We start from the raw sequence: 144,179 nt of genomic DNA on the forward strand, positions 1-144,179 counted from the left end.
TATGGAAAAATAGTATAGGAGATCCTCAAATAACCAAAAATAGAACTACCATATGATCCAGCAATTCTTTTGAAAATGCATGCAAAGGTAACAAAAAACACTAACTCAAAATCATGGTTCCACCCTCATATGTACTGCAGTATTATTTACAATAGCCAAGATGTGGAAACAACCTAAATATCCATCAATGGGCCAATGGATGAATGGCTATTTCACACACACACAATGGAACATTATTTAGCCAGAAAAAAGGAAACCCTACCATTTGTGACAACATAAATGGACCTTGAAGGCATTATGCTTAGTGAAATAAGTCAGAGAAAGACAAATACTGCATGATCTCTCTTATAGGTGGAATCTAAAACAAACAAACAAAAAAAAACAAAGAAATGAAAAACAATACCACCCCCCTCCCCCAAACTCGTAGAAAGAGATCAGCCTTATGGTGACCAGAGGTGGGGGTAAGGGGAGGGGGAATTATAGGAAGATATCAAGGTATATTTCCAGTTTTAAGATAAATAAATAGTAAGGATGTAACATACAGCATGATGACTATAGCTAACATTGCCATATAACACATAGCTAAAATGATATAGAAAAAGTATTAAGAGAATAAATCCTAAGAGTTCTCATCACAAGGAGAAAAAATTTTCCCCTTTATTCTTTCATTCTTTGTTTCCTTTTTATTGTATTTACATGAGAAGATGGATGCTAGCTGAGCCTACTGTGGTAATCACTTCATAATATATGTGAATCAAACCATCATGCAGTATGTCTTAAGCTTATACAGTACTATGTCAATTATCTCTCAATCAAACTGGGGGAAACTTTTAATTAATTAATTAATTAATTAATCATTTCCCTATTAATGCTACTCAAAGTGATGCTTATAATAAAATTATCACCTATTGAGCATCTCTATAGACCATGCATTTTGCTGTTTTTATCAATTTAACTCATATAATGGCCCTATAAAATAAGAGTTAGCACTATACAAATTTTGGAGCCGAGGAAACTAAAGCCAAGAGTTGAAATAAATAGGATTTAAATCCCAAGTCTACACTATTAATACTGTACTGCGTATTCCTGTTGCCTTTTACTATCATGGAATTTTCCCTACCTGTGACTGGCTACCTTAAATTTTATGTTATTCTCAATTGAAAGCTTAAACTGGACATAATGTTTGAACATTACTTTTTATTCAATATTTCACTATGATTCATTTGTGTTATCATCTAAAATATATATATTGAGAATATAAGAACAATTTTCCCAATTGATATTTAATTTGGTACCCTTCTTTCTGCATGGTCTGCACCACTTAACAAATCAGGAATATGTATTTAATATCAGCTTTTCATCATCAAGATAAACATAATATTAAAAAATAATAATTCAAGTGTAAAGTATTTAAATGGGTAGGATACTGGCAAAGAGATATACTTTATAATATGAAAAGATACTGTGTAGTCCTTACCAGACTCTGGTGTGTGTGTGTGTGTGTGTGTGTGTGTGTGTGTGTATGCACTATTTAGCAATTACTAAAACGTAATCAAGAAATGAGCAGCCTGAATGCCTAGCACAGTGCTGGGCACTGCTGACCCAGGGGATCCAAGCAATGTAACTCTCATCAAAAGCACCTAGAATCTTATGAAGGGCCTAAGACCCACAGAGAGTCATCAAGTAATGAGAGATAAGGGCTAGGCAATAAAAAATCAGGTGCTAATTTGTTCTGCTGTAGAGGTAGTATTATACTAGTGATAGGGACAAAATTTCTCTTACCACACTTTTTAATATAATTTCCATTTTCTCTTTTGTAAAGATGATAATTATTTGAAAAAAAAATCTAAAACACCAGCAAATAAGTTATTTTACAGAAATATAGAAAAGCAGTTAACATTTGATAGATTATATATATTCAAGGATGGTTTACTTCAATATTTGAGTCAGTTCTGTTGGCAATAGGAGGCATGTTTAATCAGAGGCAGTAACTAATCAAAAGTTAAGTAAGCTTTTACCTACCAAAAACAGACCACTTTAGAAAGTATATAAGGGTGATACTCATTTATTCTTTTTGCCTACATTTACCGAATCAGTTATGGGAGGTTAGATAATACCATTCTATCTCTATAGGTTTTGGAATCATTTAGAAACTTATATACATCAGGATGATTCTGATATCTATAATTTCGTAATTTCTATACAAATTCTTATTTTGAGTCCTCTGTCAAATCAATTATCCCAATAAAGCCTTTTTTGACATGTCAATATATCACATTTTCTCCATTAGCAGGACATTCTGTAACTTTCTGTACTTGGTTGAATGGCAACACCCTAAAATTTAGTCCACTCAGAACCTCAGACTATGAAATTATTTAGAAATAGAGAATTTGCTGATGCAGTCTGGTTAAGATGAGGTCATACTGCATTAATGTGGGCTCTGATCCAAGGATTAGTATCCTTAGAAAGTATTATACTAGTGAAGATTTGAAAAGCACACTAATGTTTACCCCTTCTTGATGCTGAAAACCCAAGACTTCCATGTAAAAAGCTTGATCTAACCACCTGGAATATGAAAAGAACATCTGTACAGAGTTGTCCAACATTCCCAACCACTCCAGCCATCCTAGCTGAGGCCCTGGACATGTGAGTGAAGCCAACTAGATTATTCAGCTCTGTGTGGGCCAACACAGAAGACCCCGAAGTTCATGAAACTTCAAACACATGCTCCTCTGTCATCTCTAAGAATACAACAAATTCTTCTTCAAACATAATTATCATGGGCTTTCTCTTCTCTATTCTTACTTTCTAACTGCTTTCCATATAAAAAGAACTTAATCTGTTGGATGGGTTTTTTTGGGGAATTAATTTACTTTTCTGATTTAACGGTTCTTCTCTAAAATTCAAGATTATCTACTCTTGTCAGCTTCACCATAACAATCATCCCTCCAACTCTATTGTTTTTAAAGTAGGTGAGATGAGGAAGAAACCAAAGTTATTACAATGTTGCCTCAAATCCATTCTTTCCCCTTTATTCTTGTAGATTCCTTATTTCAGGACTTCAGTGTTTCTTGCCTATGTAACTACGCATAGTGAAATCTCTCAGGCCTTCTAACCCCAGAAATCCATCCCCCATATTGTCGCCAGAATAATCTTCTAAATTGAGAATTTGCTTAAAACGCTTTGATCGGGGGGGTGCGCCTGGGTGGCTCAGTCGGTTAAGCATCCGACTTTGGCTCAGGTCACGATCTCATGGTCCGTGAGTTCGAGCCCCGCGTTGGGCTCTGTGCTGACAGCTCAGAGCCTGGAGCCTGCTTCGGATTCTGTGTCTCCCTCTCTCTCTGCTCCTCCCCCGTTCATGCTCTGTCTCTCTCTGTCTCAAAAATAAATAAACATTTTAAAAAAAAAACGCTTTGATGGGTTCTCATTCATGTATGCCTAAGTCAAGACAACAAAAATATACTGGGGGCTCACTAAATGCTTGCTAGGCACTATACTAAGTGTTGTGCATAAATAAGTGTGTGAATAAACCAATAGCTGCTTTCAAGGAGTTTCCATTCCCTTAAAGGGAGACTGACAGGTAAAGAGATATTTTTTTTTTCTTTTCTTTTTTTTTTTTTTTTAATTTTTTTTTTTTTCAACGTTTATTTATTTTTGGGACAGAGAGAGACAGAGCATGAACGGGGGAGGGGCAGAGAGAGAGGGAGACACAGAATTGGAAACAGGCTCCAGGCTCTGAGCCATCAGCCCAGAGCCCGACGCGGGGCTCGAACTCACGGACCGCGAGATCGTGACCTGGCTGAAGTCGGACGCTTAACCGACTGCGCCACCCAGGCGCCCCGAGATATTTTTGATGTAATATGAAAAGTGCTAAAATGGAGGAAAGCATAGAGGAAGCAAATTTGGACAAAGCTTAGAATGTCAGAAAAACTTCGTAGAGATGATGACACTTAAGCAGTCCTGTGACTGTGAATTCCAAGACCTGTGAATATGTGTTTCATGGCAATGAGGAATTAAGATTGCTAATGGAAATAGGGTTGCTAATCAGCTGACCTTAAAATAAAGAAATTATTGTAGGTCAACTAGATGAGCCTAATATAATTAGCAGATTTTTAATTATAGAGAGGGAGGCAGAGGTCTGAATCAGAGAGACAACTGAAGATGCTACGTGCTGGATTTGAAGTGGGAGAAAGGGCAAGCTTCTAGAAACCATAAAGAGGTAGGTCGTAGATTGTGTCCAACAGCCTCCAGAAGAATGCAGCCTTGCCAACACCTTGTTTTCAGCAGAATGAGATTCATTTCACGCTGCTGACCTCAATTATTGTAAGATAATACCTTTGTATTGTTTTAAGCCACAAAGATTGTGGTAATTTGTTACAGCAGCAAGAGAAAACTACCACAGGGCCAAGTCACAGAGGCTGTTATATGCTTTGTTAAGTCTTAGGGCAATTGGAGATTTACTACAGGGGAGAGAGATGGCATCAGATAGCACTTTGATAAAAGATGGATTGCTGGGGTAAAGGTGGCAGAGAGATAAGGCTGTGGCGATCACACAGACAAAAGAATGATGAGTGGCTTAACTGAGGGAGTAGTGTACAGGTGGATAGGACAGGTCCAATTAATCTCAGTGATAAAATCATTAGGACTATGAGAACAACTGAATGTGGGGAATATGGGGAAAGTTAAGTATCTAGTACTATTTCTCAGTTTCTGGCTTGGGTAGATGCTGATATTGTCACTGAGATGGGAAATGCAGGAAAAATAGGGCATTGGCTTTGTCCTGTTTTGGTAAAGGGAGGGGTTGAGATTTGAGTACGTGGAATTTGAGACGATTGCGAGACATCTATGTGGAGAGGGGCAGTGGACTGTATCTTAAAATCAGAGTTCAAATTTAGGAGTACTTTGCATATGAGTGCCAATAAAACAAATAGAACAGATGTAAAACTAGTGTATTGATTAAGAAACTGCCTCTGGGGCCATTATTAAATAGTAATTATAATTGTTCTTTAACCTTTGTGGAAGAAAAGAGGCAATTATTGGGAAGGCTGTTAGAAAGATTAAATGTGGCGAGTGTTTAGCACAGTACCTAGAGTTAGTACGTTAGTAAATAGTAGGTATTATTACTAAATAGCCCAGAAATAAGAAAGAACAACAGTGGGTTAAAGAATATTAAAGGTCTAAATCCACATTGCTGACAAATCAGATACAATCTGGGCCTTCAAAGTACTTCTAGTCTAGTTAGCTCCTTGAAGGAAGGGGCCAAATTTCACTCACCACCATATCCCCAGTGCTCCACTCAATGATGGGCCCACGGAGTCAGGTATTTTATAAATTCTGGCTGGATGGTTGACGGGAGGAGAAAGAGGGATCATGGAGAAAGCAAGGGAGTCAGAAAGAAGGAGGGAGTAGGAGAGTGAGGGAAGAGAGCTAGAAAGAAAGGAGGAAACTAGAGGGAGGACAGGAGAAAGGCAGTGAGCCTCAAAGGAAGTCAAAGGATCTTATGTGAACCTGGAGTGGGAACCTGGGGATGGAGTGCGATCACAGTGTCTGTAAGGAGGCACATATAGAAAACCAGGCCTCTGTCCCTACAGTGGGCTGTACAATCACTCCTGGATTTTGTGTTTGGCCCTGTTACTCCACCTCCCCTCCCCCACCCCCCCCCCCACTAACCGCGCCCCCCCCCCCCCAACCCGGGCCAAACCATAGCTTCTTGGAGGCCAGGAGAAATTAGACAGCTTTCAAAGTTTGGATTTTTGTTTGGTATGACTGAGGGGTACTGGTTTGAGACAGAAATGGTACACTGACTGTGACTCTCAGACCAGGCCCCTGGGACCGGCTTCCCGGAGCCTGGGACGCTCAAGCCGCAAGCACCTCGGGGAGGGCTCCACCCTTCTGGCGCTTCCAAGTTGGGAGCCTCGAACGCCACGAGGGTGGGGCCTCGCGGACGCGGGGTACTGACCATTCTGGATCCAGTGGCGACGGAGGGACGACGACGGGGAAAGGGGTGCGAAGGAAGGACACAGGAGAGGGCGGCTGAGGGTAGAAGGGCCCGGGGCTGGCGATGGAGCTGTACCTCAGCGCCTGTTCTAAGGCTGCCAACGTCGCTGCCACCAAGACTGCCACCAGTGGCCTAGCCTCGGAGAGCCAGCAATGCGGAGACGTGAGTAGCAGCCAGCCCGGCGTCGTGGTCCTTCGCCCGGGCTTCCGGCCCTGTGGGGCAGGGGCAGGGATAGCCACCAACCGTTCTCGCGATTCCTAACCGCCCGCTTCTGGCGCCCTCGTGCGGCGCAGCCGGTGGTGGTGGTGGCTCGGGTTGCGCTGGCTGCAACTGGCTGTGGTGCTGGGGGCGAAGAGTGGGCGGTGTCGGGGGGGTGGGGGGGAGCGGGAGGTCTTCAGGGCTGTCTGGTAGGGCGGGACCCTTCGGCCTTGACCGTAGGAGTTCATTTGGTTGGAGTAGGAGTACATTGGCCTAATACCTAAAAGGAAAGACCAAACTCTCCCAATTGCATCTGACAGGGCGTGCACAAAACCCACTTTCCAGGGCTCGGAGCGGGTCAACTACTGGATCTGCCTCTTGGGGTCAAGTTGCCTATGATCCCAGGAAGCAATACTTTATACTATACTACGAAGTTAGGTGAAAAGGTAAAGTAATTTTTAATTGTCTTACATTGGTTTTCTTTGCCCTTTTCTACTGGCTGTTAGATACAGGAACTACATCATACAAAGTCCATTAAGGGAATCTGCACTGATATACAGACGAAAAAGATAACCAACCCCATATCTAACCTAAGATATTGCTTAGGATGCCTATCAGGCAACTTCATCTGTATAGTTTGAACAGAATTGTGGGCTAGAAAGTTTAGATTCTTAGCTCTGTCTTAATTTATAATTTATGGAACCATATTAACATGTCTTTATACTATCACTTTACATCTACTTATTTAGTGAGGTTTTATTGCAAACATTTGGTTGAGAGGGGGAAGGTTATCAGGGATAGCTGGATATTTGATTGTGTTATGATTTTAACCAATAATAACTTGGACAAAACTCTAATTACAGAACACTTTTCTACTATTTTATTTTGAGTTGCATTCTATTTCATATACTAAGTGAGAAAGAAATGAAGTTGAAATGAGTTAACATGTTCAGTATTTAACTAATGACTGCATGATTTGCCCCAACTTCCTCATCCAGTTTTTTCCTCCAATCCAAAGCCTCAGCTTTTTCCACTTGGGGTCTTTTATACTTACTCACACATACTACATTAGTATTTCTGTGCCTTTGTTCCTTTGTTCTGTGCCTTGTCTCCGAAACCTGGCATATTCTTTCTTCTTCTGCCCAATCTATGAATCTGAACCATCTTTCAAGATTCTTTCTGAAGTATGATAGCCCCCAATTAGCTCTATTTCCTTAAAATTTGCATTGCTCTTGGTTTATATAGTTTCACTCAACAGTATAATTTTATGTTTATAATTTAAATCATACTGGGGTATAGTATGCTTCTCTCAAACTCTTTCATATTTTTAGTCCTGCATACCTCTACCCTCAAACCTCCCCAGCCTTTGACCCAGTAACTAATGCTGAAGAAAGTTCAGTGCATTCTTTTTCAGTGGTTCTTTGATCAATATTGAAAAAAAAATTATGAGAAAGAATTCTGAGTGACCCCGTGCCCTTCTTCTATCTATGATGTCATCAGAAATAAGCCTCCCCCCCCCCAAAAAAAAGGGGGGGAACCTGGGTGGCTCAGTTGGTTAAGTGTCCAACTCTTGGTTTCAGCTTAGGTCATGATCTCACAACTGGTGAGTTCAAGCCCTGCATCTGGCCCTGTGCTGACAGCAAAAGCTTGTTTGGGATTCTCTCTCTCCTTCTCTTTCTGCCCCTCCCACTTCATGGTTCTCTCTCTCTCTCACACACACACTCTCACTCTTTCTCTCTCTCTTTCAAAATAATTTTAAAAAAATGAATAAGGTCCCTTGGTATTTGATACTTGCCTAATAAACAGCTTTAACCTTACTGATCCTAATAAACTTATTTCTTAAAGTAAGTTATGTTTTGGGATATCTGGCTGGTTCAATTGTTAAACGTCCAGCTTTGGCTCAGGTCATGATCTCACAGGTTCATGGATTTGACCCCCACATTAGGTTCTGTGCTGACAATGTGGACCCTGCTTGGGATTCTCTCTCTCCCTCTCTCTCTGCCCCTCCTTGCTCATGCTTTCTCTCTCCCTCTCTCAAAATAAATGAACTTAAAAAAAAAAGTATGTTTTTTTCTGGAAAATATCTAATTTTTCTTTTTAAAAACAAATTTCTTCTATTAGAACTAACTATGCCACCTCGCACTGTTAGACTTAGTCACATCCAAACAAACTAGCTTTCCTAAAACATGCTTGAAACCTCTAATATTCCTTCTCTAGGCTAAGTGTAAACTTAGCCCTGTCTATTGCTTGCTTATTCAAATATATTGTTTGCTGAATTACCATTTCTGTCAAATAGTAATTCACTTGTCAATTACTTTTTTAAAATGTGTCCTCTCTACATTCTTTATTATATTCATTTCCCCCAAACTATCTTCATTTAATCATAATTAGGCACCAGACTGTTTCCCTGCAGAATGACTTGCCTCCTCCTGCCTACCTTAAGGGAGTTCTTTATAGGGTCCCACCCAGCCAGGCTCAGTAGTGTTTGGAATCTGACTGAGGTGGCTACTGCCAGACTGAACACAGAAGTCACAAATTGGTACCTGCAGGCAGATCTGGGTTGGTGCACAGTGTGTGGGGTCTTATCAGTTGAACTGAAGGCCCCCAAGCAGCACAGGCGCTCTCAGGGTCCCACATCTTATGCACATTCCAGTTGCCTTTCACATGAGACAGCTCCTGCTTTGACTGTACTTTAGACTAGAACTTCCATTTTTCTGGGCAAGAAAACTTAAAGGAAAGCAGAAAGAAAGAATGCAAAGGCAATATTAGGACCACTTCCACACCCACTTATATCTTTCACTTTTTCCCTTTGAGAAATTACCCCATAACCCATTATCCCATCCTGCCATTGAAAAATGGACTAAGAACTCACACACAAAACAATCCACCTCACTTTGGTAATGTAATTTATAAATGAGAGTAGATAATTCATCCGTTTTCTCTAAAGTAACAGAGAAACATGACTGTTAGCTGATATTTTCCTTCTTTTATATGCTAATGATTATTGTATAAGGTGGTATTTGGTCTTTACACATATGAAGAAACTTCAGTCTTATCAAGATCTATTTTTTGACGTTTCTTTATTTATTTTTGAGAAAGAAAGAGAGAAAGGTAGCAAGTATGAGTCGTTGGCGGGGGGGGGGGGGGACAGAGAGAGAGGAGGGAGACAGATAATCTAAAGCAGGCTGTGCACTGTTAGCACAGAGCCCAATGCGGGGCTTGAACTCACAGACCATGAGATCATGACCTGAGCCTAAGTCGGACACTTAACAACTGAGCCACCCAGGTACCCCATTATCAATATCTTTTATAATTGGTTTTTCAATATGTTGAACTTTGTAAGACTTTGATTTTTTTCCTAAGTGTAGCATTCAGGGATCGTTGGGTTTCTTGCCTTAGATAAGACCCCCCAATACAAAATAACTCTTTAATCCATTATCTTTAAAATCTGATTTTTACTTCTACTATTTTTGTTAAAGCTGTTTCTGGAGAGTGTGATGCTAAGTAAAATAAGTCATACAGAGAAGGACAGATTCCATATGTTTTCATTCCTATGTGGATCCTGAGAAACTTAACAGAAGACCATGGGGGAGAGGAAGAAAAAAAAATGGTTAGAGAGGGAGGGAGCCAAAACATAAGAGACTCCTAAAGACTGAGGACAAACTGAGGGTTTATGGGGGGTGGGGGGAAGGGTGGGTGGGTGATGGGTATTGAGGAGGGCACCTGTTGGGATGAGCACTGGCTGTTGTATCGAAACCAATTTGACAATAAATTTCATAATAAAAAATAAAAATTAAAAACAAAAAAGCTGTTTCCATGAATCTTCATAAAAGACTTCTATTTTCTTCATTTTCAGTTTATTGATATATAATCATAATATTATCCCTTTATACTTTAAATGAAGTGAGTACATTGACCTGGAAGAGGGAGGAGGAAAAGAAAGTTTTAGCTTTCTTTATACATTAAAACAAATTTTATCCTATTCCCTTTCTTTCCTTTCCCTTCTTTCTTCTCTGGCTCAGGGCCAAGGACTGATGGAGATCAGAGAAGGAATTAATTGAATGAGAGTAGGTTTTTAGAATAGGATCATGTGGAGAAAAGAGGGAGAGATAATAAATTTATGTTGCCTAATCCAAGTCTTTTCTGTTGCTGATTTTACTCCACACCAGACTCTTCATGCATGCTTTATTTTCGATGAACAGTGTAGTCATTTCGATGGGTTAACATTTAAAAGTGAATTTCATTAGTTTTACCTTTATAATATTTTTAAATCTGTGTTTGCAGCTTTTTCGACCTTCTTACGGTTTTAACCTGACTGATCCTTACTGTCGACTTTTGGAAAACCAATATAAAAGTCTCCATGATCCACATTTAAGAGCATACTATAAGCGCAAAGATATCCTGAGAAGATTAAAGAAGGGTGGCTATATCACCAGCAATAATAAAGTGGGTTGAAGATTAATTCTTTTTAATCATTGCAAATTTCTAAGACTTGATAAGGCTTGCTTCTGTACCTTACGGTGGGGGGGGGGGGGGGGGTGGAGATCTGTATCACCTTTAATTTGGTCAGAAGAAATACTTAATGGGAAATTTCATAAATTACTCAGTATTTGGGTCAAAGGAAATCAGACAATCGCTTTTTTCTAAGTGAAACTACTTCTTCCCTCACGTTTTTTCTTTATAACATCAAAAGATGATTACCAAATAATTTGGGGAGGTAAAGGTAATTTTCCCAATTGTATCATAGTCCTCTTTCTCTGCCTCTAATGTCACTATATGCTTGTCAAGGATTATGTCCCATACACTTTTTAAAAACTTGAGACAAAATAGGAACCTAGCAAAATCAGTCTGATGGAATATTGATGGACTATATTCTTACTGGGGCTGAACATTTTTATTACATTGGTCTTTTAATAACTCCAGTTGTGGGTACTAAATCCTCTATCATGGCATAATGCATATTAATAAAGTAATGGTTTGGAAAAGATATTTCCTCTGGGTTAAAAATTATAGAGAGATCCTGCTTGTAAAATTGTTAGCATTTTATTACTCTTAATACCAAAATATTATCAAATGGTATTCCATTACTGTTTTTTCCTCTAGAAGGTGATTGTTAATGATTTTTAAATATTTGTATTCATATATTTTTGTTGTTATTATTTTGTTTTGTTTTTTAGATTGTATGTACCTTGAGGGAATTGAATAAGTACAGGCAATATCTTACCAGTTTAAAATTAGACTTTGAAAGAAACTATATGAGAGATCAAGTAAGTTAAATACTTAATATGGTTTCTTTACCTAGGTTTTGGAAGAAAGCTTTCTTTGTATGCAAAATATTTTCTTTTAATATTTTTACCTTTAATTTTGACAAACTACTTTTTCCAAATAAAATTTAGAAGAGGAATAAATAATATTTTGTTACCAACACAGTTGCTATATTGAGCTAAAACAAAAAGGGACCAAGTCATCTATTAATATGCCTGTGGTAGCTTACATAATTTAGCAATAATTTAGCAACTCAGACATGTCACTTCTACCTGAGCGAGGACCAATAGGAAGAGTCTATTGGGCTAGCAAGATTCTTCATCTGGAACCCCCAAAACAGCGGGAATAACAGGAGAGGAAGTATATGATAGTTATAATGTCCTACAGGTGACTCAAAAAACACGTACATTGTGTATGTGTACCCACACACATGCAGCTGTGTTCATTCAATAAAAAATGTTATTAAAGGTGAAGTGGAATGCCTTGATGTAGAATAAGTGGGTATAGATAGTGACTTCCTTTCAATTTTTGACTCAAAGTTTGTGTGAGAGTGTGTGCGCACATGCACATGTGCATGAGTGAACTCGGGTTTTAGGCTCGAGTGAGTTGGATAAAAATGAGAAATGTATGTGTATGTGTACTTTCACAAATTTATGTTCAAAGGTTAAGAGTTGTAAAAGAATGATAATGACTTCCCTATACTATTAAATGTTCTATATTTTCCCCAATTTCTCTCCTATGCCTAGAGCTTCTCTTCCCCTTCTTTCTTATTTTCACTTAACTTTTTCAGAATAGGTAGAAAAATATGATGAAATATTTATCATTTATTTTCAGAGGAAGACATCTTTATTTTGGGTCAGTTGTCCATGTCTATAATAGGTTCAAATGCAATTAAACAGAAGTAGCTATTCACAAAGTACTAAGCACTAAATAAAAAGGCATATCGTAGGACAGTTTTATTTCTGGAGAATGCAAAAAGATTTTATATACATATATATGTATATCTATATTCACATTTATGTACATATATGTCTATGTGTGTATATATTACATACTTTTTTCAATAGGAAATGCTTGCAAAGCAAGTAAATAAACTACAGGAAAACAATCAAATACCTAGACGTTCTGATGTTGCACGGTTCCAAAATTGGTTGTTACAGGAAGACACCCAATCTATTAAGGACCAGGAACAATTAATAAGGAACAGGTAAGATTGAAGTTAATGCATATTTTATGTATATATTGTAGACCCAAATATGGAAGAAGATACTAGAAAGAATCGAAAGTAGGAATTTTTTTAGATAAGAAGACACTATTTAACTCCACTACTGTCCCCACTATGGAGAGGAAAGGAGACCAAGAGGTACAGGAATTGGGAAATTATGGTGGCAAAGGTATGAAGAGGAATTTCTACCAGAGAAGACAGGGTTTCTGGGAATCCAAAAGGTAATCCAAGCTGATAACTGAAGAACAAATCAGATCCAAAATCTTTCCTATTGTAGGAGATGAGGGAAAGTATCTTTAGCACATGCTTCTTTTTTTTTAATATTTGTTTACTTATTTTGAGAGAGCGTGAGCAGAGTAGGGGCAAAGAGAGGGGGAGAGAGAGGGAGAGACTCCGTCTCTCTGCTGTCAGCGTAGAGCCCAAGTGGGGCTCGATCTCATGAACCATGAGATCATGCTGGCTTGAAGGTCTATGAACAGAGCTGATAGAAAGTCAATAAAATTCTTGTAGTTTAAGAAACAAAAACCAAGCCAGAAGGTGGTTTGGGAATATCAAAGCAGATGAAGCCATCATAAGGGAAACAGCCAATACACCTTTACTTGTATTTGCACTTTTACTTAGATATTTGGATATGATAAGTAGGGAATTAGAACTTGAGCGTGCAGCAGAAGAGCAACACCTGCTCCGAATGGATAGAGAAGAAAGACGACAGCGAGAACGCACAAGAAGAAAACTTAGTCTTCGTAGAAAAATTGAAGAGGTGAGATAACAAATTTAAAATATTGAGAGAAAAACTGTATACAACTGTTTCATTTGTAACTAGTTGTCCATCATAGTTCCTGAAGTCATTTCAGGTCTGAATCATATATCCCCATTAATCTTTCTTCACAGCTATAATATACAAGTTGTTACATAAAATAATGAGGCTGATAGCACAAACTATGTATATGAACCGATACCTGCTCTTAAAGAGATGATTGTGAAAGTTACTAGACACTATTTACCTCCCCTAAAGTCTTCATTGTTGGCGGGGAGGGGGGAGATTTTTAATTCAGCTTTAGTAAAAAATAACCATCTTGCATTGTTAATAGGACTGCAGTAAGGAAAGCCCATCCTAAACCCAATGTATGACTTTCATTATGCTTGACCTGATGTCTGTTGGGCCCCTGATGTGTTCTAATTTGCTTGGTGGTGGTGGGCAAAATACAAAGGTTTATTGTGAGCATGTACTGAGTATGTAACTCCGTGCTCCCGAGGAATGGAAGACAAAAGAGATGCTACTTCTGATGAGGATTGGAGAAGATGTTAAAAGAGAAGCTAGGATAGAGGAACAACGGCGTCGCAGCAGAGAAGAGAGTGACAGGAAGGTGGGGTGAGCTTTAAAACCTCTAACTGGGACTGTTTGAGGAGAAGCTTTTGCTAGTTTTGGTATTTGAAAGTACACTTTGCGAGATAACAATGGACCAGTTACCCCAAATGATATGCATTATACAAAACTGAAAGCTACGGATATATTTTGGCTATATTATATTCTGACTATAATCAAAAAAGTTCTGCCTTATTATTTGATACAACTGCTTTTGACTTTATCTCACGACGTAAACTAGTAATTGTTCTAGGAAAAAAATGATAAACTGATTTTTCTTACTCTCAGAATTTCTTGGAAAAAGTTCTCAATATTTCCCTACCAGCTAATTTTTTTAGAGTAACTATTTTTTATTTTAAATGATACCTAATATTTTATGATTTAGAATGTAAACCAGTGTAAAGAGAAAGAAATTATTTGCAATCCTAGCACCACCTATTGTATGGTACATGCACACATTGTGTGATATTTCTATGAAAATTTATTACAATAAATAAATTCGTGTTATTACACCTTACAGGGTGTTTTGTAGATTGCTTTTTCATTTAATAGAAGAACATTGACAACTCTCCATGTGGATTAATGCTTCTCTAAAATTACAAGTAATTTCAAAGCTTATTGGTTTTTATTTTTATTTATTTATTTTTAAGAGAGAGAGAGAAAGCAGGGGAAGGGCAGAGGGAGAGAAAGAGAGAGAGAGAATCTTGAGAGAGAGAGAGAGAGAGAGAATCTTCAGCAGGCTCCACACTCAGTGCACAGCCCAGCACAGGGCTTGATCCCACAACCCTGGGATTATGACCTGAGCCAAAATCAAGAGTTGGACACTTAATCAACTGAGCCACCCAGGCGCCCCTCAGTAGCTTATGGTTGACAAACTAGATGTAGTATAAGATATACATAATTTGGTTATATTGATATATACTGCTATGTAATATTTTTTATTAATGTAAATTTAAATATGTATGACAATCTTTTATTCTACTTTGGTACATATACCTTTTAGTATTTTCAAGGTTCATATGGTGAGCTCAGCTTATCCCACTTTGTTGTAATTATTATTTTCTAATAATCACTTTTTTGCAATGGGAATTCTCTCCAAACTGACCTTTTTGTTTGCTTCCAGACATTTCTGAAAGTATCTGGTTTGTAGAGCAACAGAATGTCCCAGGTCTCCCCTTTTTGCCTCATTCCAATTACTATTCAAGGAGTCCTGACCAATTTTCGTGGCAACCAGTGCAATGGGACAAGTTCTGGCACTGGAAGTGCTTTTAGACACTACCCCTGATGGTAGACATGGTGACAACACAGGAAGCTTGAGCCATGTTCATGGCAGAGAGATATCTCAATTATTGATATTTCCAATGAGTTATTCTAAATTGTTTCTCTTGAATTGTGTTTTAATAGAAGTTTTCAATTCATTGGTGTATCCTTCTTAATATTTTAATATTTTTTTCAGATTGACACCATTTTACATTGACATACATTTTACTCCAATGTATGTGCTTAAATTACAATTATGGAAATCTTTAAAAGATTTACCTTTGTATCTTTGTCAAAAATCAGTTGTATAGTGTATTTTTGTATTCCTTTCTACTCTTCTTCTATTCTTTTCTACTCTAATACTGTCTATTACACTGCTTTGATTACTGTACCTTTTATAGTTCTTTAAATCAGTAGTGCTAACCTTTTAAGTTTGTTCTACCATTTTAAAGTTGTTTTGGCTAATCTAAATCCTTCACATTTCTGTATAAATTTTGGAATCCGCTTTTAAGTTTCTACCAAGAAATCTTACTGAGATTTATATTAGCATTATGTTGATTCTATTGGTCAGTTTGAGCACAGTTGATCTCTTGATAATATTGAGTCTTCCAACTTGTGGACCAAATATTTCTCTCCAATTATTTAGGTTTCCTTAATTTTTGCAGTTTTCAGGTCTTACACATCTTTTGATAGATTCATCCCTAGGTATTTCATAATTTTTATGCAATTATAATTGGTATTTTTAATTTTAAATTATGATGATTTGGTGTTAGTATCTAGAAAAGCAAATTTTTTAGTCTGCATTGACAAAATCATTCTAGTAATTTATTTCTAGATGCCAATTGACATTCTACATAAATGATTATGTTGCCTATGAATAAAGGTAGTTTTCTTTCTTTTCTTTGGATGCTTTTTCATTTTCTTGCCTGATTGCACTGACTTATAACCCCTGTTATAACCTAGACTAGAAAAAGTGATAATGGACATTATTATCAAATATTTCTTTTGTCCCTTCTCTCCTCTGTACAGGCATATATTAATTAGGTTGCTTGATGTTCCACACCTCACGTATACTCTTCATTTTGTAACTTTTTTTCTCTCAATCTTTCCTTTTGGATGGTTTCTTTTCCTTTTTTTTTTTTTTCTCAAGAAGAGCTTTTCTTTTTTTTATATATATATTTTGATATTTCATTTTATTTATTTATTTATTTTTATTTATTTATTTATTTATTTTTGACTTTTTTTTTTATTATATGAAATTTATTGTCAAATTGGTTTCCATACAACACCCAGTGCTCATCCCAAAAGGTGCCCTCCTCAATACCCATCACCCACCCTCTCCTCCCTCCCACCCTGGATGGTTTCTTTTCCTTAATGCACTTTAATTAATCTCTTCTGCAATGTCTATTCTGCTATTAATGCATATCTTATATTACTCCTCTCATACATTTAAAAAAATGATTTTGGTCCTTTTTATATCTTCCATGTCTTTTCCTTACCTTGTAAATATATGGAATACAGTTATGCTTTAATATTATTACCTTTAATTCTAGCATTTGTATCATTTATGGGTCAATTTTAATTGATTGATTGACTCATTTTATGGATATTTCCCTGCTTCTTTATTTGCTTGGTGCTTTTTGATTAGATGTCAGATATGAATTTTACTTTTTGGATGCTGAATATTTTCATATCCTTCTAAATATCCTTTAACTTTTTTCTTAAATGAGATAATTTCTTTGGAAACAGTTTGTTTTAAGTCTTGCTTTTTAAGATTTGTTAGATGGGACCAGAGCCATGTTTAATCTTATACTAGTTATTCCTCACTACTGAACCAAGACCCATTTTAGTACTCTACCCAATGCCCTGTGACTTAAGACGTTTTTCTGGAGTGGATGGTGAAAATAGGCATGATAGACAGGTACCAAGCACTTTTCTCTCTAATCCTTTAGGATGGCCTTTGTTTGTTTCCTCGCATACCTGTACTGATCCATTCTCTTGCTAAATACTCTAGGGAACCCGTGGAGGATCTCTAGGGTTCTTTCTCTGTGCAGTTATTTTCTTTCTGGTACGTCGAGGGTCAATATTAGCCCAGAAGCTTAAGACAGGAGTGACTGTTGATTTCCAACATATACTCTCACATTTTAAATGTTTGTTTTGCATTTTTAAACAGAAAGCTGACATTAATTTTATATATCTTAATATTTTAGAAACAAGCCCTTCTAGAGAAAAAGATGGCTTATCATTTACAAAAAATGCAAGAAAATGGCTTTAAAAGAGAAGAGATGAGAAACAACACATTTCATTACAGAGGACAAGATGGAACATATAGTGAATGTGAGAATATTAAAAAGCTGATGGAGCTATGTAGAAAATGCTTATCTATGTATTTACGTAAAAATCCTTTCATAAAACTCTGATTGCTTACAATTGCTATCTGCTTTGTGTTAGGCACAGTTCTAGGCGTTTTTCTATTACGGTTCAAGTGGAAAAATAGACATATATGCAAAAATTAAAACAAAGTAAAATAATCTTATCAAGTGGTCTAGTAAGCAAGCTTGCCTATACTGTAGTTCTGACTTCCCTATACTAAAAATAATGTATTTTTTGCTACTGAAACTTTAAAAACTTGCATGTAAGATAATTGCTATTTTATAACCAACATGGTATTCTACTATTTTCCCAGCCATAATGAATAGACAGTACCAGAAGAAGGTGGGGGGGGGGGGCAGGCAGGAGGTCGGGGAATAAAGAAGGGAGGAAGTGGAGAAGAAGGGAGCGTAAGGAAGAAAAGACAAAAGAAGGAAATGAAGAGTTTAAAGGAGGGATATCCAGTCATGACTTTGCTATGCCCAATCTCTACCAGCTTTCTTTAAGCTCATAAAATACATTAAATTTGTTAAATTAAATTAATGATGTTAACTACAATTTCATAGCCAGAATGCAAAAATGTAGATTTGCTTTAATTATCCTATGTGGTATCAGGAAAGAACAAGATCATCCTCCGTCCTATCAATCCTCTTTCTAGATGAAAGCCTCCTTGTGTCACTCCAGTAGATTACTAACTAGTTTTCATTGCCTCTTTTTTCAAACCTACTTCAAATCTATTTTTCAAACTGCTACTAATTACACTTTAAATCTGTTCTGAGGCTTTCTTCTGCTCCCAAAACATAAAGATCTCCATCATCTCTTAACTGAAGCTCAGACTTTTGAGGCAACCATTCATCACTACCTAGAGCCCAACTCAAACCTAAATTTTAAGCTTTATTTCATACCACCTCCTTGAAGAAGGCAGCTATGATCTAGGGGTGATGTACTTAGGCTCTAGAGCTAAACTGCTAAAGTCCATAATCTTTACCAAACTGCTTTACCATAATAATCTATCCATTCAAATAGCTTGGACAAATTACTTAACCTCTTTGAGCTACAGTTCATGATCTAAAAACAAAAATAGTACTCCTAAATTCTTACAAATATCTCAAAAGTCTATAGTAACTACTCAATTTATTTCATTGTCCAATCAAATGAGACTACTGACCATTCCTAACACACAAGGTCCTTTTCTTACTTCTGTACCTCTCTGTCCAATTTTCTTAGCCTGGAGTGATGTGCTCAGTGTCCATCTATCCCAATCCACAATTCTTTAAGCCCCACTGTAAGTGACATTCCACAAAGTCTTTCTTTTTTTTTTTTTTTAACGTTTATTTATTTTTGAGAGAGAGAGAGACAGAGCATGAACGGGGGAGGGCCAGAGAGAGAGGGAGACACAGAATCTGAAACAGGCTCCAGGCTCTGAGCTGTCAGCACAGAGCCCGACACAGGGCTCGAACTCACGGACCATGAGATCATGACCTGAGTCAAAGTCGGATGCTTAACCGACTGAGCCACCCAGGCGCCCCCCACAAAGTCTTTCTTAACAGCCCTAATTGGAAGATCCTTCTTCTTTGAATCCCTTATAGTACTTTGTATTATTCTCAATACACTTATTACATACTTCCCACTGTCTTAATCACCCATAATATCATATCTCCCACTTTTGTTTTCACAGAGCAGATAGTACTGTATTTATGTATGTATGCATGTGTGTGTGTGTATAAAATATATATTTGTGGGGCGCCTGGGTGGCGCAGTCGGTTAAGCGTCCGACTTCAGCCAGGTCACGATCTCGCGGTCCGTGAGTTCGAGCCCCGCGTCGGGCTCTGGGCTGATGGCTCAGAGCCTGGAGCCTGTTTCCGATTCTGTGTCTCCCTCTCTCTCTGCCCCGCCCCCGTTCATGCTCTGTCTCTCTCTGTCCCAAAAATAAAAAAAAAAAAAATAAAAAAAAATAAAATATATATTTGCTAAATAGACTAATTCAATTTATTCAGCTCATCAAAATAATGAAAACAATCTCATGCTTCAGAAAAGAAATCACTTTAGTAACTATATACATTCCTACAAACTCAACTGTTAACTTTCTAAATAGGAAAAGAGTTCCAGGTAGACATTTTAAACATTTGTTACCTCAAATTCCCTTTTGAAGAAGATGTAAAGGGGGTGCTTGAGTGGCTCAGTTGGTTAAGCATCTGGCTCTTGATTATCTTTGGGCTCAGGTCATTATCTGACTATTGAGCATCTTTGGGCTCAGGTCATTATCTGACTATTGTGAGCTCAAGCCCTAGATTGGACTCTGCTGAGCAGGGAGCCTGCTTAAGATTCTCTCTCTCCATCTCCCTCTCCATGTGCCCCTCCTCACCCTCATGTGCATTCTCTCTCTCTCTCTCTCTCTCTCTCTCTCTCTCTCCCTCTCTCTCAAAAAATAAAGATAAAATACATTAAGAAGGTATAAATGAATCCAATTTATATTATCAAGGTGACACGAATATCTATCTTACAAAACAAACAATTATACTTCCAAATAATATTGTCATCTTCCACCAAGTAGACAACTTCCAGAGGGACAGAGAGAGAATGAAAGAGGAAGGGAATATTAGGTGAAATTTGCTCCAGTGGGCAGACAGATCACTCTCACATTTACATCTCTAATGAATACCCATTGAGTACCCATTATGTGAGGAGACTTTGCCCTCCTTACGTGGTTAAAAAGAAGAACTATAATTACCTCTATCACAAAGGAGTAATGTATATACAGTTGCCTGTGCCAGGCTGGGAGGCACATCCAAGAATGCAATAGTAACTGTGGCCCAGTGGGTCTCTAGCCAATAGCTACATTGGTATGCATCCCAGCAGATAGGAAATGACATGTTACAGTTTGTCTGGGTGTAGCTTTTCTCTCTACCAGAAGAAAATTCTGTCCCTTCAAGTATATCTTTTAACTTGAAGTGATAATATTTCAAGAATTATTACCTTCCCATTTCACATCTTTCCATCTTCTCCAATACCTCCCTATAATCCCACATACAAATTAGCATAAGGCTCACCTCCCTTGGGCTTGATAAAATAGTCTATCTTGGGTAATTCTGTCATCACTCTTACTAAAAATAAATGTTTTATTACATTTTTTAAGCTTATTCTCCAAAGAAGAAAAAGAAGTCTTTTGATAATATGAACTTAGTTTACCAAGTTGGTGACCAGAGACCAAATAAAGGAGTATATGGTAATTTAATATTTTGATAAGAAATACTGTAGTAATTTGAGGAAAGACTGAGTTTGGGTAGAATCTTTTGCTTAAATGCTTTAAATGCTTAAATCTTCTGTTTTGTGTTGTCAAATGACTGATTTAGAATGATGCTTACCAATAATGACACAACCTCTATTGCTTTCAGAATTTGATCTCTAGTTACTGATTTAGTGTTCTAAACTTAATATTATGTCATAATTTTAGAAAAATAAAATGAAAAATCTATTGCTGTTAAACAGTATATGATACCTAAAAAAAAACCAAACTAATTTTTATAATGTTCAAAATGATTTTAGAAAACTCTGAAGTCAGTCAGAAATTAACTCCAAAACTACTCTGAACCCTATTGAATTTTACTTTATTATGTATCCCATACTGTTACTTCATGTTGTCTATTAGGGCTCACTGGATTAGACCAGGAACACAAACGGCAGCATAAAACTTCTCCAAATAATACACTGTCAAAGTGTGAGGCTGTTAAAAATTGAACAATATGAATCTCTTCCCACTACCAAATTTCCAGGAAAAAATTAAAGCAAAAAAGTTAAATTACTTTGGCATTATTAATTCAAATTTAAAGAAGAAAAGTCCACAATCTTTCCTCCCTGAGTATGTAATTTGATTAGTCTCATCAAGACTCTGAAACCTGGGGAGCGACAGAGTTGTCTTAGCAGAGGATGTCTTCCACTTACAGGACCACTGAGGTAGATTTAACTCTTAAGCTTCATGGGTCCTATTTTTAAAGCTCAAAGACTTTTTTAAGACACCAGTAGTTATTACAAGGCACACAATTATGACAACACCAGCCCCACCTCTACAAAATGTGTACATTCATCAGTTGAAGGAGATTTGGGTTGTTTCCAGGTTTGGGTGATTATGAATAGAAAAATCAGAAGTATTTGTAGTCAGCTTTTTATGTAAACAAGGGATTGTTGAGTCATAGTAAATGTATGTTTAAGTGAACAAAGTACTGTCCCAACTGCTTCCAGAGTGCCTGTAATATTTTTCATTCCCATCACTAATGCACGAGAGATCCATTTGCTATGCATTCTTGCAACCATTGTATTATCAACAATTTTTTATTTTAGTCATTCTAATAGATATAGTGTTAGCTCATTGTGATTTTCATTTGCATTTCCCTGATGGTTAATGATGATGAATATCTTTTCATATGCTGTCTGCCACTTGTAAATCCTGCTTAGTAAAGTATCTGTTGAAGCTTTTTGCTCATTTTTAATTGGGTAATTTTCTTACTGTTAAGTTTCAGAAGTTATTTATATACTCTGAATACAAATCTTTTTCAGATATGTGATTTGCAAATATTTTCTCTCGGTCTGTGACTTGCCTTTTAATTTCTGTTCCATTGATCAATTTATGTGTCTATCTCTTTGCCAGTACTGCACTGTTAATTAGCATAGCTTTTTACAGTCTTGAAATCAGGTAGTATAATTCTACCAACTTAATTTTTTCCCTCAAAATTTTAGGACTGTTTTAATTTGCTTGCCTTTTGCATATAAATTTTTTTATCAGCTTGTCTGCAAAAATTAGGCTGAGATATTTTAGTGAAGTACGTTAAATCAATCTACAGATCACTTTAAGGAGAAAAGAAACCTTCTACAAATCTTGGTCTCCCAATCCATAAACATAGTATCTTTTTCTGTTTAGGTTATACTTGATTTCTGTCATAAGTGTTTTTATAGTTTTCAGCATAGAGATCTTATATATGTTGTGTCATATTCATACATGAGTACTTCATTGTTTTGGTACTATTATACGTGACGTTTTTAAATTTTGTTTTCCTGTTGTCCATGACTATACTTTTTACTATACCTCTTTTTACATATTTTTTAGTGGTTGTTCTAGACAACACTGTACTTATCTTTTCACAATTCCACTTCACCCTTTAAGTGGAATGTACATCTTTCCACTATCTATGACTTCTTATCCCCCAACCCTTTGTTATAGTTGCCCTATGTATTACATCTACATACATCAAACATCCATTCAGACAACGTAACATGTTTTATTTTAAATAACTAAATAGAAGAAGACTAACATATTATATTTACCCAGATAGCTACCATTTTGAATGCTCTTTAATTTCTAATATTCCAGGTTTCTTTTCCAGTATCATTTTTTTCAGTCTATAGAACTTCTCTTAGTATTTCTTTTAGAACAGATTTTCTGGCACTGAATCAGCTTATTTCCCTTCTTCTAAAAATGTCTTTATTTTACCTTCCTTCCTGAATGACAGTGTTTTCATTCGATATAGAATTGTAAGTTGACATTTTTTCCAGAACTTGAAAACTGTTTTTCCGTTTCATTGTGTTTCTGTAGTTCTGATGAGATATTGTCTATATTTGAATAGTGATCCTCTATAAGTAAGGTGACATTTTTCTCTGGTTGTTAAAATTCTGGGGGGTGGGAAATAGCTTTTAGCGACTTAATTATGATATATCTTGGTGTGGATTTTTATTTTTTTGCCTGCTTTAATCTTCACTGAATTTCCTTAAACTTAAGTTTATATCTTTTGCCAAATTTCATTTAAGCAGACTTCCTTATCTCACAGAAAGAACTACTATCCAAATCTAGTGATTATCATAACCATTATTTTTTAAATGTATTTTTTAAATATATTTACTACATGGGTGTATATCCTTAAACTACATATATACATATAGATAGAAATAAATACCATTAAAAATATTTTAATGTAACTGATATGCTGTTGTATCCAGTTGTATGTGATGTGCTTTTTACACTCAGCATTATGTTTCAGAAGTTTTATCTCTGTGTTGTCTGACATTTTATTTCATTACTGATATATCCCATTGTGTGAATATACCACAATATATATATATTTCTCTTGATGGAAATTATATACATAATATTATATATATTTGTATTATATGTTACAGATACTATATTTATATATTATATTTATATAAATGTTTATATAAGTATAAAATCTAATGGTACTCATTGAAGAGATTCTCTAGGGGTTATATGCCTAGATATGGGATTTCTGCGTCATGTTTCCTTTCCTGAGAAATCATATTTTCAAATCTCTTGTCCATTTTCCTAAGGGGTTTTCTTTCTCCTGTGGATGTGAAAGATTTTTAAGCCATACTAGATAATTGTGTTAATATATATATATATATATATACACATTATAATGAATATCCTCTTCGAATTGTGATTTGTTTCTATCCTTTCTTTTTATCTTTTGATGTACAGAAGTTCTTAATTCAATATGGCTGATGTTAATCTTTTGTCTTATTTGTAGCAAATATTTCCAGTTTTGTTAATGACTTATTTAGCTGTTCTTTTTTTTTTTTTAAGTTTATTTATTTATTTGGAGAGTGGGGAGTAGAGAGAAGAAGAGAAAGAATCCCACGCAGTTTCTGTGCTGTCAGCATGGAGCCTGATGCAGGGTTTGATCTCAGGAAGCATGAGATCATGACCTGAGGCCAAAGTCAAGAGTCACACATTCAATTGACTGAGCCACCCACGCACAACAGTTTTTCTTATTAAACATTTCAAACATAAATAAAAACCAGCAGAACCCATATGGTGCCTCCATCTGACTTGTTTCACTTAGCATAATACCTTTTCTATCTATAAAATCATGTCATTCACAAATAGTGGCAATTTTACTCTACCTTCCAATTTGGATGACTTTTGTTTCTTTTTTTTTTTTTTTTTTTTTTTTTTTTGCTTAATTGGAGTCCCAGAAGGTCCCTTAAGCTACCCATCAGTCTCTTAATCTATTTTTTTTTTCAACGTTTATTTATTTTTGGGACAGAGAGAGACAGAGCATGAACGGGGGCGGGGCAGAGAGAGAGGGAGACACAGAATCGGAAACAGGCTCCAGGCTCTGAGCCATCAGCCCAGAGCCTGACGCGGGGCTTGAACTCACGGACTGCGAGATCGTGACCTGGTTGAAGTCGGACGCTTAACCGACTGCGCCACCCAGGCGCCCCACTTAATCTATTTTTTTTAAATTCTTTTCCAGGTGCCTGGGTGGCTCAGTTGGTTAAGCATCCATCTTTGGCTCAGGTCATGATCTCATGGTTTGCAGGTCTGAGCCCTGCATTGGGCTCTGTGCTGATAGCTCAGAGCCTGGAACCTGCTTCAGATTCTCTGTCTCCCTCTCTCTCTGTCCCTCTCCTGCTCATGCTCTGTCTCTCTCCCTCTCAAAAATAAATAAATATTATATATATATATATATATATATATATATAAATTATTTTATTTATCTCTTTTTGGGTGAGTTCCACTGCACTCAATTCCAGATCACTAGCCCTTTCTTCGGTTCCACCCATTCTGCTGTTGAACCCCTATAGTATCTTTTTCAGTTCAGTTATTTTATTCTTTAGCTCTATGACTTATGTTTCACACTGTCTTATATTTTGTCTTTGTTGATCTTCCTGTGTTCATCCATTCATCTCTCAAGATCTGTGAGCATCTTTATGATGATTACTTTGAACTTTTTATCAGGTAAATTACTTATCACTTTTTCATTAAAGTTTTCTTTGGGAGTTTTTCTTGTTCTTTCATTTGGAACACATTCCCCTGTTTCCTCATTTTGCTTGTTTTTTGTTTTTTGTTTTTTATGTATTAGGCAAAACAGCTATCTCTCCCAGTCTTAAGGGAGTGATCAAAAGAAGACCGGGTGTGTGTTTCACTTGTCTGTGCAGCATCCTGCCAAGAATTGGCTCTCCGATTGTTTCAGTCCCATGGGGCCCCAAAACACAAGGACCCCTGGCCACTAGAGCCAGGCAATCAAAAGGTATCCCTTGTGAACTGTGTGTACCTGCTGGCTTTGATAGGGCCACAGGGGAGGGGTTGGGGCAGGTAAGCCCACCCACTGGCTTCAGTGGGGCAGGGCCACAGGAGTTTGCAGGGGTAAGGCAAGCAGAATTAGCAGGGTAGAGAGAGTACAAAAATGGCACCTGGCAGTGCCAACACTTGCCAAGATAGGAGACTATAAAAATGGGAACAATCAGCACCTCCTTCCCTGGAGAGAGTTGGAACAAACTTCTACCCTTCCAGAAGATGCTTTAAGAATAGCCAGTGGATCTTCTTCGTGTATAGTCTACATGCTTTTCAGCCTGCTGTACTTGTGCTGGGTCTTAGGGTGAGTAGTCTGTGTACAAACCCTTTAGGAACAGAATCTTATTTCCTAATGCCCTTTGAGTTTCCTGGATATAAGCTATGTTGATATTTTGTTTTGTTTTGTGTTTTTTTAAGTAGGCTCCATGACCCGTGCAGGACCCAGCATAGGGCTTGAAATCACAACCTTGAGATCAAGACACAAGCTGAGATCAAGAATCAGACATTTAGGGGCGCCTGGGTGGCGCAGTCGGTTGAGCGTCCGACTTCAGCCAGGTCACGATCTCGCGGTCCGTGAGTTCGAGCCCCGCCTCAGGCTCTGGGCTGATGGCTCAGAGCCTGGAGCCTGTTTCCGATTCTGTGTCTCCCTCTCTCTCTGCCCCGCCCCCGTTCATGCTCTGTCTCTCCCTGTCCCAAAAATAAATAAACGTTGAAAAAAAAAAAATTAAAAAAAAAAGAATCAGACATTTAACTGACTGAGCTACCCATGCTCCCTCATAGTGATTTTTAAAGCCAGATGTTTGGAGGCTCATCTCTCCAGTGCAGGTCCCAAGGGCTAGGGAGCTCAAACTGCTTGCTTCTCAGGGATATGCTCCATATTTGTGAATCCCTCTCACAGGTCGGTTGTCATACCGCAGGTGGGGTTTTTGGCTAGACCACACCTCTGCATGGTGTATCTCTTTCCCAAGCAGATGTGGCCTTTTTATCTTTTGTTGTGGAGGAACTGCTCAGCTAGCATTCAGGGCTTTTTCAGAGTAATTTGTTGTGTATGTAGCTGGAGATTGGTGGGTCTACGGAAGGAGGTGAGGTCAGGGTCTTCTTATGCTGCCATCTTGCAGGTTCAATTTCTCTAGCAAGACTGATTCATAGATGGTGGTGTGCCTTTCCATCAAGAGGCATATAATATCTCATTTCCTTTCTCTTTGTAATGTTAGCAGCCATTTATGTTCAAGGCCTAGATCTATGAATTAATTAAGGGTTTCAAGTTGGGATAACTTAATTCTATCATTCTTTCTTCTTAGATTAATTGGAAAAGTTGTATTAAAAGAAATTTCCTCTTGGGGCGCCTGGGTGGCTCAGTCAGTTGAGCGGCCGACTTCGGCTCAGGTCATGATCTCGCGGTCCGTGAGTTCGAGCCCCGCATTGGGCTCTGTGCTGACAGCTCAGAGCCTGGAGCCTGTTTCGGATTCTGTGTCTCCCTCTCTCTGACCCTCCCCCGTTCATGCTCTGTCTCTCTCTGTCTCAAAAATAAGTAAACATTAAAAAAAAATTAAAAAAGAAATTTCCTCTTAACTACTATTTGGTTACAGTGTGGTATAGGATACTTCGGAAAAGCAGATTGAAGCTTAACATTTTACAATCATTTATTAGTTTTCAAAGTAGTAAATTGTTTCAGTAGCATCCTTCAACAGTGAGTAATTAGGTTTGTTTTTTTCATTGTGAATTTACAGATTTAAATAAATTTAATGTACTTCAATATAATTATGTTAATGTGTTTATTAATGCTAAAAGGGTGATAGTTCCTGCCAGTGGGATCTCCCGTTAGTATAACTCTTGAGTCCTTTGTGACATAACCCTAATGATTTTTTATAGCTTCCTTGCTATCTGGGAAGACAGGATTATTCAAGCTTATTTTGTACACATTTAATTGCTTCAACATCATTGAGTTTCACTGGCATCTTTTAAATGATAAAGTGAACATATATAGATGATAGACAGATAGATGATAGATACATAGATAGATAGATAGATACATAGATACATAGACAGATAGAAAGATAGACCTATTTCTGGACAGTCTCCTGTTTTATTTATCTATTTGTTCTTACATGAATACAGTGTTCTCAATTACTATAGCTTTATAATAAGTCTTCAAATTTGGTAGTTTGAGTTCTCTAATATTTGTGGTTCTTCTAGATTGACTGTCTTGTGGTAGGGCCTTTACTTCTCCATATAAATTTCAGAAACAGCTTTCCAGTTTCTACAATATAGTCTGTTGGGATTTTATTTGGGCTCACCTTTCATTTCTTTTTCTTCCTGGCTAGCACCTCCAGGATAGTATTGAAAAAAATGGTGATTGTGTACATATTAATCTTGTTCCAAAATTTAAGGGGACATGATCAATATAGAGTGTCAGCTCTAGAGATTTGAAGATAGCTTTTATCACAGGAAGGACATATCCTCATATTGCTAGTTCACTAAGAGGTTTGATCATGAATGGCTATTAAACTTTATCATTTTTCCCTGCATCTTTGTGATAATCATCTAAATTTTCTCCTTATTTCTTTTAAAGTTGTGAATAACTTTGACTTATTTTTAATGTTATATGTTAAACCAGTCCCACATTCTTGGGATTAACGTTACTCATTCATCATGCGTTATCTTTATCATATATTGTTAGATTCAATATATTTCATTTATAATTTTTGCAACTTTGTTCATGTGGGATGGTGACTGAGGTTTTCTTTTCTTGTAATGTCTTTTAATGAATTTGGTATTAGAGTGATTTTGGTCTCAAAATATGAGTTGTGAGAGTGGAAGTATTCCTCTTTAATTTTCTGGAAGAGTTTGTGTATAATTAGTGTAATTTCTTCTTTAGATATTTGGTATAGTTCAGAAATGAAGTCAATTGAGCCTGGAGTTTTCTTTGTGTATATGTTTTTAACTACATATTCGATTTCTTTAATAGATATGTAGTTCTTCATATCATCTATTCATAAATGAGATTAGTTTGTGTTTTTCAAGAAATTTGTCCTTTGTATATAAATTTTTAAACCTACTACCATACACTTATCATAATATTCCTTTATTATTATTTTTTAGTATTATCTAGATAGACTTTTGTTGTGCTATTATCTCTAATTTTCCTGATGCTACAAATTTGTGCTTTTTCTTGGTAATCTGGCTTATCACTTTTATTGAACTTTTCAAAGAATTAGCTGTTTCATTATTTTCTTCCTTTTTTTTTTATTTCTTTGATATTCACTTCAATCTCTACTATTTTCTTTCTTCTGCTTACTAAATATTGACAAGGAGCTGGAAGAATTGAAACTCTGATACACTGCTGAATGGCTTGTAAAATGGTATGGCAACTTTGGAAAACAGTGTGTTGTTTTGTAAAAGTTAAACATATACCCACTGTATGATCCAGTCGTTCCACTAATAGATATTTACCCCATAGAAATGAAAACAAAGTGACTTGTACACGAATTCTCATAAAAGTTCATTTGTGAGAGGCCAAAATGGAAACAACCCAAATAACAGGTAAATGAATAAAAACTGTGGCGTATCCATATAATGAAGCACTTCTCAGAAATAAAAAGGAACAAATTATTAAAATATGTGAAACCATTATACTGAGTAAAAGAAGCTAGGCAAAAAAAGAGTACATATTATATGATTCCATCCATATAAAAGTCTAGAAAATTCAAGCTAATCTTGTGTGAGAAGTATAGAGTGGTGTTGTCAGGATGGGAGGAGAAAGATAGATGGATTACAAAGGTGGATGAAAAAAACTTTTAAAAGTATTAGAAAAGTTATTTGATTGCAGTGATAGTTGTAGACATATTTTAAAGTTGAAATATTTTCAGTTTAAATGAGTATAGTTTATTATACTTCAATAGATTGTTAAAATAAAACAATTATGGTTTTTCTCTCTCATTTATTTACTTTTAGGGCCTGCAGCAAATGCCATTTATCAATCTCTAAGTAATACAAAGAATGTCGTCAAAAAATCAGCAACTTTAGTTGGCCAGTCAGATGTACAAGTTAATAGTACTGAACAAAAGGTATAAAATTATGTCTCAAACTTCTGTATGATGATCACTTATCTAGTTAATTTTTCACTTCTATGATCTCTTTCACTAGCATGATACCAATTGGTTAGGGATATTAGGGTCTATTCATGAGGCCAGATATCTTTCCTTGGGCGTATTGAGTCACTATGTAATTTAACAGTAGTAACTAATCCAAACATTTAGCAATTACAATGATAATAATAGTTAAAACGTATTCACTGTTGGCCAAGCCCTGTGCTAAACCAGAAGGAAGGGAAAATGAAGAAATTTGGGACACATAAGATATAAAGATGAATAAAACATAATCAATTCTCTTGAGGACTCATTGCCTAATAGGACAGACAGACTCAAAAATGTTATCACAAGAAAATGATGTTCTCAAAATCAAAGAGAACTGTATTTAATTAAGCTGTAGGCTGGATTGGAATAGGTTACATTGTATTTCCCTGAAATAGACGGAATGACTCTAAACTTTGTAAAACCAACCATTGAATGGATTATTAAACAAAATATGGAATACTAGAAGAGGAACAATTTTGTACACTGCTACATATTGAACTCAATTTTAAACTAGTTAAATTTGAGATCCCTATAGAAAGTATTCCAGGAGGTTGTTAATATATATTTTCCTGAGACAATTTTCATGTGAGATTAGGGGATAAAAGAGAGAGAAACTATATTAATTTGGTTGATTGATAGTGACAAAATTTCTTTTATAACTGCAGTTACTAATGAATGTTTTTCTCTTTAATGTACCATGTAGAAAGATGGAGTAACTAGAAAATCAAATACTTCTGATGATAGAGGTGAGAAAATGAAAAACAGTCATACTTGTTATATTGTTAATTTCATAATCATGACTATATATATATATACAGTTTCATAATCATGACTATATGTATATATATATTTTATATATATATATACACACTATATATATATATATATACACACACTATATATATATATATATATATATATATATATATATATACAGTTTTTCAATTTGTTTTGCTGATTATAACAATCATGGTTATTTTGGATAATAAAAAATGGTAAAAAAATTGTTTATGAATATAGATATAATTAGCTCACATGTCAGTGCTTGCTTGATGAGTATGGCTTTTGAACTTTGCTAAGTACGGAAAAGTTAGGGTCCCTGCTGTGGCTGTTTATAGTGATGGAGTACATTACTCACATATGTGACTCAGTAAGTTACAGTACAGAGAACTGTCTCTGGAAGGGCCCCACACTCCACTGTCATCAATTCTCCATAAACAATACATTGTATTTCTCATTTCCCCTTCAGTAGACTATACAATAGCTAAATTTCCCCATACCTTGTTAGAATTCTGGAAGGCACTAAAAATACTCATATGCATATCCTACATATACATAAAGAAAATATTAGGCACCTCCATTCAGTAGCCAATGATCACTTCAAATTCTATAGAATATCAAACTCATCATCTTCCTGATCCTTCTTCTGTTTCACCTAGGCACAAAATGTTAATTATTCTTTGACTCTTCTTTATTGTATTTTGCATCCCAAGGTTGCTACTTTCTTTCTAATCTACCCCCTTAATATCTTTTGCCCTTTCCTCTCTTTTCATTCCCACAGCTTCTACCTTGTTTCTTTCATCCTTGTCTATTTCAGTACCTTCCCCCATTCTCCTCCTCCTCTTTTTAATCCCCATAAATATTGCTGTGAAAGCAATCTTCCTAAAACACAGCTTTGGTTATTCCCTTATCCAAGTAGTGAGTGGTTTTTGATTGCAGACTGAATGAAAAGAAAGCAGTTAATTCTGGCAGTGGTCTGTGTTTAATTATAGGGACTAAGCTAGCATAATATTAAATAAATTAGGATCAGAGGTTAAGGATTTCAGACTTGTCTCTAAAGGCAATAATGAACCATTTGAAATTTGTAGCCAGTGAACACTAAAAACAGGTCATGTAATTCCTGGAGATACTTCTTTACCTCAAATAAATCCCTGATTGGTTTAAGCTCAGCAGAGGGAACATTGGATCAAATCTATTCATCAGCATTCACCCTTGTTCCAGAAATATGATCTTCTCATATGTAAAATTAATCTTTCTCTAGGAGCTGTAAACATCTCAACTCAAAATTCAATTATTTCAGCTCAAACTTCACCCACAAGAAATTGTCCAAGATCTTCACAGTCTTACTTGGATCCTCCAAAAAATAAGGTATATAATATTTCTTTTTGCCCCCAAAGGCAGGCAGAATTAATGAAGTACATTCTTATGATCAGCATGAGTATAAAAATTTTCATTCATGAAGTGGCCATACAAAACCGCTTCATTCCCTGAAATTAGTCATACCATAACAAAATTTTAACATCCCTACGATAATCTTCCTAAATATAGGCTACAACTTTGTAGTTCACAGTGCATACCTGCAGCCTTCAGAGGAAGTATTAATTTGGCTTTCTTTGGTTGGGCTTCTACTAATACAGATGTATGGTTCAGAGGTAGTCATATTCTCTCTTCCCTTTGTTTTTGACTAGCCATCAGTTACCTGCTTTTGGAAAGTTACCATCATAAATTCAAGGTGTGTCTTCTGATACACATTACATTTTTTTGTGTGAGTTACCAACTGGTTTTAGGAGTCAAAACCACATCCCATTACCAGCACAGTGTTAACTGCTTCACCTGTACTGAAGAGTTAACTTGGTTTGAAAATTGAGTGGCGCCTGGGTGGCTCAGTCGGTTGAGCGTCCGACTTCAGCTCAGGTCACGATCTCGCGGTCCGCGAGTTCGAGCCCCGCGTCGGGCTCTGGGCTGATGGCTCAGAGCCTGGAGCCTGCTTCCGATTCTGTGTCTCCCTCTCTCTCTTCCCCTCCCCCGTTCATGCTGTGTCTCTCTCTGTCTCAAAAATAAACGTTAAAAAAATTTTTTTTAAGAAAATGGAAATTAACTGTTTTTCCCAAATGAATTTGTACTTGAATAGGGTAGGAAGTGGCATCATTTTCTGTTTCTTATAATGCATAACAATTGACAAACTACACATAACTTCTAAGATGTATGTTTACCATAAAATGCTTTTCTATAGTGCAGCTTTGTTACAAACATTTTACAGTTCAGCATTTTACTATGTCAATATCCACTTTAAGTATGCTAAGAGCCAAAAAAGAAATTTCTTAACAACTTTGACATTTAAAATTCTCAGATTGCCTAACAGATTCCAAAGGCCATGTCTTTTACTAAAAACGAACAAACAAAAACTCCTGTAAAAACAACCTAAAGTTTATTACTGACCTTTTTTGGTTAATGTGCATATTATTAAATTTGCCATCCATATTGATCTCAAATGAGTACCAAATGTCCACAAATTCCTAATTTATTATGAGGAAAAGCCTGACTGTTTTATTATGCTAAGTATTACACTCTGTTTCCAACATGTTATACGTAGCCTACCACTGTCATAAAATATATTTTTTGTGACCTATGTTCAACTCTCAGATCTGGTGGGCAAAAAAAGAAGGCTGTTTCACTTGATTTACCTCCTTGAGCAGATTGAGTTCTTGAGCAAGTCTAGAGAACCACATCCCTCTGTAATCAGAGAACCTGTTATCTGCTTTCCACCTCTAAAACTTCTATTGTAGCTTTGTCAAAAAAGCAAAATGAGGTGCCTGGGTGGCTCAGTTGGTTAGTCGTCTGACTTCAGATCAGGTCATGATCCCGTATTTGTGAGTTCAAGCCCCGTGTTTGGCTCTGTGCTGACAGCTTGGACCTGGAGCCTGCTTCAGATTCTGTGTCTCCCTCTCTCTGCCCCTCCCCAACTTGCACTCTGTCTTCTCTCTCAAAAAAAAAAAAAAAAAAAAAAAAAAAAAATAGGGGCGCCTGGGTGGCGCAGTCGGTTAAGCGTCCGACTTCAGCCAGGTCATGATCTCGTGGTCCGTGAGTTCGAGCCCCGCATCGGGCTCTGGGCTGATGGCTCAGAGCCTGGAGCCTGTTTCCGATTCTGTGTCTCCCTCTCTCTCTGCCCCTCCCCCGTTCATGCTCTGTCTCTCTCTGTCCGAAAATAAATAAACGTTGAAAAAAAAAATACTTAAAACATTTTTTTAAAAAGCACACCTATTCTTTTATCCCACTGAGTTGATTAACATATTTACCAATCAGTGTATTCCAAAGATAGTTCATTTTAGGATGCTAGTGAATATCACTGTCAGAAAAGAGTTAAAGCAGGCTTGAGACTTGTGTCTTTAGAAGGGCCTGTTTGCAAGGTTACCCCTTTTGGCTAGCATTGGGAAGTTGACTTTTCCCAAGTCCTGAAGTAATATGGAACTTTCTGTAGCTGAATGGATGGTGCACTGTACTGCAAATAATGTGATTTTTGCTGAACATCTGATTTCCTTTTAAGAGGCTGGAATTTTGATGTGCACTAAGGCACAGGGTGTCCTCATGACCAGCCTTCAATAAAAACCTTTGAGTGCTGAGTTTCTAATGGATTTCCCATGGTAAAAACATTGTACATGTTACTGAATTTTTTTTTTAATTGCTGGAGAAAAGAGCATGCACAGAGAAGGGAGAGAGCATAAGAAAAACCGCGCATGGAGTTTTCAAGACTCGGCCTGCGCCTTTTCCCCTTTCTTTATCCTATAGTGTATTCTTTTACTATAATAAATCTTAGACGTGAGTACAACTATATTCTGAGTCCCATGAGCCTTAGAAAATCACCAAATGTGTGGGCAGTCTTGTGTATCTCCCATGATACAACTATGAACTTTTAAATTATGTAAATATCACAAAATGTGTGCAGTTCTTAAAAACTGACATTTAAGGGAAATTCTCAGAATCTTAAATTTCTGTATATATATAAAAATATATATAATAGTTGATGTTCAAATCATGGAGGGGGAAATCTTTTGAGGATGTTTGTTTTGTTGTTTGGATTATATAGAAGGAGATAAATGCTGAATGGAATGAACGATCAAACAAGAGATCAAGCTACTTCTGTGAATCAGGTAAACATCAGTAACAGCTACTGAGTAAGTTATGAGATCTATTAATTCATTCTTTTAACTAACATTTATTGAAGTCCTGCTTCATGCCTGGTATGGTGCTACATATTCCTGGAATGTTTGGTACAAATTACTGGAAAAATACTTAACCTCGCCCTGGCTCTCTTAGTAAGAAAAACAATTTTTAAACTACGGATTCAATTAAATATGAAACTATTCATATTTTCTGTCTCTTTTATCCATCTACATTTTCAAACTTCTTGGCATAAAGTTACCATATGTCCTACCCATATGGATTAGATTATTGAAAGGCAGTGTAGCATAATGGGTAGGAACATATAATCTGATCCAAATATTTAAGTTGAATCCACACTCCAACACTTAAAATTTATGTTTGGGCAAGTTACTTAACTTCTCTGTTCTTTGTTTTTTCCAACTATAACATGAGAATGTTACCTAACACAAGTTACCTAACACAAGTTCGCTGACCACCGCTGGAAAAATCAATAATCAAGAGAGGAGTTTTGATTGGAAAGGAATTTGAGCTTTATTCAAGAGGCTGGCAACCTGGAGAGAGATGTACTCTTGTCCAAGGTTTTTGCTTAGTCAACAGATTTTTAAAGGGGTTTAGTCAGTTAAGGTAAATGCAGTGGTCTGTGACATTTCTGGATTACCTTGCACACTCGATGGCACCAGTTATCTCAGAGCTTGGAGGTTGTTCAAGTTCTAGTTCCTTAGTGCCCAGGATGAGGGCTGTGCAAGAAGGTCCAGTTCCTTGGTATCCAGGGGTTGTGCAAGATTACTCTGTTCTTTCTGCATAGGAGGGCAAGTTCTACTGATGTGCAAAGGGAGGACAATAAAGTTATTTGTGTGACCTCGCAAAAGAAAAATATTTTGCTAAAAGATTGCTGGGCCAATCAAAAAGCTAAAGTGGCTTCAAACAGACTTCTGGCCTCTGTGGCCTGGGAACGTTCAGGTCCTTCATTTCCCCCATGGCCAGTGGTCTGCAAATCTCAAAGAAAGCAAATTAGTTCTGCTACAGATCGAGGGTCAGGAAGCAAGGAGTGTGTTAACTTGAAGCAAGTTAACCCTTAGGACTGGCTGGAGTATTGTTACAAGAACAGGAATTGTACATCATTCATACAATTCCTATGGCAATTCAGTAAGTTAATATTTGTAAAAGTGCTTAGAACAGTGTGTGGCACTTGATTTGTGATATGTAAGATTTTGAAATGTACTGCAAAACTTTATATGCAATATTTTCATTTTTTTCTAATTCATATCTATATTCTAATTGTCTTATTTTGTATTTGTGAATTCATCTTAAAATTTTAAGTATATTGGATTTCTAGGTTCCTTTTTGTTATTTATTTCCAATTTAATTGCTTTGCAGACTGAGATCATGGCCTTATTGTACCAGCTTTTTCTTTTTCTTTTTTTTTTTTTCTTTGTTTATTTATTTTTTTTGAGAGAGAGAGAGAGACAGAGCATGAACAGGGGAGGGTCAGAGAGAGAGGGAGACACAGAAGCTGAAACAGGCTCCAGGCTCTGAGCTGTCAGCACAGAGCCCGACGCGGGGCTCGAACTCACGGACTGTGAGATCATGACCTGAGCTGAAGTCTGATGCTTAACCGACCAAGCCACCCAGGCACCCCTGTACCAGCTTTTTCAAATATCTGCAGGATTTCTTTACTGGCTTAGCACACGCGATTAGTTTTGAAGAGTTGTGTATGGTTGAAAACAATAAATATCAATTTGGTAGTACCATGTTCTAAATATTTCCGTTCAATCAAGATGTTTAATTGTGTAGTTCAAAAAATCTATATACTTTTATTTACTCTGTTCTAAAAATCATTGGAATTGGACATCTGTGTGGTTCAGTAGGTTAAGTGTCCAACCCTTGATCGAGGTTAGTTATTAGGCACATCAAGGACTATCTTGATGAATTGAGGGTTTTTTTTTAAGCTTTTATTTAAATTCCAGTTAGTTAACATACAGTGTAATATTCGTTTCAGGTGTAGAATTGAGTTTTTTATTATTGTGTATGGTTTTTACCAGAAGTGATGCTTTTTGTCTCAAATTTAGTAGGTCTGATACTAATATAGCAACATTAGCTTTCAGTCTTAGTATATTTTATGGATAGATGTGGCTTTTGTAAACACTCTATCCTTGCATCTTGTTTCATTTTTATGGAGTCTTAGAATTTGACTTTTAACTGAATGTAAGCCACTTACATTTTGTTAATTACAACCTTTGGAAGATTTTTACTGCCATATTGGTGTTTTGCTTTGTTCTGCTTTTTGATATTTTCTTTTAATTTCTCCTTTCTTGCTTTCTTTCAGAGTATTAAATTTGCTCTGATATTCTCTTTTAATTTATTAAACTTATTTTTTAATCCAGTTTTCCCTCTACAGTTTTAGGAATCGTATGCTATGTATATTCCTTTTGACAATTACCTTTGAATTTTAACAAGTATACTTAAAGTCAAAGTTAGAGTAATTTACTTCTAAATCACTATCTCACATTTAACCAGTTATTTAGTTTTGATTTTTATTACCATCTAAATTAAAATTCTGTTTTTATACATCCAGGTTTTGTTTATATTTTTCCATGTTTACCAATATTTTTTTGTTGTTGTTCACCATTCCTTTTTGCATTTTGTCTTTTACGTCCTTTACAGAATCACCTTCATTCTTCCTAAAGTAAATCCATTCTTCAGAAATGTCATTAGTGAATGTATTTTGGGAATAAATCCTCAGATTTTATTTGATAAAACTCTCCTTATTTTACCCATGTTCTGGGATATAATTATGGCTGGATATACAAGTTATTAAGAACAGTTATTTTTCTCTTAGCACTTTGAAGATACTGTTTTACTTAAATGTTCTACTTTTTCTGTACTCAATAATTCTTGTGTAAATGATTCTTCCCCTCCCCTCCATACACACCTCAGTCTGCTTTTAAGGTCTTGCCTTTGTTTTTCGTTAGTATCACCATAGTGAACAGGTCTGGACAAGTTTCAGCTATTTTTCTCTCCTATATTGCTTCTCTCCACTTTATTATTTTCTTCTAAAACTCCAGGTATATATATGTTAGATATCTTCTTTTTCTTCTACATCCTTTAACAACTATCATATTTTCCATCTCTCTGGTGCTGCATTCTGGTTAATTTCTTCCAATTTGTCCTCCAAATCACCAATTCTTTCTCCAGTTTATCTAATTTACTATTTTATCAATTCCATGCACTTTGAAATTTTTCTGGTTAAACATTATATATATATATATATATATATTATATATATATATATATATATCTGAGTAGATATTTTTCAAATTTGACTTGACTTTTTTGATAGGTTCTTGTCCCATTCCTGTATTTTCCAATTCCATCTTTATATATTTTAACAGATAAAATTCACTTTTTAAATATTCTATATCTAGTAATTCAAATATTTTAAAACATTGATGTCTATGCCTAATGCTATTTTTTCTGCACTCATGGTGTTTCTTCATATTTGTCTGTGTGTGTAGTGTGTGTGTGTGTGTGTGTGTGTGTACAGGGCATTATTATATATGTGAGCTCATTTTTTAAATTTATTATTATGTTTTAAATGTTTATTTATTTTGAGAGATAGCAAGCATGAGCAGAGGAGGGGCAGAGAGAGAGAGAGAGAGAATCCCAGGCAGGGCTCAAACTCAGGAACTGTGAGATCATGACCTGAGCTGAAATCAAGAATCAGCTGTTAACCAACTGAGCCACGCAGGTGCTCCATGAGTTCACTTTTAAATTTTATTATTTATTTTTGAGGAAGACAGAGAGAGTGCATGCAGGGAAGGGGCAGAGGGAAAGAAGGAATCTCAAGCAGGCTCAGCATTGTCCACACAGAGCCGGACATGGGGTTCAAACTCATGAAACTGTGAAATCACAACCTGAGCCGAAATCGAGTCAGACGCTTAACCGACTGAGCCACCCAGGTGTCCCTATCTGTGAGCTCATATCTGGCAGAAATGTATCATTGGGAATTCCATATTTGGATAGTATATATTGCTCTATAGAATCAAATTAGACACATTAAATATGTATACTTCTTTGATCACCAGTTATGGTTCAATAAAGCAGTTAAAATTTTACCATATGCTTCTGGTAGGCATCTGGGAGAGATATCGATACAGGTTTATTTTAATTTTTATGGAATATACAGTATATTTGAACCTCAAAGTTATATAAGAATTAATCATCACAGATTATCTCTTAAGAGATATTTTTGGGGCACCCGAGTGGCTCAGTAGGTTAAGTGACTGACTTCGGCTCAGGTCATAATCTCACAGCTTATGGGGTCGAGCCCCGCGTCGTGCTCTGTGCTGACAGCTGGGAGCCTGGAGTCAGCTTCAGATTCTGTGTCTCACTCTCTCTTCCCCTCCCCTGCTTGCTCTCTCTCTCTCTCTCCCTCTCTCAAAAATAAAATAAACATTAAAAAATTTTTTAAAAAAGAGATTTTTATTTTTTCCTCTTCCTTTATCCAAGGCTGAAGCCAAGACATAATTTATTTGTGCTGCTACCTCTGTGGCATGAGTTTACGTTTAAAGACATCTCTTCTACCAAGGGTATAGCTCTTTGGGATCCAGTACATTTTTAGAGGCTCTTAGTTTTGATTCTCCACCTTGTTTGCAGGTATTGCCGAGTCTCATAAGGAAGGCATCAGCTTTAACACTTGCTTACCCTTCTAGATTTGTGCTACCCCAAATTTTTTGCTTGATTGTTTTTAAGAGGTTGGTTTCAATGTTTTATATAGAATTTTAGGCAATTTTTTTTAAATTTCTAACTCCCACATATTAATGGAAACCACAGAAAAGGTTTTTTTTTTGTTTTGTTTTCTATTTTGTTTTTAAAATAGTACTGTCCCCAAAAATAAATAAACGTTGAAAAAAAAAATTTAAATAAATAAATAAATAAATAAAATAGTACTGTCTTCACACTTAATTTCCCAGTTACTCACTCTTAATTCCAGTTACTTCTCCAAACCTAGCATACACAAAAACATACCCACAAAAACAAACCCCAAAAAGGTTCATGAGATTTAAATAAGACTTTTTCATGCACATGATTAGTACCTATTGATTACTCATTTATTAGAAGAAACAAGAGTTACCATTTAAACTTGACTTTGAACTGGTTCTAATTACTGATAATAGTTTCTGAAATCAGGGCATCCTTTTTGTCTACATCTTTTATTCATTTTTTTTTTTTTTGCATAGTTGACATATACCAATCCAGCATGCCTGTAGAGATGTACTGCACAGACTTCCTATATCACTTATATATAAAGTATTTACTAAAACCCAGTAGTAGAATCATGCTGGATTATGTACAAAGCAAGTTAGCTAATATTCAAGCAGGAGGAGATTAATGGCAGATAAACCAATGAATAAATGGTGAGGAGCATATTAATCAAATAATGCACTCAACAAATAAATGTTACTGTATACTGTGTGTTAAGTGCTGAGGATATAGTGGTAAATTTATGTCATAGTCAGGAAGACAGAAGAGTAAACATTTAATTATGATATAACATAATGAGTTTTATAATAGAAACATGTGTAGAATGCTTTAGGAGCACTGAAGAAAGATATTTATTTATTTACTTAGTCAAGGGTTTCTAGTGGAATTAACACAAACTGAATGAAGCCTAAAAGACGAGAAGTTAAAAGAAGGCGTAGGGTGCTTGAGACAAAGGAAATGGCAAAAACAAAGGCCCAGAGGCATGGAAAACATGTTACTCAGTAAACTATGTTATTCTGTGTTTCTGGACTATAGAACATACATGAATATATAGAGGCTAACCAGAGTAGACACTACAGAGTTAAGTAAGAACATCAGATTGTATGGTATATTTTATGTCTTACTAAGGAATTTGGACTTCATTGTGGAGAGTGTCTGGAGGTTTTTAAACAAAACAGTCCGAGAGAATAAAGATCTACTAGAGGATATTAATTTCCACTTTACAAGTTTCTGGGGAAGAATACAAACTAACCAATTTTCTTTTTCTAATAATTAGGACCTCAGGTTCATGCCAGATCCAAGGGTACTTTCCCTTGTCGTATTTTCACAAATACGTAAGTATGTAAGAAAATTAGTGTATGATTATAAATTAATACTTTAATAATCACGAGTGCTATTCAAAAGCAAATGATTACATGTAACCTTCCAGTAGTTCTACTGAAAACTTCTGTCTTTTGCAAACTCTCAGCACTAAGCGTAAACTGTAAAGCAGACACAGCCAATGTTCTTCCTCTTCCTTTTCTGTTTCCTTATCCCCAGTGTGGTTCTACACTTCCACTATATTCAGAGCCTTCGTGCACCTTTCAAGTATATCCTACATTAACTCCCCCACTACAGATTTCCAGGATCTAAACCTGTTTCTTTGCTTTTATTCCCTTTGAAGCATTTACCATTTCTTGGCTTTTTGAGATTGTTGGCTTCCTAAGGATGGTAAATTAGTTTATTCCCAAGTATTAGCTTCATCAGTTATTCTTCTCCTAAAGGGTATTTGCAGTATAATCCCAAATAATAACCACTAACATTGGAAATTGCAAGTCTCTGGAGAAGAAATTTTGGGGGCCTGGGGGATTTCTATTCCTCAAACTCTGGTGGTCACCTATTCAGTAAGTGGTTATGTACGATCTTCTCAACTTTAGAAGAAAAACTATTATTTTAGGCCCGTATCATCACCTTTTTAAAAAAGTAGTATGCCAAAAAATGTCTAGCATATACTTTAGAAACCAAATCACTATGAAAATGGTTGGGTAAAGTTAAGTGATGTATGGCAATAGAGGGTGTCAAAATATTCAGATCAAGCTTCCTTGGAGGAAGGATCTTGATTTTAGGACTGATGTCAGTCTGACTGACTTACTGAGACTTCATAGGATATGTAGCACTGTAATAGATGCAGGAGGAAGAAAACTGACTAGTTCAGTTTAAAGCAATAGTATGGAGTGGAGGAATGATGATCATGTTTATATAATGACCATTTTTATTTTATTGAATAAATAATTTTTTATTTATTGAAAATATAAATACCTCTTCATTAAAAAGTTTGCAGGAGGTTCATAAATCTTAATTTTTGCCTTCTTATTTTCCCCACCCAAGATTACAGAACTACAGAATCATTTGAATCTTTCATAGTAAATATTTCGGCTACTCTTTCATTAAAAATCTTAGCCTGGCTAAGATGACTAACTCAGTGCATGGCCTGGAGCTTCTTTACCAGTTCCTCCCAAATTGACAGGAATACTCACGGCTGCATTACCCAGCCTAACCTCAGGTCAGAATACAAATAAAACACAACTAAAGATACTTTCTGGTCTGACTATGCCCATCCATCATACACATATCACATTCCTCTTGTTCTTTTTTTTTTTTTAATTTTTTTAAATGTTTATTTATGTTTGAGAGGTGGGGTGGAGCAGAAAAAGAGGGAGACACAGAATCCGAAGCAGGCTTCAGGCTCTGAGCTGTGAGCACAGAGCCTGATGCAGTGCTTGAACCCATGAACCATGAGATCATGACCTGAGCCGAAGTCAGATGCCTAATTGACTGAGCCACCCAGGTGTTCCATACATTCCTCTTGTTCTGATTTAACTCCAGATTTTGTAAGGCTTTACTATGGAATCATTATATCTGATCTACTGTCCACCTCCTCTCCCCTCCCTTTCTTCTATTGTTTAGTTCTAGTTTTTTTTCTAATGTCAATACAAAAGGCACAGAAAATTTTTATAAAATAGACATGGAAATTCAGGACCAAGAGAACGAAGACAAAGCAAAAATGTTTACTCCACGATAACGGGGGCTGGGGGGCAGTAAACAGAGTTACAATAACTGTGTACTGCACTTTGATAATGAGTAAGTTTTGCATTATTGGAATGGAAGATGTAAGGGGTAACAGAGTGAAGAAAGCAATAAGTCTGCAGTTGTGCGGACTGTGGTCAGGAATTTGTAGTTTATTTAATGGGTGGCACTCTGATGGTTTGGAGCGGGAAGTAATGGTCACATTAGTATGCATGATAGATAACTCTGACAGAATTATATAAGAAAAATTGAAGGCAAGAAACCAGGAACCAGTTCTCAAAGTCCATTAGTGGCATGCACTAATTTTGTATTAGATAGTAGGCCTAGATCCAAAAGACTTTAAATGGGAATTTATTTATCAAACATTTATTGAGAAGCTTCTATGTTCAAAACATAATGCTAAATGTTAGGCAGATACCACAATGAAGAAAACCATGCCCCTGTGTTTGGCAGGTGTTGCTTTTCAAGGATATCATGGAGCTGGAGAAAGGGGATAGAAATAGGGCAAGTTAAAATAGCACAGAGCTCACTGTTTTTATCTAGATCAACCATGTTTCTTGAATAAACATTCTCTGGCATGCTGAAAGCCTTTGGTTAATTTTCAGAGTTCAGAAAAATGAAAAAAAAAGACAATTACTATGAAATTGTAATTTTTTGTCAGTTTTTCATTACTTTTATAGAGGAGTAGATTTTAGAGCTTCTTACTCTGCCTTTTTCACTAATGTCATTCTTTATCTGGTTATTAAAATTGTTTGAAGTGTTCTTCATAAAACTTTATGTTATTTGGTTAATTTTATTCTTAGGTCTTTGCTGTTTGTTTGGATCCATATACATGCCTTTGGGACAGAAAGCCTGTTGGAGACAGTTATTAGTAAATAGGTTGGACTCCTTGAGTTCTATTTGGTCTCTACAGTATAATGTGAAGGGAACAGAAAAATGAATCTGGGAGAGCTAACTTGCAAAATATCTAAAAGAAGGAAACTATGCTTAGGTTGACCTGAGAAATCAGATCCTGAAGAAATAAAGAAGGCCAAAAGACATGTCACTGACATCAGCTTTCATTCTCCACGTTCCATGCCGCAAAAAAGGTTTTAGTCTAAGTATGGTTTTTACCAAGCCCAATTTCTGAGCTGAAACCAATGAAGGTGTTTTTTGGGGTGTTTTTTTGGTGTTTTTTTTTTTTTGGGAGGGTGAGGATGGGAGGGTTGGTTTGAATTTGGTTTTTGTTTTTTCTGCCAAGATTTAGGATGTAATTCCCAGTCTTGCTGTCTCTCATTGAATTTCAGACTTCAGGAAAAATTGAATTTTATAATGGATGGTACAGGCCTTCAAAACTGGAAAGGGGATGTCAATTTTCTTTTAAGAAAGTGGGAAGAGGGCCCATGTTGAAATATATGAGAATATCATATACCTGAATATAAGCAAAGAGCCCATGTTGAAATTTATGAAAGTATCATATGGTCTTAGAGCTTGTTTTATTAATGACTTGTTTTTCCTCTAATTTTAATTATTGTTATTTTACTTGTTATAATTCAGAAACTGTGTTTTCTATTTCATTAGTGTGTGATGATAAATAATTCTAATTAGAAAACATGATAGAATATTTTCATATATAGAAAAGGTCGACATCTAAGTTGGTATTCCATGGCTAGAAACTAATTATTTTAACACGTAGTTATTGAATAATCATTCACATATTCCCTTCCTGCTGTTTGATGAGAGCATAGAGTTGTCAGAAAGGTCTTCTCAAATACCTTGCCACCTTATGGTGCCTTTTAGTGAACAGAAAGGACAAGTCCCCTTCTCTCTCCAATTCTGTGTCTTCCTCCAGAGAGCCACAAAGCAGGCATGGCAAAGGAGGGTCAGAAGTAGAATTTTTAGATAAATGTATTTTTTATGCATCAGCTACAATTCTGTACTTTCAAGCAATAAAGTATGTGGGCCAGTATCAAAGGAGCAGGATAAATTGGAGAGAGGGGGAGGAGGTGACAAAAAATAAAGCTTATTCTTCCTTCTGAATTTCTATAGAAAAACTCTCAGATATAAAGATAAGACGCAGGTGATTAATGATTAGAAATTTTGGAAAAAGTTATATCAATTCTTGACCCTAGACAATAACTAAATGCTCAACCTTTCTTGACTTTACAGAGAACAGAGCTTCTTACAAAATTGCTGGCAAGAAAAAGTATGTATCATTGATGAACAGCATATTAATCATACTCTCTAATGTGCCATAATAGAAAAAAAACTGTGAATAAAATAATGAGGAATCACCTATTGATATTAATGTCTTCCTCTGCCTTTCTTTAAAGTTTACTTTCAGTTAATTCTTAAATTTTTCAGTGATCTAAAGTTCTTATCAAAAGATAATGTTGGCCCCTCAGAGAGAAGTTTCATGGGTATAGAAGTGTGTGGAATGACATTAAAGGACGTAGCCGTCATGACAGCAACAAATACCACAAACCTATTTTATCATGGGAAACCATTAGGTGACATGGCTTTGCAGACTTGGCTGGTAAGCTGGGATGCCTGGGTCTAGCTCTAGACATTTTAGTAAGAAGTGGCCTGGTCACCATAGAATGTCACATAAAAAGGTACCTTGTCTCACCTATGAGTTGAGACTTGGAATAGGCAGATAATATGGTCTAATTTACAAAGCCCTAGTCTGGAACTAGTCAGACCACTCAGGAAATAGAAAGGGGTTGGAGAACAACACATACTGTGACATACTTTTTCCCATGGACACTTGCTCAAGTCATAGAGTGTGTAGCAAATATAAAAGCTTTGATTCAAGGGAATATTTCTTAGTTGAACATTAAAATGGAAAGCAAATGAAAACTAGGTTTTAATTCCTATACTTCACTACTTAGAAAACTTTTGGAATATCTCTCTTTCATATATAAAATTTAGAAACTCTTTCTCACACCTAGCCTAAGAATAATAATGTAGATTTTTAAAAAGTTATTCCTGTGTAATAAAGTTTGAATACAAAAGTAGTGTATATAGAATGTCTTAGTTTATTATGTATTGCAGTGGATTATAACAATTACTTTTTCTGTTAAAATTTATATTTTATTTTAAAAATGTTTGATTTAGGATGTCATTATATAAAACAAGTATTATACAATATATTCCTTCATCCAAAATATGTTTTCAAATCACTAGCCATTGTGAATTCACAATAAGTGAAAAAAAATATATTGGAAGACTCATGAATTAGAATAAGATAGAATTGCTCTCCCTAGGGTGCCTCTAAATACTCTCCCAATATATCAGGAGAGAGTATGTTGCATAGATGTTAAATTTTCTTTGAATGTTGCCCTGAAATATGAATACTTCCATGCTAACTTAAGGTAACATGTTGGGTATCAGCAGCCTCTTTACAGGAATCATACTAGCCTTCCAGACTTTGAGGTCAATTACTTATGTTTATAGCCTTTATGTCTTAAGAGTAATAACAATTTAAAAGCAGATGACTCATTTATTGTAGGCAAAAGAATTTTTGCAAGCTCAAATTTATTTTCAGGAAATAAGTCGTGGTTGATAGAATTCTACACATGCATTCTATTTCTGCTTTTGGTCCAGTGTAATCTGTGACACCACCATTAACTACTAAGAAAATGGTTATCCAAATCTGGTCCTTGGGTTTATATTTCTGGCTCAAAATGTGGAATTCAATTTCTCTACCCTTTTCCTCTCCTGACTCTTTCAGACCCCAGTCTAGTGGAGCCCTTTTTTTTTCTATCTAATTTGTTCTTTCATTGCATCATCTTTTCTCAGCCTTCCTACCTAAAATAGTTTGCATTGATACTCTCGTTCAATGCAAAGTGATTCAGTCTCCATAAGCATTTCCTTTTGTTGCTATCAAATAATTCTTAACGTTAGCTGCAGTCATTTCCATATACATATAAATCACAGATTCACCTCTGCAGCAGAGAATGGGAAGGAGAGATGGCTTATTTTCATCCTTACATCTTAGCTAGACAGACAGATGCCTCTGAAAGCACCCAAATGTTTTGACCACATCTGTTTTGAGAAATACTTTGTTGTAAATAATCTGGTATATTACAAATAATATTTCTGGGTTGTAGACACTGTTCTTGCCAACGCTTGCAGAAGCATTGTTATGTAGCTAGACAGTAGTTTGGTGAGATTTTTTTTCTATTTCATCAAAAAGTCATTTATCTCAGCGATGAATGCTGGGAAAAAACAATAAAAAACTTCTGAGGGAATGTGAATCAAATGAAAACCTACAAAAAATATTTTACTACAGTACAGAATAAGTCGATTTGAAATTAATCTGAGATTCTAAATAAATTCATTATGTTCTCTTTATGATAGTATCCAGCTATGCACTGTTCTATATAAAAAATTAAATGTTACCCTCTGTCCCAGAATAGAATAAGTTATTAAATGATTTTCTCTTCATTCTTCTTGCCTCATTTCCAGGTAACTTCTGAAGAACTGAATAGTATAATTCAGAATGTAATGACCTGGGTTGTAGCTACAGTGACCACTATATTATACCCAGCCATCACGAAATACGAAGAAAGGTTCCGGAATAAAGCATACCCAGGGTCTTCTGACTCCATCCTCTCTTCAGAGAGTTCAAGTTTCTGTAGCACATGCAGTGGAGAGCTTACATACAGAAGCTACGCATCTGCTACTAATAAAACATTTCAGCAAGAACCCTGTGCCTTTGAGGTTGACGTCTCAATAAGGCAACCAACCACACCTTTAAAACCACCTTCTGCTCACATCAAAAGAACATCTGTGGGAGAAACATGCCACGTGAAAGGGCCAGCTATAACATCAGAACTCAAATATGATAAAACCAGTATGGTATATGCAAATCCTAAGCTCAGAACTTGTAAATCGGATAGCCACCTTTTAACATCATTTGAAACAGGCACAAAAAAATCTAAGGATGCTACTACTGAAACAGATGGCTTAGAGAGTCTACTTGTTCCTGATCAAAAAGCAAAAGCCATGGATGAAATGAAGAATTTGAAGAATGTTTTTGTTAACTTTAAATGCCACTTAAAAGGGGAAACTGAATTGATTTTGGAAAGCATTTTTCAAGAAATAGTGTCTGATTTAACACAGGCCATTCCCTCTATTTCTTCTGTTACTGCTGAAGTTTTTGTGGACCAAAGTGAACCTGAAAAGGGAGACTTGCTTTACAATGTTGATATCTGCTCAACAGCCTCAGAGATAGTGGAGAATATGCTTGAGAAGCTACAGTCTGCAGTTGAGAAAAAATGTGTTGAGATATTTTCACAAGAAGATCTGTCAGTTGACATTAAGCCAGGCTTAATACCCAGTAGAGAATACCTCAGTCCATCAAATGGAAAACCTTTAAAAGCTTCACTGCCTTCTAATGTGGAACCCATGTGTGACATTGCAGAGGATATGGTACATGCCATTTTAGAAAAGCTGATGACTCTTGCATCTTGTAAGCGAAATGAACTGCCTCATCTTGAAGATGCAGTTGAACTTTCCGATCAGCAACCTGTGACAGACCCAACATACATATCCCTCAAAAGAGCCGACAAAAAGAAATGTAGTCCTGAACCTGATGCTGCTAATTTAATTGTTAAAGATGAAATAAAAAGTTTAATGTCAAATATTTTTTCCCAGTCCTCTTTGGTCGGCTATATAGAAGAAGCAATCAGCACTATACTAGGATACATACAATCTGAACTTAATGACGAGAGACTTATTGCATCTGAAGAAACAGTAATATTCCTTCAGCTTCTTGATGATATTTTCACTCAACTACATCAGGAGCCAGGAAAAGGAGATGTTAAACAATGTAGACACTCTAGACTAAGAAGTCCTTCTGACGCTGAAGGAAAGTACAGACTTACTGGCACTAGATTATCAAATGGTCCTATGTCTAGAAGACCATTTCCACCTGTTAATGTTCCTGGCATGGTCCTTTATTCTGAAGATGATAATGAAGAAATAGACAGAATTGTGAAAAATGTGCTTGATTCATCTTTTAAAGATGAAAAGCCAAAATCTCGGGAACAAATTCCTGAGAATTGGTTTAAAAAAGGAAACACTTGCTTTGAATACAAAAGGAATAGCAAACCACTTAAAGGAGCTACTTCTCGAAGAAACAAAGTTGCATTTTGCGATGAGGGATTAAAGACTGGGCTACCATCTTTTAATAATAAAGAAATTGTAAAGGAAAAACCCTGTCTGAATAGAGACAGTTTGATTTTCAGCCAAGATGAAAAGCATCACATACAAAAGGCCTCAGAAAACATAGTTAAAAGTATTTTAACAGAAATGCTCAAGGACCTATCTTCTGATCACTTAGACAGTAAAAGTGGCAAAGCAGCTTCTTCTGTTCTTGTTTCAAAAAAATCTCAAGGACTGTCACATCAAGAATGGATGGACAAGATGTTCTCCATGTCAGAAATTGGTGCAGTGGCTCAAGAAATAACAGACGCTGTGTTAAATATACTCCACAAGGCCTTAAGCTGCATTCCAAATACCACCGAAGGTTCCATTTCATCATCAGTTCAAACTTCTGTAGATAGTTCTGATACTCCTCACATGGTCAAAGAAGCACCAAATAAAAAGCCATTAAAAATATGGCTTGACAGTGAAAAGAAAGTGAAATATTTATCTTCATTCAGTGTAGATACTGTGAGGTCTTCTCTGTTAAAATCTGAGAAAAGTGAACCTCAACCCATAGATGACATTGCCGATATGATCATTAATACAATTGTTAAAAAGCTGAAGTTATTCATTTGTCAGAAATTGCAGATGGTCTTCAAACCTTCAGTTGTGAGGCAATCTTCATTACAATCTCAACTTAGTACTTACACAACTAAAGTGGTAAACATTGTTTTGCGTGCTATCCAGAATGAACTAGAACTCAGTAACAGAACCCTAAATCATAGCGAAATAGACCCTGCCAAATTGCTTACAGGTAAAGGATTTTTTACTGACACTGATAAATTAGAATCTCTTGTCTCAAATCTCAATGATGACCTTATGGAATCTCCGTTATTAACTTGTATTTGTGAAATGTTATCTAGTGGACATTCAGATCAAAGCAATATTTCACTCCCTTCAGACCAGCCAAAGCCTGCAACTTCCTATGGATCTGACGATGTTGATGAACAAGACATTTTGCCAAGTGGGCAGGATAAAAAATCTTTTCACAAATGTTTGGCTACTCCCTGTGCTCTCCATAGTGTTGTAAATGCAAAAGATCTCAAAGGCAATGCCAGATTGCGAGTGTTAGACAGTATTGGAGAAATACTATATGAAATGTTATGTAAGCTCATAGGAGCCCATCCTCACCATCAGCCACCTTGTGGTAGTAAACAAGGCAAAGAAGAGAATGAAAATCCTCAAATGGCTCCTGCATTGAAGTCTAATATTCAGATCATTTCCAAAACAATTTTGGAATACATCCTTGCAAAATTATGCAGTTTTGATACGGATACCAGTTTTGTAAGTTCTGGATTTAAAGCTGTCTCGGAGTCTCAATCTCTTGATATCGACAGCCTATCATTTGCTTCAATTATTAAGGAAATGGCCAAATGCACTGACATGATCTCCAGCATAGTTTCCAGGATGATTCAGGAGGGCAGTAAAGAGGTGACAAAAAGCACAACAAAAACCATGGCTTCGGTGACTTCCAAAACAGGAAAAACAAAAGAAATGCATCCAAATGAACTGAAAAATGTAGCTTCAGATATTCTTAATATGGTTTTTGCTAAACTGGAAAGGTTTGCTAATGGAAATTTAGAAACTCTGGGTTGTGTTAATGATGGAAATGAAAAAAGCAATAAGATCGACTTGGAATGTGAAAATCCCAGTGTTTTCACAGACACACATGAAGAACTATTGCAGTCTGCTTTATACATGAATGCAAAAAAGATATCGAGTACTATTTTGAAAGCTATTCAAACAGAATTAAATATGAACTCATTAGATTTAAGGACAAGTGTAAATGCCCTACCACCTGAGAAACAAGTGCTTAAGAATATAGTCAATTTAATTTTAGATGCAGTGTCCTCAGATATGTTTAATGAAACTGAATCTGAAGAGGGAGTCCCTAAAACTTATCAATACAGGCCAACCTATGGAAATTTTCTTCCTGGAGGTGCTGAATCAGATTCTATTCCTGAAGATGCCTCACATACAGAGAAAGAATTCACTGTGGAGAGAACATTATTAAGAGAAGAAACTAAATCAGATTCTCTTAAACAGTGGGTTCTAGAGAGAGCCTTAAGCAAAATTGAAGTGAAACTCAAAGAACCACAGAAATCTCCAGTTGTTCCCATTATAAGAAACATTTTGAATGAAATTTTCCACAGTGCGTTGGTCAATCAGTTAAACGTGCTTTCTCTATCCCACTCTCATTTAAGTGGCATCCCTCACAACACTGATGAGCCAGTTCCTCAAACATCTGTTCAATTTATAGATAAAATAGATAAAATGATGGGTCCTTTAGTGTCTGAAGCAGATGTAATCATAGTGGCAGATGATGTTGTTAGAACTGTATTTCATAAGCTTTCTGCAGCTGCCATGCCAGAAAGAAACACAAGTGAAAATAGGTATAAAACCATCACCTTTAGAGCAAATGTTTCTTTACATGAACACACCAATGGAGGGAAGTCTTCTGTTACTGTGCTAGACAAGAACCCTTGTACTCCTAAGTCCAGATTCAGTGTTGACAAACAGGCTAAAGTAAATGTAGTTGAAGATATTGTACAGGCAATATTAACAAATTTAGAAACTTTTGCTACTTCCAAAGTAAAATCTCTCTTTTGTCCCAAAATCAACTTCACAGTGCCAGTGGCTTTGGATAAAAATGCATTAAGCAAAGCATTATCAGTCAAAGATTTGTATTCTGAAGACCAATTTTCCCCTTGCTCAGTGGATCGTATTACCTCAGAAAAGACCAACTCAGTGTGCCAACTCTCCTTAAATAAATTAAATACATATGCAACAGAAGTGGCTAAAAAAATTTTACAAGGAATCAAACATGGGTTAGATAAAGAAAGGGGAAGAAGTCCTTTCTTAACACATAACATTGTGGTTTCTGAAAATATTGCAAGTCAAATTGTTAACACGGTGTTAGATATTGTGTCATCTAAAGGAAAATGTGACGAAAACAATCCTGAGGAAGAGATTAATTCAGATCAACAAGAAGGTATTATTGAAAAGCTGTTTAATAAGACTGAATATAGAAGAGTACTTCAGTTTCAAATACAAGATACCATTGAAGGTATCTTATGTGATATTTATGAAAAAACACTGTATCAGAATAATCTACCTTGTGCCACATCCACTCGGAAATGTAGCATAGCTAGAAAACATTGTGGAGCAAACTCTGAGATATTCACTGAGGATGCAAATAAGATTATCCCAAAACTTTCAGTGCCTAAATCAGATGTCATTTTGATATCTAATGATATAGTGGATATTGTTCTTCATAATCTCAGTTCTATTGTCATGCTTAGCATAAATGCAAAGAATCTTACTTCTGCAAAATTGCCCCTGACTGTTTGTGACATATCTTCAAAAGCAGAGTGTCAACAGCCTCCTCTTATGGGGTCAAAAAGTGAAAGACAAACAGAGCATTGGCCATCCTCAAGAAATCTGGAATCAGCTTATGCTGATGATTGTCAGATAACAATAGAGAAAGAAGACAATAAATCTGCTCCTGACCCATGTGAGGAAAATGCCAACTTCATTACTAAAATTATTTTCAATAGGTTAGAAGCTTTTGCCACAGAAAGAATAGATTCACTAATTATTCTTGCTTTCCAGCCTAGAGAAGAGTCATTTGATAGCCTGGAACTGGAAAATTATAAACAAGATGATAGTATCTTTCATGAGTCAAGCCAAGTGGAATCAAATGTCCTGAAAATATCCACTAAAACTATCCTCAGCCAAGAACTCACAGATTCCACTTTTGCAAGGTACAGAGAAAATCTTGAGTCCCCAATTCACCTATCACAAGCTACTCTTAAGGAATATGCTGATATCATTGCCAGTGCCACTTTGAAACTTATTAAAAATGACTTAGACTTAGAAATCCAAAAGATGTATCCATATCCAAACAACATTTTATTCCAAGAAAACATCATTGTGAGTGGAATTGTGAACAGTATCTTAGAGAGTTTATATGATAAAAGATCTGCAAAGGAAATTAGTGTTTACTCAAAAGACAATCCTCAATTATTTTCACAACTAACTGTATCAAATGAAATATTGCTAGGACAAAGAGAGCAAGAGAAAAATAAACTATCTCAGTTTTCAAAATATCCTTTAGAACAAAACCAAATGGCATTGGAAAAAGAAAGCCAGAATATTTTTTTGGAAGAAATATTTATGAGAAATGGAAAATCAAAACAAAAAGAAAAGGCTGCACTGCTCAGTGCGGTGGAAGAAGTGTTAACTACAGTTCATCAAAGAATAATGGAAATCATAGGCCATTTGCAGCCATTTAATGAAATTCCCCACTTTGTATCTAATTCTAAAATTAAAACGTCAGACATAACACAAAAAAACTTTAAATCACAGATTAACAGCGTAACAAATAACATAGTCGAAAGTGTTTTGGGGAAAATGTACTCTATAGTTACATCATTAAATGAAAGTAACAAAAAAGAAGCATCTGACAGCAATGATACCTTGTCTAAGAAAGCAGCATGCATCAAAGAAACTAAACAAGTAGGAAAAGGGTGTAATCCCACCAGATGTGTGCTACCGCAGGTTTATCCTTATGCAGGCAGTCAAAATGTCTCTCTATTAGAAAACAATTTTTTTCAATATTCACCATTGCAAGTGGGGAAAGATTTAGTCCAAATAGTTCTTAATAAGATCATAAATTTTGCCTCAACTCATCTAGAAGAGACCTTGTCCCCTGAAAGTTGTTCTGATGAGTTGCAACCTCTAAAGCTACACAGTTCTAAAGTGGGCTCTAAGGGCAGCCCTAAACCAGATTTTAAAACAAGTTTAAAAGCAAAATCAAAAGTTACTCCTTTGCCTAAATTTAAAACAAAATCACACCTAGGACCTAGTGGTTCTAAGGTCAAGATCAAGACCAAGTTAGGTCCTAGAGAGAAGACTCCAAAAGGCAATCAGTCCAAGGCTACCACTGGGCTGCCACACACCCAATCAACAGGTGATGCCCAAAACTTACTGGAAATGAAACTGCCCACTTCAGAACTAAAAATGTATGCCAAAGATATAGTAAGTAATATCTTGGAAACAATTGTGAAAGAATTTGAAAAGATGAAGCAAACTAGAGCAATGATAAATGTTAAAGCTTTACCATTCGATCAAATCATGGCAGCAAATAAAATAGTTAACACAGTTTTGCAAGGATTATATGCTACAAGTAACCGCAATGTGGCTTCTCCAATCAAATGCTCACATGTGGATGATCTCAGACTTACACAGGGGAATTCAGATGCAGAGTATATTGCCAAACAACAAGCATGTTTTTACTTGGAAAATGTTTCTTCACAGCTAGAACAGATTTTTCCTAAAGAAGGTATATTTAAAAAATTGTTTGACAAATGGCAAGCAGAATCAAATGATATGGAAAATGAAAAGTATACACTAATGACGATAGCTGAAAATGTGCTGACTGAAATCCCAATAAAAACAAAAGAATTAGAACATTCTCTTTCACTTTTAAATTTGCCACATCTTAAGGATTGCGAAAGCAGGTTCTATAATCATTTCAAAGGAACCTCTACTAGAGTTGAAGACACCAAAGCACAAATTAATATGTTTGGAAGGGAAATTATTGAAATGCTGTTTGAAAAATTACAGCTCTGTTTTTTGTCCCAGGTGCCCTCTCCAGGTAGGCAAGAAACTCTAGCAAGTAGAAAAGAACATATTAGTACTAAAAGTAAATATGATTTGCCAATCAAGGACATCCTCGGCAGTGTACCAATATCTAACACAAAGACAATAAACCAAATTTCTCTGGGATCTAGCAACCAAATTGTTAGAGAAATTATAGAAAGGGTTTTAAACATTTTAGAGTCATTTGTAGATTTGCAGTTTAAATATATCTCTAAATATGAGTTTTCAGAAATAGTGAAAATGCCTATAGAAAACTTTTTCCCTATCCAACAGAGGCTATTAAGCAAAAACATGCTGCCAAAATTACAACCATTGAAAAAGTTTTCTGATGAACCCAATTCAAATACTATTATTTCCAAGGAAAACATACAGAATACCCTTCTACAGGTTCACTCATTCCATTCAGAATTATTTACATATGCTGTTAATATTGTCAGTGACATGCTTGGTATAATTAAGAACAAGCTAGATAAAGAAATAAGCCAAGTGGAACCATCTTTAGTTAGTACATTGAAAGAGACTGTTATAGCAAGTGAGATCATTGGCACACTAATGGACCAGTGCACTCATATCAATAACCTTCCAAAGGAAAGTTTGTTCCAAGGAAAAGAAAATACCTATATTGTTAATCAAGTTGAATTGGCAACCGATATGAAAATGCCCATGTCAAAGTTAAAGGAAGTTACTTTGGGAAATAATCCTTCACAAATCAGTGTACCTAGTTTTGTGTGTTATCCAGAGGAAAATACGAAAAAAAGGCATAAGCCTTCATCGAACTTACCCTCATATGCCAGACCCTCTGTAGAAGGTACAATTAAAAGCTCAGAGCCAGTGGAAATGCTTGATTCAGAAAATATAACATCATGCTCTAGAAACCCAGTACAAGACTACAGCCCGAGGGAATCGAACTTTGGCCTTTTTGACCAAACCATGAAAGGAATCAGCTCTCTCCCTGAAGGAAGTGTCTTACAAAAACTGTTTAATAAAGCAAATGAATCCACAGAAGCAGCATTAAAACAAGTCATGTCATTCATAGAAATAGGAAAAGGTGAAAATCCGAGAGTATTTCATTATGAAACTCTAAAACCAGTTGAGCCAAACCAAATTCACACAACTGTATCTCCACTCAAAATATGTTTAGCTGCAGAAAATATTGTCAGTACTGTGCTATCAAGCTATGGTTTTCCAAGTCAACCACGCATTAATGAAAACATGGAAACAATGAAACCATTTTTCATATCAAAGCAAAACTCTGTGTCTATAATATCCGGACAAAAGAATGAGGAAAAAAGTCTGCTTAGAATGTGTGATAAAAAAACCAGCTGTATACCTGAAGAAGAAAATAAAAAACCTAAAGCCAGTAGAGGAGATTTTTCTTTATTGCAAAAATGGGAAAGTAAGAGATACCCAAAGATAAAGACCCTGAAGGAAGTTAAAGTCATCACTTTTGCTGATCACGAGCTGGGTCCAAATGAAATTCATTTGGTAGCAAGACATATCACCACATCTGTGGTCACATATTTCAAGAACTTTGAAACTAGAGGTAAGCAAGAAACAACCTACTTTAAAAGTTGGTATAATTCAGAAAAAAAATAGATATGTATAAAAGCTCTTCTATCCAAAAAGCTGCATTTATTGTTTTTCTAAAAATAGCCTTGGAGGTGGAGTATTTAATTACTTCTTAATATATCAGGATACAAAAAAAAAAGAAAGAAAGAAAGAAAGAAAGTTTAACATACACCTGGCTTGAATCTGAACAAGTAAGTCTATTGCTGTTTTCCATATATGCAGATGAGAAAAAAATGGGATTGTTTTAAAGGAGGGGATTTGGATTGATTATGAGATACAAGTTCCCAAGCGTTTTTAAAGTTGTTTTTTTTTTTTTTTTTGGCATGACTTGTTTATACCCATACCAAATACAGTTAATTGATTGAAGGTTAGCAATTTCTCTTTCCAAGGTGTATGGTTGAATTCTTTGCCATTATTAGTCATTATTTATAAGGACAGAGGTATTACGAATCTTGTTTTGTTTGTATTCCACTATTCTTACAATCCTTAAAGTCTAAACATATGTTCACAAAGTTATTTTCACTTCTTTTCTAAGAGGTTAAATCATATGTAATAGCCATTTTTGCATCTCAAAACCTATTGATTATTGGAAATTTCATAAAATTTAATATAATAATACTAAAATGTCCCTGAACTGGATCAATAATTGCAATAATTAGTTGCTGTAATATCAGTTCATATACATCACTTGCCAATCATTTTAATAGGAGAACACATACTACCAGTCCTACCCACCTGCATAGGGAGATCATTTCTCATCCTTAAAAATGAAATTCTTTTTTTTTATTTTTTTAAAACATTTTTTACTTATTTTTGAGAGACACAGAGAGAGTGCAAACAGGGGAGGGGCAGAGAAAAAGGGAGACACAGAATCCAAAGCAGGCTCCAGGTTCTGAGCTGTCAGCACTGAGCCCAACGTGGGGCTCAAACCCATGAACCATAAGATCATGACCTGAGCCAAAGTCAGTCACTTAACTGACAAAGCCACCCAGGTGCCCCAAAACTGGCATTCTTTCAAGATGGATAGTTGTGTGTCTGCAATTTCAAGCTCATAAACAGACTTTCTCCAAACATAGCCTAACTAAATTTAGAGACTAATAAAGGGGGAAAAAAAAGAGAAGATTCATGAATTCATCCCATTGGTATTTGTCCCTTTCTATCAAATCTATTCTCTATTTCCAGCCATGTTCAAGGCCTTCCAGTGATTTTACTCCTGCTCCTTCTTCTCCTTAGAATACTCTTTTTCCTCATTCCCTTCATCTCAATATGACCAAATCCTGTCTAGCAGTCAAAGCCAGGCTTAAAGCTTCCATCTCCACAGAGTGTTGCCTGACTTTACATGCAGATATATAATAGATGATTACATTTGGAGGATATTTTGAGGAAATAATAGTGTGTTTTTCTGGCTGCCACTTCCAAGAAGCTGGCCATCCTAAGTAGGTATATGATTTTCAATAAATACTCTGTTGAATAGAAAAAAGAGTAGAGTTATGACAAACTATAATCGATGGGTTACAGTTCTGCTGACATTGCAACCTATCCCCAGCCTTCCTAGCACATTTTCATTTCAATCAAGTCATTATTGCATCACATCCTAAAAGTAATGAATAGCCTAACATTAAATGTTTTCACTAAAAAAATTTAATTACATGAGCTCTCTAGAGATCACTGGAGACATGATAGATTATAACATTAAACTTGGAAATCATTTCTCTGTATGATTTGCAGCTTCTTAGAGCCCCTACCCATTTAAGCAAGACAGATATCAGCACTTGACTTGGAGACTTGAATTCTTTAGGATTATTTTTTCAATTTTTTGGCTAAAATTAAGATTCTACAGGTGAGGAAAAAAAAAAGATTCTACATGTGGGAAATAAATACCTGAAAAAAAAATCCAATATCTTTCTTGATTATGTTTTTCATTTTCTTTAGTGAGATATTCCATAGGTGAAATTTATATGTAAATAATTTCCAATATATTGAATTTTATATATTTCTCTTCATGTGTGCTAAAAATGATCAGTTTTTTTTTTCAGCTTCCAATGAGGAGAAATCTATTATTTCTACATTATCAAGGAAAAAATGTGAATCACAACAGCCTCTAAGAAGTATATACAATGATTCTTCACTTAATCAATTTTGTGAACATCTTACTGAGTCTGTCATTTGCCATTTAACTTCAAGCATTTCTGGTAACACCAAAGATAGTAGAGAAAAAGAGAAAGCATTGGAAAGCCAAAATGCAACATTTAACAAGATTATTTCAATTGATTCTCAAATGTTTGAGAGTAGGTCAATTTCTATTGGAGAACTTGCTTTAAGTATTTCCGAAATCATTACCGAAATCCTCTTTAACAGTAACATTATAGAGGTTGACATTGCACAACAAATGTGTCCTTTAAAAACAAAGTACATTTACTGCCCAGGAGTAGCTGCTGATGACTTTGATAATCTCTTTCAGGATCTTTTAACAGGAGTAATTCATGTAATGTCCAGAGAAACAGGAAAAAACCATCATCTTGAAAGCAATGGAAGAAAAAAATCATTTTCCGTGCTTAGAAAAAATAGTGTGCCCATTTGCAATGAAACAAATACCATGGAAAGACAGAAAGGATCCAGAAATTGTGAAGCATCTACTTACCAAATAGATCATCTCCTTCAAAAAAATAAATTAAATTATCTGGCATGTAAGTTAGACAATCTGGTTGGTAGTCTAAAAACTTGTGAATCCAAAGAAGTAGTCAACAAAGTTTTTAATATTGTTTTAGATTTATTTTCACCAGATGAATATCCAGGTGAGGCCATGAATTCTAATAAAAAAGCAGGAACATTTTTCTCATCCTCAAATGAGCAGCAAACTAATAGCGTACTTGGAAATAACTTTGGCCTCACCCCCAAATCAGTTTTTCTTCTCAATGTTGTGTGTGAGAAACTTATCAGAACACTTTTGGAAAAATGCACAAGCACTGTTTTTCTTGATAATAGCCCTCTTTCTGATGAAATATCAGCAGAAGAATGTAAACTTTTAAAAATACTGCAAAGTGTAGAAGACAAAGAATTTGATTATTGTAAGGGAGCAATGGACTGTGAACAATTTCAAGGAGATTATATGTCAGACTATTTGGAAAATCTGGCAGAAATGGATCAAGATTTATTATCATCAGACTCTATGCTTACTATTATTTCCCACAGCTTGGTTAAATCATTGATGGACAAACTATGTCACAGTACACAACTCCCCCAAAGCCCACCTTTTGCAAACAAGCATTTGAGGCACACAGGAAGAGAAATACAGTCTAGTTTCATAAATGCACAAAGGCCAGAATTAACAGAATTAGGACAAGGTAAAGCCTTTTTAGGATTCGTGAATTATGATGGTAATGCTTTGACAAGATCCCTGAACAATCTCAGAGGGTTTAGCCCCCAAAAGCAATCACCATTTGGCAAGAAATGTTCAGTAAATTCCACTTCTGTGTCCCCTCTCAAAAGACAGGGAACAAAGGATATGGATTCAATACCCATCCATTATAAGCTATATCCAGGAGATATAAATATCGGTGTGTATTCAGCCACATTTTTGGAGGAGATAATTTCAGAACTGTTTTTTAATCTCTCTACTTCACTGTGGGGAAAAAATGAAAACATCACCGAGGGCCGGCTCAATGAGATGAATACATTATTTGTCAATGGTGTAGTAAATAAGTTTAATAACGCACAAGTCACTGTCTTACGGGATGTTGAAGAAAGGCTGTGTTTTCCACCAATCCATAAAGAAACGATTAGTAGAATTGTTGACTCAGTTTATTATGATGTTTTACAGCAATATAAATTGAAAGTGACTTGTGATGATAATCTGGCATGTGACAATACCTCAATAGCAGAACAAATAACTAATAACATATTGTTAGAGATTTTAGACTACCAACTCCCATCTTGCTTCAGAGAAAAGCTCATACCAAATTCATATTACCCTCTCCAAGCTGAAATTATACTGCAGAAACTTCAAAATAACTTGAGAAAATTTACTTCCCAGTTCAGGTCTTCAACAGGCTACAGCACCATGTTGTCACATTCATTTTTAGAAGACATCACCAGAAGACTTTTATCTCAACTGATTCCTTCACCCAACAAGACCTCCCCTTTGGGAAACAAATATTTCATGAGTTCAGATTTCAATGAAATGTCTACTTGTATAATAAATAAGGTTATGTCAGCCATTTCAAAACATAAAATTTGGTTCACTATATACGATAATCAGTATCTATGTAGCGGAAAAAACCTCCAGAAGATGGTGGATACCGTTTATCACAATATTATGCAAATGTCTGATTCTCTTGTTTCAATACAGAAAAGTATAGCCAGCCGAAGCCCAATTATGATTGACCGAATAGCCAGTTTTATTATCCAAGAGATTATTGAAAATCATCTTCAGCCATTTTTGTGTGGAGAAGGTTTACCTCGTCCAAAGACTCCATCGGATGCCGTATCAAATATGGTTAAACAGGTTCTCAATGAAGTTATAGAGTCACAGAGACCCCACACGCCATCACACTTAGGTATTTATCCTGATACATTTGTAGGGGCAATTGTTGCCAGACTTTTATCAAAGATTTTCAGTCCAAAGCATAACACTAAAATTGAACTAGAAAATATGACCCAAAAAATAGTAAACTCAATAAATAACCATTTTAACAAAGCTAAAATTCACATTCTATATGATGGCAAAGAACAGTCTTACACCTCTGCAGATACAGATATTGTGGATAAACTTGTCACCTCGATTTATAGAAATGTTTTAAAACAGCATGGGCTAGACCCTGAGGTTGATAAAGAGTCTGAAGACAGTGATATTTTTGTGGAAAATATTACAAAGTTAATTGTAGCAGCTATTTCAGATTACCTTCTTCATCCTCTATTTTCTGGGGATGTGTCATCATATTCCTCTTCTATTTCAATGGCTGAGAATATTGTTCAGGACACTCTTGGTAACATCAGTAAATCTACCAAGACAAGTCAGAATTTATCTCCATATAACACCTTGCTGCCATACACGTTTTTGGAAGACATGGTAAGAGTACTGTTATCTAGAATCTTTCCTCCTGCATCTAGCATTGTTCCAGATAGAGAAAGCCCAAAAGACAGATTAAGAATGAATTTCAACGAAATTGCTTCAGAGATAATCAGTGATATTAGGATGAAAATTTCCCAACATGAAATTCGGTTTTCAAAAAATGAAGAAGAAACCAAGTTTGTTTATTCCGAAGATGATGTTCAGCATCTCGTGGACTCAGTATTCAAAAATATTTTGCAAAACTCTGAGTCTCAAGAATTAGTTGAGCAAAATATCACAAGCAGTAATGATGTTCTTATTGATAGAATAGCAGGTTTTATCATTAAACATATCTGTCAACAACATCTTCAGCCATTTGTGGATGGAAAGTTATTACCTTCTTCATCATATAAATATTTTGATGATGAGAGAAAACAGTGGTTTTATGCCAGTGTTTATTCCTCAACTTTCTTGGAAGATGTAGTCTCTGGGGTTTTAAGCAAAATATTCCACAGGGTGTTAGGCATTGTACAAACAACATCAGTAAGGGATTCAGAAGATGAACTGTTTGATAAAGCTGAAAAACTCATCCATTTGATAGCAGAGGAATTCTCAAAAGTTGAAGTTAGCATTCTAGAGAATGCTGAGGAACAACTGTGTTTGCCTCCAGTGGAGAGAGATGCAGTCAAGAACATTATCGATATGGCATACAGCAAACTTCTTCAAGAACATGAAATGGAAATAATGTCTCCTAAAGATTTTCTAAATGACACAAAAACATTGGCTGCAAGGATAACTAAAATCATCCTTGCTGAAACTTTTGATTTCCAAATTCATCCACACCTCATAGGAAAGATTCCTTTTAAGTCACACTCCAAACTCAATACTAATGTTTTAATAAAAAGACTTCAGTGTAATATTACCAAATCAAAATTTCAAAGGCAGGCATCAACAATATATACCACCATGTTATCACATACTCATTTGGAAAAAATTGTCACTCAGCTTATATCTCAGATGACTCCATTGGCCTCCATGACAGAACACCCAGATACTTCTCAATCAGACTTAAATAATACAGTCACAAAACTGATAAATGAAATTATGTCAATAATTTCAAAACATGCAATATGTATTATTAAACATGGGAATGAAAAACAAAGTATGATTTCAGAAAAAGATATCCAGTCTATGGTTGATTCCATTTATGCTGATCTTTCATGTTCAAACCTATACCAATCCCTTACAAGAGATAAAAAAGGTATAAGTAATATAGCTGTTTCAAAAATAGCAAGTTTTATAATAAAAGAAATCTTTAACCACCATCTTCAGTCATTTTTATCTGAAGATAAAACTCTTGTTTCAGCTGCAGTTGATCAAACATATAAACAGAAAGCAATAGATCCTAAAAAAAGAGAGTTATCTTTCATTGTGAACTCGGCTGTGTTTTGGGAGGAGGTAATTTCTGAGCTTTTATGTAAACTCCTTTGTGCATTCTCACACAATTTCTTGGCTGCTGAAAACCCAGATACAGTAAAAGCCAAAATTACTGGTATTGTTACAACATTAGTAAATTCGATTGTTCTGGAGTTTACCACATCAGAGATTTTAGTTGCAGATAACTTTGATGATGACATGTGTTTTTCAGAAGGATATAAAGAAATTGTTAAAAACACAGTCAACCTAATTTATGAAAAAATTTTAGATGATTATAAGTCTCTGATGCAAGTATACAGGGCTGTACAAAGTGACACTATTTGTTTTGGGAGAAAAATATACCATTTGCTATTGGAGGAAATTTATGATTATCAGATGCAGTCATTAGTTTCAGGAGAATTAGTGTCTTCTTCCTATTCTTCCCCTCAAGCTGATAATATCATCAGAAATGTGCTCAATGTCATCACAAAGGATAGCCATACCTTGCCATCATGTATTACTGTGTTGCCTCGTTCTCTTTTGGAAGATATGATTTACAAGCTGCTAGTGCATATCTTCCCTTCAACTGACACTGAAAGTGAGCTAAAAGAGGAAGAAGTTACATCCGATTGTGAGTTTGTAGATGCAGCTTCAAAACTGACAGATGAAATTATCAAAGAAATTTCTGAACATGAGATTCGCCTTGCCACAGCAGAGGAGAATGCAGAAAGTATGCAATTAGAAGTGATTGAGAGCTTGGTTGACTCTATATGTAATAATATTTTGAAGAAATCTGAATTTCAAGCTGAAGTACAGAAAGGTACAGACAAAAAAGGAGGCTCATTCCTCAGTAAAATAGCTGGATTCATCATGAAAGAAATCGTGGATCATCATCTGCATCCATTTTTACATGGTGAAGAACCATCTTCCAGTGACTTCTCTGATTATGAGCATGTGTCTGTACTTAGTAAACCTGATAAAGAAAAGACACAGCCTGCTCTTTATTCAGCTACATTTTTGGAAGATGTAATCGTTGAGCTTGTTCATAAATTTTATTCTCTTCCAAGTATTACTAAAGATTCTAAGAAAAAAGAAATGGTAGAGCCAGACCTTGTGGGCTTAGCTATAAAATTTGCAAACTCTCTGATAGGAGAATTTAGGAAAAGTGAAATTAAAGTTCTACCAAATGCTGAAGAAACGCTTTCTTTTCCACCAATTCATAAAGAAACAGTTGACAAAATATCCAATTTTGTGTATGATCAGTTCATAGGAAAGTATGGATCTAGTGATATTCAGAAGGTTGATAAAAGTAACATTGTCATAGAAATGATTGCCACTTTAGCTCAGAAGGCAATCTCTGCTTTTAAGATTCAACCACTTTTTTCAGGAGACTGGTCTTCCACCTTCTTTTCATTTCTAAATCCAGATAACATCACCCAAAAGGTTCAGCATTTACCGCAGCAAACCTCTACACAGATAAACAAATGCTTAAAAGGGAATGAACTTGCTTTACCAAAACATTCATATAAACACAGTTTTGCAACCATAGACGAGAAAAACGTGCTGGACACTTTGGAAATAGACAGCGGTACAATAAGTAGAAAGAAAAGACTCAAAACTGAAGAGACCTCAATGAAAAAAGGTGACATCCAAGATCCAATAGTTCCCTCTGCAACTAGAATTATGAAAAGCAACATAGTTAACCCGTTATCAGGGTCAGCTGAAAGTGTGGCAAACAAAAAGAAAGAGACAGAAAATAAAATGGAAACTTCCATTAAAAAACATGAGAATTTATCAAGAGTTACTTTTCCAACCACCAGTGTGAAAAGTAAAGTTATGCAGGAGCCAGATTTAAAGATAACTCTAAAAAACAATCACATTGAGAAGAAAAACATATCAGTTTCAAAATATAAGAAGAGACAATATAATAATATAAACATACAATTTCCTACTGATGATACAGAATATGAGGAGGAAGTACTTGGACCAAAATTTGAAATAAACATTGAAAAGAAGACTGACTATACAAGAGAAAATGCATTTAAAAAAGAAGGCAAGCCCTTTCAGTTATCTTTGACATCTGAAGCAAGAAATACAGAGACCACAGCAGAGAATTTTTTGAAAACAGTTACCCAAAAGCCAAATAATGAGGATGGAAAAGACTCTCCGTCTCAAACAGATATAAGTGAGAAACAATACTCAGATTATGAGTATGTTCAAAATGTCACTGAAAACATTTATGACAATATCTTAGAAATATGTAATTCTCCAGAATCAGCAAATTATGCAAAACCCTGCAGTCTCCCAAATGATACAACATTGCTTGCAATTCAAGAAGTTGGTGAAGATTTTACACAGTCTGTGTCAACAAAGGATTCATCCCTCTCAATTAACAAAAATCTCCCTGTCAAAGAGAAAGAGAGAAATAAAGAAAGAGAGAGAGAGGAAGAAAGAGAGAAAGAGAAAGAGAGAGAGAGAGGGAAAAAAACAGAAAAAGTGAAAAGTAAGGAGATTAAAAATGAACCCAGTAAATCAGACAGTCCTCGCTACCCACCAAAAACTAAACCCGGAATTGCTCCTGCTAAATTTTTAGAAGATGTTATCACTGAAATGGTTAACAAATTGATCTTTTCTTCCTCATCAGAAACACAAACATGTGATAGACGTCAAAATGTAAGAGATGATGAAAATCAATCTGAACTTTATGACACAGCTGTGAAACTTATGCACTCACTGTTAAAGGAATTTTCAGATGCTCAAATTAAGGTATTTAGGCCACATAAGGGAAATCAGTTTTTTCCACCTGTAGATAAAGTGTCATCAGTTCCTAAAGCACTTCTTTGGCATAAAGAATCAACTACAGATGAAACATCATCCAACAGTAAGAAAATAACTGTGGATAGAATGCCACATATGCATAAAGTGACTAGAAAACCCTCATCAAATAAGATATCTTTAGATAAAATACAAGCAATTGATAAAACATTGGTTGACAAAGTTGTTCATTCTTCTGTATGCAATATTTTGAAGGAATACGGATCTCAGGATTCCATTTGTAAAAATATAAAGAGTAATGGGGAAAATTTAGCAAGAAGACTAGCCAGTACAGTGATAAATGAAATTTTTCAACATCAACTTGATTTCATATTTTGTGATGAAGTTCCAGCTTCAGCATGTTTGCCTCTGGAATCTAAAGATGTTAAAAACATCCGAAAGGTGGCACAAACAGCCAGCAAAGAATGTCAAACATTATCACCATATACCATCCTGCTGCCTCACAAATTTTTGGAAAATGTGATTTTTGCTCTTTTATCCAAAATTTTCTTAACAGAATCCAACACGGAAGTAGAAACATCTGAGTACAGTTGGTTCACAGAATTGGACTTCCTTCAAATGAATTTATTAAATACAGTTACAACAGCAATCTCCAATGATAAAGATATGACTATACAATATGTGGAATGCTTGCATCCCAATGATGATGAAATTATTCAATTAGTGATGCATTCTATTTATAATAACCTCTTATCACAGTTTGGATCACAAGAGATTATACAAAACTGTGTAGCCAGTGGATGCAGAATCCTTTCAGAAACCATAGTTGACTTAGTTATGCGAGAAGTGGCTGGCAATCAATTGCAAAACTATTTTTCTGGAGAGCTAACTCCACATCAGTGTGCAGAAGTTGACAATGTTGTTGAAAATATTCTTAAAGATGTTATCCAAACTGCTGATGCTCCCCAGCCTCAACCATCACATGTTCATATACTGCCTTATAACATGATAGAAGAAATTGCTGTAAAATTTTTATCAAAGCTTTTATCTGTGTTTCCAAAAGTGGATAAGGAAAGAACCAAATCTCTAGAAACTGACATGCAAAAAATAAGCTCAAAAATAATAAATTCAATACAAGAATTTATCTCCAAAAGTAAGATTAAACTTGCACCACCAGCCAAGGAATTGCCTACTGTACCTTTAGCTAACAATGAAACTATTGAAAAGGTAGTTAATTCTGTTTACACCAGTGTTTTAAAGCACTCTGGCTCACACACTTCTATATTTAAGGATTTAATGGGTAAAAGCAATGTCCTCTCTGATGTAATAGGTTTTTTAATGGTGAAGGAAATTTCCAATTCTGAGTTTCAACCTCAAGTAGAGGACAAAGCATCTAGTTCAGAATTAGTTCTGGAAGCTGTCAAAATTATGGAAAAAGTGGTCAAAATTGTTGATGAATTTAAGTCCCAGGAAAAGTCTTCATTCAAAGAAGAGTCTATGTTAGATGCCAGGTTTTTAGAGGAAGCACTGGCCTTGTTCTTGGCTAAAATAGTAAGGTTGCCAAGTGCTTCAAGCAAAGATGCAAAAAATTTATCAAAGCCTGAGTTAAATAAAATTGCATCTCAACTGACAAAATCAGTGACAGCTGAAATTTCCCAAAGTAACATTAATCTTGTTGCTGCTGATCCTGAAGGACACTTTTTAAATCCAGAAAGCATAGAAATGATTTCTCAGGTTATTGATTCTGTATACAGTAAAGTTCTGCAACAATCTGGAACCCATAAAGAACTCTATGATGATATAAAAGGTACAAACACTGTTTTCTCTAAAAACGTGGCTGGTTTAATTATTAATGGAGTTTCACAGTTTCCATTAGATACAGTTAGCACAAAGAATTCAAATGCTAATCTCTCTGGAAATCTAGATGTTAATAAAATTATTCAAAAGGCACAAGAGCATGTGGCTATTGATACACTCCCTGAGTTGGAGGAAGAAGAGCCATATCAAGATTCAAATGAAGAGAATTTTCCAATTAAAATAGTTCCACACGTTGGGAGTAAAGCAATCAAAATAGATCCAAAAATTATTTCAGAACACTTAGCAGTACTTTCTGTAAAAACCCAACCTCTTGAGAAACTCAAGATGGAGTGTTTGAGAAAAACTGGACATAGCATAACAGAACTGAGAAAAGCATCAATAAGCGGGAGAAGCTACTCCTTACCAGACACATCTAATGTAGAAAATATACAGAGAGAAAGACGTATCTCATTGAATCAGGTGGGACGACTGGATGTAAAACCCTTCGAGGTAAGTGCAAAAGCAATAGCAAAACCATAAGTGAATAGTGATTGTCCTGTGATTTCCTTCCTCCAACAGGTATATGGGAATGCACTTTTTGTTGTTATTCCATGCCCAACAGGAAAACTGGTTGCACAGGTTCATTCCTTTAGTCACATGATTTACAGAGACTTGCCATGTCAGTTCAGTGGATCACTCTAAAAGTCTCAGGCTAGTTTTCCTAAGGAAATCAGTTTAAACTGGCATTTTTAAAGAACAGAAATACAGGGAAATGCCCTTAACAGTAAAATAAGGATGACTTAAATTATAATCTTCATTTGCAGATTCAGAGGAAACACAGTCTCCTATAGTTCCTGTTATTTTTTGTGGATATCTACATTCTTTATTGTGGATAGCTAAAGCAGTTTTTAAAGGCCAGTTAAAGAATATCAGGATATAAGAGGTTTCAAAAACTATCTAAAATAGTTTTAATTTCTCGAACTTACGACTCTATAACAGTGGTACTCTTTACTTTTAGCAACATTCACTAACAAACATTACATTACAAATGCTAGATTATACTTGTTTGTTATCATTTTATTTTACTTAGCCTTCCTCGATTTTTTCTATATCCTCTATAAGTGCCCAGTTTCCTCTTCTGTCCATATTTGAGACCCAGTTGCCCTAATGCTGCCATTTTGATAAACTGGACCTAGCTCTGCCCTAAATTAGCTACACACTAGGGCATCAAACATATTATTTGATTATGTGATTAAATATATTATTTGATTAAAGTCCTAAGGACTTTAAAATGTCAAAATGATGTCCTTGTTGCATGGAAACTATAGCACTGAGGACAAAGGAATTGTCTGGCCTATAGAGTTACACTGATCCACACGTTTTGATTTTTGTCAATCCCCTTAAATTGATGGTGTTCACTCATCAAAAGACTGGGTATGCTTAGGGATATAATCTGTGGCCTGGAAAATGAGCAAAGTTTGATAGAACCCTTCTCCCTGGAGCATAAACTTGAGGTGAATGTTTTGCCAGTACTATCCTGTAAGGCACTGAATTCCATCTTAGGGTTGGTAAGTATGTTAATTAGTGCTTTATATTTTCATATTCAAATACTGAGATCACCATGGGCTGAGGCACTAATTTAATCTCCTTTGTCCTAAATTTTCTGGACCAGATGACAGTTCCTTCCAGCTCTAAGATTTACTCTTCCATATGTGTTCTCATCACTGTATTAGCATATTGCTTAGCAGTCTTCATTTATATATAAGTAATCCCTTGGGGTAAGATTTGTATGAACAGACTGTAAACTAACATTACTCAAAATCTGTTTTTAATTATCTGTAGAATTGTCTGTCACAAATCTTACTCTTAGTTAATGCCTCTCTTTACTTAAGTCATTTATAGACCACACACAGTGGGAAAGAGAATATTTAAGCCAAAAAAAATTACCCCTGTCCTTTTAAGGGGAAGAAAAGCCATCCTAAAAAAAAATTTTTTTTAAATCAGATACATAGAACTTTATCAAGACATATTATTTGCACGAATCTGGGTTCCAATACTGTATATCTTTAGCATAGGGACAGAAAAGAGACAAAAGAACAATAGATTAGTTCAAAGAATCTAAACATTTGTTGGCTCCATGTCAGTACTTTGTTTTCTGTTTTGAGTACTATAAATTCCCAACACACTAGGAATATACATATCAAACTATATATAATAACAAATTCCAAAGCCACATGGAATTATTTTTGATTTCTAAACCACTAGTTCCCTCTACTAACACAGAAAATCAAAATTGATTGTGTTTTATCTTCTTGAAAAAGCTGTTTCTATATTTTGTTTCCACAGAAGATATTTTTTTAGGGCATCATTATCTGAAAAACTGGATCACAGTGTTACAAAGGGATGTTGAAGTCTAAGATTACTAACTCAGTTTGGAGGTTCTGTGGCATCATCAAAGGCTACAGAAATTAGAGAAATTCTGTTATTTAATTATCATTGTCTTTTCTTTGATCTGTCCTTAAACATTGAAAATGGAAAGTTTTCCATTGACTTGACTTGGGAGGTAAGAAAAACATTAAGAGTTATGTTGTGAAGATTCTTTTGGAAAATATAACCAGGATCAGGAGTGGAAGAACAGGGATTGAGGAGTCAAAGACCTTCACAAGTTTGGTTATTCATCGTTTTAAAAAGCCAATATCAGACAATACCTTGCTTTTTTATTACAAATATGTACATTTAGATTCTCTATGACTGCCTATGTAGAATTTTAGAAAAGTGGATTATAGTGTCTACTTCTGTCCCCAAACTTCAAAGTCAATGAAAAAACAAAAAGTAAATTATGATGCAACAAAATATAAAATTTAAGCTAAATAAATAAATAAATAGAAGGAAAGAAAGAAAAAGAAAAAGACTAGAAGGAAACCTATGTTAGACCTTCCTCTATACTTGGGAGTAAATTCTGGCAGATTAATATGATCTCTGGAATATTAAAAAAAATGCTAGATACTGACAAATATTTTTTATAACTTTCATTTGTTTCTTCTTTATACGAGTAGTGGCATTGAAAGATAATACTACTTAAATTGAAACTATAAATCATATTAAAATAGCTATATTACAATAGAACCACAGAAAGAGTGAATGAAGCATTGGTTTTTAATATTCATTGTACCTTCAATTCCAGGCTGTTTGCAGAAATTCATTTCAGAATATAAGAAAGCCTGATATCACCAAGGTAGAGCTTTTAAAGGATGTTCAGACCAAAAAAGATCTTATTATTCGGTTAGTAGCTCATGATATTGATCAAGAAGATTCAGAAAGTATCATAGAAGAGGGACTAATGTCTGAAGATGAAGTTGTTTTAAGAGAGGTTGTAAAAGAAGAATACTTCAGAGAGCAATTTGAAGACCAAGTGAAAGAAGCCATGAAGCCAGTAGAAAGCAAAGTTGTTTCTCCCAAGCCAACACTAAGCACAAACACCCTGAGAAATTTTTTTTCTTTAAGAAAATGTTGTCAGTCCACATCCAGTGCAAATATTGAAAGGACTGAAGGAACCTCAAATCATATAATAGAACTTAAGGGGAGAAAAGTTAAAAGAACCATTGCTGAGTTTGACATGGCCACGTGCTCAACAGCCGTGACTGAAACAGACTCTTGGAAGAAAAAGCCACAGAGTAAGGTGAATGAGAAACATAACTGTCAGTGACCAGATATCTATGCAAAGAATAGAGATCTTCAGATATTCTGTCCATGAATGTATCTTAGTTAGGCAGTAAAGAATACTTACATGGTTCCAGTCTCTTCCCAAGCCTGGTATTAATTACAGTATAACAGAATTATTAACAGATGAAACCATGAAACTCAACTGAGGGAAAGCAGATAATTGAAAGAGACCTAGATTAGTTAGAAGCCCAAGGAGAACAGAAAATGAAAACCACTGAAAAGAAATGCAGGCTACTTATTTAAATATATCATTTAATCGATTCCAGTCCTTTTTGTTATTTTGGCTGGTAAATAACAGCCAAAATTGAACATTTTGTGTAAGAAGACTTACACAAGTAGGATAGGACTAGATTGGGTCAACATAGGAGGAAGTGAAAAAAAGATCCATACAAATTCAAATTGTCTGGGTTCGATTCCTGACTCTCCTTTAATAGCTATGTTTCCTTTGGGCAAGCTACATAGCCAACTTTTTTCTTAAAAGTTACTTAGCCAACATGCCCAAAATAAACAGGCTAATCAAAATATTTTAAGTATCATCCTTGTAATCAGCCCATAAACTCCACCATTATCATGGGGCATAGCTCTTGTCCCTGGTATCATAACTCTGAAATGACAGCCTCAACTTCAGTGATCATAGGGGGTTGGCCATGTCCAATAATTAGTACCAAAACATGTTTTTGTAAACTTTGTATGATTTGGGATTTCCTGGTGAGACAACTCTATTGATTATCCAATTAACATGATTCATGTGTAAATACAGAAGCTGAGATGATCCAGAGAAAAAGAAAAGAAATACAACTGTGTTCAATTCAGAAGCTTAACAAGTAAATTATCTTCACACAAATTTTGATCTATTTGTTGGGAAGCTATGTGTGATTTCATGACCAGATGCAGTCTGCAGAATAGTTTTCTTGAGCCTCATATTCAGAAATGCTGGCTTTATAGGTAGCCAAAGAAATGTTATAGCATATAGCATAATTGTATATAGTAAATGTATAGCAAATTGTATATAGCAAAATTCAAAATGGATTATATGAACAATAATCTCAATATTCGCTTTTTTTTGAGATTTTAAGAAAAATCACAATAATGATATTCTCGTAAAAAATATGGTCATGAAATCACACATGACTTCCCAACAAATAAGTCAGAGTACATGTTAAGATAATTGATCTGAAAAGCATCTGAATTGAACAGAGTTATGTCTCTTTTCTTTTCCTTTTTGAAGTCGGTAAGGTATGATTTAAAATATTTGTAAAGTGCAGAAATGGAAAACTATATTCTTCAAACAATCTGAAATTTAAAATCTATTCAAACTCCCATATTATAATAGATCATCCTCACTAAGTCATTCCCCAAAAAATACATATTGGAAAGAGATCTTTTCATGAGAGTCATGGGGTTCATCCATCTTTTAAGTGATTTCTAGATATTTTTTTCATTGTAGTGTAGGCTAGAGTTTAAAATATGCCAATAAGGTGAGAAAGTACATGTCAATCTCTATGTGACAAATAGTTTTCACTTTCCCAGAAAGAAGAAAGGAATCTTACTACTGAACCAACACATCACTTCATACACAGAATTATGAGTTCATCTTCATATAACCTAGAAGATCTGATTTCATCTTCCAGGTATGTGAAATTTAAGCAATATAAAAACAGAAGTTTGAGATGAAAGTATTACTTATTGGAAGAATGAGGCCCCTGGTAAAACTATGGTTGGGCAGTATTCAGCCTTAGACTTTCCTTCATTCCTTCATATTCTTCCCACCTATAGCCTCCTACTGTGAAGACTTCCTGAGGCATTCCCCCTTCTACCTGATCCCTAATTTATAGTTACCTGGTTTGTACATTTTTTTTCTTGTATAGCAGTATTTTGGATCAAGAATTTGCATATATATATATATATATATATATATATATTTTTTTTTTTTTTTTCTTACCCTGGGAGACAGGCATAACAGTATCTGCACTATCAGCCCAAAGGGTTCCTGTTCAACTCTCTTCATGAATTAAATGTTCCAGTGTATATAACTGCCTGTAGGAATGATTCAAAGATGAAAGGGAGCAGTGTAAGGTAGACGGTTCATAGATGAAGTCTAAAAAACAATGGAGTTTGATGTAGTCCTCTAAGGATAGAAAGCATTTACATGAAAAGACAATTCAGGTTTGGACGACTATAGAGGCAAAGTCTGGAGTATGTGGCAATTATAGAGGACAGAGAAAAGTATACTGTAGATTTGAAATCTAATAACTGTATCTAGAAGAGCTCAAATTTCTTCAACATCGTTCTTAAGTTTATAAGACTATAGGAGATGCAATAGGTATAAGAAGAAAAACTTGCCTGGTTACAGTTCTTTCCACATACCATAAAGGAACTGTTTATTTTCAACACTGACACTATTTTTGTGACATCTATTCCTGGCCCATCATTGCCTCTTTTTCCTGCATAATGGTTGTTTTAAAATACACTAGTAATGCAGGCACCTCTCTACTGTTTATTTTAATGATGAAGACAGAAGGCACAGATAACATCAAATAAATGTAAATTTAGAGCAAGATGGCAGACCAAGAAACTGCAGTCCCTTATTTCCTCAGGAAGACAAACAAAAAAAACAACTACATACTGATAAAACAACTTTATACGAGCTCTGACAAGCAGTCAAATATCTGCAGCAACCAAGTGAATGTCTCATCAAGGAAAAGGCATATTCAAACCAGTAGGAAATTCCACAGATTTTTCTTTGCCTTTGCCCAGTCCTCTCTGCAATGTGACAAGACACAGTTGGGAAGAAATGGCTCAATTCTCAGTTCCCTCCCTTGGGTTGGAAAGAGCAGACTGGAACTTGTTTGCATTGTTCTGGCCTACCTGTCGGGTGCCTGAGGGAATGTTTCTGTCTCACCTAAATAGACTGAGACAGTGGCACAGTTTGGATCCATGCCTGAAATCACAGAAGGCAGCTGATGGGTGCCACAGTGCATGAAAATCACAGGGGACTGCAGATGCACCTGAGAGTAAGAGCTTACAGGCAGGGGGATGTAATGAATATTAAAGGCCCTGAGAAGAAGCATGATGGGAAGCATTCTTGGAAAATAAAATGTTTAAAAGCAGATCAGACAGAGGGAGTCTTTGAAGTTCAGCTGAGAAGATGGCAGATTAGGAGGAACCTAAGCTCATCTTGTCCCATGGATACAACTAGATAACACCCATGCCAGCCATAATTAAACCAGGAAGACTGATACAAGAAACTCCATAACTAAAGGCAAGGAAGAGGCCTCATCAATAAGGTAGAAAGGGTAAAAACATGGTGTGTGAACAAAACAGACCATGGGCTTCTGTGATAGGGAGGGAACTGGTGGCACCTAGAAGGGCAGAATACAGACTTTCACACAGGGAAGCCAACAAATGAGGAGAATGAATCTCTGTAATATTTGCCTTTGAGACTAAGAGGAGTCAAATTTCATGAGTTCTTAAAACTAGCAGGACTTAAAGTCTGGAATTTTAAAAATCAGCAGGCTTGGCTATGATAGAGCTCAGAAGGTGTTAGGAAGTGGCATCCTTGCCCTAAAAGAGACAGCATGACAAACAGCCCATGCAGATACAGCATAGAACCAGCATTTTGAAAAATTCAGGGGGCAGACAGGGGAGAGAATGATCTGCTCTTGTCAGAGCACAGCCCAGAGACACAAAGATCTTGGGTAGGCCCCTTCAGGAACAAAGGAGCTAGCAGGTGCCATTTCCCTCCCCTTCCCCCCAGCATAAACAAGGGCCACCTTCAGGAAACAACACAGCAGCTCTTACCTAACTTGCTTGCACCAAGCACCCCCCCCCATACTTCAGCAGATCCACCCTTCCCAGTCATGCTAACCTCAATCTAAGCACTGCAGGCCCCTTCCCCAGAAGACCAGCACAAACCCTGCAAATACCACATTATTTGACCTCTCAAATTTTGCAGGACCTCAGTTCCAGCAGTAGCAGGGGCAGGTCTCATTTTGCAAGCAGACCATTGCACATCTTGCTGCCCACAATAGGCAAAGACAGCCTCCGCAAACAATTGGACTGAAGGAAAAAGAGGCCAAGACTCAATAGCAGAGCACACGCAATACACATAGGAGATACTCCCTGAAATGCCAGGCCCTGGGGAACAAGGATACTGCACTGCAGGGCACTACAGGACATCTTCTCCATAAGGCTATGATTATTAAAGAGCAAGGAGTGGCTAACTTTTCTAACACATAGAAACAGACCTAGTCACATGTGACAAATTAATGACCTGGAAGACAGAGTAATGGAAATCAAGCTGTCAAAAAGAGAAGAAAGAAAATTACACAAACTGAGAATTATCTCAGGGAACTCAGTCACTGATTACTTGATACTTAAGAAAGTATTAAGTATAATAACATCTGCATTATAGAGATCTCAGAAGAAGAAAAATATAAGGGGGCAGAAAATTTATTTGAAGAAATATAGCTGAAAACTTCCCAAATTTGGGGAAAGAAACATATATCCAGATCCAAGAGTCACAGAGATTCCCCCCAAATTCAACCCAAGGAGGTCCATACCAAGACAGAGCAATTAAAATGGCAAAAACTGTGATAAAAGCATTTTAAAGCAGCAAAAGAAAAGAAGACAGTTATATACAAGGGGAAACTTCATAATGTTATCAGTGAATTTTTCAGCAGAAACTTTGCAGGCCAGAAGGAATTGGCATGATATATTCAAAATGCTGATAGGGAAACATCTGCAACCAAGAACACTCTATCCAGCAAGGCTATCATTCAGAATAGAAGGAGGAATGAAGAGTTTCTCAGACAAACAAAAACTAAAGGAACTTGTGACCACCAACCCAACCTTACAAGAAATATTAAAAAGGACACCTGGAGTGGAAAGGAAGACAATAAGTCAGACTAGGAAAAGTAAAAAACACAAAAGAAGTAAAAATAAATATTTCTGTAAAAATCAGTCAAGGGATTCAAAAATAAAAGGATATGAAATATGATACCATATATCTAAAACATGGGAGGGAAAGGAGTAAAAATTAGATTTAAACATAAGCCACCATCAACTTAATATAGACTGCTCTATACATAACATGTCCTATACAAACCTAATGGTAACCATAAATCAAAAACCAGTAATACATATGTAAAGAAAAAAGAGAAGCGTATCCAAGTGTATCACTAAAGAAAGCCAACAAACCATAAAAGAGAGCAAAAGAAGAAAGTATCAGAGAAAATATACAGAAACAACCACAAAACAAATAAAAAAGTGGCAATAAATAAGTATCAGTAATTACTCTGAATGTAAATGGACTAAATGCTCCAATCAAAACATATAGGGTGTCGGGATGAATTTAAAAATAAGACCCATCTATATGCTGCCTACAAGACACTTCAAAAAAAGACATCAGTAGACTGAAAGTGAGGGGATGGAGAAACACCTGTCATGCAAATGGATGCCAAAAGAAACCTGGGGTAGCAATACTTATAGTTGACAAAGTAGACTTTAAAACAAAGACAACAAGAGACAAAGACATTATAAAATAAGAAAGGCAACAATCCAACAAGAGGATATAACAATTGTAAATATTTATACGCCCAACATGAAAACACTCAAATACATAAAACAGTTAATAACAAACATAAAAGAGATAACTGATAGTAAGATAATAATAGTAAGGGACTTTAACACCCCACTTACATAAGTGGACAGAGCATCCAAACCAAAAAGCAGTGAGGAAACAATAGCTTTGAATAACACACTGGACCAGATGGATTTAACAGATATATTCAGAACATTCCATCCTAAAACAGCAAAATAATACACATTCCTTTCAAGTATACACAGAGCATTTTCCAGAATATATTATCACACATTAGGCCACAAAACAAGGGTCAACAAATTAAAAAAAAACCAAAGTCATACCATGCATCTTTTCTGACCACAACACTATGAAACACTATGAAACACAAGACAAAAATCTAGAAAGACCACAAATATGGAAGTTAAATAATATGCTATTAAACAATGAATGGGTGAACCAAGAAATCAAAGAAGAAATTACAAATTACATGGAAACAAATGAAAATGAAGACAAAATGGTCCAAAAATTTGGGATGCAGCAAAAGTAGTTCTAACAGGGAAGTTGGTCACAACACAGACCTCCCTTAAGAAACAAGGAAAATCTCAAATAAACAACCTAACCTTAACAGAAGGAAGGAAATAATAAAGTTTAGAGCCAAAATAAATGATATAGAACAAAGAAAGAAATAAAGAAGGAAAGAGAGAGAGAGAAAGAGAGAGAGAAGAAAGAAAGAAAAAGAAAGAAAGAAGTAGGAGGAGAGAAGATGGCAGAAAGAAAGAAGTAGGAGCACACGGGGCTCACCGTGTCCTGCTGATCACTTAGATTCCACCCAGATCTGCCTAAATAACCTAGAAAACTGCCAGAAGACTAGCAGAACGGACTCTCCAGAGCCAAACGTAGACAAGAGGCCCACGGAAGAGGCTAGGAAGGGCGGAGGTGGTGTGCTCTACACAGACTGGTGGGAGAGAGCTGGGGTGGGGGTGGGGGTGGATGGGCAGCCCGCCAGGCAAGGCAGAGCCCCCAAGTCTGACTTGCAAAGTGGAAGGGCCAGACGGAGTGAGTTCTGACAGCCAGTGGGACTTAACATCTGGAATGTTATAAGTCAACAGCTCTGCTCGGAGAGCGGGAGAGTGAAAGGACACCAGGAGGGAGAGGTGTTGAGCCCTGGAAGACAGAGCTCAGCTCCACAGGGAACAAAGGCGCTGGCCAGCGCCATCTCCCTTGCCCATCTCCCTCACCCATCCCCCAGGCAAAATCCTAAAGGGAACCAGTTCCCATCACCAAACTTGCTTGCACTTCACAAACACCCAACGCTGTACTTCTGTGGATCTATCCCTCTGACTGGTCGGCCTCCCTCCCTGGTGCTGCGGGGCCTCTCCCGCAGGGGACCACCGATGGCAAAGCGAGCTAACCTAACCCTCCCGCCCCTGTGCACCTTGCGGATCCATTCCGGCTAATACGCCAGACCCCATGAAAGCAGCACCACAAGCCTGGCAGTGTGCAAGTAGCCCAGACAGGGGACACAGCACTCCACAGTAAGTCCTGCCCCTGGGAGAGGGAAAGATAAGGTACACACCAGTCTGACTGTGTCCCCAAGGCTGGGCTGGGGACAGACATCAGGTCTGACTGCAGCCCCACCCACCAAGGCAAGTTACTCCAGAGAGCACAGAGGAAGTGCCCTGCAGTTCCACGCCACCCCAGGGACTATCCAAAATGACAAAATGGAAGAATTCTCTTCAAAAGAAACTGCTGGAAGTAGCAACAGCTAATGAATTGATCAAAAACAATTTAAGCAATATAACAGAACAAGAATTTAGAATGATAGTCATAAAATTAATGGCTGGGCTTGAAAAAAGTATAGAGGACAGCAGAGAATCTATTGCTACAGAGATCAAAGGTCTAAGAAATAGTCATGAGGAGTTAAAAAATGTTATAAATGAGGTGCAAAATAAAATGGAGGTGACCACAGCTCGGATTGAAGAGGCAGAGGAGAGAATAGGTGAATTAGGAGATAAAATTATGGGAAAAGAAGGGGCTGAAAAAAAGATAAAAAAATCCAGGAGTATGAGGGGAGAATTAGAGAACTAAGTGATGCAGTGAAACGGAACAATATCCATATAATAGGAATTCCAGAAGAGGAAGAGAGAGAAAGAGGCTGAAGATGTACTTGAACAAATCATAGCTGAGAACTTCCCTGATCTGGGGAAGGAAAAAGGCATTGAAATCCAAGAGGCACAGAGAACTCCGTTAAGATGTAACTTGAATCGATTTTCTTCTCCACATATCATAGTGAAACTGGCAAAATACAAAGATAAAGAGAAAATTCTGAAAGCAGCTAGGAATAAACACGCTCTAACATATAAAGGGAGACCAATAAGACTAGTGGCAGACCTATCTACTGAAACTTGGCAGGCCAGAAAGGAATGGCAGGAAATCTTCAACGTGATGAACAGAAAAAAATATGTAGCCGAGAATCCTTTATCCAGCAAGTCTGTCATTTAGAATAGAAGGAGAGATAAAAGTCTTCCAAAACAAACAAAAACTGAAAGAATTCATCACCACTAAACCAGCCCTACAAAAGATCCTAAGCTGGATTCTGTGAGTGAAATGTTGCAAGGACCACAAAGTACCAGAGACATCACTACAAGCATGAAACCTACAGACATCACAATGACTCTAAACCCATATCTTTCAATATAACACTGAATGTAAATGAACTAAATGCACCAACCAAAAGACATAGGGTATCAGAATGGATAAAAAAACAAGACCCATCTATTTGCTGTCTACAAGAGACTCATTTTAGACCTGAGGACACCTTCAGATTGAGAGTGAGGGGATGGAGAACTATTTATCATGCCACTGGAAGTCAAAAGAAAGCTGGAGTAGCCATACTTATATCAGACAAACTGGACTTTAAATTAAAGGCTGTAACAAGAGATGAAGAAGGGCATTATATAATAATCACAGGGTCTATCCATCAGGAAGAGTTAACAATTATAAATGTCTATGCACTGAATACAGGAGCCCCCAGATATGTAAAACAATCACAAATGTAAACAATCTTATTGATAAGAATGTGGTAATTAAAGGGGACATTAATACTCCACTTACAACAATGGACAGATCATTTAGACACAGGTTCAATAAAGAAACAAGGCCCCTGAACAATACAATGGATCAGATGGACTTAACAGATATATTTAAAACTCTGAATCCCAAAGCAACAGAATATACTTTCTTCTCAAGAGCATATGGAACATTCTCCAAGACAGATCACATATTGGGTCACAAAAAGCCCTTCGTAAGTATAAAAGAATGAGATCATACCATGCATACTTTCAGACCACAATTCTATGAAGCTTGAAATCAACCACAGGAAAAAGTCTGGAAAACCTCCAAAAGCGTGGAGGTTAAAGAACACCCTACTAAAGAATGAATGGGTCAACCAGGCAATTAGAGAAGAAATGAAAAAATATACAGAAACAAATGAAAATGAATATACAGCAATCCAAATGCTTTGGGATGCAGCGAAGGCAGTCCTGAGAGGAAAATACATTGCAATCCAGGCCTATCTCAAGAAACAAGAAAAATCCCAAATACAAAATCTAACAGCACACCTAAAGGAAATAGAAGCAGAACAGCAAAGATACCCTAAACCCAGCAGAAGAAGAAAGATAATAAAGATCAGAGCAGAAATAAACAATATAGAATCTAAACAAAATGTAGAGCAGATCAATGAAACCAAGAGTTGGTTTTTTGAAAAAATAAACAAAATTGATAAACCTCTAGCCAGGCTTCTCAAAAAGAAAAGGGAGATGACCCAAATAGATGAAATCATGAATGAAAATGGAATTATTACAACCAACCGCTCAGAAATACAAGCAATAATCAGGGAATACTATGAAAAATTATATGACAACAAACTGGACCACCTGGAAGAAATGGACAAATTCCTAAGCAACCACACACTTCCAAAACTCAAACAGGAAGAAATAGAAAACAAACAGACCCATAACCAGGGAAGAAATTGAATCAGATATCAAAAACCTCCCAACAAATGAGTCCAGGACCAGATGGCTTCCCAGGGGAATTCTACCAGACATTTAAAGCAGAGATAATACCTATCCTTCTCAAGCTGTTCCAAAAAATAGAAAGGGAAGGAAAACTTCCAGACTCATTCTATGAAGCCAGTATTACTTTGATTCCTAAACCAGACAGAGACCCAGTAAAAGAAGAGAACTACAGACCAATATCCCTGATGAATATGGATGCAAAAATTCTCAATAAGATACTAGCAAATCGAATTCAACAGCATATAAAAAGAATTATACACCATGATCAAGTGGGATTTATTCCTGGGCTGTAGGGCTGGTTCAACATTCGCAAATCAATCAACGTGATACATCACATTAATAAAAGAAAAGATAAGAACCATATGATCCTGTCAATCGATGCAGAAAAGGCCTTGGACAAAATCCAGCACCCTTTCTTAATAAAATCCCTCGAGAAAGTCGGGATAGAAGGAACATACTTAAACATCATAAAAGCCATTTATGAAAAGGCCACAGCCAATATCATCCTCAATGGGGAAAACTGAGAGCTTTTTCCCTGAGATCAGGATCACGACAGGGATGTCCACTCTTACCACTGTTGTTTAACATAGTGTTGGGAGTTCTAGCATCAGCAATCAGACAATAAAAGGAAATCAAAGGCATCAAAATTGGCAACGATGAAGTTAAGCTTTCACTTTTTGCAGATGACATGATATTTTACATGGAAAACCTGATAGACTCCACCAAAAGTCTGCTAGACTGATACATGAATTCAGCAAAGTCACAGGATACAAAATTAATGTACAGAAATCAGTTTCATTCTTATACATTAATAATGAAACAACAGAAAGACAAATAAAGAAACTTATCCCATTCACAATTGCACCAGGAAGCATAAAATACCTAGCGATAAACCTAACCAAAGATGTGAAAGATCTGTAAGCTGAAAACTATACAAAGTTTATGAAGGAAATTGAAGAAGATATAAAGAAATGGAAAAACATTCTATACTCATGGATTGGAAGAATAAGTACTGTTAAAATGTCAATATTACCCAAAGCAATCTACACATTCAATGCAATCCCAATCAAAATTGCACCAGCATTCTTCTCGAAGTTAGAACAGGCAATCCTAAAATTTATATGGAACCACAAAAGAACCCAAGTAGCGAAAGTAATTTTGAAGAAGACCAAAGTAGGAGGCATCACAATCCCAGACTTTAACCTCTACTACAAAGCTGTAATCATCAAGACAGCATGGTATTGGCACAAAAACAGACACATAGACCAATGGAATAGCATAGAAACCCCAGAACTAGACCCACAAACGTATGGCCAACTAATCTTTGACAAAGCAGGAAAGAATATCCAATGGACAAAAGACAGTCTCTTTAACAAATGGTGCTAGGAGAACTGGACATTAACATGCAGAAGGATGAAACTAGATCACTTTCTTACACCATTCAATAAACTCAATGGAGTTTGCATTCAATAAACTCAAAATGGATAAAGGACCTGAATGAGAGACAGGAAACCACCAAAACCCTAGAGGAGAAAGCAGGAGAAAACCTCTGTGACCTCAGCCGCAGCAATTTCTTACTTGACACATCTCCAAAGGCAAGGGAATTAAAAGCAAAAATGAACTACTGGGACCTTATGAAGATAAAAAGCTTCTGCACTGCAAAGGAAACAATCAACAAAACTAAAAGGCAACCAATGGAATGGAAAAAGATATTTGCAAATGACATATCGAACAAAGGGCTAGTATCCAAAATCTATAAAGAGCACACCAAACTCCACACCCAAAAAACAAATAATCCAGTGAAGAAATGGGCAGAAAACATGAATAGACACTTCTCTAAAGAAGACATCCAGATGGCCAACAGGCACATGAAAAGATGCTCAACCTCACTCCTTATCAGGGAAATACAAATCAAAACCACACTGAGATATCACCTCATGTCTGTCAGAGTGGCTAAAATGAACAAATCAGGAGAACTATAGATGCTGGCGAGGATGTGAAGATATGGGAACCGTCTTGCACTGTTGCTGGGAATGCAAACTGGTGCAGCTGCTCTGGAAAACAGTTGTGAGGTTCCTCAAAAAATTAGAAATAGATCTACCCTATGACCCAGCAATAGCACTGCTAGGAATTTACCCAAGGGATACAGGAGTGCTGATGCATTGGGGCACTTGTACCCCAATGTTTATATCAGCACTTTCAACAATAGCCAAATTATGGAAAGAGCCTAAATGTCCATCAACCGATGAATGGATAAAGAAATTGTGGTTTATATACACAATGGAATACTACGTGGCAATGAGAAAGAATGAAATATGGTCTTATGTGGATCCTAAGAAACTTAACAGAAGACCATGGGGGAGGGGAATGGAAAAAAAAAGAGGTTAGAGAGGGAGGGGGCCAAAACATAAGAGACTCTTAAAAACTGAGAACAAACTGAGGGTTGATGGGGGGTGTGGGAGGGAGGGGAGGGTGGGTGATAAGTATTGAGGAGGGCACCTGTTGGAATGAGCACTGGGTGTTGTATGGAAACCAATTTGAGAATAAATTTCATATTTAAAAGAAAGAAAGAAAGAAAGAAAGAAAGAAAGAAAGAAAGAAAGAAAGAAAAGAAAAGAAAAGAAAAGAAAGAAAAAAGAGTAGTTCAATGAAACCAGGAGCTTGTTCTTTGTAAAGATCAACAGGAGTGCCTTGATGGCTCAGTTGGTTAAGCATCTGACTTCAGCTCAGGTCATGATATTGTGGTCCATGATTTCAAGTCACACATCAGTCTGTGCTGACAGCTCAGAGCTTGGAGCCTGCTTTAGGTTCTGTCTCCCTCTCTCACTGCCCCTCTCCCACTCACACTCTGTCTCTCTCTTTCAAAAATAAATATATATTTTTAAAAAAAGAAAAGATCATAACCTCTAGGAAGTTTCATTTAAAAAAAGATATCCCAAAGAAACAAAATTAATAATGAAAGAGGAAAAATAACAACCAACACTATAGAAATACAAACAATTTTAACAGAATATTATGAAAACCTAAATGCCAAAAACTTGGACAACTTAGAAGAAATGGATAAATTCCTAGAAACATATAGCCTACCAAAACTAAAGCAGGAAGAAATAGAAAATTTGAACAGACCAATCACTAGCAATGAAACTGAATCAGTAATAAAATAAAAAAAAAAAAAACAAAAAACCTCCCCCAAACAAAAACCCAGGACCAGGTAGCTTCACAGGCAAATTCTACAAACATTTAAGAAGCGTTAATACACATTCTTGTTAAACTATTCCAAAAAATAGAAGAGGAAGGTAAACATCCAAATTCATTCCATGAGGCCAGTATCAGCCTGATACTAAAACCAGATAAAGACACCATAATGAAAGGAACTACAGGCTAATATCTCTCATGAATAGTGATGTAAAAGAAAATACAAGCAAAATAAATCCAACAATAATGTAAAAAATCATATACCACAATCAAGTGGAATTTATTCCTAGGACGCAAGGGTGGTTTAATATGCACAAAGCCATCAACATGATACATCACATCAATAAGAGAAAGGATAAGAACCATATGATCACTTCAATCAATACAGAAAGAGCATTTGACAAAGTACAACACACATTCATGATAAAAACTCTGCATAGTAGGTCTAGGTGGAACATATCTCAACATAATAAAGGCCTTATATGAAAAACCCACAGCCAACATCATACTCAATGGTGCAAAACTGGGTGTTTCCCCCTAAGGTCAGGAATAAGACAAACATATCCACTCTTTCATTTTTATTCAACAAATTACTGGAAGTCCTAGCCATAGCAATTAGACAACAAGAAGAGATATAAGGAGTCCAAATTGGTAAGGAAGAAGTAAAACTGTCATTATTTGCAGATGGCATGATCCTATAAATAGAAAACCATCAAAACTCCACCAAGAAAAGACTAGAACTGATAAATGAATTCAGTAAAGTTGCAGGATTCAAAATCAATGTGAAGAAATATGTTGCATTCCTATATACTAATAATGAAGCAGCAGAAAATGAAATTAAGAAAACAATCCCATTTACAACTGCACCAAAAACAATAATATATCTTGGAATAAACTTAACCAAAGAAGTGAAAGACCTATACTCTGAAAACTATAAAACACTGATGAAAGAAATTTAAGGTAATGCAAAGAAGTGGAAAAGAATTCCATACTCATGGGTTGAAAGAACAAATATTGTTAGAATGTCTGGGCTACCCAAAACAATCTACAAATTTAATTCAATCCCTATCAAAACACCACCATCATTTTTCACAGAGCTAAAACAAACCATCCTAAAATTTGTACGGAGCCACAAAAGACTTCAAATTGCCAAAGCAATACTGAAAAAGAAAAACAAAACTGAAGATATCACAATTCCAGATTTCAAGTTATGTTGCAAAATGGTAGTAATTAAAACAGTATGTTACTGACATAAAAATGCATACATAGATCAACAGAATAGAGCAGAAAACCCAGAAATAAACCTGCAATTGTATGATTAATCTTTGACAAAGTAAAAATGAATATCCAATGGGAAAAAACACAGTCTGTTCAACAAATAGTGTTGGGAAAATTGGACAGCAACATGCAAAAGAAAGAAACTGAACAACTTTCTGTCACCATACACAAAAATAAGCCCAAAATGGATTAAAGTCCTAAATGTGAGACCTGAAACCATAAAAATCCTTGAAGAGAGGACAGGCAGTAATCTTTCTGACATTGGCGATAGCAACCTTTTTCTAGATATGTCTTCTGAGGCAAGGGAAATAAAAGCAAAAATAAATATTGTGTCTACATCAAAATAAAACATTTTTGGACAGCAAAAGAAACAACCAAAAAAACTAAACGGAAACCTACTGAATGGGAGAAGATATTTGCAAATGCCATGTCAGATAATGGACCAGTATCCAAAATATATAAAGAACTTATAAAACTCAACAGCCAAAAACAAATAAATAAGCAAATTAAAAATGGGCAGAAGACATGAACACTTATTTCTCCAAAGAAGACATACCGAAGGCCAACAGACACATGAAAAGCTCAACATTACTTATCATCAGGGAAATGCAAATAAAAACCTCAATGAGATATCACCTTACACCTGCCAGAATGGCTATAATTAAAAACACAAGAAACAAGTGTTGGTGAGGATGTGGATAAAAAGGAACCCTCTTGCACTGTTGGTGGGAATGCAAATTGGTGCAGCCATTGTAGAAAACTGTATGGAGGTTACTCAAAAAATTAAAAATAGAACTACCCTACAATCCAGGAACTGAACTACTGGGTATTTACCCAAAAAATACAAAAACACTAATTCAAAGGAAACATGCACCCCTATGTTTATTGCAGTATTGTTTACAGTAGCCAAACTGTGGAAGCAGCCCAAGTATCCACTGATAGATGAGTGGATAAAAAAAAGGTGGTGTGTGTGTGTGTGTGTGTGTACACACACACACACACACACACTCACACATATATATATACACACACACACACATATATACACACATATATATACACATATACACACACGTGTGTGTATATTTATATATATATACACATATATATGTATATATACACACATATATTATTCAGCCATAAAAAAGAATGGAATCTTGCCATTTGCAATAAAATGAACAGGGGTGCCTGGCTGGCTCAATTGTTAGAGCATACAACTCTTGATCTCAGGTTTGTGAGTTTGAGCCCCATTTCGGTCTAGAGCTTATTAAAAAAAAAAAAAGACACATACAATAACATTAACGGAACTAGAAAGTACGATGCTGAACAAAATAAGCCAGTCAGAGAAAGACAAATACCATATTATCTCGCTCACCTCTGTAACTTAAGAAGCAAAACCAATAAGCAAAGGGGAAAAAAAGAGAGAGAGAGAGAGAGACAAACCAAGAAATACCCTTAACTATAGAGAACAAACCAATGGTTACCAAAAGGGATAATATGGGATGACGATTAAAGAGTACATTTATCATGATGAAACAAAATAAAATAAAATTATTTTTCAAAATAAGCAAAAATAAACCAAAAACAAAAACAAAACCAGATCAGACAAATTGAAAAAAGAAAGCATATACATAGGACCAAAAGGATGTATGCTGAGAAAAGATATAAAATCTTAAGGTTCTGCCTCAGATTGTTCTCAAGGTTGAGTCCTGTTAATTAGTAAAGGGCTTCCACACCAATCTCTAAAAACTGGGAGAGGTAGTTGTTTCTTCAAATGCCTAAATTTCAACATAAGTTCACTATACATGCAAAGAAACATGGAAAGAGGTCCCATTTAAAGAAACTAAACAAATGTCCAGAAAATGTCCATGAAGAAGCACACAATTGGACATATACAACAGACTTTAAAATAACTATCTTAAATATGTTCAAAAGTTACAGGAAAACACAAAGAACTAAAGAAAATTGGGAAGTATATGAGCAATATGAGAATAAAAAAAAAAACAGAAATATAACTTATAAAAAAGAATCAAAGAGAAGTTTTGGAGCTGAAAAGTATAACTGAATTTAAATTTCACTAGATGGGTTTAAGAGCAGACTCAGACAGAAGAGAACATGAACACAAGTCATTTGAAATTGTGGAATCTGGGGAGCAAAAAAAGATAGACTAAAGTGAACAGAACTTGAGGAACCTATGGGATACCATCAAACATATCAATATATATATCACGGGATTTCCAGAAGAAGGAGAGAAAAGGGCAGGGTGATTATTTGAGGAAATGATCTTTAAAACCTCCCCATATTTGCAAAATGTCATGAGTATACAAATACAATAAGCTTAATGAACTCCAAGTAGCATAGATATACAGAGACGAAACCAAGACATATTGAAATCAAAGTGTCAAGAGCCAAAGATAAAAAGGGAATCCTGAAAGCATCAAGAGAGAAATGACTTGTCATCGTCTATAAGAAATCCCCACAGAACACTCAGGGAAATTTTCAGAAGAAAGCTTGCAAGTCAAAAGGCAGTGAATGATATATTTAAAGGCCTGAAAGAAAGAAAAATATCAAATGAAAACTCTCTAACTAGCAAAAATACTCTTCATAAATTAAAGAGAAATAAAGACATTATAAGATAAAAAGACAAAAACAAGAATTTTATTACCACCAGACACGGTACAGAAGAAATCCTAAAAGAAGTCCTTCAAGTTGAAAGTAAGAGATGCTAAACAGTGACTCAAAGCCATATAAAAATATAAAATTCTCTAGCAAAGGTAAATACATGGACATATATGTAAAAACCAGTATTATCATTTTGCTTAATAACTCTACTCTTTATTTTCTACAAGATTTAAAAGATAAATACAAAAATAAGTATAAACCTCTGCAGATGGGTACAAAAGATATAAAGACATTACTGGGGACATCAAAAACATGAAGGAAAGGGGGTTAATCTAAAAGGAGTAGAGTTTTGTATGCAATTGAAGTTAAACTGGTGTCAATTTGTCATCATTTTACGATTCTGTATGTAATCCCTATGCTAACAACAAAGAAGATATCTATAGACTATTCCTGAAATAAAATGCAAAGGGAACCAACTGTGTATCTGCAAAATATCAACTACCACAAAGGAAGGCAGCAGTGAAGGAAATGAGGGATAAAAAAGCTATAAGACATACATACAGAAAAAAACTAACCAAATGACAAAAGTAGTGCTTCCCTATCAGTAATTTAGTATAAATGGACTAAACGCTTTAAAAAAACACAGATTAATAGAAGGAACTTCAAAAAGAATATCCAACTACAGACAGTCTCCAACTTATGATGGTGCAACTTATGATTTTTTGACTTGCTGATAGTGCAAAAGTAATACCCATTCCGTAAAAACTTGTACTTTGAATTTTGAATTTTGAGCTCTTCTCAGGCTAGCAATACACTGTACAATACTCTCTTGTGATACTGGGAAGAAGCAGTGAGCCATAACTCCCAGTCACCCACACAATCATGAGGGTAAACAACCAATATATGAACAGCTATTCTGTACACATATAATCATTCTGTTTTTCACTTTCAGTTAAGTACTCAATAAATTAAAAGAAATATTTAACACTCTATTATAAAATATGCATTGTGTTAGACGATTTTGCCCAACTGTATACTAATGTTTTTTCAGCATGTTTAAGGTAGACTAGGCTAATCTATGATGTTCAGTAGTTTGAGTATATTAAATGCATTTTTTATTTATGATATTTTCAACTTATAATGGGTTTTTCAGGACTAACCCCTTCATAAGTCAAAGAAGATCTGTATATATTGTTTATAAGAGACTCACTTTAGAAATAAAGATACACACAGGTAGGAAAAGATACCCCAAGCAAAGACAAACCGAATGAGTGCAAGGTTAGCTATACCAATATCAAACAAAATAGACTTTAAGTGAAAAACAAGAGACAACATTATTATAATGATAAAAGGGTTCATTCAATAAGAAGACATAACTAATATAAACATATACGAAACAAACTTGAGAGTTCCAAAATAGATGAAGCAAACACTGACAAATTTGAAGAGAGAAACAACAGTAATAGAGGACTTTAATAGACTACTTTCAATAGTGGACAGAACATCCAGATGGAATATATGGAGGACTAAAACAACACTATAGATCCGTTGGAACTAGCAGACCTATACAGAACACTCCACCCAACAACAGCAGAATGCATATTTTTCTCAAGTGTACATGGAACATTATCCAGCATAGAACATAGGCTGGGTGATCAGGATACCACATATAGATCACAAAACAAGTGTTCATAAATTGTAAAATATTAAAATTATACACTGTATCCTTTCAATCACAATGGAATGGATTTAGAATTTAATAGCAACAGGAGAACTGGAAAATTTATTTTTGAGACAGTGAGACACAGAGTGTGAGTCGGGGAGGGGCAGAGAGAGAGGGGAAACACAGAATCCAAAGCAGGCTCCAGGCTCTGAGCTGTCAGCACAGAGCCGGATGCGGGGCTGGAACTCACGAACTGTGAGATCATGACCTGAGTGGAAGTTGGATGCTTAACCGATTGAGCCACCCAGGTGCCCAAAACAATACATTCTTAAACAACCAATGGGTCAAAGAAGAAATCACTCAGGAAATTAGAAAATACTTGAGACAAATGAAAATGAAAACAATATACTAAAACTTATGGGATAGAGTGAAAGTAGTTCTAAGAGGGAAATTTATAGGTGTAAATTCATTAATAAAGATCTTATAACAATAACTTACCTTTATATCTTAAATAAAAGAAGAAAAACAAGCTAAAGTCAAAACTAGGATAAGGAAGAAAATAATGCAAAGCAGAGATAAGCAAAATACAAAATAGAAAAACAATAGAGAAAATCAGTGAAACCTAGAGTTAGTTCCTCAAAACCATCAACAAAATTGACAAAATTATTGCAAGATGGCCTCTGGAAAAAAATAGAAGACTCAAAAACCTAAAACTATTAATGAAAAAAGGGACATTACAATTTATTTTACAGAAATAAAAAGGATTATAAGTGAGTATTATGAACAATAATACACCAACAAATTGGATAACTGAGAGGAAATGGATAAATTCCCAGGAATACATGACCACTGAAACTGAATCATGAAAAAAAAAAATAGAAAATCTGAACAGACTAGTAAGGAGATTGAATCAGTAATCAAAAACCTAACAGAGAAAATCTCAGGACCAGATGGTTTCACTAGTGAATGGTGAATTCTAGCGAACATTTAAGGGGGAATTAACATCAATCCTCCTTAAACTCTTGTCAAAAAATTGGATAGAAGGGACTATTTCCAAACTCATGAGGCTAGCATTACTTCAATACCAAAACCTAGAAAAAGGCACTACAAGAAAACTACAGATTAACATCCCTGCTGAATATTGATGCAAAAATCTTTAGCAAAATTCTGGCAAACAGAATGCAACAGCACATTAAAACATTTTACACCAGGACTCAAGTGAGATTTATCCCAGAAATACAAGGGAGGTTCAACATATAGAAATCAGCCCATTTAATACAACATAGAACAAGATGAAGAACACACATACTCTGATCTAAATTAATGCAGAAAAAAACATTCAACAAAAGTCAATACTTTTTCATGATAACACTCAACAAACTCGGAATAGAAGGAAATTACTTCAAAGTAATGATAGCCGTATGTGGAAAACCTAGAACTAATATTTTACTTAGGGTGGAAGCCTGAAGGAGTTTCCTCTACGATTGGAAAAAATTGCCCAGTCTTACCACTTCTATTCAACATACTGGAAGTCCTAGTCAGAGCACTTAAAAAGACATAAATAAAAGGCATCTAAATTGGAAGATAAGACGCACAATGATCTCTGTTCACAGATAACATTATCTTATATGTAGAAAACGCTAAAGAGTCCATACAAAAAGAAACAAAAATTTTAGAGTAAATGAATTCAGGGTCACCTGGGTGGCTCAGTCAGTTAAGTGTCTGACTTTGGCTCACATCATGATCTCACAGTTTGTGGGTCCGAGGCCCATGTCCAGCTCTGTGCTGAAAGCTCAGAGCTTGGAGCCTGCTTGAGATTCTTTCACACACTTGTTTTCTCTCTCTCTCTCTCTCTCTCTCTCTCGCTTTCTCAAAAATAAATATTTAAAATTAAAAAAAAAAAACGAGTAAATGAATTCATCAAAGTTGTTGGATACAAAATCAACATAGAAAAATCAATCACATTTCTTTTTTTTTTTTTCCAATGTTTATTCATTTTTGAGAGACAGAGAGAGACAGAGCATGAGGTGGGAAGGGGCAGAGAGAGGGAAACACAGAATCTGAAGCAGGTTCCAGGCTGCAAGCTGTCAGAACAGAGCCCAACGTGGGGCTCAAACTTACGAACTGCGAGATCGTGACCTGAGCTGAAGTCGGACGCTCAACCGACTGAACCACCCAGGCGCCCCTCAATCACATTTCTATGTACTGACAATGAACAATCCCAAAGGAAAAGTAAAAACTATAAGTGAACATTCCTGAAGGAAAAGGAAGGAGACAAAAATTAATGGAAAGATTATGCTAAGTGAAATAAGTCAGACTGAGAAAGACAACGTATTATTTTTACTCATAAGTAGAATCTAATAAAAATACGAATAAACAAAAAGCAGAATTAGACCTATAAATTCAAGACAGAGAACAAACTGATGCTTGCCAAAAGGGAGGGGGTAAAGATGACTGGGAGCTACAGACTTTGACTTATGGAATGAATAAATCACAGGAATAAAAGGCACAGCATAAGGAATATAATCATTGATATTTTAATAGCATTGTATGGGGGCAGATGGTAACTACAATAGCCGTAAACATAGCATAATGTATAAACTTGTGGGCTGTACACCTGAAACTAATGTAACATTCTGTGTCAGTTATACTCAAATTAAAAAAAATAATTTAATAATTCATGGATTGGAAGATTCACTATTGTTAAGATGTCAATATTACACAGTATTCTACAGATCAGCATTTTATAAGAATTGCATTTGATGGCATTTTTTGTAGATACAGAAAAGATTCATTCCAAAATATTTATATATAAAAAATTCTTACTAAATTTTATATATGGACTCCTAATAACCAAAACAATCTTGAAAAGTAAGAACAAAGTTGGACTTACTGATTTAAGAACTTACTGCAAAGACATGGTAATGAAAACAGTATGGTACTGACATAAAAACAGACATAAAAAGCAATGAAATAAAATAAAAAACATACAAACAAATCTTTCATTTATGACCAAATGATTTTTGATAAGCATGCCAAGGCCACCTAATGGGAAAAGAACATTCTTAAAAACGGTGTTGAGAAAACTAACCACACACACCAAAATGAAGTTAGACCCTTCCCTTATACCATATGTGAAAATTAACTCAAAATGAATAAAAGACCTAAGTAAAACTATAGACCTCTTATGAGAAAACGGGGGGCGGGGGGGGGGGAAGCTTCATGGCATTGGATTTGGCAATAATTTCTTGGATATGACACTAAAAACACAAGAAAGAACAACAACAACAAAAATTAGATATGCTGGACTTCACCAAAATTAAAATTTTTTGTGCTTCAAAGGACAGAGTGAAAAGTCAACTCATAGAATAGGAGAAAATACTTGCAAATCATATATCTAATTAGGGGTTGCTACCCAGAATATATAGAGAACTCCTGTAATTCAGTAACAATAAAAAAATCAAACAACCTGATTAAAAATTGGGCAAAGGATTTGAATAGATATTTCTTCAAAAAATATACAAATGGGCAATAAGTACATGAAACGATGCTCAACATCACTAATCATTAGGGAAATGCAAATAAAAATCACAATAAAATGCTATTTCACACTCATTAGGATAACTATTGTCAGGATATATACCCAAAAGAATTGAAAACAGTGACTCAGATAGTGGTACTCTCATATTCATAAGCAGCATTATTAATAATACCCAAATCATGGAAGCAACCCAAGAGTCACGGATAAATGAATGGTTAGGCAAAATGTGGTATATGCATTCAGTAGAATGTAAGTAAGGCTTAAAAATGAAATTCTGACACATGCTACACACATATGAACCTTGAAGGCATTATGCTAAGTGACATGTCAGTCACAAAAGGGCTGATATTACATGATTCCACTTATATGAGATACCTCAGGTAGTCAAATAATAGAGGCAGAAGGTAAAACAGCAGTTCCTGAGAATAGAGAGAGAGAGGATAATGCACTATTAAATATTTAATGGGTAGAAGAGTGTCAGTTTTGGGGAAGTTGAAAATGTTCTGGAGAATAGATGGTGGCAATGGTTGCACAACAATGTGAATGGACTTAAGCACAGAACTGTACGCTTAAAAATGGTTATGGTGGAAAATTTTATGTTATGTGTATTTAACCAAAATTTTTAAAGTGGAAAAAAAGTTAATTTAGAAATCATTTTCGGGGCGCCTGGGTGGCGCAGTCAGTTAAGCGTCCGACTTCAGCCAGGTCACGATCTCGCGGTCCGTGAGTTCGAGCCCCGCGTCAGGCTCTGGGCTGATGGCTCAGAGCCTGGAGCCTGTTTCCGATTCTGTGTCTCCCTCTCTCTCTGCCCCTCCCCCATTCATGCTCTGTCTCTCTCTGTCCCAAAAATAAATAAAAAAACGTTGAAAAAAAAAATTTAAAAAAAAAGAAATCATTTTCACTTGATTTGGAAATTAGGTGATAAATTACTCTAGGTTTACGTCCATATGAAGAATAACTGACAGGTTGTTCTTTTGCTTAACCAGTAATTTCTTCATTCGTTAAATGCACAGAAAATGAAATGTTCTTTTTCTTTTGTTTTAGTGAGACTGAAGATTTTTCCTCAGATACAAGTGCCAAAATATTAGAAGGTTGGATTTATTATTTTTCTTAAATTAGAAAGCATTCAAAAGAAGACTGCTTTACTGCTTTGATAAACTTTTTACTAATTACTTATTGTTTGTTTACTGCCTTGTTTACTGCTTTGATGATTTTTTTTAGTTACCAAACCTGAGATTGATATTTTTTTCCTGCAAATTTATCTATTTTGGAGGAAAAGAATCCATTACTACATCACTCAGGTGTTGAAATGAGCCAACTAGTTTGCCTTTTCTGAATTACTGTTCAGATTTTATTAATGATTTTGATCAAGAAAATGGTGTGATATTATGAATTCAGTTACCATGCTCCTGTGAAAAATATTCATAAAATAAGGCTGCACCATACAATAGTTTTTACTTGAGTTGGAACCCATTATACTAGCATTTAACGATTTCTTACCCTTCCTTTGTACTTAGTCCTACCATAATGTACAAGAAAGGGGAGGGGACTTTTAGAGCTAAATGTATTTGCTCACATGAATATCTGACTAATATGGACTTCACTTGAAAAAAAGAAATGTCTATTTTTATTTTACTCTAAGGAGTGATACCTATTCCTTCGAACATTTGTGGGAACTTTTTGGTGAAACCTCAGAGGATCAATGTGGTTCTAAGAGTGATCATAGGTACAAGAGATAGAGTGTCATGTTTAACCCAAAGTGGCCTTAAAATTCAAACCACAGTGGGGTGCCTGGATGGCTCAGTTGTTTAGCATCTGATACTTGGTTTCAGCGTAGCTCATGACCTCACAGTTCGTGAGATCAAGCTGTATCTCAGGCTCTACACTGATAGCGGGAAACCTGCTTGGGATTCTGATTCCTCTCTCTGTCTCTGCCCCTCCTCTGCTTGTGTTCTCTCTTCTTGTCTCAAAATAAATAAACTTAAACAAACAAACAAAAAACCTCAAACCACAGGTTTACCCTGGCTATTCCAAACACACAACACCACTCAAGGAGTGACTTTAAAAACATAGTTTCTTATCTTCGAAGTGAAATTATTTTCATTAAGATGATTCATAGAATAGCAATAAATATGCCAGAATTCCATGAACATACCATAATCAGAAGATGTCACAATAATCACTAACCACACCTGTATTATGGAATCATAGGCTGCTAGAGAAACCATTCAATACAACCCCCATCATGTTTACATGAGGAAACTCAAGCTCAGGGTGAGGGAGCAATTTTGGCAAGGTTACTTTGAGTCAAAGGCAGAGTCAATTCTGGATCCTAAATCTCCTCACCATAAATGTATTGTGGGTGTTTTTTCCCATTTTTTTTTTGCAATGATCATGCTTAATTCTTACATCCTTCTGCAATATTTTAGCTGCCCAATTCAATCTTTTATTTATTCATTCATTCAAATATTTACTAAGCATCTCCTTTGTGCTCTAGGATCCTATATGTGAACAAAACTGACAAAGTCCTTAATCGCATAGAATTTATACTTGAGTGGGCATCAAAGGGTAAGGACATGAACAAGATGATTCCAGATATTTATAAGTATTTCCCATCTCATCTGGGACAAAAGCAAAAGAAATTACAATGGCTTGTAAAATCTTACATCATCTGGATATCACTCCACCCCCTTTTACTTCTCTAACTTCCTCCTCTGTTTCTCTTTTCTGCTCTCTGCCCCAGCCTCATTGACCTTAAACATTCCAGGCATTCAGGCCTTTGCTCTTTCTGACCCTTGTGTCGTGCTCTTCCCCCTACATCTCCCTTGCTCACCCCTCACCTTGAGGTCTTTGCTCAAGTTTCACCTTCTCAGTGAGATCTTCTTTTACCATACTCTGAAAATGTACCCTCATTCTCACCATGGCACTAACTCTTCCACTTCTTGGCTGATTTTTCTCACTGGCACTTATAACTTTCTGATACACTGTTAGTTGTTGTTGTTTTTTTGTCGCTATCTCCTTCTAGAATGTAAGTTCCCACAGTATTCCCAAGAACCTAAAATAGGCTTATAGTAGGAGGACCATTTAGTAAAATAAGAGAGACGATGGGAATAACTAATGAGAGGCACAAGAATTTTGTTTTGGTTATGTTGAGATTGATTTACCCATTAAATGTTCAAGTTGAGGTATCACATAAGAAACAGGATTTTTAAGATGGAGTTTAACAGAGAGGTCAGAGCTGGAAATTTATATTCTTTGTTTCATATAGGTATACAATAAAATAAGTTAACTCTGAACATCTGAGATCCTCAACTATCAGGAATTTTTCTATGACTTTTCATCAAAACAAACTCCTAGTATATCCTGGGAAGTTGACAGCCATTTAGCCTAGAAACTTAAAACCTATGTTTGGAATGATAGGCCTAGAAGTAAACCCAATACCCTCAGTCATTTAAAAGCAAAAGTCAGCTCAATTATGTGCAATACAGAGCCAGGTACTTTTAGAAAGATGATCAAACAACAATAAATTTTTACCAGTATTGTCAGATAAGTGCCATAATCAATCCCTGTCATATTTGAGTTATTTGAAGTTTTACTGCTACTTCCCCCCCACCCAAAACCTACATTTGTCCAAAGGATAACTCAGAGAATGACCACTTGTGTTGGTCCTTGATGATAACATGTTTATAAAATGCAAAATTCTTACATATAAGATATCTCATTGAGCCCTGTTGTCAGACAGGCAAGGAAGAATCTCAATCACATTCTACATAATTAGGAAACAGTCAAATAAGTTAGATTCAATTTGCCAATGTTCTTCACTCTAAGAAGTAAAGCTAAAACTCAAACTCAGATTTTCTGCCTCCCTAGTGGTTGGTTTTTGTGAAACTTTTCTAATAATTTCTCTCTCTTTGTTTTTAATGTTTGTTTATTTTTGAGAGAGAGAGAGAGACAGAGCACGAGCTGGGGAGGAACAAAGAGAGGGGAGACACAGAACCCAAAGCAGGCTCCAGGCTCTGAGCTGTCAGCACAAAGCCCGACATGGGGCTTGAACTCACAAACTGTGAGATCATGACCTGAGTCAAAGTCAGACTCTTAACCGACTGAGCCACCCAGGAGTCCCAAAACTTTTCTCTTAATTTCTAACTCCCTTAGTTTGAATTTGTTTTACAGGCATACTAACTTCCCCTGGAATTTAGGCAACTTTTGATTCTGTAGCAACGTCTCCAGATTTCCTCTTGGTATTGTCTCAAAATTCTCCTGGTTCTCACTCAAAGTATTTCATAAGACCAGCACCTCCTTCTTTGTTCCAATAATCTGCTTTTAATTAGCTATGTAGAATCAAAGAGTGTTAGAGCTGGAAGGCCCCTAGCAATCATTTATAAGGTAATCTCTTATTTTACATGTAAACAAATAAGCCTGCAGAGATTGAGTACTTATGGATAAACATGTGGCTACTAAGTAACAGAGTTGGCCTTTCCTACTAAATCATATTTCATCTTATAATTCCTAAAGGAACATGCCCCAGAACTCTAGAGATCTTACCTATTTCAGTTGTGTTCCCAATGTCTGTACAGTGAAAGTGATAATAATTTCTTCTACCTAACTAAATTCTAGAACTTTCTGGTGAAAAATAATAAGACCAGGTTTGTCTCAATACTATTCATGCCTAAAAAAAAAAAAAAATACTATTTTTTCCTTTTCTTTTTCCCCTTCCCAACAGGAAATTCTCAGGAGCAAAAGCCAGAGAATTCAAACAATGTGAAGGTAAATATTTTTCAATAAACTCTAATTAGCATACATGGAGTCCAGTTGAATATAGCCCAGTTTTCAAGGCCACATCAGGGCTTGGGGTGGTGTAGTTTGTGGAACATCAGGAAACCTACCCCTATTCAGTATTTCTTCCTGCTCAGATCTTTCCCTCTGGCTAAGAACTATCCATGGAACTGAAGAAATCCCTTAATCAAAATTTCACTTTACAGGTAAGTTATTCCTTGCTTACGTGCACAGAGTAACCCACTATTCCTCCCTAGAACCTAAATGGACTTCCACTCCTTAACTGTGTTACTACTGACTCTGGAGAAAACCGTACAGGGAGTCACTTGGCCCTGTCTAAGGCAGGTAGACCCAAGTGAGGAACTTGGTGGAGGCAGGGAGGGAATAGAAACTTTCAAAAATGGAGGAGACTGGCTTGCAGGAAATGAGCGCTGATTCCATCAATTTTTCTGTATTCCTAAGGACTGATTGTTTAAAGGCAGCTTTCCAAGAGGTTCAGCTACTCTCCACTATGAACTCAGGAAAAATTTTCCTCCTAGTTCTTTTTAAAAGTTTCCAATGAGAGCCAAAGCTACAGATCTTCTTTTGCTTTTATCACTTTGTTTATGGGCTCAATTTAACCCCACTTCTGAATTTCCCCTACACCATGCACATGGAATCCATCAATTACCCAGTCCCTTATCATCAGAGTCATCTTCTTCATACTAATGCCAAACTCTGAAGGTGCTGGGAAGTTTCTTATTCAACCTAATCCTCATTTATGAATATAAACATCTCTCTGACAACCTCGGGCTTACTTAGGCCATTATTTTCCAAGTAAAATTATATGGAAATAACAGGGAGACAGAATCTGTAGACTGATGACCTCATGACAGACTATTCCTTGTGTCAGGCTAAATTCCTTGCTTATCTGGGCCCTTTTTTGGTTTTTTGCCCTTCCCATAACTTGCAGCTTTTTCCATGGTAAAACTATAGTTGAAGTTGTTATACCCAATCCAATTCAAAGTAAGGTGGACTAAGCACATTCTATCTCATCTCTATCTCTGATTACAACTAAAAACTCTGGACAACAACTGAGGATTCTGGAAAATAAATAATAGCAGGAGTTTGAGGGGACAAATAAAAACTCAAAGAATCACCAATTTCATTATGAGTTTTCCTGGTTTTGTACCCCCCTTATCTCCTACTTTAGACCTAGAGCAATTCAAATCCTGGAATTGCATAGAAAGAATGGGCAGAATAAATCCCCAGGAGAAATCATTGCTCTCTCACCAGAATTAAGATATTCCTGTGGACTGGGAAGTAGAAGAATGTCGCTTCTTTCCCACTTTTCCCATCTCTTGGCTCTGCCTCAAGGCAAGTTTCAGACACGAAGCTACATGGCAATGGCTGCAGAGGCTTGAGGCACTTAAAACTCTGAGAGAAAAATCCTTCCCTCTGACCAGAAGAATTAGGACAAGGTCTCCAGTAACCTGAAGAAGATTAAAAGGAAATCTGCTTTTTTTCTCTGCTTCTTTTTGCCACTTTACTCTAGACATAAATGCAATCGTGGGATGTGTGAGACAGCACACAGAATGGGTAGCCACAGCATTCTAGCCATAGAACCAGAAAGGAGACTATTGAGAGTTAGGGATACAAAAAAAAAAGTCACAGAATATCATCAGAAAGGATCCCCTACAAATCTGTATGTCTCTCCTGTGTTGTTCATGTATGGAACTGGCCTGAATTTACATAAACAAAGCTTTGAGAACTTGAACTATAGCTTTAATAGTGGTGCACACACAGGGATGCTACGTATATATACTGCCAAGGCTTTGAAAACTGAATTTACATTGGAAACAGCTATAGAAGGGTAGGATGTGTGCTCTAAATCTAAGTGGGTTAATTACCTACTTAAGCAAACAGATAAACAACTAAACCATCTCCAGAGTACTCTAACAGTTCTTAGAAACTCATAAGTTGTTTAAAATGCTCAAGATAGAATTCAAAATTACTTAACATACAAAGAAATAAGACAATGTCTACAACTTTTAAGGGAGAAGACAAGAGATACCAAGTCTGATGCAACTAAAATTTTGGAATTTTCAGACAAAAACTTAAAGTGGTGGTTATAACGGTGTTCCATGAAGAAATGGCAATCTCTTATGAATAAATCTTACGAAAAGATAGATGTTCCTAAAATAACAAGTATATTTACTCATCTCAGACACTTGGTAGCATCTCCCTGCCGGCGTTTAGATTAGGGATTCTGAAGTCAGTCTCACACATGTGGGCATTTTTTAAGAGATATCAATATCTGTCCCACCCTGAGAGATTTCAATTCAATTGGAGGTGTGGGACCTTGGGGTTCATATTAAGAAAAAAAGAATTTCCACAGGATGCCTGGATAGCTCAGTCGGTTAAGCGTCCAACTTCAGCTTAGGTTATGATCTCGTGGTTCATGAGTTCGAGATCCATGTCAGACTCTGCTCTGACAAATACAGATTCTGTGTCTCCCTCTCTCTTTGCCCCTCTTCCACGTGTACTCTCTTTCAAAAATAAATAAAACATTTAAAAAATTTTTTTAAAAATTTCCACATGTAACTATTGTGCTGCCAATACTGAGAATTAGTGTTTTAGATAGTCTTGGTTCCATTTTATTCCTCAGGTATATATTTGTTTTGAAATATATTAGTAGATAAGCTACCTCAAGTCCTCTTTGAAGAACTGTGATAAAACTCCTATAATACCTGGTGTTTTTTTACATAATCTATATGTAACATATTTTATGTTTCTTCATGAATTTAGGCCTTTTTAAAAAATTTCTCATCATTGATTTCCTTATTTAATAGCTAGTTTTATAAAATATATATAAGGTAGCCCAATTACCTACCCCAGTCTATTTTATGCCTTTCTGAGAAAATTGCTGCTTCTCTGTTCAAAGAGGTGATATAGACCTCTGTTCAAAGAGGTGATATAGAGTAAAGCTAGTATCTGAGCCATGTTCCATGCCCAACTAGGTCCAGATAGCCTGCTTATTGCTCCAGACTCCAAAATACCTAAGATTTCCATAACAGGAAACTGGAGTTACATAGTGAACAGCCATTTTACCCCTTAACATTATCTCTCATATCATAAAAAGAATTTATAACTTGTTACTTATTTCAATACCCCCAAAAGAGGGAGGGGGCAGACAGAGCTGGCTTTTTTTGTGACTTAAGATGGCTGAGCATTTGATCATCATTGAATGGTATCCAAGGCCCACATCTATGACAAGGGTCAACCCCAGGTGCCATAATTGGCAAAAATTATGATCCTGTCTCAGTGGATAATTCTTTGAGACTTCAGAGCATAGATATTATTGATGTAAGGTGCTACAATGGTTGTACTACATCTTTTGGGGGTTTCTAGGTATCTTAGTGTGTACTATCCAATAAAAGAGTAAATAAGTACTTTACTTTGTCTTGGCAGTTTATCACCATCTTTGAAGGAAACAAGAATATTGTTGGCAATGTACATTCCTCAAAAGAAGTCATTTCAGGTACAAAATATACTATGCTTTAGCATTCATCCTGGAATGAGTGGCTCCTTCCTTGAAGTATTGATGCCTATTATCAATATGAGATTGAAATAATATTCTTACTATGTGTATGTTTGTGTGTATAACAATTTGCAGTTTATTATGTGGTACTTTTATTTTAACCTCAAATCATAGTTACAAATAATAGAACTAACATTTATTAGGAATTAAATATCCCCTTTTTATTAAAGAGGGAAGTGCGAGTCACTGAAGAAGAAAGTAAGAGTATATTATTCAAGGTCACCCTGCAGCTAATAAGCTGCAGAACGGGGGTTCAGACACAGATCTGGCCAACTTCAAAGCCTAAGCTCGTTCATATAACCAGAATTCATACACTTAAATGCCCACAGGAGCCATACAGGTAATGTTATAAACAAGAGCAGTAGGTTGAGCAAGGGTCTGTGGTGCACTGGAGATGGCATGTCCCATCTAAAGGAGGGAGCTGCTACTCAGCAATCACTGACACACTGGCTTGTTGCCAGGTCTTCCAATTGAAGTCTTCGCATTCTTCAAAAGAAGTTAGAGGTGAAAATTCCTGACTTTTAAAGTTTAACACATAATTCAAAGTTCTTCTGAAATGTTTTGTGGACCAAACAAAACTTGTCTATATCCCCTACACCATACTATTCTGTCTCTGTGAATCATAAAGCCCTAGTTTAAAAAAGAGAAAATGGAAGGAATAACTATCTGAGGTTACACAGTCAACAAATACAAAGCTTTTAGGGCTCAAAAACAGATCTTCTGACTTTGATCCTCCACTCTTTATTCCCTCCATAATGTGGTTTCATATTGTTGCCATTGCATCCCAGAATAACCCCATATTGGGTAATAACCAAAGATAGTCTATAGTTTTGCTACAGAAAGAACTACTAACAAGATAAACGCAGGGTTCGTGACTTTCTCATGTAGGTTATTAAGCTAAGATACCAGGCACCCTCTGGTCTTGAACAATATACAGTCATCTAATAAAGCATGCAGATTTGAGGCAGTGTCCCAAGTGTGTTTCGCGGAGCTGCTTTGCATTAGAACCACCCAGGGTACTTTTTTCACAGTGTAGATTCCTGGACCCTCTCTAGCCTGCCTAAGTTAGCATCTCTGAGTAATGGTGCCCAGAGATCTGAATTTTTAACAGGACCACAAGTTTCAAGAACATAAATTATTTTGTACCTCCAATGACAATTTCAGAAGTCTTGCAACAATGCCTCAATCATGTCAGTAAAATTTTATCTTACTTTTTCAGAAAGTACATCTTTCTCTGTCATCTATGATTTTGTGTCTTATCTGCTGCAAATTTTGTGGGTTTTTTCCCTTTTAAATTCTTAGGTCATTTTAAAAAATAATAGTAGAGTAAAAACCCTGAATATACTTTTTTATTCTTTATTTTTAGTTAAATTTACTGTTGGCTACCTTAACTTTAACTATAGAAGATTATCTTGCTAGAAAAGACAAATCTAGGTAACTACAAGATGTATAGTCATGAACTTTGGCACATGATGGAATTAAGAAAATGGGGGTGCCTAGGTGGCTCAGTCGGTTAAGGATCTGACTTTGGCTCAGGTCGTGATCTCATGGTTCCTGAGTTCGAGACCTGCACTGGCCCCTGTGCTGACAGCTCAGAACCTGGAGCCTGCTTTGGATTCTGTGTCTCCTGCTGTCTCTGTCCCTTCCTCACTCACACTCTGTCTTTCTGTCTGTCTCTTAAAAATTAATAAACATTAAACATTATTTTTTTAATTTAAAAAAAGAAAATTTGGTTATGTGTGTTTTCATGTCTTATCAAAAAGTTTCAAAAAAGTACATAAATGTTCATTTCTATCTTTACATATTTATAAGTAAAATTATAATTTTGTGATAATTAAAATATGAAGAGTGTAGAAAATGTGAAAAATGAATGTAGAAAAATGTAGAAAAATGAATCTAAATGAAAATTCTTTTATTATCTATACAGTCTTATCTCACATGATAAAAAAAAATCACTTGAAGTTAACCAATTGAAAATTCACCCAAAGTAGGTGAGAAATTATGACAATTTTAATGCACTTGTGTTTTCACTTGAGTACTCTGAAATAGATACCCTTGTTGTGTAAAGTTGAAAGTTACTTTAAGTTTAGCTCATCAGGGTTTTTCCAAAAGTGTTCTGATAGAAAAAGAAAGACATTCTTTGTACACCTAACTGGAGAAGTATCAAAGTGCGGTAGGTCCATGAGAGTCAAAAAGCTGGCCCCTATTCCCAGAGCATCCATTTTCTACTCATATGACCTTAGGCAAGGTATTTGACCTTGCCAAGATTCAGTGTCCAAAAATGGAGTTATCACTCTTCCTATTTCCCTTACAAGAGTGTTAGAAGGATCAAATTAGAAGAGCCTTTGTGAGGGGCACCTGGATGGCTCAGCTGGTTAAGCATCTGACTCTTGACTTCAGCTAAGGTCATGAGCTCATGGTTTGTGGGTTCAAGCACCATGTCAAGCTCTGCATGATAAGTGCAGAGCCTGCTTGGGATTCTCTCTGTCTCCCTCTGGCTCTGCCACTCCCCTGCTCTCTTTGTCTCTCAAAATAAATAAATAAACTTAAAAAAAAGAACCTTTGCAAATGTTTTTAAATCCCATAAAGTATTTTATAAACATCACTTTCTTAATTCTAAATCATCAATTCTATAGTATAACTGTCTCAATTAGAATGCCTAATAAATACTGTCTCAATTAGAATGCCTAATAAATATTCATATTACTTTTTTGCTTTTTCCACAGAAACTCCCAAGCCTAGTATTTCCAAACAAGGATCTAAAATGTTGGCAAAGGTATCTTCAGCTCTCTCAAAGGTGTTTTCTCGAAGTAACACCAATATTTCCAGATCTCCCTCACCACCTGACCAAGATGAGCCCTGAAGCTTTTATACCTGATAGAACTATGCTTACTTCCCTTAGAAAATAAAGTGATTTTTAAAGCATAACATACTGTCCTAGAAGATGATTTTTGTAATACTGAGCAGAATTTTAAGATCAAAGAAAGTACAATAGAAATTTGGATAAGAGAAAGGTTTGATGAATGCTTTTGATAAACATTTGGCATGAAAAGAGGCACAGTGTTAGTATTACCTGTGTGCCATAAATATGAAGCAACCAAAAGTGTACCTGGAAATGACCTTGGAGGTTTCCTGTTAAATTTTTAGAGGGTATTTTCACCAAAATAGTTAGCAAATTGAGATAACACTCAAGTGAATTCTGTAACACAGCTATGAAACTGAATGGTTCACTATTAAAGGTGTATTTGTATGTTCAAATAAAAATATACCAGATATAAGAAATCAGCTTTTCCCACCTGCAGATAAAGTATCATCAGTTTATAAAATACCTCCCAAGCAAAAATATCTAACTATGAATAAAGCACCATGTAGAAGTAATTAATTAGTTACCAGTAATTTAATTACTAGTAAAATACATAGTATTTTATCTATGTATGCATAAAATAACTTTTACAACTTTAAAAAAACTTTTCAGAAAAGACAAAGGGATTTTGTGGGTCAAATACTATCAATAGGTAAATTGTTGGTCAGCAAAGCATTAAATCCTTTATATTAATATTTTCTCATGAATATAAATAAAGGCTCTATTTGTAGGAACATAAAAACGACAATTTAACAAGAGGAATAGCTAGTAGAGTGATAAAATAAATTTTTCAAAATCATTTAACTTGCTACTTTGTAGCATATTTGCCACTAGATTCTAAGGATCTTGCTTAAAAGATCCAAAACAGCAAAGAGTGTCAGTGATCATCACTATCTAACCTAATGCCGATTCATGAATTTTTAGAAAATGTGACATCTTCTCTTTTATCTAAAATTTTCTTGACAGTAGCCAGCACTAAAGTAGAAACATCTGAGAAAATTTTATTTTATAAAACTGAATTTCCTTTAATAAAGTTAGGTTATGACATTGAGCTCTGGAGAAAAAGATGTGATTATATAGTAGAATTTTCACATTCTAATGACAATGTAGTTACTCAATTGGTAATTTAATCTATTTATACTAATCTCATGAATTATTTGATCTCAAGGATACACAAAATAATGTAACTTACAGATGCAGTCATTTTCAAAAATGATAGTTAATAAGAAATGACTGGCAGTCCAGTTCAAAATTGTTCTCAGAAGAATTCTACCAATGGGCTTATATTGACAAGTATTAAGTTGAAAGTATTCTTACAGATGTCACCAAAACCACTAGTGTTCAATGTCACATGCTTTTAATAAAAACTGCCTTTTAACATATTATTGTTTACAAAGCTTTTATCCATCATTTCAAAAGTTGATAAGGAAATAAGCAAATCTTTCACAGGTGAAATTCACTCTGATTTCAAGGCACTCTGATTCACATAGTCCTGTAGTTAAATATTAACTATGTAAGGATAATGTACTCAGGGACACCTAAGTGGGTCAGTGGGTTGAGCAACCAACTCTTGATTTGGGATCACATCATGAACTCACAGTCCTGAGATCCAACCCCACCTGTGGCTCCATGCTAGGTATAGAGTCTGCTTAAGATTCTCTCTCCCTCTTCCTCTGCCCTCCCCACCTCTTCACATGCTTTCTGCCTATCTCTCAAAAACAAAAACAAAACAAAACAAAACAAAACAAGACAAAAAAACAACAATAACACAGAATAGTGTACTCATATGAAGTTTTTTTAATGGTAAAGGAGACTTTCAGTTTTCTCTACCTCAAGTAGAAGAAGAAGCATCAAGTTCAGGATTTATTGTTAAAGCTGTCAGAATTATGGAAAAAGTGGTTAAAATTATGGTTAAATTTAAGTCCCAAGTAAAACCTTCAACCTGAAAAGGTTCTGTGTCAAAAGTCATGTGTTAAATGAAACTTTGGGCATATTTGGCTAACGTAGTGAAAAAGATGCTAAAAGGATCAAAGATTAATTAAAAAAAAAAAGCCTATTACCTGATAGGGGCACATGGGTGGTTCAGTCAGTTAAGTGTCCAACTTCAGCTCAGGTCATGAGTTTGAGCCCCTAGTCAGGCTCTGTGCTGACAGCTCAGAGCCTGGAGTCTGCTTCACACTCTGTGTCTCCCTCCCTCTCTGTTCCTCACTCACTCATGCGCTCTCTCTCTCTCTCTCTCTCTCTCTCAAAAATAAACAAACAAGAAAATTTTTAAAAAGCATATTACCTGATAAATTTTTGGTAGCTGAAATTTCTAGAAGTACCTATCTTTGAGCTGTTTATCCTAAAGAAGGCCTTTTAAATCCATAAGGCATTGGAATGATTTATTAGGTTGTTGATTCTGTTTATGTTGTACAAAAACAGAATTTGGCAAACTTTTTATGTAAAGGGCTAGATACTAAACACCATAGGTTTGCAGAGCATATGATCTTTATCAAAGCTATTCCATTGTGCCTTTGTAGCACAAAAGCAGCCTTAGAAAATGTATAAACAAATAATGTAGCTTTCTGGGATCGAATGAAAATTTACTTATGAAGAATGAAATTTGAACTTTAATTTTCACATCACAAAATACCATTCTTCCGATTTTTTTCAGTGAGGGGTGGTGGGGGGATAAGCTAAACAGGTAATGTGTATTAAGGAGGGCACTTGTGTTGAGCACTGGGTGTTAAAAGTAAGTGATGAATCACTAAATTCTACTCCTGAAACCAATCCTACACAATATGTTAACTTGAATTTAAGTAAAATCTTGGAGGAAAAAAAATTGTAAAACCATTCTTAGCATTTAAGCTGGTCAAAAAAAGATGGCAGTCTAGATTTATGGCATTGGTGGTAGTTTGCTTACTCATTTCCATTAAAAATTTGGGATCCATAAATTAGTTGAGTATGATAAGAAGGATGCAGAATATTTCTAAAAGCAATAGACTTTACTAGTGAAGTACTTTATAAACAATCAGTGATTACAAAATATCAGTATATAAATTTCAAACATTTATCTCTTTAGTGATTTGGTTATTTGAATATATTGCCAAGAAGGCACATGAGCATTCAAAATGGACCTTGGGTTAAAAAAGTTTAATTTGTAGCTGAATTTCTAGTAAAAATTATTTCTTACCTTGGGAATAGCCAATCAAGATGGATCCAGACATAATTTCAGAATAGTTGGTAGTCATATTTGTGAAACATTCATCATCAATCTCCATTGCAACAGAAGGGGGTAAGCAGCTCCAAGTTCTCAGCCCCCACAGAAAGATTGACAAAAGGTAAATTGAAAATGGTAACAAAGATCTGTGGTGTTTTCACTTGCCCTTGCTCCAACACCCCCGCATCCCCCCAGCACATGAGCAATCTTGAAAAAGAAACCTGCAACCTTATTTAAGTCCTTGGGCTCTTAGCTCTATAGGGAGCACAGCAAACCTTATTAGAAAATTATTGTGTATGTTTGTCCATTCCAAACCATCTGGGAGATGCCTGAATGAGGGATGCAAGGAGCATGTCTCTGTTTCACCTGATAGAAAACAGACCAGGAAAACAGTGGGCATTACTCAAAACAAGTGCAAGCCAAACTCACAACTCAGATTCCCAGGGAAAGAGTATGATGGAAACATGAAACAGATGCCAAAGGCCCTGGAACAAAAGTTAAGGAGATTCATTAAGAAGTTAGGACATTCAAAAACTCCCATGTGAGGAAATTTAGAAAGCCGTGCACATGCCCAGAGCAAAATTCATGTGCAGAAAACAATGTGAAAGACACTAGGCTTTCACCTCAGGCTAATCCTTAGGCTTAATGTAAGCCTAGCTAAGTACTGAAATAGTGCCTTTGCACAGAACCATTCTGCACAAAGGGATGAATTATTTTGTTTCCGTGTCTTATTGTTTGTTTTGTTTGTGTATGTGAGGGTCAGGGGTGTGAGTGGTTGTGTTTTAGCTCCTGGTGCTCAAGGGAATCTCTGCCAAAATTAGTTTAACACAAAGAACAGAGACTTCAGTGGTCAGAGAAGACAACACAGCCTTTAAAAAATAGTTTGAGAAAGTCACTACACAAATGGACTAGTACAGCCTTCAACAGTGGAGAAACAATAAGTTCTGGCAAAGAGGGAAATCTGATTTCCATATGTCGTAATACACATATGCCCAGTTTTCAACAAAATAACTCATGGAATACAAAGAAACAGGAAAGTATGGCCTACTGAGAGGAACAAAATGTTAAGAAACCATCCTTGAGGGAGTGCCTCAGTGGTTCAGTGGGTGAACCGTCCAACTTCAGCTCAGGTCATGCTCTCACGGTTCATGGGTTCGAACCCCTCATTAGGCTCTGTGCTGACTGCTCAAAGCCGGGAGCCTGCTTTGGATTCTGTCTCCCTCTCTCTCTCTCTGTCCCTCCTCACACCCTCAAAGATAAATAAACATTAAAAAAAGAAAAAGAAATCATCCCTGAAGGAAATACAGGCTTTGGGTTAATTATACAAAGACTAGAGAACAATTACATTAAATATGGTCAAAAAGCTAAAGAAAAACATAAAGACTGAAGGAAATCAGAAAAACAATGTATAAACTAAATGAAAATATCCATAAAGAAGTAGAAATTATTAAAAGAAAAAGCCACTGTGGAAAATTTTGACATTTCCTCAAAATATTTATTATATATTTATAATATAATATAATAATAAATATATTTATTTATTCAGTCTTAAATAAAACTCTGACACATGCTACAACATGAATGAACCTTGAAAACATCATGCTAAGTGAAATAAACCAAACACAAAGGGTAAATGTTGTATAATTATGCTTATCTGAGGTACATAGAAAAGGAAAATTCATAGAGAAAGAAGAAATTTTAAGAACTAGAGACAGTGTGAAATGGGAAGTTATTGTTTAATAGGTGCAGTTTTTGTTTTGGGGGATGAACAAATTCTGGAAATGCATAGAAGTGATGATTGTACAACATTTGTAAATGTACTTAATGCCACTGAATTAAATGGTTAAAACGGTAATTTTTACTAAAATGGTTATTTTTACCATAATTTCTAAAATAATGTTTTTAAAAAGAACCACACAAATTCTGGAGGTGAAGCATACAGCAACAAAAAATTTGCAAGAGGGGTTCAACAGCAGAGTTAAGCAAGGAGAAGAAATAATCAGTGAACTTGAAGCTAGAACAATTGAAATTATTTAGTTTGAGTATCAGGGGAAAAAAAAAGAATGAGGAAAAGTAGATAGAGCCTAAAGGACCTATATGAGATGCCATGAAGTATATGCATTATGTACATCCCAGAAAGAAGAAAGAAAAAGGGACAGGAAGAATATTTGAAGTACATTTTCATATATACCACAATTCTGTCTCCTTTTACTTTGTCCTAATGTTGCCAATTTTATACACCAGTTTTAACTCAGGAGTTTAGCTGGTCAATAGTTTTATCTCATATTGTATTTTTGAGAACATCTAGATGTCATGACCGAATTCAGTGTGCAATTTTCCTCTGCAGCATGGTCAGAAATGCATATAGAAATAGAAGGGAATTTTAAAGCATTGTTTTATTAATTTATATCAAACTCTTCTTTGTCTAATACCTGACTTGCATTTTTCCCAAAAAAGAAAGGAGACCAATTACTGAACCAACATATTACTTCATAAATAGAATTGTGAATTCACCCTCAGATATTCAAGAGGATCTCATTTCAGATCTAAGATGTCAATTAAAAGTAGTTTATATCCCTATAAGCAAAGTGAGATCCCACAAAAGTCCATGGAAAGGAATATTAGAAAACTTAGAGAAAGACAGACTAATGTTTTCTCTAAGTTCTTGAGTATTATCTGAGTAAATTTGCAAAGGTTGTGGCTGGGACTTTTGGCTATGGCTTTGAGGACTTTAATAAATCCTCTTGCTTATAAAACAAATATAAAACTAGACAAAATTATTGAAGCAAACCATATCAGGAATCTGGAAATAGACCACGGGCAAACAAAAAATTGGGAAGGGATTATTCATAACAACCTGACAGAATTTCAGGTAAGAACAGAAAGAGATCTATTTTTGCATGAGGCTGCTCCCTATCTTCTCTTTTTAACTTGGTCAGCTAGGACAGTTTTCTCCAGGCATAGATGACCACCATAACGAGAAGTTTTGCTTCTAGAGAGGGCACATGATTTGGAATAGAAGGTAAAAACCTGAGGTGATTTTTTCATTAATGGTAGTAAATTAAGTAGAAAAGAAAGAAAAAAATTGCAACCGTGCTAGGGCTGATTTGTAGTCATGGTTGGTGTACAGGGTTCTGTATCCAGAATCCTGGGTATTGGGGAGCTTACAAGGGCGAAATAAGCTATCCACACATTCCTGGCTAACAAAGTAAATGCATGCATTGGAGACACTTGAGAATCCCTGTGATCTTGGATACCTGAGATACCTCAGATACTAAAGATGTGAAAGCCCAGGAAGACTAGAAGAATGGCTGTATTTTTATTGTTTATTTGTTTTAAGTCTATTTATTTATTTTGAGAGAGTGAAAGAGAGAGAGAGAGAGAGAGAGAGAGAGAGAATCCCAAGCAGGCTCCATGCTGTCAGTACAGAGCCCAATATGGGACTAGATCTCATGATTATGAGATCATGACCTGAGCCCAAATAAAAAGCCAGATGCTTAACTGACTGAACCACCCAGACATCTCTGATTGGCTGTATTTTGAATGTACTCTAACATACGCAGATAACTCAGCTGAGGTTTAGAACCTTCACATATCCTCTTCCCCAGTCATTGACTAAAACTTAGCTTTGCAGCCCTAGAAGTGACCATTAAGACACCAGGCTAAAAAAAAAATAACAAGAATAAAATATATAACGACAAATATATCCATATATATTAATTTTTTAATGTTTATTTTTGAGACAGAGACAGAGTGTGAGTGGGGGAGGGGCAGAGAGAGAGAGGGAGACAGAATCCAAAGCAGGCTCTAGGCTCTGAGCTGTCAGCACAGAGCCAGACACAGGGCTCGAAACCACCAACCATAAGATCACGACCTGAGCCGAAGTTGGACACTTAACCGACTAGGCCACGTAGATGCCCCACTGTTATTACTCTGAATTATTATCAACTACCAATCTTATTTAACAATTTCATTTTACAGATGAGAAAAGACAGATCCAGAAAAGTTAATAGGCTTATCCAAGGTCATAGATTGTAAAATTTAAAGCTAGGTTTACAACTATTTAATCTAAATAACAATTACTTTGCTATACAACATGTTGGTGGACTTTATTTGAATTTACTATTCCCTCAATTTTTTCTTTTTTTTTTTTTTTAATTTTTTTTTAACGTTTATTTATTTTTGAGACAGAGAGAGACAGAGCATGAACGGGGGAGGGTCAGAGAGAGGGAGACACAGAATCTGAAACAGGCTCCAGGCTCTGAGCTGTCAGCACAGAACCTGACGTGGGGCTCGAACTCACGGACCGCGAGATCATGACCTGAGCTGAAGTCGGTCGCTTAACCAACTGAGCCACCCAGGCGCCCCTCCCTCAATTTTTTCTAAAATTAATGAATTAAGACTTGTATCATTCATGGATAGTTTTTGCTCAGATCAAATACCCTAATTGTTGTAACTTAGATTAATGCCCCAGTGTTTCTTCACAGGCCACAAAGAGTCACTCCACTACTGAGTTTTGTGCAGATGTTCTATACCCTATAAAAATATTAGAAGGCAAAAATCTCACCCCCACCCCCCGTATACCCAGAAACCTTTCTTGTACTAGACTGACAAAACAGTTTCCAGGTAATAATTTGAGAAATTCACAGGATTCACCTTGTTTGTTTTTCTTTTCTCAATGGATCATCGGACTTACACTGTATTTTGTACAATGTCTGAAAACAATTTTGCGTATATTTTTGTCTGCTTTTAGATTTTGTTTTTGCATAAAGAGAGGGTAAATCCAGACCACTACTCAGTCATGGATGGAAAGAGAACTTATTGTTTTATTTTTACTCTCTTTTTTAAAAAAATAATTTTTTGGCAAATCATTAGGTAATTTTAGTTGGAAACTTTCTACCAGGTTCGTGTCAATTTGTGTGCTAAAATATTTTATACACTAGAGTTTTATAAGTTCAGCTCGATGATCAATTCCTTGTTGAATTCCCTCTGAGCACATTAAGTTCCCTCTGAGCTTGAACCACCAAGTCTAAATATACCTGACCTTAGAAAACAACTAGGACTGTATGACTTTAGTTTTTATTGACTCAGAAGTATGCTTTAGATAAATCATTTTTGATGTTCTAAACTACGTCATCATAACATTCAGGAACAATTATATTTTGTGTTTTCAAGTTTTCCATTGCTAATATGTGCCAGGTTCTGATATAAATAAATGTATTTAATAAAATTTTACATCTGATCATCATTTGTAGATGATTACACAGAAGATTTAATTTTCTTTAAAATATGGGTCTTTTTTGGGTCTTGACTGGGAAATAGGAGTTTCAAAATAATACTACAACACACTTAGAATAATTGATCATTATCAATATCTTTTGGTTTAAATTTTGTATTCATTTTCTGAAAATTACAGATTTATAACTTGCTGACAGCCTATTTTAAACACTGAATAAACTATTTTACTCGCTAATGTATTTCTCTTACGATTTATTTTTTATTGTAATATAAGGAAGAGGAAAGCAGCTGCATTCTCCAGCTGTGACAAAGTGTTTCAATAAATGAGGCAAGCAACATCAGTAATAAATAAAGCAATTACTTCTTTACAAAAATGACTATCTCTGTTTAACATCAAAGCTGTAGCTAGTAGCGTGGCCTAGCAGCTGGTATGGCTAAAGTGAATATTCACTGGGAAATTAGGTTGCCATTATATCAGCTATATTATACTGACAAGGGCATACTAAGATGTCTATGGAAAATGTTTAAAAGCTTTCCTTTTGAATGCAGTACCAAGAAACTGTCTCATTTCACTTAAGTCACTGATATTGGTTGAGTGACAGAATGCAGTCTATTGCTGCTACCACAAAGCAATTAACTTCCTCTTCCCCCTACAGGCAGAGAGTCCAGAGTGCTCTTTAATGATGAGTAGGAAGAATTATGCTAAATCTGTAAGATTGATGAAAAAAATTATTTTGCTTACCCAGAGGTTGCTATGTTTCTAGAATAGCTGGAGTTTGTAGAACTAGATGGAGCATGTTCCAATATGCAACTCTCAGGCAATTCATCATTACACACACACACACACACACACACACACACACACACACACACACACTTCCCCTAGTAGCTAGTCATCAACTATCACAAATTAGACTACATAACAAAATTAAAATTTCCCAAAGTATATTCAGAACTAATTGTATTTTCTAGTATCCACTAAATCTATGAGGATCTATAGCTAAAGAGTTTTCTTTTTTTTAATTTTTTTTTTAATATTTATTTATGTTTGAGAGAGGGAGACAGAGTACCAGCAGGAGAGGGGCAGGGAGAGAAAGAGAGAGAGAGAGAGAAGGAGACACAGAATACGAAGCAGGATCCAGTCTCTGAGCTGTCAGCACAGAGCGTGATGTGGGGCTCGAACCCACAAACTGCGAGATCATGACCTGAGCTGAAGTTGGACGCTTATCCAACTGAGCCACCCATGTGCCCCATAAATTGAGTTTTCTAATGCTCACTGGAAAAACTACACAACTACTCAACAGCTGTTTATCACCTCTCAACCTGGATTCCTATTCTCATACTAATATTTGGGTACAAGAAACCAAGGCATCATCTATTCATGGATCCAGGTTTGTGTCTCGAGTGTATGTATATCAAGGATCAAGGACTAGTATTATTCATTGAAATATCTATAGCTTATATTTGTATATCACCTTGCAGTTTACCTTATATTTTTGTAAATTTAATAACAATGTAAGAGATATATGAAAGGAGTTATTGCCCCACTTGAGATGAGACCACTCATTTCATAAAGGTAAATAACACCATAATGCTACATATCTATCAGTTTGCAATGTGTTTGCTAGACTGTGAAAAGGGAACATTCCACAAAATAACTGTCAAAATAAAACATCATCACATTAAAATATGAAGTTTGGGAAAGGAGTTAATGATAGGATGAAAAAGAAAAAAAGAGAATGCTTAAATAGAGAATTAAAAAAGAGATTACAAACGAACTTCTGATGAACTTGTGTTTTCATCAATATTTCCTCTTCTTTTTTTTATAATATGGCCTAAAATCTATTTCTGTACAGAAAAACCCAGTTATTATAAATATTATTTGTTGAGAAATCCTGCATTCTGAGTGTTCTGACATTCTTATCAACTAGCTTAAGTTGCTCAATGTTCACCAGGTATATACTGATCAGAATTTTTACATACCCAAGGGTGTGACACTGAGAACACATAAGAGAATGTCTCCATAGCTTCCAAATGGTACAATAGATGATTATAGCAAACTGCTAGGTAACTTAAAAAGCTGCTTCTTGATTTTCTATGTTCCACAAGATGGTTGGTGAGGTCAAAACTATTTTCTGAAGAAGAAGGAGGAGGAGGAGGCAACGACAATGACAAATTTGCCTTTTTCATGCTCACACTCTTATAAGTATTACAGACTATTACAGTGTGATAGTAAAGCAGCTTAAATAAGACCTCTTCTATTAAACCAAATACAAAAAAGATTTTTTAAATGATAAAACATTACTCTTCTTGCTTTGTTTTAGATATTTCTATAGGTCTATAAATATATAGAATATTTTATAAATATTTCATAAAATATATATGCTTTATTTGTTGTGTTACATATTATATAGGATAGCTATTTCAAAATATTTATTTATTACTGATGTTGCTTGCCTCATTTATTGAAACACTTTGTCACAGCTGGAGAATGCAGCTGCTTTCCTCTTCCTTATATTACAATAAAAAATAAATCGTAAGAGAAATACATTAGCGAGTAAAATAGTTTATTCAGTGTTTAAAATAGGCTGTCAGCAAGTTATAAATCTGTAATTTTCAGAAAATGAATACAAAATTTAAACCAAAAGATATTGATAATGATCAATTATTCTAAGTGTGTTGTAGTATTATTTTGAAACTCCTATTTCCCAGTCAAGACCCAAAAAAGACCCATATTTTAAAGAAAATTAAATCTTCTGTGTAATCATCTACAAATGATGATCAGATGTAAAATTTTATTAAATACATTTATTTATATCAGAACCTGGCACATATTAGCAATGGAAAACTTGAAAACACAAAATATAATTGTTCCTGAATGTTATGATGACGTAGTTTAGAACATCAAAAATGATTTATCTAAAGCATACTTCTGAGTCAATAAAAACTAAAGTCATACAGTCCTAGTTGTTTTCTAAGGTTTTTTTTTATATATGATCCAACAAAACTTAGCAAAAAATATATATATACTTTTCATACCAAGGGTCTAGTCTTATCCATTTTAACTTTGTATTCCAGTTTTGCTCACAAGACCCAGAATGTTTAAGTGAAAATGCCTCATATATACATATGCTAGAAATTGTAAAAGAGAGGACTAAGTAATTATTCAGGTAGTCTAAGATATACCAATCTACACCCCCTAGTGTATGTTCAAATTACTTGTTTTAACTTTTTCATTCTCATACTATAGGTTGTTTCTAACTTCTGATTACCTTAAATGTTTTGTGTTATAAGGGAGTAGAGTTATTTTCATTCAAAAAATTCTTTCATACCCACCTACCTTTGAATAGCTCTCAAAATTTGCTGTCAGGAGCCTTTTAGATTTGTTCATTGTAAACACCAAAGGAGAGACCGCTATTATTGGCATCATTTGCCATAATCCATCTTAACCATTGCCAGAAGAGTATCTACATGTTTTCCCTCTACTTCAAAATATGCTACTTCTGATATAGATGTTTTGTAGACACTCACTAATATAATAATTAATTAATTGTCTTGACTCTGAAAAGGAAAGTTCTTTGCCAGTAATGATATTCTATCAAATTAAATGACAAGTTTTTGATTCATATCATTAATATGAATTTTTATTTTCCTCTGCTTAATGATAATGTATCAGCATTTGCAATATTCAGTAGAAAATATTTTTCCTAAAACTTTCAATTATTAGACCAGAAAAAAACTTAGTAAGTTGTATGTAGCAGAAACAGAGCTCTGTTCCCATTTGCAAAAATGAATATATTAGCTATGTACCTGGTGTAACACATTTACTACTTAATTTAGGGTGGTGGCTCTCAAAAATTATTCTCAGGAACTTTTTAAGTTCTAAAATTATTAAGAACCTTAATGTGGTAAGTTCTATTTATTTTTACCATATTAGAAATTTAAACGGAGAATTTTTATAATATTTACACTAGAGTTTTATAAGTTCAGCTCGATGATCAATTCCTTGTTGAATTCCCTCTGAGCACATTAAGTTCCCTCTGAGCTTGAACCACCAAGTCTAAATATACCTGACCTTTGAGAGGTCCATTTAATTATGAAATTTAACTGCGTATTTGGTTTGTTTTGTTCTCCCAAGGGAATCTAAAGAGATTAGCTTGATTCGAGTTATATTAGTTCTGCCTACATTGGTTTAAAAGTTAACCTTAGATTCTATCCTGGTTTACTTTGTTTTAGCACCAATTTTTGCCATATTTAACTGTGTTGATCTTATTGGAAGAGAATTACATATTACATAATTTTCATTTATGGATTATACTAATAGAACTAAATATGTAATCTCTACCTAAAGTTACATTTTTTTGTCTATACTACTTTACTAACCTAACCACTCACTTGTGCTTCAACAATTGAATAGACATCCTAATACATTGAAATCAACTGCATACTACTGCAGTTCTACTAGTTGGATATTATTACTAGGTTGCTATAACAAAGTACCACATACTGGGTAATTTAAACTCAGTTTTGGAGGCTGGAAGTCTGAGATCAAGGTGTCAGCAGGATTCTTCTTTCTGAGGCTTCTCTCCTGAGCTTATTGGTAGCCATCTTCCCCCTATGTCTTCACATGGCCTTCTCTTTGCACGTTTCTGTCCTAAAATACTCTTTTTATAAGAACACAATTCATTTTGGATTAGGGACCATTCCAATGACCCCATTTAACCTTAAATACCTCTTTAAAGTTTAAATGTACATTCTGAGTTACTGAGGGTTAGGACTTCAACATATGAATTGTGTACAGACACAGATTATAGCACTGGTATAGTACAGGCAAGAGGCAAAGAAAAGGAGTGAAGGTTGACCATGTTCCATGAAATTGTCCATGGTGAGTATCAGTCAGATGATGTGCAGCATGGTGAAGGGAATCATTTCCAGGTTGAGGATCCTGAAAACAAAAGCCTCCAGCCTCTTATATACCCAGAAGGCCAAGAGGAACAGGTAGGGGATGTGCTAGGAGTGAAAAAGTGCTGAATCAGAGTGATGAAAAGTTTCTTAGTGAGACGGTTTCAGCTGAGGCACATTTTAGGTGCACCTTTTAGTCACCTATATAGTCACCTATAGTCTCTGAATGGAGGCACCCAGGCTAGGTATGCCGATATGCATGTAAGCATGACTGGCCCAGGAGTGAGGGGCTGTGTCCTTGACTGCCATTCCCTCCATACTTAAACTCTCAAAACTGGGTCCTCATGAATATAATATATAAACAAATAAAGTTTATATTTTTAATATAATATTAGAAATGTATACTCTAGAAGCAATGAAAACAAATTGAAATTGTCAGTGTACTAATAAAGGAACTGTAGAAACAAGTTAAGACTACCCAAATGAGAATGAGCAAAGTCTATTTATTCAGAGCTTGCTATAACAAGGGAGTCAGCCATCAACACTTTTGTTTGGCAGAGCTTCAAAGGCAGGCAGATGAATGGGAAAGCTTTATATGGAAAAAAGGGAAGGTTTCAAGTATCCTCTGATTGGAAGCTGTTGCCATGGAGAAGCTGTGAGTGGGCTAACTAAAAGCAGGGCATTCAATATGATTGGTTATGGGAGCATATTTGGTTTTCTCCAGTTGGTCCTAAGTTGGAAGCAGGGGCAAATTTCAGGGAAGCTGTCAGTTATTGATCAAGTCCTGACTGTTTGGGGCCAATGGCTACTGAGGCTGTTGTTCAGCTTCCTGGACTGACTGCAGCAGGTTGAGAGTCAGAACTCTACTTTTATATATGGTCTGGCTATCGTCCATTTGTATATTCAGTCTCTCAGTGAGAAAGCAGTAAAACATTAGTACAGAATTTTATGACCAAATTATACTGTCAGTTTCTGAACAAAGCCCAAGTAATATATATTCTTTTGCACTTTTTTCCTGGAAACTAGAGTTTATATGTGGAATTGAAAGTAACACTAACATGTCATATATAATTAGAGTTAAAATTACATTGTAAAGTAGGAAAAGTGTTCACAAAGCACAAAATTAAGTGCAGTAAGCATGAACATACTATAAAACATTGAGGAGGAAAAAAAAAAACCTAAAGTTCCCCAGAGGGCAGGAACGCAATGCAAATCACAAATAAGGCTAGAATACGAGATCAGCAGATTAGACATCCTAAAGGCAAATTGTAATTTTTTTTAATTCACCACGTTTTCCCAGAAAAAGATAGCATGTTAGAGAAGGCATATATTCCAAGGTGTTGGTAAAGTTAGTGATTGGAAAACAAACAAAAGCTTAAGCTCTCAGCAAGGGTAAAAATAAACATCAATTAAATTTGCTGTCTTTATTTAAGAGAATGAAAAATCCCAAAACCCCAAAGAAGAGAAAGTACTGTTTTATTTTAAACACTAAAAGATATTTCTCATGGTTTGATAGTTTGATATGATGATTAACAATGTAGTTTCTGTAGGGTGCCTGGGTGGCTCAGTCAGTTGAACATCTGGCTTCAGCTCAGGACATGATCTCATGGTTCATGGGTTCCAGCCCCAGGTCAGGCTCTGTGCTGACAGCTCAGAGCCTGGATCCTGCTTCGGTTTCTGTGTCTCCTTTGCTCACTGCCCCTCCCCCACTCACACTCTATATCTCTCTCTCAAAATAAATAATAAAAACAATTAAAAAAATTTTTAAACACAGTGTAGTCACTGAAATCAGACCGCCTAAGGTCAAATCCTATCTCTACCACTGATAAACTGACCATTTCTCTGTATAACATGGGATTCCTGTCAGGATAATGTGTCACATATTTAAACCACTTAACATAATACCTGGCATCTAGGTTAATATCTCTTCAAAGTTAGCTCTACATATATTGTTCGCATAAGAAATAAGCATTGAGTGTCTAATATTTTCCAGTCACTGTTTTAAATACTGGGTTATAGTAGTAAATCAAATAGACACAGTTCCTGGTTTTGTAGTTGTCTTCTGGAGCAATATAAATGTTGTAAAGAGATTAGGGCAAAGTAGCAGCTAGAGTGATAATACAGAAAGCAGTGTTCTATATAGAATAGGCCAGGAAGAACTCTTCAACAAAGGGAACTTTGAGAAGAGACCTGACAGAAGAGAGGGAAAAGCCACTCAAAAAGGTAGAAGAGGGTATTTGATAGAAGGAGCTTTGGAGTGTCAAGTACATCTCAATTCATTCTTAATATGTTCCAAGAAAAACAAGGCCATGTTGATGGAATGGAAACCTCTGGGTCTGTTGAGCCAAGCAATAACTTGATTTAATTTTTTTTTCCTAATGTTTATTTATTTTTGAGAGAGAGAGGGAGAGAGAGAGAGAGAGAGACAGAGAGAGACAGAGTGTGAGCGGGGGAGAGGCAGAGAGAGAGGGAGATACAGGCTCCAGGCTCTGAGCTGTCAGCATAGACCCCAATGCAAGGCTTGAACCCACAAGTCATGAGATCATGACCTGAGGCGAATTCAGATGCTTAAATGACTGAGCCACCCTGGCACCCCAGCGATGACCTGATTTTATTTCCCAAGGATTATGCCGGCTGCTCTTAGTAGTATGGACTATATACGAGGGCAAAGACAAGAAAGATCATCTTTGTCAATGTCTCCACCTCCCTCCTCCCATCTCTCTCCCTCCCTCTTTTCCACCCTTCCTCTCCCTCTCTCCTTTATGTTTACTGCTTAATTAATTTTCATTTTGTTAAGTAAATTTCCTTCAACATCTAACAATGTCTGCAAACTTGATTTTATCAATTCTTTAAGACAGTCCAAACTATATCTGAAAACTGAGTCTTTCTTTTAAACATTTGAAGTATCTACTTACAAATTTAGCCATCTTCCTAATATTTCAAAAGCTTATTTATATCTAATAAACTAGACTCAGTTTTTAAAAAATCCACTTAAGTGTTTCAAACAAACATATAAAGCACAATGATTTTAAAACTTGTCACTACACTCGATAAATGCAATTTAAACCACAGTGTTAATGTTACAGATTTTTATAAAAAATATGAACACAAACACTTGCATGCACACACATCCATAAATATGGATAAATAGGAGCACCAAGGACAGCATTAAAAATAAATATATTAATTCATCAAACAGTGATTCACTCAGGAACACCTACTTTCTATCATTCTCCCATCCATTCACTCTTAAATCACATTCAAACCATTCACACATGCCCATATGAAGATCCATACATCCAAAAGCACACATAGACTTATATTTACTTACATACATATAAATATAACTGGAATTAAAACACAATATTATAAATATTATTGGAATAATATCAACTCTAAAATAATCATGTATGTTAATATATTCTAATACTTCAAACATAAATGTGATATAATAATTAATATCAAAATACTCTTAACATTTGAATTGCTTCAATTCAGTGTTACAATATACTCACATGAAGAATTCTTGTGGAATTGGCAACTCTATAGTATATCTATTTTTTTCATTTAAAATACATAATTTCTTGAAGATTTGCTCCAAATCTCTAAAGAGTCATTTTTAATACAGTAAATGTCATAAAGAATAGAATATTTTTGTATAGTTTACTTTGTATATTTTGTATGTTTCCTTAGATATCATCACTTATTTCAGCCATTTATGATTATTTTAGGCTTTGTAGTTTTTGATGTGGCCATCAGAATTTTTGCTGCAACTTTTGAACAAACTCTATTACTAATAGAGTTGGAAACAACTAGCTGAAAATAGCCATTATGAAATAGCATCTGAGTTGTATATTCAGCAGTAATGGAATTTGCAAAATGAAGCAAAACAAAACAAAACAAAAACTAACTTATTCTGTTAAGAAGGTTGGATTTTAAAATAGAACAGATAATTTTATGTAGTAAATGGTTGATTCATTTCTCAAAATGCAAAACTCCTACTAATTGCCTTCTGAATAAAAAGATACTTTTTTGTTGTTCTGGATATATATAAAGTTTTAATCCTTTAAAACATGTAGGTTTTAGAAATTAATCTGAACAGTGTATTTAAATATATTTTATTAATGTTGAGTATGTTATAATTCATAAATGAGCTTATTTTTGGTTTCAGTGTGAAGTTCACAATGAGATCACCCATTGGCTTGAACCTAGTTTATGTCTGCAACCAAGAAAGTAAATATTTTGCATAATTGAATCATAAATTCTACCCATTATACCTGGACTTTACATCTATATCCTTCAGAAGAGCTCTAACATCCTTAATTGCACCCTGTATTATTTTTGTGAAATAGCTTCGTTTTATAGATTTATTGCACAATTATTTCAGAACAATAGGAGGACACAGAGAAAATCACATTCATTTTTATAAGCACGTTTTTCTTTCCATTATGTTTTATGGCTGTGTAAGGAACTATAGTTGTGTATTTTATATTTTATTTGAATACTGGATACCACATTAATTTAACTGAAATTTTAAAAAACTTACAGTAGTCCATAATAAAGAAACTTTATTTCAAACTTTTTTGGTAGATATGGAGATGCACCACCAGATCTCCCATCAGGAAGGTAGAGCCTAACAGAGGTGATGAAGGTCAGCAGCCAGCTTCCAGCTTCCAACTTGTAACTTCTTCAGAGCCTGCCTCAGCAGCAGAGAGCTGGCTTCCCCCAACTTTAGGCCCTTCCCAGGACAACCTCTATCCAATGACTGAAAGGGATGAGAGAGCAAAGGCCTCATCCTTTGGGCCCAGCAAGGTAGACAATACTCTCCTGAGAGAGCTCCCTTCCAGGGTGACCAAGGATTTTTTTGAGCCTGCAATTTAGTGTGGGTAATTTACCCAAAGCCCATATCAGCAGCAGCAGCACCTGTGACCTTTTTAAAAATTCAGATTCTTGGTTGATCTCAGAACTACTGATCGGATATTCTGGGAGTGAATATCAGCAATTTCTGGGTGCTTTGGATGGGTGCTGAACTTTGAGAACGACCACTCTCCTTAATCCTTCTTTCTCTCCCTTCCCATTACAAACATTAATCTCTAATAAATATCTTACAGCCCAATTCTTTCTCAGCATCTGCTTATTGGGAACCTGAGCTATGGCAACTTTGTTGTATTGGTACCTGCATGAATCAAGGTTATTACTATAAACCTGAAAATAAATATGCATGACATTTTTAGGCACTCATAGAACTTTATATATGTTCAGGCCCTCAGTAACCTGACACCATTGCAACATTCTGTTAGGGAGCATTTACTTACCTTTAGTCTCCTACTTTTAAGCCTCTCCCTCTATACTCCCTTCAGAGGTTCTGGGGTTAGAAATCTGCAAACTATATTTAACCAATTGCCTTATCAGCTAAATTAATCTCTCCTAGGGGTAGTCACTGGTGGAGCTTAGAGGGCTCCAAGTGAGAACAGCTTCCAGCTCCTTGGTCTTGTTGACCTCTCTCTGGTAGGGCAGTTAAGTTCAGAATTCAGCTTCTTTTGGCACACTCAGTGGCCATGTACCACTCCCTGTAGAGTATGAATAATAGCCCAGCAACATGCATCAGGAGCTAGAGTTTCAAAAACTCCAGGTTGCATCCACCTCCCTCTGTTCTCTGAGCACCATCAAACCACAGTCCCTTGGATGTCCCTGCCACCAGGTTCAGGTAATACCACCTCTTTCCTTTAGGCTGAAAGGGTGGTGGGAGCTTTATACAGCTTTGATTCTCTGAGTTCCTTTAGCATCCCTTTTATCCTCTTTTAGACTTTTAGACTTTACCCATGAAAACAGCAGCCTGTATTAAATATGCGATTTGTGTTGTTTTGTTCTGTTCTGTTTTGTCTTGCTGGATCCTGACTTATACAGAATGTTTCCTCTGACCTGGAGGAGCAGTGGTCCAAATTCTCATATATCAAGAATTTTTAGTGTATAAAGGTGGAGATACATGTGAAAAATGTGGTAGCATGAGGGCACAAGCCAAGTCTCATGAGAATTCCTTTACTGGAAAGTTAATTGGAAAAAAAAATTAACAAAATGACATTTTAGGTACAGTAGTAGTTTTTTTCATGGTGCATACATATATAAAATAAAAGCTAGAAAGTACAAAAAAAAAGGCAACTTCACCCACATTTAATTTGAATCTGATAAATTTTAACTTAAAAGGTCTACTGAAGAAATTTTCAACCAGTTAAAGGTTTGTGGTTTCCCCTTTAAGATAAGAAGTACAGTAAGCCTTGTATTGTGAGTAATTTGTTCTGTAAGTGTTCTGTGAGATGAGCAAACATTTCTAATAAATTTTAACTTGATAACGAGTGATATCTTGCAATACGAGTAGTACATAATGCTGGACATCACATGATCACAACTGAGCCAATGGTTCTTCTCTTTCTGTCTGTCTGTCTGTCTCTCTCTCTCTGTCGCTGTGGGATTGTGGGTGATGGTCTCCCATGCCCAGATGCTCAGTCTCAGGTCGTGAGGTTTGGCAGAACATTGGAAGGTGCCCACAACTGGCACTAGTGTACTTTTTGTCACTTCCAAGCACCTATGGACAGTCCTTTGCTTTTCCATATAAGAGTAAGCTTAGGAATGCTTTGCTTCGCTCTAGGTCAGGCTGCTGCAGATATGGACCCTTTCCTCTGCTGCCTTATTGCCAGTTACATTCAATATAGTATTTGACAAGAGTTTATTAATACTGTACTATAGTCAACATCCCAACATCTGTGCAAGAATATACAATTGCCCCCATGCAGAAAGCTTCCATTGAGCCCACAGAAAGCAGTGATTCTATTAGTGGTAGTGAAAGTCATCCTACACAATAACTCTCCTCTCTCTTGTCTCCTTCACACCAGGCACAAAGGTTTTGAAAGGTAAGTGCAGGTTAATTTGTTTATTTTTCTTTATATTTTGTATTTCTTTATTATTTTGTATTATATGACAGTATTGTAATCATTTTTATATGAATATTTTTGGATTGTGGAATGAATCATATGAGTTTCCATTATTTCTCATGGGGAAATTTGCTTTGATATACAAGTGATTTGGATTACAAGCATGTTTCCAGAATGAATTATGCTCCTAAACCAAGTTTTACTGTATGTTTTATGAAAATCCTGAGATTGAAGGAAAAATTTTGCTCAATATTATGGACAATTGCAAATCACTAATGATATGTATTTATACAAAACTATTATAGCACACAGCCTTGAAGATGCTCCTCACTCCATCACCCTACAACCCCCAACCCCAGACACCCAGGCCTGTTGGAATTCAAGCCTTTGTGTAATACCCTACCCTTAAATTTGGGCTGAACTTACTGACTCATTTCTAGTGAAAAGAATATAGCAAAAATGAGGCGATGTCACTTCTGATATCAGGTCATCAAAAGACTGTAGCCTTAGTATTTAGCATTCTCTCTCACTTTGTCTTAGACTATCTGTTCAGATGAAAACCAGCTGGCATGCTATGAGGCAGCCCAGTGGAGAGGTCCCTATCACTACACCTGAAAGCCAATATGAGGCATACCAAGAATCATGAGAGTAAGCTTGCCAGTGAATCCTACCTGATTTGAAATATGAGGTGACTGCAATCCCAGCTAACACCTTGACTGCTGCAGTCTCCTAAGTCTCTTGAACTTAGGCATAAATACCCAGCAAATCTGACCTTGTACCCACAAAGACTGTGAAATAATAAGTGTTTGCTGTTTCCAACCACTAAGTTTTGGAATAATTTATTAGGCAGCAATAAATTACTAATACAGATTTTGGGGCCTGAATGGAAGACTGCCATCACAAAGACCTAATGTGTGGAAATGACTTTGAAATTAAGCAATGGACCTTGAGGAGAGTGTTAGTGAAAACTTAAAGTGTCTTGAACACACTATTTGTGGGATTTTGAACTTTGAGTGTGCTGAGGGTGAGGACCTGTAGAAAAGTGAAGAAAATCTCTTTGAAAAAGGAATAAGAGGAATCCTTGTTATTTAGTGACTTAACTAACTAATGTGCTTAACTGAGTTATTTCCCTAAAGAGATGTCTAAGAAAAGTGTTGAAGATGAGGACTGGTTTTATTTGTGTTGGTAATAGTGAAATGTAAAAGAAAAGAGCTAAATGCAAAGAAAGACAAAAAAAAAAAAAAAGCCAGGACTTGATAGTTTAAAAAGTCTTCAGCCTCTCCAGAAAGTACATATGCCAAAATCAAGCAAGTACCAAATGAAAGGAGGCTGTTGTACCTTCAGAATTCTACTTGCATGAAGCAGGGAACTACATCTACTTAGCTGCAAAAAAAAAAAAAAAAAAAAAAAAAGTGCTAACTTTTATGCAAAAAGAAATGGCTCCCAGAGTGAAACCAAGAACCCAGAGCACAGACATGAGTGCCAAGGAGAATTTTTTTTTTTTTTTCCTGGGCATTGGGATATAATCAGGAGTTTCCAATATGTGGACAGATTTTAGAATTCTTAAGGACAAGTGACCACTCTGTACCTCTCATTTCCCCCTTTACAACCAGAATGTCTATAGCAATTATCTTAATGCTTATTTCAGCACTAATGCTAGTTAGGTATATTGAGAGCAGATAACATGTCTTTTTGACTTCCTGGTTGTGCAAATTGAGAAGAACTATAACCAAGGAGCTGTACTAAGGAGACACAGCTGCAGGGCTTCATCCATGCACGGACCTGATTTAGATGATGAGATTCCTGCCTTTGAGCTAATTCTGTAATGAAATAAAGAGTTCTTTAAGAAGAAAGATATATATCAGAGAATAAAATCATTTTGAAATGGGAGTCTCAAAAACTATCCAAACTTCATTACTTTTTAAAAATCATTAGTAGATAAAGTAAATTTTTATAACTCTCTGAAATTAAACAAAAAGTTAATTTGTAATCCAAAGTCAGAAAAAATAATGACAAATTGAGTGTCCACTAGTATTTTTAAACATAATTTCTTTTAAAGTTTGAAAAATAAATCATTTTTATTTTAAACCTGAAAATTATCAGTTCTAGACTTCTCATATATTAGAAGTGGCAATTTATAGATGCTTTGGGGTTCTTTGTGTTTTCTTTTTATTTGAGAGTACAAGGCAGGGGAGTGGGACAAAGGGAGGGAGAGAGAAACAGGGAGGGAGAATCATAAGCAGGCTCCATATTCAGCATAGAGCCTGACGTGGGGCTCGATCTCATGACCCTGGGATCATGACCTCAGGTAAAATTAAGAGTCGGATGTTCAACTGAATGACCCACCCATGTGCCCCTGAGAGGTGGCAAATTAATTCAGAATAGAATTAATGGCAAATATAAATAAAGATTGTGTGAAGCAATTTTAAAGAGATTTCACTTAGAGATTATTATGTGTATATTATAAATATCCTAGCATTTTATTTAGAAGTAAAATGGAAATGAAAGATATTTAGAAAACTAAAAAAGGTATTTATTCCTCCTTAAAAGTATATGTTTGTATGGTATGTTACTATAAATATATTTTTAAAAATAAGGGAACAATAAAATTTCCTAAAAATTCCTCAAGCCAATTTCCTTAAATGAGTTATGAAGTTTTCCTTAAATTAAACTTATAAATAGGGGTCTACTAGATCTAAAGGTGCCATCATAATGCTCTCTGTTTAAACAATAAACTGTCTACCAACCAACAAACAATAAAACCCACCTTTGGAGGACATTGGGTATTTTGCATGCAAGGAGGATGTGAATCACTGGAGACCAGAGGGTATACTTTAATTAGCGTCTCTATGATGGTCCCCTAACATTTTCACATCTCTTGTTATTAACACTCTTGTGTAATATCCCAACTTTGTGTATGTGCTAAACTTACTTCTAATGAATAGAATATAAAAGAATCTACAGGATAGCATTCTGAGATTACATTACAAAAAGGTTTTTGTCTGGAGCACTCACCTACCATTTATGCAGGCAGCCAGGTAGAGAGAGGTCCCTGTGACTGAGACTGCAGGTGGATCTGAGGTTTTCAAGCAGCCATCTGAGTGAATTTGAAAGCTAATCCACTCCCACCTGAGCCTTAACCTGATTGCAGCCTTTGTCTACACTTTGGTTGTAGTCTTATGAGAGACTCGGTCATAGAAGAATCTAGCTAACTCCTCCAGGATTCTTGGCTTACAGACACTGTGAGGACATAAACATTTCTTTTGAGGGAGATGCTAAGTCTTGGGATAATTCAGTGCATAGCATTTGATAAGTCATAAGTCAAGCCACAGATGGAAGAAAATATTTTCAAAACTCTAACAACAAGAACATAATCTCTTCCTCATTTTTATTAGATTATGTTCTTGTTATTATTGAGTCACAATGTCTTTATGTATCTGAGTACAAGTCTTTTATCTGATATGTGTTTTGAAAATATTTTCTTCCATTCTGTGGTTTGCTTTTGTATTTGCTTATGGTGACTACTGAAGAGCAACATAGTTTTAATTTTGATCAAGTCCCATTTATCAGATTTTTTAAATTTTATGGCTCATAATTTTTGTGTCTAGTCTAACAATCTCACTCAAGGTCACAAAATATTTTTCCTTTGTTTTATTCTAGAAGCTTCCCAATTGTAGTTTTTACTTTCATGTCAATAATCAATTCTGAGTTAAGTATTGTAAATGGTATAAACTAAATTTTCAAGTTCATTTTTTTCCCATGTGGGTCTTCAACTTTCCCATCACTATTTAAAAAAATTTTGTTTAATGTTTATTTATTTTTGAGAGAGAGGCAGAGTGCGAGTGAGGGAGGGGCAGAGAGAGAGGGAGACACAGAATCCGAAGCAGGCTCCAGGCTCTGAGCTGTCAGCACAGAGCCCAGTGCAGGAAGAGGCAGGGCTCGAAACCAAAAACATGAGATCATGAACCTCAGACACTTAACAAATGAGCCACCTAGGTGCCCTGCCCATGACTATTTTTTAAGACTGTTATTCCACACTGAATTGTTTTTGCCACCTTTATCAATATAAAATTGACCATATCCATTTGGTTAATTTCTGAATTCTCTATTCTGTGTCACCAATGTATATATATGTATATGTATATGTACATGTATATGTATGTATATTTCAGTATTTTACCACATATTTAGTATAACATCACACTATCTAATTATTATAGCTTTATGGTAAATCTTGAAATCAGGCAGTTTAAGTCCTTTAACTTTGCTTTTCTCTTTCTAAACTGTTTTTGGCTTTCCTAGGTTCTTCACATTTTCTTATCAATTTTAGAATCAGCTTCTCAATTTCTGAGAAAAAAACCCAGTGGGGTTTTGATGGAATCTACTGTTTGCTGGATTCTACATATGGTTGTTTGCTAAATATTAGTAGCATACACAAGTAAATAGCTTCCTTTCAAAACTGCTTACCATAGGAAACTATGAATTATTAATTAGATGCTAATATGTAAAAACATCTTGGCCAATTGTCTTGTAATTAATTAATAATTTTCTTTATTAAAGTACATGAATCCAGCAATAATTCTTTAACGTAAGAAATAAAATATTGTCTAATTCCCTTTCTGTATCTAAATTTACAACATTAAAATGTCTTCCTCACTCAATTACAGGTGAAAATTAAAATATTGGTGCAAATTAATAGGACTTGCTATAATAAGCATAGTGTAGACCCTTCTTAATGTTCTTAATATTCATTAACGTGACATCAACACATTTTATTTATATATTATTAGTTTTCATTAGAAATATAATTAGCACTCTTACTCTTCTCAGATACACCACTTAATTAGTTTGATGATAAAATTCTCAAGAGAGCAATATATAGTTCTGCATGGCTAAAAACAAAGTTTCCCTTAACAGTTTGTCTCAAAAGTAACTGACTTAAAAGTGCATAGACATGTTTAAACTCTGTTTAAATAATAGGATATCAATTTAACAATACAAGTCCAAAAATTTTTAGGTTTAAGTAACATGTTTATATACAGTCATAACATCCTGTCCACATTTATCCTGTGACCACATTTTGGTCCACATTTATAAAATATAGCCTTGATATAGAGGCATCACTGGACATTTACACCTTTATTGGTTGGAATGGCAACCAGAAATCATGGAATCTTGGTGAAATATATTTAAGTAATCTGCCTTCTGGGGAGCGAGGCTCTGAAATATTTCAACCTGGCATTGTTTCCACTGAGTGGGCTGAAAAGGGTAGGCAAGGGTGCCCAGGGAACTCCAAGGGATCAGTGTTTACAGGTATGTTGGGTTATCTGTTACTCAGTTTCTGTGGATAGTCAGTATGGGATAGCCAATTGGCTAATCATATTTCACAGTTAGTATTTAGGTAGATCCATATGTCTGAAACTTTGACTACTTCTTACTACATCTACTACTACCTTTATCACCACCATTTCTCATATCGATCTTTATAACAGATTCCCAACTGGTCTTTCCTTGCTTTTCTTCTATTTTCTATTCAAAAGCCAGAGGGATCCTTTTAAATAATAATACAGATCATCTCATTCTATTGTTCAAAACCACTCAGTGGCTCTCCATTTCACTCAAAGCAAAAGCCAAAGTTTTTACAATAATCTTTTTGAAGATCTGTGATTCTCAGTAAAGTTAGGTCTTTACTTCTTTCCAGATAGTATTAAAGGCCATAAGAATGAGCCAACACAATTCTACAGTGTCACATTTTTCTTCTTAGTTCTCTAAACTTCTAAACCCTGGAGGCATATGATTATGCCATCCACCAACACACACATAAATCAGTTGTGTAACTATCAAATAAGGGTTTGATATCAAATAAAGATTGCCAAATTCCCACCTGTTAGTGGAGTAATGTTCACATCCGTCTAATGACACTGAACATTTCATGCTTTAAACCAGTCAGATGTAATATTCTACTTCCAAGTATCAGACTAAGTATTAGGATTTTTTTTTGTAAACTCTATACCTAATGTGGGGTTCAAACTTACAACCCCAAGATCAAGAGTCGCATGATCTACCGACTGAGCCAGCCAGGCACACCTTAGGATGCTTTTGACTGTGAATGATATTTATACACTCCAAAGGAGTCTAATAAAATAAAATATAGTGTCTACCTTGAAGAAGAATTTGAAGAGGGGAACTGAATTCAGGCCTCTCTTTTCCTATTGACTTGGCATTGCTTCTTACTGTGTGGGTTTCTTTTCAGGAGCCCCACAGATGGTCCACCACCATCCAAGCAGATAGGAGGACAACCAGAGGCCCCAGTGTCACTTCCTCATAGTTTTGCAGGTTTGGAGGGGTATTTTTGTTGTTGTTTCTTAGAAATCAATGTTCGAAAGTATACTCCAATGGTGCTCTTTAGATTATATTTTGACAATTTTTGACAAACACTGGTAAAGAAGGAAAGAGAAACCATATTTGCCCTGTTCTTGGTCATTGTTCCTCTAAAACCTGGAAGTCGGATTGTTGCAGTGCCTCACTAGGGTGACTAATGGGTAACAAAGACTGATTTCTCAAAGGAAAAGATACTACATATTCCACCTAGATGTGACTGAGAAGAGGAAAGTTCTCTGATTTGTTTGCTGTTACATACAGTGTCTGGACTATAGTGATAAGAAATGGAAGCTAGTTACATTTGCCACCTTGCAAAGACCGCATCTCTAACTATAACAGGATCTTTCTATCCTGAATAAGAATGCAACATTTTCATAGAAGAAATTAGCAACAGCTCAGTATTGAATTTTTGCTCTTAAAAAATTTTATAAGTGATTGATATTAATGAATAGTAAGGAGCTACTATGGTACTTCTAATAATATAATATGATTTTTAAAAATTGTTTTGAGAGAGAGAGAGAGTAAGTGGTGGAGAGAGGAAGAGGGAGAGAGAAAGAGAATCTTAAGCAGGCTTTATACTGAGCACGGAGACCAACACGAGGCTCCATCCCACAACCCTGGGATCATGACCTGAGCCAAAATCAAGAGTCGGAAGCTCAACTGACCAAGCCACACAGGCGCTCCATCCCCATGATTTTAAAACCATATATGGGTAAGGCCTCAAAAGGTTAAATTCTATAATACAAACTGAAACAAACTGCTATAGCTATTAACGGAAAGAAGAAAGTTTGTTGGATCTAGGAACTTATAAACCGATGGTATTTTTCAATATAAAAAACAACCAGTTATAACACAATAGCAAAAACAAAAACAAATATATATATATATATATATATATATATATATATATGAATTCATGTAACAAAATATATATCTAAGAATTTTGTGAATAATTTTAAAACTCTATTAAAGAACATAAAAGTGGGGTACCTGGGTAACTCAGTTGGTTACCATCTCTTTATGCCCTCCCCCTCTCATGCTTTCTCTCTCTCTCTCTCTCTCTCTCTCTCTCTCTCTCAAAACTAAATAAACATTTGTAAAAAATTTACATAGGGGGGCGCCTGGGTGGCTCAGTCGGTTAAGCGGCCGGCTTTGGCTCAGGTCATGATCTCGCTGTCCCTGAGTTCAACCCCGCGTGGGGCTCTGTGCTGACAGCTCAGAGCCTGGAGCCTGTTTCAGATTCTGTGTCTCCCTCTCTCTCTGACCCTCCCCTGTTCATGTTCTGTCTCTCCCTGTCTCAAAAATAAATAAAACGTTAAAAAAATTTTTAAAAATTTACATAGGAAAATAAATGCCAATATTGAGTGAAAACAATTAAAGAGAACACATATATGAGAAGCCAAGGAAAATGCACCCTAACAGATATTAAACGATCTGATGCCATTGCAATTAAAATACAAGTAAAAAACAATAAAATATGAGTAAAGTAAAAAAAAAAAAAAAAAACAAAAGAATAGGGATTGTGGGTATAAGTTATTTAAACAAGATGCTTGTACATAACTTGAATGACAGTTTGAAATTATTGTAGGATTAGGGAGAATTTTGTATTAAAATAAATATAATTCTGCTTTAAAATATGTAAAGCACAAATTTTAAAGGGGAAAAGCACCCTGGAATAAAATCTCTAATGATTAAAAAAAAAAAAAGTGAGGGGCGCCTGGGTGGCGCAGTCGGTTAAGCGTCCGACTTCAGCCCAGGTCACGATCTCGCGGTCCGTGAGTTCGAGCCCCGCATCGGGCTCTGGGCTGATGGCTCAGAGCCTGGAGCCTGTTTCCGATTCTGTGTCTCCCTCTCTCTCTGCCCCTCCCCCATTCATGCTCTGTCTCTCTCTGTACCAAAAATAAATAAAAACGTTGAAAAAGAAATTTTTAAAAATAAAAAAAAAAAAAAAAAAAAAAAAAAAAGTGAGTAACTGGTAAAAGACATACAAGAGTCCAGAAATCATTATGATTTATATGCAGGTATCATCACAAACAAATTTGAAAGTAACAGAATTTTCAATAAATTATTTTGGGAAATTTGATTCACTTCATAAAAAAATAATTTTATCATTATTACTAACTCATATCGTATATGAAAATATGTGTTCCCAGGTGGATTAAATATCCAGATATAACAAGCAAAATTGTAAAGCTCAGGAAGACAAAGTTAAATATGCATTTTATAGAGTGGGAAGGATTTCTAACAAAGGATAAAAAAACATAAACTCTAAAGTATATTTTTGATGAAGTTAACTACAAAATATAATAAGATATTCATGTTCATCTATCTACTACAACTTTAATCCAAACAATTTCTATATCCAATATAAATTCATCAATAATTATTAAGTAATTAATAAGTTAAAAAACTGCTAAACCCAAAAGTGCTATTGGAAATACAAAAAGTAAATAAGATAAAAATCTGTTGTTAAGATGGTGACATGTGCATTAGTAATAACTATAATTCCAAGTAGAATTTGACAAATTTTTAAAAATAACTTTAATTACTAATCATTTTTCCCACATTATATCTTTTAAAGCATAATTTGCGGTAAATATGTTATCTTCTATTTCAGATAATTCAGCATGAAAGATATGTTCAACAATTTTATATGAATTCTTATTTATAATAATACCAATCAGTCAAAGTTACTAATACATTTGCAAAGCTGCTTCAAAGTATCTATTGATTTCCACTTAACTTTAAGCTAACCTAAAACTTTAAATATTGTGTTAAAAGTATGTAGGCTTTCTGTCCCCCACCATGATTGTATTATGAAAATTTCTCTGTAAGCCATATACCATATGGACCACACGAAAGAAAATTCATTTAGTATACTACAAAAGGCTGTACTCCTCTTTAATTAGGACTTTAATGCCAACAAATTAAATCACATTAACCACTGCATCCCAAGTTAGCCATAAAATTATCAACTACAATGCTTAGATTTAATTAAACATTTTATAATCCTTTTTAACCCGGCAAAGCTGTAAACCCTTTTCCCATGTCTAACTATAAGAATGATAAATAGCTAATACATTATAATTGGGTTTATAGCTTTTATATCCAGAAAAACTAGGTATTTTTTCTTTTTTAAGTTTATTTATTTATTTTGAGAAAAAGAGAAAGCAAGCGGGGGGGGGGGGGCAGAGAGAGAGGGAAAGAGACAGAAACCCAAGCAGGCTCTGCAGTGTCAGCACAGAGTCCGAAGTAGGGCTCAAATCACGAAACCATGAAATCATGACCTGATTTGGCCATGTAACCAACTGAGCCACCCAGGTGCCCCAAACTAGGTATTTTTAATATGCATTTTAGCTTATCTGGAATCGCCTAAAAGTGACATCAAGATACAACAAGGTAACATTGTGGTATTCATGCTGTTATGTGCTCTATGTTGAATGGTCAACATTTGCCAAAAACACACAACATAATGTGTTCCATATTGTAAATGTTCAGTAAATATCCACTTACTTATATTGTCCTTTTTTTAAGACAAAGATAACATACTCATTTATGGAATACTGTTATAATCTCCTAACTAGCTTTTCACCACCAGCTTTTCTCCTTTGAATTATTCCTCTACAGTGCTGCTTGCTTATTCTTTCAAAAGCACCCTCAAATGATTTCTCTCTTCAAAAGTCATCAATTCTCCACTGCCTGTAAGAAAAATGTCTATATTCATTACCCTACTTAATGTCTTTTATAATCTTGCACAAATAGCTTTTCAACTATATTTGCCACTAATACGGGAAATATGCATGTAAAGATCAAGTGTCCACTCGTAATTTACTCAAATCAAGCACCTAGTATGTGTCAGGTACCACTTGAGTCACCTTTGTTCATCTAGTGTAAATCACATGACATCCTCTGGTTATTCTAATTATTAAAAGTCTATGTCTCTTTCATGTCCCAGACAGACCCCATCTATACAGTGAAATCTTTCTGGACTCAGTCATCTCTACTTGAGCCAAAAGTCTGTATTCTGTACCATCAGAAATGCTGACATAACATACTTCTTTGTGTTGTATTTTATATTTTCTCATATTGTTATTTTATGTTTTGATATTTGTTGGTTTTACTATAATCCATGTGCATATGTCTTGCAGAAAAAATCATCAGTCCCTTCAGTGCAGAGACAAAAGATGGAATATAAAAAAGAACATTTTCCTGCTTTCAAGTGCTTTTAAGTCCCAAATAGACAGCAGATGACCACTCAGATATTTTCCTTTGCTCATCAGGCATACCATATATTAACACACACACACACACACACACACACACACACACACACACACACACACACACAGCTGTCACACTAACTTCAAGAAAGTACTTCTCCATAATTTACTTACATTTTCCTCTTTCACTCACTCTACAACTATCTTTAACTACTTTCCTATCTTTTGTTCTTTTTTTCAAAACTCTTAATATCCTTCTTCTTCTTCACTCTCTGTTGGTGACCTTGGTTTCTATTTCACTGATTAAAACAAACAAGGAAATACGATTCCCAATTTTTTGTCCTCCGTTCTACCTGAATCTGTTCCTGTATGTTCTGTCTTCCCTCCTGTTACTATGGTTAACCTGTTCTAGGTCCTAAGGTCCAACACTCTACTTGTGCCCTGAATCTAAGGTGATTATACATCCTTAATTTGCCTAGGATAGTTTTGGCTTACAGTTGAATTTCTTATATAATTACCACTGGTATGACTATATACAAAAAGTTCAATAAAAGAAAATTTCCTTGTCAGTATTTTTAGGTTATTTTTTTTTCATGGTTATAACTGAAAATTATTCCATTGTATAGAGGAGGAAAGTATTAAGAAATGATCTGTTCTTTGTGTCAAGTACTTTAGGTATGCTGACATCTCCATGTAGACAAATCCAATGATCAATTTCTTCCCTCAACCTATCAGCAAAGTTGACAAAGTTGATCACATCCTCCTCCTTGAACATTCTTTCCCTCAGGACATCCTTCGCTTAGTGTTTCTGCCCCTCATCAACCACCACTCTTTAGTCTCTTTTCCTCGTACCCCTCCTCCTCTCTGACCTCTAACTGTTGGGGTGCTCACATCAGACTTTATCTTATCTATGTCAACATTTATTCCCAACCTCATCCAGAATCAAAGTCCTTAATAAAGCATAATTTCAAAAATGTTAAAATTATTCTTTGAATTAGTTATTAAAATAGACAAATTATTAGCCGGACTGATCAGAGTAAAAAAGAGGATAGAAACACATTGTAAAGAAGCAATATAAGGACTAGAAGAGAGGATATAACTACAAATGCTATAGAAATTAAAGGATAATAATAAAATACTGTGGAAAAATTATGCCCATAAATCTTATAAATGAAATGAACAAATTACTGGAAAAATAGGAACGATCAAGGGTCTGGGGAAGCGTGCAGTATTTGGTACCTGCCGCAAGCAGCTCCTGCTATCCTGCATCACTGCACAGAGTTCTCCGTTCTTTCTTAGGAGCCCCTAGGTCTCCTGAGGGAGCGTTTGCAAGTTTCTCCTGTGTCTGGAGCTCTAGTCATCCTAAACTGATACAGTAATTCACACAGCACTTAGAAATTTGTTAAAATCATAACTGATTTATTTCTCATCTATCTTTATGGCATTTAGCTCTGACATGCTCTAATAAAGTTGAAACAGTTCCTGTGACCTGTTTCTCCTTTGAGTGGTTTGTCAGTCTTTGAAACCTGGGTTATTTGGTTGCCTTACAACATCAGGTCTCTGGCACAGTATGCCTCTTAAGGCACAGTATAATTTTTTTTTTTTTTTTTACATAGTCTGGTGTTATCCCATTGTTAGAAAGGCAATGATGTTGGTTTACTTTGTTCTTTTTTTTTTCTGAATTTAGTTTTTTTTGTTGTTTCATTCTTTTTCCTTGCAGCTTTATTGAGATTTATTTACCAAAAAAACTGCACATATTTAATGCACACAATTTTATAATTTTGGACATATTTGAACACCCGTGAAACCATCAGCAAAACCAAAGTATTAAACATATTCATCACCTCCCCAAATATTCTTGTGTCCCTTTGCTTTGTGTGTGTGTATGTGTGTGGTAAAAACACTTAACATGAGATTCTCCCCTCCTAACAAAATTTTAAGTGCACAGCACCATATTTTTAACTATGACCACTATAATGTATAGCAGATTCTCCAAAACTTATTCATCTTGTATAAATCTAACTTCCTACCCATTGAACAACTTCTCATTTTCCCCAATCCTAAGGCCCTGACAATAACCATTTTTACTGTCTGCTTCATTGATTTTTCTTTCTATGACTGACTTATTTCATTTAGCATGTCTCCATGTCTATCTGTGTTGTTACAAATGGCAAGATTTCCTTTTTTTTTAAGGCTGAATATTATTTCATTATATGTATATACCAAATTTTCTTTATCCATTTGTCTGTCAATGGACATTTGAATTGTTTTCATATCCTGACTATTGTGAATAACTGCTGTAATGATCATGAAAGTACAAGTATCTTTATGAGATCCTGATTTTAATTCTTTTGAATACATACCCAGGAGTAGAATTGCTGCACTGTATGGTAGTTCTATTTTTAATTTTTTGAGTAATCTCCATACTATTTTCCATAGTGGCTGCATCAGTCTGCATTCCCACGGACAATGTACAAGGGTTTCTTTTTCTCCACATCCTCACTAACACTTGTGTTTTTATCTTAATAGCCATCCTAACAGATATGAGATAATACCTTATTTTAGTTTAAATTTGCATTTCCCTGATTAATGATGTTGAGCATTTTTTCATATACCTTTTGGCCATTTGTATGTCTTAGGGAAATTTCTGTTCAAGTAATTTTCTCATTTTTTAATCAAGTCTTTTTTGCTACTGCGTTCTAGGAATTTCTTGTATATTTTGAATATTAATTTTCTATCAGATGTGGTTTGCAAATATTTTCTCCCATTCTGTATGTTCACCTTTCACTATGTTGGTTTTTTCCTTTGCTGGCTAGAAGCTTTTCGGTTTGATATAGTCCCACTTGTCTATTTCTGTTTTTATTGCTTGTGATTTTGGTGTCATGTGACATAAAATCTTGCCAAGACTGATGTCATAAAGCTTTCACCTATGCTTTCTTCTAGGAATTTTACAGTGTCAGGTCTCATGTGTTAGGTCTTTAATCTATTTTGAGTTAACTTTTGTGGATGGTGTAAGATAGCGGTCCCATATTATACTTTTCCATGTTGATAACATGTTTTCCCAACACAATTTGTTGAAGAAACCTCCCTTTTCCCACTGGGCATTCTTGGCACTCTTGTTGAAGTTCAGTTGCCCATATAATGTGTAGATTTATTTCTGGGTTCTCTACTCTGTTCCATTGGTCTATATGTCTGCCTTTATGTCAGTACCATATTTTTTAAAATTACTGTAGTTTTGTAATATAAATTTAAAATCGGGAAGTGTGATGCCTCAAGCCCTGCTCTTCTCTCCCAAGATTGCTTGGCTACTCAGTCTTCTGTGGTTTCAAATGCATTTTAAGATTCATTTTTCTGTTTCTGTAAGAAATGTCATTGGGATTTTGATCAAAATATTATTAACTCTGTAGACTATTTTGAGTACTATGGACTAACAATATTCTAATAGTTTTCCAATCCATGAATATGGGCCATTGCCTATTTATTTGTGTATCCTTCAATTTCTTTCATCAATGTTTCTACTTATTAGAACACAAGTCTTTTACCTTTCTGGTAAGTCTATTCATAAATATTTAGTCTTTTGGACGTTATTGTAAATTAGATTTTTTCTTAGATTTTGGCTGTTCTTGTTAATGTAAACAATTTACGAGTAAAAACAATAGCAATATAAATCTGGTAGTATCTATATATTTCACCTTATTGCATAAAACCTTTCAAAATATAAACTCCTCAACATATGTGCTGTCCATACTCTGGCTATCATTCTATTATTTGCCTTAGGAACTCAGTACATGCTATTTCCTCTACCTAAAATTCCTTCCTTACATTTACAGAAGGCAAATCTTTTTTTATTCTATATACCTCAGCTTAATTCTAATTACTTCAAGATGTTTTCCCTGGACATCCCATAAATATGATGACCTCACAACCATTTCTGCTATTTACTTTCAAAGTAGTCTCCACTGTTTCCTGAGAGCAGCTATATAGTTTTCCTTCTTCCTGAAGAACTTTTAACAAATCTGTTGATGATGGATTTCCTCAGTTTTTGTTTAAGAAAGCTTTTTTTCATCTCCCTTTCCAAAGAATAATTTCACTGGATATAGAATCCTAGGTGAGTGTTTTTTTTCTTTCGACACTTTAAATATTTCACTATACTCTTTTCTTGTTTGTATGATTTCTGATGAGAAGTCTACTGTAATTATTATCCTTATTCTGCTATACATAAAGAGCTTGGTTTCCTCTCTGGCTCCTTTCAAGATTTTATCTTTGTCTTTGTTTTTCTGAACTTTGAATATGCTATGCCTATGTGTAGAATTTTGAATATTTATCCTGCTTGCTTTACCTGAGCTTCCTGTATCTCTGATTTGGTGTCTTGTCATAAATTTGGAAAATTCTTAGCCATGATAACTTCAAATATATCCTCTCTTCTACTATCTCTTTCTTCTCTTTCTGTTATTCCAACTTCATGGATGTTTTATACCTTTTGTAATTGTCCCATAGTTGTTGGAGGTTCTGTTTTTTGTTTCTTTACTTGTTTTATTCTTTTTTTTTTCCTCTGCATTTCAATTTGGGAAATTTCTATTGACTTCTTGTTAAGTTCACTGATTCTTTCCATAGCCATGTTAAGTCTACTGATGAGCCCATTGGAGGCATTCTTCATTAAGGTAACAGTGTTTCTGAGTTTTAGCATTTCCTTTTGACTCTTCCTTACAGAAAATTCTGGTAGCCTCTCTGCTAACAATAGCCATTGGTCTTTAATGTTCTCTACTTTTGTCATTAGAGCCCTTAACATATTAGTGACATTTATTTCAAATTCCCTGTCTGATAATTCCAACATCTTTGTCATATTTGTAACCAGTTCTTAGGTTAGCTTTGTCTCTCAATTCTTGTCCATTACATGCCTAATATATATATTTTTTGTTCAAGTCAAACGTGATGTGGTAGCCAACAGGAACTGAAGTAAATAGGCTTTTAGTGTGAGGTTTTGTCAGGATTTGTTTAATGTTTTATATAGCTGCAACCTCCTCTAATGGCCTTGTTTTTCTCTCTTGTTTCTGTTGGCTTTGGACTTCCTTAAATATTTTTTTTTAATTCAAAAAAAATTTTTTTAATGTTTATTTATTTTTGAGAGACAGAGTACAAGCAGGGGAGGGACAGGGAGAAAGACACAGAACCTGAACCCATCTCCAGACTCTGAGCTATTAGCATAGAACTCTATGCGGGGCTGACCTCACAAACTGTGAGATCATGACCTGAGCCCAAGTTCAACACTTAACCATCTGAGCCACCCAGGTGCCCCTGGGCGTCCTTAAGTGTTTCTCAGAGAGTCCATCTTGCAGCTCTTTCAGCTGTGATCCAGAATTATTATAGTGGAGCCCTGTTGCTGTGGTGGTAAGGTGTGGAAGAGGGGAAGCATTCTATGAACTTGTTGATAAATGTATCATTTAGTGGGCCTTTGACCTGATCAGTGACCCTCCCAAGTGTTTCTTCTCCTCTATCCCCTGTTAGTGAAAGAAGGCTTCAGGGGGCTGAGTGAGAGATATGTCCCGTGGAATAAAGCTCTCTTAAGATTATCCCCTAGAGAGTAGGCCTTTGTTATGGAAATTGCTCTGGCTCATTCTCTATTATTAATCTTCCCCTATTTCTGTGTGAAGCATGAGGGGCTCTTTCCAGGCTTTTCACTGGACATAGTAGAGTTCCTGAACATAAAAAGCCACAGGATACAGGATACTCCTAAGACAGCAACACCCAGTAGTCTCTCTCTCTCAAAATAATACACGCGCAACCTCTAGCAATTTGTAGAAACTGTCACTTAAGTGTTCCTACCAGTTTATGTCTCCAGCAGTGTCTGTGGATTTGCCCATCTCTTCCATTTTATGTTTTTTTAATTTTTTTAATGTTTATTTATTTTTAGAAGACAGAGAGACAGAGTGGGAGAGAGACAGAGAGAGAGGGACACACAGAATCTGAAGCAGGCTCCAGGCTCTGACCCATCAGCACAGAGCCAGACCTGGGGCTCAAACCCACGAACTGTGGGATCATGACCTGGGCTGAAGTCGGATGCTCAACCCACTGAGCCACCCAGGCGCCCCCCATCTCCTCTATTTTAGACTGGCAATTTGCTGGATCTCAGTTCTCTGATAGGCCTTCAAAAAGTCATTGGTTTTCAGTTTGTTCAGCTTGTTTCTTTTTATAAGGACATAAGTGACTATTGCCAATTACATATCAGAACTGAAACTGAAAGTCCTTATGTATTTATTTGTATATTTATTATTTATTTATTCTTCCCTCCAAAATTTATAAATTACTTAAGGAAAATGATTATGTGTCTTCATTTTTGTGAACCCAGTCTCTAGCACAGATTCTGGCATATGATAGCTACCCAATTAATTTCTTTGAATTACTGAAAATTTAATATTGCATATAAGAGAACCATTTCACAATAATATACCAGAGTATATTTTCCAATGCTAATTTCCACTTTGTGGGGAAAAAAATTAAATGGACATTTGGTGAAAATTACACTTTTTGATTATTAAAAAACATTTCTTCCAATGGGGAAAAATTTTCATATAAATGCTGCCACAGTGATCATGCCTTTTATATGTGTATATAAGCAACAGTCTTATAGTTAGAAGTTATTAACTACAACAATAAACTTTAGAGAAAAGACATCTTTTAAAAATATCAAAATTTTAACCCAATTAATAGTCCGAGAATTTTAAAATTGTAAATCTTCTCCTTCAAAAACCACAATGAGCAGTCATTACAGGAAACACCTCATGTTTCCTGATCTTTTCTCATAGAACATTAAATGAAATAATTATAAAGGCTTTGCTATAACGTAAATGGTAAATGGTTTTAAAATGAGCCAGAAAGGGAAGCTACCGGATTTTCCATAAGAATCAAGGTTTTTTTTTCTAAAACAAACTGTTGGATCTTTTCTAAAATTAAAAATATGTATAATTCTACTTCATAGAACTATCATCCACTTTTAAGAGATAATAAACCCCAGTGATGGAATCAAATTTAAAAGCTTAAATCCTAAATGCAAAGCTGATGTTCACTTCTGTTTATGGATTTACATACATGGATTTTCTACTATCATTAAGCCAATTCTCTGAGGATAGTGAAATAAAACTCTACCCATGATTGGGGCCTTATAATAAGCACTACAGTTCCTCATTTTGCTTTCAATGTCAAAAAAATCAATTAAAAATACTAGTAGTGTTTATTTTTATGTTACAAATATGAAGTACTGTAAAACTTGAAATAAAGAATCAATTATGTAAAAACAAAACCCCCTTATAATAAAGTTAAATGTACCTTGATCATTTTGGAACAGAGCATTGTGATATTTTATAAGTCATCCCAGTATAGTCTATAGCCACTGCTTAACTTTTAATTTGACTGAAGAGTGATACAGGCAAAAATGCCACATGGGGCCAACATTACTTAGTGGATATTGTGAATGTTATCCAAATAATCCCAATCATGTTGCTGAACCCAGTAAGGGTAGCACTGTTTATAGCAGCACTTCTCAGAGTAAGGCCCTAAACTAGCAGCATCAGCATTACCTTGGAACTTATTAGAAATGTAAATTCTCTGGCTCTACCAAAAGCTACTGAATCAGAAACTCTGATATGTATTTTACCAAGCCATCCAGATATTTCTGAGACACACTAATGTTGGAGAACCCCTATTCTGGACATCTGGTTTACGCTTTAGCTGACTTTTCCCACCACCAAAGGTGAGGACCCTTGATCCTCAGAGCCAGCAATGGCAGACCAAGACCTTCTGCTTTGAATCTTCCCTCTTTTTTCTGTCTCTGACCACAGCCTGAAAGACTTTTCTACCCTTGAGGATTCGTGTGATGGGATTGACCCTATTTAGTAACCCAAGACATACTCCACATCTCAAGATCTTTAATCTTCATCACATCTATAAAGTCTTTTTTGCCACGTAAGATAATATATTTACAAGATATGAAAATTATGACATGAACATCTTTGGGGGTGAATAGCATTATTCTGCTTACCACAGCTCTGAACTCTATAAGACTGGTACCAGCCAGTTTTCCCAAGAGGGCTTTATAAGCATTGACTCCTTAATGTAAAATTTAGGCATACCTAAAACTTCCAATTATGCCCTGGTACAAGGAGTACAGACTTATTGAATTTCATGCAAATAATTATAATGCCATAAAAATAAGAGTTTTCAATTCTAGAGAAGTCAGGCAGAGGAAAATAACATATATACAAAGTTTCATTTCCATTTACAAAAGCTTAGTCTATTAAATTGTGAATTATAGACAGCTTAAGAGAAAAAAGTTTTCTTATATATTTAACAAACATAAAATTAAAACACCAATAATTGCAAGTAAAAATCAGTCATCCCTCATCAGCTCATACCTTCTTACATAATTCGTTATTGTTCTGCTCTATCTTGAGCTTAGAAGCCTCATGAACCCATCTGCTTTTCAACTAGAATATGGAATTCCTGAGTCAGTTCACTGGTTTAAGTTTCAAATTTATTTGAATGATACCATCAGAAGCCGGTCCCCAAAAATAATTGGCATAGTCCAGTTACTGGACTCCTATTTCATGGAGCCCTGTGACAGCCCTTCTTTTTTTAAGATGAAGTACTATAGCCTGTAGCTGATGGCAATTGTGTAAAACAAAAAAAAAAAAACTATTGTTAGATGACAAAAGACCTGAAATTGCTATGTTTGCAATTAACTTATTACTTATTACTGTTAATTTCCAAAAGGGAAAGACCTGATGAGAGTTCATATGAAGAATACTACAACTGACAATAACATCTGGCATGCAAAATGAGATAAAATCAATCCAAAAGCATTTGAAAGAAAACATCTATAAATACGATCACTTCTATTTAAAAAGCATGGATATTACATTAATCCATAAAATGGAAGAACATAATCATCACAAAGAAAAAATCATTAGTCATAATTTATAATAATCCTGAGATATAATATACTATGAATATAATAAGCATATAGTTAGAATATACCAAGAATGCATGAAGAATGTCAGTAAACAAAATCAGTAAGTCTGGGATAGAGCATAAATAATGTATGTTAATAAAGCTCAATACATAACTGACATGAATCTCCAACTGTGAACCACTGGCCTATAAAATGCAAAATCCACATTAAAGGAATAAAGTAGCAATCAAGTTGACATTAAAAAACATAACTGAAATTATGGCTGATAATAATACTACACTGTTAATGTCTGATATCAGGCAT

General features: G+C 35.6%; 1 protein-coding gene across 3 annotated transcripts; it reads left to right on the plus strand.

The window, feature by feature from the left end:
- Window positions 1-5,931: 5,931 nt before the first annotated feature.
- FSIP2 (fibrous sheath interacting protein 2) lies at window positions 5,932-104,104 on the plus strand. 3 transcript variants are annotated; one of them, XM_045480442.1, is made up of 23 exons: window positions 5,935-6,160; window positions 6,517-6,642; window positions 10,481-10,642; window positions 11,374-11,463; window positions 12,529-12,668; window positions 13,308-13,446; window positions 13,943-14,053; window positions 17,523-17,649; window positions 20,819-20,908; window positions 29,723-29,835; window positions 30,608-30,650; window positions 31,946-32,052; window positions 34,769-34,832; window positions 40,886-40,943; window positions 44,824-44,860; window positions 47,125-56,074; window positions 58,137-67,648; window positions 70,323-70,817; window positions 72,392-72,492; window positions 93,865-93,911; window positions 97,544-97,587; window positions 101,047-101,116; window positions 103,903-104,104. In XM_045480442.1, the coding sequence occupies exons 1-23, from the start codon at window positions 6,062-6,064 to the stop codon at window positions 104,037-104,039; spliced, it is 20,862 nt and encodes a 6,953-aa protein (XP_045336398.1). In that variant the 5' UTR covers window positions 5,935-6,061; the 3' UTR covers window positions 104,040-104,104. The 3 variants fall into 3 exon arrangements, with proteins under 3 accessions (XP_045336400.1, XP_045336399.1, XP_045336398.1); XM_045480444.1 differs by lacking the exon at window positions 70,323-70,817 and having other exon boundaries at window positions 5,932-6,160; XM_045480443.1 differs by lacking the exon at window positions 11,374-11,463 and having other exon boundaries at window positions 5,934-6,160.
- The last annotated feature ends 40,075 nt before the right edge of the window (window positions 104,105-144,179 follow it).

This window comes from Leopardus geoffroyi, chromosome C1 (assembly GCF_018350155.1).
Source record: "Leopardus geoffroyi isolate Oge1 chromosome C1, O.geoffroyi_Oge1_pat1.0, whole genome shotgun sequence".
NCBI lineage: Eukaryota > Metazoa > Chordata > Mammalia > Carnivora > Felidae > Leopardus > Leopardus geoffroyi.

Bases quoted from the DNA above. Each gene is read 5' to 3' on its own strand.
- FSIP2 (XM_045480442.1), top strand. From the start codon at position 6,062: ATGGAGCTGTACCTCAGCGCCTGTTCTAAGGCTGCCAACGTCGCTGCC. The intron at 13,447-13,942 runs GTGAGATAACAA...CGTGCTCCCGAG, and splicing joins TTCGTAGAAAAATTGAAGAG to GAATGGAAGACAAAAGAGAT. The intron at 72,493-93,864 runs GTATGTGAAATT...CTTTTGTTTTAG, and splicing joins GATCTGATTTCATCTTCCAG to TGAGACTGAAGATTTTTCCT.